We start from the raw sequence: 144,179 nt of genomic DNA on the forward strand, positions 1-144,179 counted from the left end.
AGACCTACTGATCGAGAGGGCTTTGTAAATTTTAAAGAGGATTGGATATCACTAATCGTCTTTTGTTTGAAGGCATCTACAATCCATTTGTCTGGGATTAGCCACTCAATGCTGCCTAATGAGGGAAATGAAAGCTTTTCAAGTCTTCCATAGTTTTTAGGCCTAGAGAGAACTATGTAAAAGTGCGTGAAAAATAATATTCTATTGCCAAGAAGTGTTGTAGGGTTCTTGTTAGGAAACAAAACCTCACATATGGTGGAATGGAAAGCATTGAAGGTCCTTGTTATGCTCTTCAATGGTTGTTCCTCTATGTAACTTGATGGGAATATGTCTACATACACAAAACCACAAAAAAAAAAGTGAACAATAAGGGCATAACAAATGATTTGAATAGAACCGCATTAGTAACAAAATAGTTACAATCAAGGAAACTTGGTTTTTGCCATTTGAGGAGGAAGATGAATGTATGAAGCCATGTAGACATGCTGAACCACTGCCACCATGCCTTCATTTTGAGTTTTCTTGAAAGCTAGCAATCTTCCCTTCTAAAACACCACAAGCTTTGACTCTATGTGGCCCTCTTGAGCTTGGTTGTAAGTAAACCCAATCATTAACCCTGAATCTCTCTCCAACCCACATACCTTGCTCATTCCTAGAGTTGTTAAGAACATACTTAGAGATGGAATCACTAGGTCTCTTATTCGATGTTTCCATGGTAGAACTTGAATTTTTGAGCTCCTCTTGCCACTCCATTCCAGATCAACCTACTATTGAGGTATTTTTTTCACCTCCTTGGCATCGATTAATTGTTGGATTTACTCAAAATAATAGACATTGTTCTTAGAAGATAACCCTATTATATTTGGACCATCAACCAACTTATTGGTGTGTCATTTTGTGTGTGTTGTAAATGTAGGGTTCAATTCCCTATGGATGGAGTGGCTAGATGGATATGAAATTAGTGACATGATTCAAGATATCTCCGATTGTAATACAAGTGAGAACACGAGTAGTGAAAATATTGATGTCGAGGAAATGCTTAATGGTCATAGAGCCAAGGTAAAAATGCACATGGCTTGAATAGCTATAAGGTATCACCTAATCCGATTCCACATTTATCTCAAACCTTTTACTCCTTTACTATAGGGAGATGTATAACTTGATGATTGGAGTGCTACAAAGTAATGTGACTATCACATTGGAGGTCTTAAAAGCTTGTCGAGGAATGGTTGATTTAAAGAAGTGGCGGCGGAGAATGAGGGATGGGCTTTGCTTAGAAGATAAAGACGATGGTTCACTTTGTATTTGTCTAAAGGAAGCTCCCAAGTTAAGGATTCCATGTATTGAGGACTGGGAGAGCATTGTCCAAGGTGCACATCATGGAGAAGGGCACGATATCTCCAAGGTATTAATGTCACGCTTCATGCAATGGTGCACGATATCACCAAGGTATTAATGTCACGCTTCATGCAATGGTGCACGATATCACCAAGGTATTAATGTCATGCTTCATGTAATCAAATCAGCATGGTGCATCGATATTAGGAAACATGGAATCCCCTTATCTTATATTAAAGAGTTTATCAATGCATGTGGGTGAAAGCACACCATTACTCAACCCATCCCTTTAACTTGCCACCATAAGATAGATCCAAACTCGATCCAAACAAGGAGCCTATGAATGTTATTAGCATAAATAAGACTAATGTGGTCATGCACTTGAATAAAATAATGATTGAGCACAAAGTGACACTTGTTAGGATACGTTCATCAAAGAAGTATGGGCCATCAAAGACTATGGTCGACTATATATGCCATAGAGGAGGTAAACCTAGATGAAGTGGAAAGGTAAAAAGATTGAGAACATCAAAGAAATGTGGCCCTTTCAAAGTGCAAGTGAAGTACGTCGATGGCAAGGATTAAGTGTCCATTTTTTTTACATCCAATCCATGAAGCACATGTACCGGGATCAAGAAGTCACTTATATCACTTTCCGCTTCGCTCGTCTGTTGTTGAATGTTGCATGGAAGATTTGTTCAATGTTGGAAGTTCTCGACATGTTGCTCAAATGTCCTTGTCTAAGGAAAGACTGCATATAGAAAGAGTCTCTCTTCTTGATCGTACTATCTACGAGTTCTTCATGATGATTGCTCAAGAAATCTCTTTGTTGTCATACCAAGTTCGCACAATCAAGGTACAATTTTTGCACAATCTTGCCTCTTTTTCTTTTTTTCGATAAGTATGATAAACATTATAATCAACATGATGTAGCTAGGGTTTCAAAGGGCGATTAGGCATGAATGTACATGGAGGCTTTGGTATTACAACAGCAACAAAAGGTAGTATATGCCCTCGTGGATAGAATATCAAAGGAGTTTAATAACTTATCTAACATACTTCCTTGATGTAGGTGATCTATGCCAGCCATACAATCCCCACACAGAAGAGTCAAAAGATAGACCATTCATCTTATTACTCAAGATGAATGGATGCTAGAAATGGCTATACATTTCTCTCATAACAATTCATGGGCCATAGATAGAACTGTCAAGACAAATATCTTTGGATTACCTTTGTATGTTGCAGTGCTACCAAACTAGCTTGGTGTTGGCATACCAATATGGTTCATGATGTGCACATGTGATCCAAGCTCTCATCATGAAGTCATTGCCTTGGAGATCACATTTGTAAAGATTTTCTCAAGAATGGGTCATGTCCGTCCTACTGCTCTTGTCATTGATAAGTCACAACAAGAATTGCAGTCTATAACTGAAAGTGGTAAATGAAGATCCTTATTGTTGGATCCTTGAGGAGAGTGGAGCTAGACACCAAGTTGCATGTCATGTTTTACTGTGTTGGTTCCACACTAAGAAGGCATGTGTTGAGAACCTTCTTCCACAAGTAAGGACATGTACCTTTCCAAATGCATTATCTAAATTTTTGTATATGTTGATTGTCTTCTCATTAAAAAAGATTTTGAAATTTACATTGATTGTGCTTTTAGGTTCCAAAGGACATGAGGGATGATATATATACATCAATGTCTAATCTCATGCATAGTGCAATAGAAGATGATTTTAAGACAAGGTACCAACAACTTTTGCAAACATACTCAGCACAAGATAATGTGGTCCATTATGTCACAAATGGTTGGTGTGGGCATAATTGCATGTGGAGAAGAAGGTGGCCAAATTTTGGACGGCTTTTCAACTATGGAAATGTTGATACAACGAATTTGGTGGAGCGATTGTGGCAATATATCAAATACACACTCTTGGATGCTCGCATCAATCGATCTATTGTAGACGTAATTTTTTGTGTCGAATTTTGTAATTTTGTTGCCATTTACAATTTACATATGTTGACCCTCTTAAGCAAAAATAGCTTTGCGCTTGTCTAAGATGTAATTTTTTATTCTCATATGATAGCTGATTTTGGTCAATTTAGCATTCGTGGAGAATCGATGAGGCACACCTCGAGATTGCTTCAAGGAGAGCAGATCTTGCAATCATATCGAGATGATTCATCTTGTTTGGAAATTGTGAATGAAATGAAATTGTTGTTCAAGGTAAAAAGTAGCTCTACTCTAGGCCAATGGTACCATGTAAGCATGCAAACCCACTACTGTGATTGTCAAGATTGGACCTCTGAGTGCAAACATCTCTATGGCATTTGGCTGATAGTGGAGAGACATCTTCGACACTTGCAAGCTATTCTACCTACTGTGGAGGGATAATGTATATAAGGTGATATCCTCACCATCAATGCACCAACATGAGGTGCCCGATCAAGAAGACGAGATAATCTAATGTATATAATAGATCAAAGATATCCTTATTAGCATCTAAGAGCAAATGCCCAAGTTTGGTCTTAAAGACAGGGATATCATCTTTCAACAATTAAAAGTGTTGAGAGATGCCATTTCGTCTTTGGTGGCTCTCCAAACCAATTGAAATTCCCTCTCGAGGTACTATACGTCAAATTCAAGCCCATGTAATGTAAACATGACTTGGGCATGGTGTTTCGCAAGCAAATGTAGAATTGGCACAACCTATGCATGAAGAAGGAACCTCTACTCAACCCAACAAGCCAACCTATGATACTGGTGTGCTTAGGCGGAAGCATCAACATCGTCGACATCGCATACATTTTGAGAAAAAGCCTCGCATTTTGTGCCACATTGTTCTACAAAAACCTTGCTAGTGGATGCTAAAACTACTGTTTCATGTCACACTTGCCATGCCTTACTACCACTGACTGCAAGGCATGCCCCCCTTGGAGTTGAGGCAAGTCTCTTAAGGCGAACATGTTCAAGTGTGTAACAATTCTAATAGCTTCTATTGTACCATCACTTCTTGTGGGTATGATAGGTCACATGATGAGGAGCGGTCTTTTACTTTGAGTACTTTGGAAAGAAATATACTTCACGAGATATTTACATCTCAAGTTAGAATCATACTAATGTACACATGACATGGTTCACTCTATTACTCTTCAAAAATTTATGTACACATGACATGGTTTCTCTTTCTCTTTGTGCCATTTCTTTTCCAACAAGATGTATTAAATAATATTGTGAATGATTGTGCTATAGGTTTTCTTCTTATGTTGCCATTCCTTCACACGTCTTTTGTTGGTCTATGCGCATGAAGTAATCCCGTACTGTTAGAGTAATCTCGGGCAACCCAAGATTACTCTAATAGTCCGAGATTACTACACGGGCAGAGGCATGTTGGTTCATGCGCACGAAGTGATCTCGGACTGTCTAGCAGTCTGAGATTATTACACGGGAAAAGACATGTTGGTTCATGCGCACGAAGTAATCTCGGACTGTCTAGCAGTCCAAGATTACTTCGCAGGTAGAAACCAACAAGCCTCTGCCCGTGTAGTAATCTCGGACTGTTAGAGTAATCTCGGGCAGCTGTAGTAATCTCGGACTGTTAGAGTAATCTCGGCCTGCCCAAGATTACTCTAACAGTCCGAGATTACTTCCTAGGCATAGACCAACATGCCTCTTCTCGTGTAATAATCTGACTGTTAGAGTAATCTTGGGCTACCCGAGATTACTCTAACAGTTCGAGATTACTATCCCTTTTTTGCATATAGTGCATGCTTCAAAGTATAGCATGCTTCAAAGTATATAGTGCATGCTTCAAAGTATAGCAAGCATGGCATACATGTTTAAAACGAATAAAATGGCACTCCTAAAATTTCAAATAGTGACACCCATTGGTTCCCAAACATGTGTTCAAAACCAAAAGGTTTTGGTAAAGATTAGAGATTATAATAGAGTGTTTTCTTCAAATTCTAGCAAGCATGGCAATCAGAATCCAAGACTTTGTATTGCATGAAAGGCATGTTTTCAAAGATTAGAGATTTACAATAGACTGCATAGACAACTTTCGAGGAACTTTGCATTGACGACAACCTTGCAACAACTTTCCAAAATTACCCACGCAACCTTCTCTCGAGCTTACTGTTGGGTCAATACGTGCTCAAAACATACTTTTGCAGATTACCTTCTACAAAATACCGCATAGAGATTACAATAGACTGCATAGACAACTTTCCGTACATGCTTCAAGATTACAAAATCATGAAAATATGGTATAAACTCAACTCTTGGAAAGGCATGTTTTCAAAGTAAGAGATTGGTTTCAAAACATGTTTTCAAAGATTAGAGATTACAATAGACCGCAACGACAACCTTGCAACAACTTTCCATACATGTTTAAAAATTACCCACACAACCTTCTCGAGGGCTAAAAGACTGGTCAATACGTGCTCAAAACATACTTCGCAGATTATCTTCTAGAAAGAGAATTTTATATACAGCTCTGTATCTCATGAAATACACAAAATCTTGATTTCAAAACATATTTTATTACCTTTTACGTAAGATCACAAGATTACATTATGAAAAGCCAATGCCAAGCTACTATCAAAAGTGTCACAAAACATATCCTCAAGACCACAAAATATGTCCTCATCAAGACCCAAAAATATATCCTCAAGACTACAAAATATGTCCAATCAGGCCAAAAAGTATATCCTAAAGACTACAAAATATGTCCTCAAGGCCAAAAAGTATATCCTCAAGACCAAAAAATGCATCCATCATTAGTTCCAAAATAGAACTCGATAGTAGCAAAAAATGAAGCCTCGATAGCGGCAAAAAACTAAAATGATCCGTGGATCCAATCGAGTAAAGCTATCTTTAAATTCTCCACATCGCCATGTACAAACCAATGCTTTGACAACTACATAAGATCATTCAAACTATGCACATCATTTCTAAACTTGATTCACTTAAAAACATAAAAATGCATGAGTCTTACTCATTGCCTAAGTCTCTTGTGTTGTAGTCCCCCCTCAATCAAGAGACGCATACATGTCATGGCATAGTATCCAGAGTCATAGCCATTGAGCTGATGGGGAATCTTATACAATTCAAAATGTAATGCAGATAGTATAAAGACCAATTTATAACTATCTCTAATGTTCTTTAAACTGTGTTAGATAGTAACATACCTCCACTATAGAAAGCTCACAGAGTTCCCATGGACTCTCTAGTTCTCTCTACACCGTAGGATGTGAACAATGAAGAGAGAAGTATTGAAATATCCTACAAAACATGACCTCTTAAAAATTAAAGCTTTACACATAAATTCTATTGAATACATGAAGTAATCTTAGTCGCCTCATACCTGCCCAAAGGTGCCTTATACTCTATCAAAGAGTGGACAGATAAAGAGTCGAAGAATAAAATGACACTCTGGTCTCTAAGCAATCCATGGACATGGAGTACATGTCCATTGTAGAATACAGTGAGGGTCCAATGAGACCTGCAAATGCAAACTATTATAAACACATACAAGGGAGTGTTGTACATCACTTATTAGAATAGAGTACCCAAGAATGATGGGAAAAACGTAAACACGTGTCCTCCAAGATTTGGCGACTTGAAGAAGTTGTTTAGTGCTTTCTCACTAACTCCATCACGAGCAACAAAGCTATACCATAAGCTATCATCAACAAACCACACCTGGTCTATGATAGTCTATGATATCCTTAGGCACTGTGTGCTCCATCCACCTATAGGCAATATTGGGAGTATAGTGCCTCATGAATAATTAAACATGAGATGGTTCTAAGATAAATATCAACTTAGAACACTTATAGAGCAAAGATATTCATGGTTTTAGAGCTAGTCTCACCTCTAAACTCTCCCCTACGAGTTTGAGATCTAAATCTACAGTCAATCCATATCACAAAGACTTGAAATGGTAGACCATTCCTAGTCTCAATCTACGCAACACATTTCAATAGTATAAGTTATTGAGTAAAGATTTTATAAATCTATACTGGCAACAAGAGTTTACCTTTTTGGTCTTCCCATCTTGCGTTTTGGAATATCAATGCCTCTAAGCTTGTGGACATTTTCTAAATGGCGTAGCATGTGGACTCTTTTATGGTAATTAGTGTCCCTGTTTGGACAATCCTGAGACGCACGACATTGGCGAACAATCTTTCCATTCTCTTACTATCTCGATAAAGTAGGAAGGCTCCTAATATAATTTAATTTCATGAAAAAACGATTAATTTGTGAGCGGAGGCGTCCAACTGAGTTTATTTGAAGAGAAGAACTAAAATCAGTCCAATTACACACACACACACACACACACACACACAGCAATCACCCCGATTATAATTCTCTCCCTCCTATCACAACTCAATTCGATTATTAATCGAAAGGGCACCTTATTTCGTACCACGAGGAACCCTAAAAACTTGGATTGGCCTTTGATTCACACGCAGCCACCAATGAGATATGCCAACCTCCCCAGCCCTAAACTACTACTCTCGGACCATAGGAGAACCCCGTGGTGGCAGGCGCTTCCCGTTGATGGCGGCCGGAGCTTGTAAAGGCGGCACAACAGCCTCACTTGGGGAGATCGCACAAGGCGAGCAGCCTGAGCACGAGGAGCTCGGAACGATGGCGCAACACCTTAGCTTTTGGGGAGATGGAGCAACAGCTAAAGCAACAGGGAAAAGAAAGCAACGGGCTCTTTCTCGGCCCTCCCGTGTCCGTCCAAACATTCAAGGCGCCCGTCCTAAGACCACACACCAGCCCGCCCAAGTTTAAGTGTGGCCCGAGATTACTCTCTGGTCCGAGATGACTACGCTGCCGGTCTGCAATCAACAACCCTGGTGCACCGATTTGACTGCAGGCCTCTACCCACCAGAGATCCCACCTCTTGGACCGTGGCAAATAAAGCTGAGGGAAGAGGGGGGAGGGTAGTTGGGAATTTAGTGAGAGGAGGGGGATGGAGGTGAACCTTTCTAGAATTTAGTGCACAATTTACGAGAGGGAAGAAGATCATCGTGTATGTGTGCACTGTCCTTTTACAAGGGGGGAGAGGAGAGGTACTTTATTTTGCCAGTTGTGATAATGCTGTGTGTTTTTGTACTTAGCAAGAGGGGAGGTCATTCTTCTAGGTTGTTATAGTGCAAATTAAATTTTTCCTTTTGATTATGACCAAGTGGTACTACAAAATGAATTGTTCTTTCATATAAAAGGAGGGAGAGGGGACCAAACATTGTGGACACTCGAGCCTCTCATTGGTCAAGTGCTCAAACACATGTACGGCTTCTTGCTCTTGGGGATGACCTGGCATCCAAGCTACCTGGTAGTATGTCCTCTCTCAATCCATGTGAAGCTACATCTGTGCTGCAATCAATCCTATCAGAGTAGCTGACCCAAAATCTGACAAACTTATGGCAATTTATAAAAGCCTCTATTGCTAAATAAAACTCTTCCAAGATAGTGCGAAATGAGCAGACATGAGAAGGATGCCTCAAGGAACATCGATGTATTCGTTAGCAAACTAAGGGTCTAAAAGCTCCTCCTCCATGCACAATGGAAATCTCAATCCAAATACTCCGACATTGGCGCAAAGGAAAATGCTCAAAGTTTCTGCAACAATGAGATATAGTATGGAAGGAATTAAGTAGCAACCCTGCCATACGGAGTGTAAGTGCTCACCTCCATCTCCACAAGCACAAGCTCAATAGTGTGAGCCTTCCAATAAAAGCAAGTGACACCTGTGATCCAATCTTGAGAAATCCCCATGCATTGGAGAGTACTATCTAAGAACTCTCAATCCACTCTGTCATAGGCTTTCTCAAATTCAAGTAACAAGATGGCCAAGGGCTGATTATTTGCCTTGGACAGCTCTTCTGCCTCCCAAAAGGAGATGTTATAAAAAATGCTTTTTCCTTGGAGGAATCCATTGTGTGTGTCATGAATGATTATTCGTAACACTGGCTGCAAACTCATGCTCACTGCCTTGGCAAGAATTTTGTATGCAGTCCCAAGCAATACGATAGGCCTCACCACCCTAGGGATGAGGTGGATAAGACCCTTGGTAAGAAAAGGAGGCATAGATCCCGTGTTCCATATATCCTGTAATGCCACAGTACTCTCATCCTCAATGTCATCCGAAAAGCTCATGAAAAACATGGGAGAGAGGCCATCATTCTCAGAACATTTACCATGTGGTAATGCATAAATCACATGTCTCAGTTAATTTGCTAAAAAAGGGGCGTCAAGTAATGGACACGTCATGCAAAATCAAAGGCAAGGGCTCCCAAACCTTCCGTTGTGCTCTATCCATTGGAGGGGAGTGAGCCTCTGCTCAGTGGCAATAAAATTCGGAGGCAATCCTCTGGTGTCAGGCTCCGAGTGGAGCACATCCTGTGTGTTCTCTGCAGTTGTCTAGCACATTCCCTGTTATGGGAGAGGCCATGGGCAACAAAGAAATGCATGTTACATCTACCTCCCATTTGAATCCAGAATGATTCCTCTTCATGATAACAAAACTATGCACGCTGCTCAGAAGAGTCCTGCAACTCAGCCCTAACCGCCAATAATGCATCCCAGATCCACTGAGCATTAGGGTGTTTCTCAAGTTCCCTTTGCAAGGCACACTCTTCGCTTAATTGCTCTCTCTATCCAAAATCTCTCGTCTCCTGGCTAGAGCCACACTGCACAGACACATTCTAAGGCAAAAGCAACTTTGCCTCCTGCCCCATGAAAGGATCTCCCAGAATTCCCTGCAATAAATCCCTATGTAATACATCGTGTTGTGAAGTGATGCGTAAACATCTGCACCTGTCCCACTATAATGAAATCAGGTGAACCAGGAGTGGATGCATGTTTGCCAACCCGCCAATAAACCCAAACAAGCCAAGGTTGGGTGGCAAAGTGAGGTGGAGGGGCCACGGGCTGGGTCGCCTGAGGGGCGCATTTGTGGCGTCTCCTAGTGCGACCCCTAGCTCTGGGATATGTCTGGCAATGTGGCTCTCTTGTTGACACACATGGCGCAATGTGGGCCTCTTGTCGAGGATTTTGAGAAAAATCAATTTGTGCTATGTTTTTCTGGATTCACCATGTTCCAAAACCATGCTTTGTCCCTAGGCCAAGTCGAACCTCCATTTTTCCAGATCCTAATCAAATCCTCTGCTGATCATGTGTCATACCCTCCCATGTGACTAGGTTGATGCTGCTGATTCTTGCTGACTACCAGCCCATCATATTTTGCATCAAGACATTGACTGTTGAAAGGCCTCCAATCAATGTGGTTGATTGTGTGTAAATGAAACATTGGCAATTTTTAGCAAATTTGATGGCACACAAACATGAACAAGCTAGTAGAAATGCCAGTTTATGGTGCGTTGTTCAACAATCCACACTTAGATCCCTGATGTAGGGATAAGAATGCCATTTGATTGATATGCCTTTCAATGTTCCTCATTTATTGTGTAGAGGGACATAATTTACAAAGAACACAATAATATGTCGATTTATACACTGTAAGGCCTTCCAGGAGAAAATGAGGGACTTGCATCTGTATTTACAGTGTAAGACCTTGCATGATGCCTATAGATATTGATTAGACTAAAGGAGCAATCAACGGGCTTGGTACAGACACATCATTGGTTTCTTCCAATGGAACATCTTCTTTGGTTTCTTCCAATGGAACATCCTCTTTGGTTTCTTCCAATGGAACGTCTTCTTTGATTGATGACACAGCTTCATCCCTTGGCAAGGTTTGAGCATCCACTACATGTGCAGTCAAAACGGTGATATCGTCTAGCTTTCCTCCTGCTCATTGAGCACCACATACAAGTTAGCAGGAATAAGAAGTCGAATGATAAGATAATTAACTCTCTTAAGTAAGGAAGCTACTAAATCCTCCCCAGAAACATCAACCCAAAAACATCAAACATTGGGATAGCAGGTCAAAGCAACAAAAGCAGTTTACATGCCTGTTAGCTTCTGCCCAAGAATTTTCTTCCAAAGAGGCAAGGCATAGCCCTGCAAGGCCGCCACGATAGTATCACTCAAGAGATGTAGTAAAACAAACAACATGATCTCATTGGTCATATAACACTACTGAGCTTGTCCTGTTATAAGCTAAGCTAGAGGGAAGTCGCATCTTGCCTGCAATATAGCCTCTTGAGAGTAGGGTGATTCGTATTTCACATCTTTTGCATGTGTGCTTGCAAGTGAAGCTAACGCTGTAGCTGCATTACCATCCTTTCTCTTGGTAGATGTTTAACACAATACATCATATCAAGCATAGCTAATACTATGCAGGCAGCCATTAAGCATATATATAGGAAGCTGTAGCATACCGATTTGCTGGGCGAAGTCCTCATCAGAGCCACCAAAAAAGCTAATAGTGTTTTCAATTTCTTTGTCATGAACATTATCAAAGAGACCATCTGATCCCATGATGATGATGTCCCCTTCAACTACTTCTACTTTATAAATCTGTTCCAAACAGCCCAGCATTGAAGTTTTCAGTGAAATTAAGGAGGACCTTTGAAGCTTTGAGTCTGAACACTACTTTGACTGACAAAGAGCGGAAAAAGAAAACGAAACCTTGTCTGCTGAAAAGAGGAGAGCTTGATATCTATATACTAAAAGAGGGATGTAACGAAAGGGGTGAATATCCCTCATGTCACACTGGCATTTTCAACCTGTTCAGTCTACTCATGAGCATGTAAATGCAGCTGGTAAACGTGCCAGTGACTTGAGGATGAAAATTTATTGGCTTCAAAACAAAGCATGGAAATTATTGGCCTCCTTACACCTAGGGTTCCACGTTCCCTACAAGTTTGAAATACATTCCGAACTCTCCTATCCTTACTGGATTGGTTCACTATGCCTGTACAAGTAAACATTATGATTTTCACTGGGCAAGGGGTAGCGATTACCAAAGGAAGTACTTCAGGAGGCTTAATGAATGTAAAGGGGATTTGAGAAACTTCCACGGGTGAAGTTTAGAGATCCTCAACGTGGGAGGTTACATACATGAGGTGGATAGCCTCCATTAGGGATGGGCTGCCCGGGATGGCCATTTTGGAGGCACAAGCAGGCATACGTAGGTGCATGCATATAAAATATGAGCAAGCAATATAAGTAAGAAAAAATCCTGCAAACAAATTGCTAAAGAGTGGATGGTGGGATAAAAATGTGTACCATAGCATCAATTGATGTCTGGGCACCTGGTTCAGAACTGAGTTGGTATGGGCAATCAAAATAATGCTGTTGAGTAGAGGTTGCAAAGACAATTTTACCTGCATAACTCAATCAGGATGAATAGACTTTCTACTTTCTTTATAGAAACCACATGGAACTACCCCATCACAAGTAGAGCCAAGGCACGTGACAGCACATAGACAAAAAACAAGGTTACTATCAAATTTCACCATGATAAGCCTTAAACTGAAGCAATCTGCAAGGAAGAGGTAGAAACTGGACTTGGGCACCTTTTCTTAAAAGTCGCAAGCCACAGTCTCCAAGGTTAGCGATATGAAGGATGCCTCCTTTTCTTTCCAATATAGCCACAATACTGTTATTTTAGAAAAGCATGGTGTAAATACTGATACATAAGGGCATGCGTAGAACACTGTAGAGATTTAATGACCAACAAGCTATGCCTTCACTCGCTTATTTATGTGAAATCATTAAGCTTAAAACTTAGAAAATATCAGTCTAGCTAGTGTTTATGGGGCATTCTTTCCTCTGATATAGGTACCTATAAAGCCTGTGCTTAAGAGGATGGCCTTCCCGAAAAGTTTCTGGGTCACAACCCCGACACAGCCATGCATCTCAGGTTTGCCAAGAACTTGATGAATGGGCTGGGGTGGGGACGTACGAGGCATATGCATCCAGTTCTGTCTGGTTTGCATGTGACATAACTGTACCACAGCACTAAGGGAACATTGTTTGGAGTGAATGAACTAGGTAGTCATGCATTTGTGAGCCCTGATTTGTAGCGTAACTATGGAGTGGAGGAAGGAAAGAAAATAAAGCAACAAAATGAAGAACATGGTTTTTGAAGGTCATCAACAGACTAGGTAGACGGCCACCTAAATTGATGACTGGCCGATTGGGCTGACTGACTAGTAAAATCATAAACCACCCTGGCCAACCAGCATGCAGCGAAATCTTCCAGCCATGACACCTATAGAGAATCCCCTTTTAACTCTTCAGGCACCCCTTTTAACTCTTCAGGCATTCACCTCTACCCACCAGTTTAGCACAGGGCTTCCAAAATTTCAGTCCTAGAAATGTTTCTGCGTTGTGCTTTATTAATACATTTTTATACAACAACACAGGTTAAATCACAACAGACTTATTTGTGGCTTCATGTCCCACATTCCTCTGTCTCCACCTCCTAAGCATACCCAGAGCTTTCTGCACTCCCTCTCAGATCCAAGCCTCATGTGTCTCTATATGCTGTGTAACGTGACACCAAGCTGCCCCAGAGATATCTTCAATGCATGTTATAAGTGTGCACCCAGGTATCTTGGCATCTCAATAAAACCTTTTTTTGGTTAGCATGAGGTCTTTGTACAGAGTAATTCTGGATCAGAGAGTGTGCTATGGATGTGGATCTGCCAAAAGGCCATATCTGCAAAACTCTGCTCTGGTTTGGTGCCTCTAGTTCCATTTATCGCAATATAAGAGGTCCATCCATAGAAAGCCCATGAGATGCTATCCAACCTGTGGTCCATGCACACCAACTACCCCAAATAATGCATAGACAAAAAATTAGATGCACAATTGTGATGGAAATAAATCTGAGTAGAAGGCCTACGCAAGTGCAAAAGTGGGAACCAAAAGAAGCAATAGAAGTAGATGTACAGAGCTGTCTTGGGCAGGAAAAATAGCCTGAGAAAAAGTGGGCCAGGTTTCCTAGTGTCCAGGCAGTTTTGACCACTGAAAAGTGGCCAAGAGGACTAAGAAACTAATTTTTCATTGGTGGTAAGCTGGCCAACCAGCCAACCAGCAGTCGGGAAGGCTTTGTACCAAGGTCAATTTCCCCCACTTGAGCATTCACCCCTTCAGCCTCCTAGAACACATGGTACATTACTGCAGTAGTAAAGATGAGATCCAACCATAGTGGCAGAGGCAACAAGCAAATAGTGAAACCATAGAAATGGTTAAGCTCTCAATCAACATACAAACCAATCCAACTGGAGGCCTGAGAAAAGGCAGATGATAAACCTGAGCTCCTGAGGTCGCCCGTGCCATGCTCAGTATCTGACACACGGTTCAAACCTCCTCAGTCCTTATTCCAGCTTATGGCCCACATATGGGTGGCTCATCACGTGGTTATGTGCAACCATTGACTTACTATGTAGGCCCCTTCCCTACTAACTTTTCCAAAATTTAACTGCTAACACTCAATTAGTCCAAGCTCACCCATGAGATTCAAACTCTATCCCGTTGTCAATGTAATGATGTAACCCATGGGGTGCATGCGAAACCCCTAGAATGTATCAGCCAGAGTCCTCTTCTAAAGAAACTGCAATGCTACTTCTAGCATTCTGGAATGACCATGGACTTGCAAAATTGCTGCACTAAAACCGTGTATGGCAACTATCACAACATCATTGACAAAGACAACTAGCTCTAAAAGACCAAATAAAAGAACTTACGCTGTTGCAGCTCCAATTGCAGAGGTTGCTTTATGAGCCTTTGCCAACAACTGCCTCGGGCAATTACCAATCTACCACAAAAGAAACCACGCATGTTTGATTTTTATTCATTATCTGCTAGATTGCATGTCAGACAACAATCACTGTGCCTGGCATTGATACATTAAGATCCTATCCTAAAGGTCAAAACAATCACCCTACCAAAACCTTTTACAACCTTACAGTGCCCATGTGCCATGCCAGTCACAAAGCTCACCTCTTCACTACCTACAGCCGATACTGCATGCTCCATAAGTTCGCGCGCAAATAGTGCAGGATCTACGTTCTCCTCTGCCCAGCTGCATCCATACACAGTGTAAGGTACAATCTACAACAAAAAAAGATTCAGGTTATTTTCCACATCTAAGGGAATAAAAAATGCAATCTTGACTTTGAGAGAGCCTATTCACAAACTTCAGATCCTCTACTACATCATGCATTATATAGACTCCATATAACAGCAGCCTCCCTTGTGTCATTCGCCCAAGAGTAGGTGTAGCTTTAGGCATAAAGGCATGTTCATCTTAGTGGATAAATCTTCATACATAAACCTGGTGACTCCCCACTAGCAATACGGCAAGGTCTTTTTTTTGTGGAAAAATGAGAAGCCCATCAACAAAAGCATGACAAAACTAAGTTTAAAACTCACAAAAGATGTCTATGATAGGTGAGGAAGAAAAGAAAGGGTTTGCACAGAAAGACTTGGGATGACATAGCAGACTTATCAATAAACCATCAGCATCTATGACAATTTCCATGACAAGACATATGTGCAGAAATCTACACTTACCCAGACACACCGTCTGCTACTCCAAGGACCCCTCCATTGTATTTGCTCACAAAAAAGGCATCTTCTCCACCTTTCTCCACCTAGATTAGCACTTGTTACACAATGTTAGAAAGATGCGCGATTTATTTCAAGGCAAAATTATATCACATTTCTTGGAGCATAAGTATTGAGTATTCCAAATACTTTTGCTGGATGTGGAATCACCGCACTCCCCACAGAAAATGCCAAGTCTAATCTGTTCAGACAAAAAAGAAACAGAGCAAATAGGGCATAAAATCCTAACAGCTTCTAAATTAAAATTGTATACAACATATGAATCTAGACAGTGAATTCTTTTTTCAAGAAATAGATCCTTTGCAACATGCTTGGCTTCATGAGATCGTATTACTAATAATAGATCACTTGTTTAAAACTGAAAAAATATGCATGTACTGAAACATACCACACAATCCATCATATGAAATTCAAACAGCACAGACCAAGAAAATACATTAAGGCAGCTAGTGAATGGACCGGAGCTCCCCTGCACAAGCTGGTCACCACCCTCCTGCTCTCTGCCTGCCACCTCGACCGCTTCCGCCTGCTGCCCCAGGTCTTGTGCGCCCCAGCCTCTCTTTGTCCCATCTCCTCCTTCGCTCCTTTCTCTCCGCCTTCTCCCGTCTCATTATCGCCTCCCTCTCCCCCCTGTGACCCCCCTTTTTTGTTGCCTTGCCTCTTCTTCGAGCCTCTGCCCTGCCTTCCCCCTCCAGCGTTTTCGCAGCAGGTTTTAGCTTTCGGAATGCTTCATTTCAGCAGGTGTCAGGCCTCGGCTTCCTTTGGTCCTCACCCCTTCAGGAGAACTCCATGGCAGCTCCTCTGCATTCCCGACCGAGGCTGCCGGCCCCTGCCTCTTCTCTGAAGCGGACCTCCAGCTCCTAGCTTCAACAGTAGCCTCCCTTGAGGCCTCTACATTGGTTTGCAAGATTGTGGCAGCATGCATCCAGCTTCATGACTTGCTCAATGCCATGCTCCAGCGTCCTTGGCGAGCTGGGCAAGATCATATAAATCCATACCCTCGCACACAGCTACTACCAGGTTGAGTTTGACACCAGAGCAGTTTTGGATCACGTGCTTCAGCTGAGCCCTGTTGTGTTATGCATGGCAAAGGCATTCTTCGCACGTTGGCAGCACAATTTTGATCCTGCCTGCGGCCCTCTTGCTCGAGTATCCCGGTCACAGTCAGTTTTCCAGGCTTCAAGGAGTACCTTCCACTTCTCCCAATCCCCAGCGACCTTGATGCTGGCGTGAGTGGCTAGGATTCCTTCTGTTACGTCCCAAGGCTAACCAGGGTTAAGACCCTTAGGTTGGGTTAACCATAGCCTGGGGTTAGGCATCTTACAAAGGCTTGAACAAGCTCACTGTGAAGAACAAGTATCCTTTACCGAGGATGGATGACTTGGTGGATCGTCTTCAAGGTGCTAAGTATTTCACCAAGATTGATCTAACTATCATCAGATAAGGATTAAACCTAAGGACGTGCCTAAGACTGTGTTTTGGACACACTATGGCCACTATGAGTTTTTGGTCTTACCTTTCGGGTTGACTAATGCTCCTGCTACTTTCCAATAGATGATGAACGATTTATTTCGTCCATATCTAGGGAAGTGTATTGTTGTCTTCTTGGATGACATACTGATTTACACTAGGTCATTGGAAGAACACATACAACATCATCTCAAAGTTGTCTTAGAGATTCTTAGACGAGAGAAGCTATATGCAAAGGAGTCAAAATGTGAGTTCTTTAAGCAGGAACTCTTGTAACTGGGTCATGTCATTACCGTTGATGGTGTGAAGATTGATCCGAAAAAGGTTCAGAAGATCCTTGAATGGCCTATTCCAAGGACGATTAGGCAAGTGAAATCTTTTTTGGGATTCACTGGCTTTCTTAGGAAGTTCATCGAGAATTATGCCAAGATTGCCACCCCTTTGACTGAACTCTTAAAGGGGGTGAGAAGCAAGAAAGGCAAGATAAGTCCTCCGGTGGTTTGGAGTGACAGGTTGGACCGGTGTTTTAGAGCACGAAAGGAGCCACCTCGGCGATGTTGTTGATTGTGGATCCCACTAAACCTTTTGTGGTTGAAACGTATGCTAGCGATTATGCAATAGGTGCTGCCCTATTCTTGGATGGGAGGCCCATAGCATTTGAAAGTAAAAAAGCTTTCAGATGCACAGATGAGGTACCCTACCCAGGAAAAGGAACTTTTGGCTGTTGTCCATGCGATGAAAATCTGGACACTATTTGTATGGGTCTCGATTTGTAGTTTGGACAGATCACCATTCGTTGAAGTATATTTGTGATCAGCTTGACCTGAGGGGTCGGAGGGCCATATGGGTTGACCTCATGCAGGAGTTTGACTTAGAGATCCGTTACCGTAGGGGAACGACCAATTGGGTTGCTGATGCCCTTAGTAGGATCCCCGAGGTTAATGCTATCTCTTTTGCTAAGATAACGACTGACTTTTATCTATCTCTCAAAGGGCGTTGCCAACAACATTCCCATTTTGGTTGAATCTGGCAATTGGTCCAGGCCGGAAGCAGCCTGTGAGATCCGAGTGTTTCAGACACTCCGGTGAGTGCTAATGAGAGAAAGATATTGGAAAAGTATTCCATTAGAGGTGGATTACTGTTCAAGGATGGCAAGGTTTGTGTGCCCAGTGGTCTGGAAGTCCAAACTTTGATATTGCATGAGTGCCATGATGCACCTAGTGCGGGACACCCGGGCATACATAGAATCTTAGCCTTGGTTGGCCGACATTTTTACTGGCCGCACATGAAGTCCTTTGTTGAGGATTATGTGCGGAAGTGCTCCTAGTGCCAGCTTAACAAAGCTGAAAGGCTTAGAGCTGGTGGGTTGTTACATCCTTTGCAAATTCCTAAGAACAAATGGCAAAGTATCGCGATGGATTTTGTAGTTGGATTACCTTGGACTAATAGGGGGCATGACTCAATCTGGGTTGTTGTAGACCGATTGACGAAGATGGCAAGATTTATCCCTACTAAGTCGACAGTGAAGAGTCACGAGTTGGCTTAGCTCTTTGTGGAGTAGTTGTACAAGCTTTATGGACTGCCTGAGGAGATTGTCAGTGATAGGGATCCCAAATTCACTGCACAATTCTGGAAATCCGTATTTTCCAAATTGGAAACACGCTTGAGTATGTCATCTTCGGATCATCCTGAGTCGAATGGTCAGATGGAGAGGACTAACCAGACTATGGAGGATATGTTGAGGGCATATGTCTCCAAGAGATAGTCTGCGTGGGAAAGGTACCTACGACAGATTGAGTTTACTTATAATAGCAAGAAGCATGCGGCTATTGGTTATAGCCCATTCATGCTTATGTATGGTTATCAACCAAAGTCACCTATAGCCGTTGGACTAAGGGGAGTCAAATTGCAATTAGTAGTGGACTTCTTGCAAGATATGCAAGACATGCTGAAAATTGAAAGGGAAAGCATAAAGAGTGCTCAAGATTGCGCTCAGTTTTACGCCAACCAACGACGAACCCCTAGAGCCTTACAAGAGGGCATGTGGGTGTATCTTACAGTCCCAATGGACTCTAAAATGATGAGAATTGGTAAGGTTTACAAGCTGTCTTCTCGATGTCGTGGTCCTTATTAGGTCACAAAGAAGATTAGTGAGGTAGCCTATCGGTTAGCACTTCCTTTTGGAATCAAGATTCACCCACTTTTTCACATCAGTCATTTAAAGGAACGTTTGGGTGAAGGTGATGAAAATGTCCCAATGGAGGAGATCCCTAACCTCGAGGACATAGATATACCTAGATGAATTCAGGAACATGCCCAAATTCACCTTTTAGGAACGTGCATGTTATATACTCATGATAGTCAATCCACAAGACTATATAACTATCAACTCCATTATGCATAGTATGGACTAGATACTACGACATCCCCACTAACGTCATCAGTGCCCAATAGTGGGTGTAGAACTCTGTATCAAGATATGCTCTCTCTCTCTCTCTCACACACACACACACACGCACGCACACACACACACAAGTTTTAAGAGCATATATTCACACAAAGCCCTTCGTACTGAGTTTCTGTCAAACCTCCGGAGCTGCAGGGCAGACTCAGCCATAATGAAGCCTAGCACTAAGGAAAATAGCAAATAGAAAGAATTAGTACAGCAAATAAGTAGTTGATAGGGGAAAATGCACCGCTAAAGATAGAAACAATAAGCACAATATCAACCGGGTATATTCCCCTAGAGCTCGAGTTGGTTCTGGATCAACGTACTAAATAGTCTTGGTATACCATTTATTCAGAGTACTTGATCAAGTGGAAGGGACGGTCTAAGGTCGGCTAAGTCCCCTAGCTCCTTGACTTGGTCTTCAAGTTCTCTGGCTCAGTCTCTGGAGCTTCTGAATTACATGTAGTCTCTTCCTTCTCCTCACAGGATTTGGAGAGATCCACCTCCTTGGGAACTATCGAGTTGATCTCATCTTCCTCCAAATAGGATTTGGAAAGATCCACCTACTTAATTTGTGGTTTTGGTTCTGGTTTGCCTACTGGCTCTAGCTTTGGCTTTGGTTTTGGTTCGAGCTCTGGCACGTGCATCTTGGGTAATGGCACCTCCTCGGAAACACCTGTTTCTGTGATCATGTCTCCTGAGAACTCTCGTCTTAGAAGCTCTCTTTTTGTTGCGTCAACGCTCTCAGTCATGGGTTGCTTCAAAACCCTAGGTGATTCCTCCATGGCCTTTGTTGATGCTGCCATGAACTGTGCCCATGTTTTCCTTGAGTTGTGCCCATCTTTGCTCTTATAGAAGCTGGCCTTGACGTGCCTCTTCCTGAAGCTTTACTTGATGTGCTTCTTTCTCGCATTGCCGACGGTCCTCTTTATGAGTTGTTGCCTATACTCGGCGATGATTTGTTCGTACTAGGCTTGGCGATCTTGTTCCCTTTTGTATCGTTCTTCATCTCCCGTCTCATAATCACGTTGTAACTCTTCTTTCCAAGCATCTTTGCTCTCCATCGAGGTGAGGTGTTGGTGGAGGGAGTAGCAAAAAGAAGTCTTTTCCTACCTAGGTTAGACCTAGGCTAAGTCTTGTGCAGATTCTACTCTACATGCAACCTACACTACATGCAAAAATGGGCTGGCTGATAGCTTCCAGGGTGATTCCACAATCTTCGTGCCCATGCCTAGCTATTGTAGCGCTAGAGTCTGGTTCCAAAACTGGTTCTTTATCTGCTGCCCTTCAGGAAATAGCCCTCAGAATGAGCTTGCACATGACAATATGACATAGATGTCAACAAACCCCCCTTGGAGCAATGACATGAATATGTATAGGGATGGCTTATCAATCCCCAAAAGGCAAGAAGCCCAAAGCTTTTCGGAAAGCTTCAAACACACACATAAACACGGGTTCACATATGAGGGGTCACACACACGTGAGACTCCAAATCCCAACAATACACACCATAGTCATCACAGGGGACGGAAGGGACGAGGGCTTGGAACGGAGGGACGCCGAAATGGGACGGACCGGAGACGGGGAAGGCAGGGGACGGTCGGACGTCCCCTAGGAATCGTCACTCACAAGGGACGGGGACGGGGACGCCTTCAAGAACGGGGACGGCAGCGGACGTCCACTAGGAATTGTCACTCACAAGGGACGGGGACGGGGATGCATTCAGGAACGGGGACGCTTGTGGGGGACGGCACTGTGCGGGGACGGCAAGGAGCCATTTCACCACAGTCCACCCATTTTTTCCCCGTTTTTCTGCCCGTTTCTAGCCGTTTGGGGACGTTCGCCATTTCTAGCCGTTTATGGCTGTTGGCTTGGCCGTTTGGGGATGGCTTGGGCCTTGGCCCTCTCGAAGCTTTACAAAAAGAGAAGGAAGCTTGGAAAAGGGAGAAGGAGACTTGGGAGAAGGAGAGGGAGAAAAAGAAGGAGGGAGGGAAGAAGGAGAAAGAAGCATGGAAAGAGGAGAAAGAGGGATGGAAGAAGGAACGGGACACTATGAAGGAGGAAATCGACATCCTCAAAGCGGAGGTGATCTCTCTACGGGACCGACCACCACGGGAGGAGGGGGAGATTGTGGAAGTTGACAAAGAGGCCATCAAAGATGAACTCACCAAGGCAATCACCAAGAGCCTAGAAGGTAAGATGGAGGCAACAAGGGAGGGTTGGGTAGAAGTGGTGAAGAGGAACATCAAAAAGGAAGTGAAAGAGGATGCCCAAAAAGAAGGGATCCAAATCGTCAACACCACCATTGAGGAGGAGCGGATGCGACATGCTCGTAGACTCAATGTGAGAGTCACGGGGATTCCCGAGATAGCCGACTCTACCCCCGAGGGGGATGGGCTGACACTATGCACACGACTTGGATACTCACATGAAGGACCCCCCCCTTCCTCAAAGCTTGGAGGGCCGGGAAAGACATGACAAAGAAGAGAGCTCTCATCATACAGTTTCGGGATGTGGAGGCACGACCATCTTCATGAGGAAGAGGGTCATACTACGAGGCTTAGAGGGAGCTCCTATTTTCTTGGATGACGATCTCACGAGGATGCAACTAGAGCATAGGAGAGCTTGCATGCCACGAGTCTTACACGCGAGGAGAGAAGGCAAGAAGGCCTTCTATCGACATGGTCGGGTCATCATTGATGGCCGGCCCATGGATTAGCGGTTTGGGCCTATGGGACACAGACCATGCCACTTACAGAGATACAGATGGCAGTACGGAACTGTAATGATTCACTATGGGTGCAGCCTGGACGACTGGAGCATATTATGGTGAGGAGAGACACCATACTTCTGAGAGAGACAGATCAGAGCCCAGAGAGAGGGCTACCTCGAGTAGAGGGATTCCAGTGGGAGCCAGCATACAAGAGGACCGCACGCCAGGGTACCTCGAGAGGGTCGGGGGGAGTAGCAGTTCTATTCAGACGGGAGCTACAGGGGAGACTGAGAGTGGTAGCACAGGATCCAGAGGCCAAATACACGTGGATTAGCTTACAGCTCTCACAGGACAGGGTTATATACATAGCCCTATGTTACTTTCCTCCATCAGGATCCTCCTATGTCATTACAGAGGACATGCCACAAGAGGAGGAGACAGGAGCCTCGCCATACACTTGTCTGTTAGAGGAGATTATGCATTATTCTACACTAGGGGAGTTATTTCTTATGGGTGACTTCAATGCCCACACACAGAGCAGACAGTGTGAGGTGTATGACTATGATGACATGGAGATCCTCCACCTTGTGGATCCAGAGGAGATAGGGGCTAGTTGGGCATCAAAGGACACTGGACCAGACAGAGGACATTATGGGGACCACTTACTAGAGTTGGGAGCCAGGCATCATCTCGTTATTTATAACGGGATGCTACAGTGGCCGGGATCAGGAGGGCTGACATGCTTACCACATGGGGGCCATACACGGACCGGAGGCACGGTGGTAGACTACATTATGGGGTCTTTGGAGGCATAACAACTTGTCACCTCATTCTCCATCCCACCTCGTCCTATTGGGGCAGATCATACATACTTGGCATTTTCACTAGCCGGATCACCAGTATCACCAGCCCCCCACATACCGACGCCACACACTACCATCTACTTCACACATGACATGGCAGACATATACACTGGCAGAGTAGAGGATGGGCTCCTACTCATGGATCCCCTGGCACCTATGGATACCATTACAGCCCAGCTTGCATCACTCCTACACACGGCTGCATTACAGAGCTTCCCACATCGTGCCCACTCAGGAGAGACTGCGAGATCTAGGACTATGCCCCAGAACAGATGGTATGATGACGAGTGCAGAGCCCTATACTCACGGCTCCGCATACAGAGAGCCTTGGGAGCTGTCACAGAGCAGGAGTCAAGGAGAGAGATGAGGAGACTTACTCGCATCAAAAGGTGGGCCTTCGCAGAGATACAGGAGCTAGAGATCTTCCATTTCTTCATGAGTAGAGATAGCCCTATCTCATGGCGGCACTTCAGAGAGCCCCGGACACCGACACCCATTGCAGACCCACAAACATGGCACACATATGCAGAGGGCCTATACCACGCCCCACAGCAGCCACCTATAGCTCAGCCACAGGAGCCTCGACCTACCATAGCTAGCTCTTTACCCACTCAATGGAAAAGGAAGCTATCCGCCGCCTACAACATGGACGGGCCGCCGACCATATGGGCCTACAGGGTGAGCATCTCATATATGCTGGCTCCTTTTCTTGCACACACCATTGTGCTGATCCACAAAACAAGGGATATGCTCGATCCGAGCAACTACAGGACGGTTATGGTTGGCCACGTGTTGGCCAAACTCTATGGTGCAGTGTTGGAGCAAGAGCTTAGCTTATATGCTGAGCGAGCAGGTTTACGCTCATCAGGGCAGGCAGGCTTCAGGAGAGCTTTCTCTACCACTGACCATGTATTCACTTTGAGATGTATGATTGATCAGGCCAGAGTGAGGAAGAGAAAGCTCTATTGCTGCTTTGTGGATTTCCGCAAGGCATTTGACACAGTACCACGAGAGAGGCTCTTTCAGCACCTGCAGTCTCTTGGCATACCAGCAGATATGACATGGGGCATCTATGCATTATATGAGTAGGTTTTTGGGCGAGTCAGATGCCCAAGAGGTGTCCGAGACTATTGCTAGCACCATTGGTGTGAAGCAAGGATGCCCACTTTCCCCCACGCTATTTGGGTTATACATTGATGAGGTGGCTGACTTCATTACACGGGGAGGCGGAGATGGAGTTGATCTAGCAGGTACCTCAGTACATATTATGCTTTATGCTGATGATATTGTATTAGTGTCTGAGTCTCCAGGAGGTCTACAGCAGCATCTACATGCACTCCATGATTTTTGCACACAGAGGGGTCTTACTGTGAACCTCAGATATGCTCGCTTAGCCCTGGAGTCTTCACGGCAGTTGGCATCACAGGGAGACGGATCATGTTGGTATGCATAGATGACGGTTTGGTTCCAACTGCATGGCTTTAGTATGGACATGCTACCTCTATTTCAGTACTCCCTGGATGCACCCTCCCTCTCTCTCACACGGGCAGAGATTACAAAACTTATCAGCCAGGCAGGACTTGACTCAGCTGGACACTAGGAGGACATGGATACATCCGACACACGAGCTTGGTACGAAGATGGCCGGAATACTTCAAGGTCATGGTTAAGAAGATTGGGGAGTGTGGCTCAACCTATACGCCCCCCTCATCCGAGAGCTTGCGCACTACATTGCTCGAGAAGGAGAAGCGCATTGTAGAGCAAGCGGCTGACAACACAAAGCGGCAGTGGGAGAGGAACGGAGTCTCCCTCATTGTGGATGGATGAAGTGACACCCGCAAGAGGAGTATTCACGGCGTGGTTGCATATTCCCGCGGAGAGATGTACTTCATCTCATCTCATGATGCATCAGGCATTGGGAAGAGCGCCGATGTGCTTGCGGCGGCGGAGTGGGCTACCACCATGGAGATCGTTGGCCTCGAGCATGTAGTTGGCTTTGTTGCGGATGGAGAGCCTTCCAATAGGGCGGCAAGAGCTATTCTCCAAGGTATGTATGGACATGTCATGGTGTCCTTTTCTATGGCTTATTGCCTAAACAACCTCCTCAAGGACATCGGGGCATTGCCATGGATCAGCCTGCTCATTGAGGAGGCCAACACCATGGTCTCCTTTGTCCTCAACCACCAAAGACTTCGGCATGAGTTCAACAAGAGGTCCTGTCTCTCTCTCCTCAAATATTCCGACACCCGGTTTGCCTACAACTTTCTCATGTTGGGCCGGTTGAAGGATTGTAGCGGTGCTTTGAGGGGGACTTTTCCTTATAGCGACGAGTTTGTCACCATGCAAGAGTCCCGTACAAACACTGGCCAAGAGTGTAGGTTACGGGCGGATGACGCCTCTTGGTGGGAGCGTGTGAAGACCACGGATGCTATGGTGAGGCCCATAGTCCACCTATTGAGGATTGTAGACGCTATGCAAGCATGCATAGGCAAGGTCTACGAGGCCATGGATCGCATGATAGAGAAGTTGACAAACTTCGTGCCTGACGAAGACAGATACGAGGAGATCCATGCCTTGTGTCTAGGAAGGTGGAATTCCTACTACTCTCCATTGTATGCAGCAGCTTATGTGGTGGACCCAGAATTCCAAGGCAACAAGCAGGAGAGCGACCAGGAGGTGAGCGCTGGATGGAGGATCATCTTGGATCGTCTTGTGCCTGATGCATCGGTTAGGCGCAAGATCAGAGACCAGCTTTTCATGTACAGGTCATTTCATGGCTCCTATGGCTGTCATGATGCACAGGTTGACCGCTCCAAAGTTGGTGCTGCTCTATGGTGGGAGGACTTTGGTTCGGATGGATCGGAGCTACAGCAGCTTGCCATCCACATACTTAGCCAGGCCGTTAGCTCCTCTTGCTTGGAGCAACTTTGGAGTACCTATAGCTACATTGCCTCTAGGAAGAGGAACCCTCTCGGGGTAGAGCGTGCCAATGACCTTGTCTTCATCAGCGCGAACTTGCGAATGCTTTGCAAGAGCGTGACCAAGAAGGCAGATCCCTTCACCGAGTGGGAGATGAGTCAACAAGAAGAGCAACAAGAGGATGAGCTGCAGGAGCAACATGCCAATGAGGATGAGACTGAGGATGAGCTTGATGCTTCTTTGACACAGGCTACCCATGACCATGATGCGAGCACTTCACGTGGATGATCATTCATGGGCCTTACTACTTAGCTCTAGCCTCTAGCCTCTAGACTTTAGCACTTTTTGTCATTGACTCATTTGAGTCCGTCCATGAATTCTGCCTCCTTAAGGCTTAGTCCTGACTCTTGAGTCATGACTAATTTTGAGTCTACTTAATTATTAATACAATCAACCATTAACACCTTCACTCTTTGATTGGCGTATTTTGTTAACATGACTCAAAAGCTTACCATTTTAGTGTAAATTTGTGCTCATTTTGATGTACTTCCAAAGTAGAATAAGTGTAGAGTAGAAAAACTTAAAAAAAAAGTATTTTTTGAGTGTCGTTCCCTCCCCCGTCCCCGTTCCCTACAAATGGCCGTCCCCCATCCCGTCCGTGTCCCCGTCCCCCGTCACCGTCCCCTGTCCCTTGTGACTATGATACACACACACAAACAGGGGTTCACACATGAAGGGACACACCCACATGAGACTCTAAATGCTAACACTGCCCCGTTGATCAAAGAAAGGAGAAGTCATGAAGGGGATGAGCCACATGCTAAGGAACTTGAAGAGTTTATGGCCGGCGATAAGTCGGTCAAGTTTGAGGTTTTCCATGGTGAGTATTATGCAAGCAAGATTAGAGTATTATGGCCAACGGTAAGTCGGTCAAGTTTGAGGTTTGTAATGGTGAGTATTATGTAAGCAAGATTATGGCACTCATTGCCTAATTTGACAGCTTTCAATGATGAGGAACTCACGGAGAAATCTAAAGTTCTATGTTTAGTTCTTGCCTTCGAATGCCGTGCAAAGGATTACACAAAAGTGGGACAAAATAGATCAAAAGGATCATGAGACTGTGCAACAATACGTGAACAAATTTTGGAAGATTTTGTTAGAGGTCTCACCTTTTATGCGTATTTCTGGCGAGCGAGAGAAGAAGAAATTTCCACTCTTGCTATGGAAGAATTGGAGTTCAAGATTAAGCAATCCAGTAAGGAAAGGTTTGGTTACAAGGGCAAAGAGAGGGCTGGTCCAAACCTCTAGAAAGGCAGAACATCCACCTAAAAGGACCAAAATGATGCCAAATATGGTCTAAATGACAAGAAGCGGCTTTTCAAGAAAGCGAACTATGGGCTCACTATGGAGCAAAGAACTCAATAAATGCATGAAGGGAAATCCTTTACATGTGGTAGCACCAAGCATATGTCTAAGCAATGTCCGAACAAGAAGAAAAGTGAAGATGCTAAAGGTGCAAAGCCTACCCTGCATATGATTCCCAATGTACACAGAAATACTTTACATGATAACAAGGATAGGGTTGCATGCAAAGCATGGTAATAGCTCAAAGATCAATCAGCCTTGTTTATGTTTGATGAGATTGTGCAACATATAATTTCATTTGCACATGGCAACTGCGTTGGGCATTGATGTAGATGACATGGGTCCTTAGACCAAGGCAAGGGCTGCCTTTGTTGGCAAGGAAGTGCACATTTTGCCAAACATTGGCAAGTTGCAAATATGCATTTAGAGGTATTTGGACCATCAAAACTTTCTTGTTGCCTCTTTGAATGGCTGTGATGCATTGCTAGGTAAGCCTTGGCATACACGTTTTGATCCATGCAAGGCTTACAAAGGCCAAGAGTATGTTATAGATACTAATAATAAAGTTGCATGATGTGGAAGTAAAACAAAGGAGAGTGGGAGCAAAAGAGAGAGAGCACTTGTTGACAAGATCACCTTTATTACAGCATGAGGCTTTTCCAATGGAAATAGCCAATAGAGAGTATTACAAGGTGCAAGGAATGGATGAGACAAGCATAGTGACATGGGACGGGGGGGACGGACCCTAGGGACGGGGAGCGCGTGGGACGGGGGCGGGACGTCCGCGGGACGGCAAAACGGGGACGAAAATCGGACGGTGAAGTGGGGACGCCGGGAACGCGTTCCAGGAACGTCCCGGGAACGCTGTTCCCTGTCCATACGGGGACGGTCAAACAGACCGTTGGCGGTATTTTTGACCGTTTTGGGGCGCAAACGGCTGTCTGTCTTGACCGTTTGCCCCTTGCGCCACTCCTCCAAAGCTTCTCTCTCGAGTCTCTCTATCCCACATGGCTCCCCTCTTCTTCTATATAAGAGACCTCTACCTCCATGCTCTCCTCAAGCCCTCTCCTCTCCAAGCTCTCCCTCTCCAAGACCCAAGGCTCAAGCTCTCCCTCTCCAAGCTCTCCTTCTCCAAGCTCACCCTCTCCAACCTCTCCAAGCTCACCCTCTCCAAGCTCTCCTTCTCCAACATCTCCATCCCGATTCTCCGTCTTGACTCTTTCTCAAGCTTTACCATTCATCTCAAGCTCTACTCTATCACTATGGCATCCTCTTCTCAAACCCCTTCCTCTACTCAACCCGGGTCCGCCGCCGCCTCCACCACTTCAACACCCGCTCCATCATGAAGAAGGAGGCCCGCCGTACATCGATGGAGTTGGTGGGATGAGGTAGAGTGCTCGCAATACGGTCAAGGGGGTGGTTCAAGACCATGGGTATGTAAGCTTTGCGGCTACAAGCGAACCGGCGGTGCCCACAAAGTGCGTGCTCACTTCTTGCATGAGCCCGGCAACGAAGTGCAATTTTGCAAGGAGGTTTCGGCCGAGAAGAAGAAGGAGCTCCTTGAAAGCTTGTGGTTTATGAGGCGGCCGAGTTGGCAAAACGCAATCCTCAAGTGGCCGTCGACCCCACATCCTTTGTGAGGACATCAACGCCGCATGTACCTCGTTCATCAAGAGAGGCATCCGCTTCCCGGGGACGCCAAAGTACTCTTGATGAGAATTGGAACCCTCAATTGAAAGAGGAGGTGGACATGGCGGTGGCACGATTCTTCTTTCATGACCACATAGCATTTCGGGCGGCACGGTAAGTCCTTGGCACTATGCATATGTATTATTATTTAATATTTATACTATTATGTATTATGCGTTTATACTTTAGGCCGTAGGGTTGCTCATGTACTATTCAAATATCATGCTCTAAAGACTAAAAGACTAAATGATGGTAAAAATCTGAATTTTGTTTGTGTTTTGCATATGGTGTTTTGGATAGATCTCCATACTTTCGGGCCATGTGCAAATTGATAGCGGAGTATGGACCCTCTTATGTTCCCCCCTCTTCGGAGACCATCCGCACCTCTCTCCTTGAGAAGGAGAAGGCAAGCGTGGAGGTGGCGGCCAACCACATGAAAGAGCAATGGGCTGAAAATGGTGTTACCCTCGTCGTTGATGGGTGGAGTGACACTAGAAAGCGCTCCATCCATGGAGTTGTTGCCTACTCACGAGGGGAGACATACTTTGTCGACTCCCATGATGCTTCCGGGACGGGGAAGAGTGCCGAGATACTTGCTGCGGAGTGGGCAACAACAGTAGAGATAGTGGGGGCGGAGAATGTCATTGCCATATGTGCGGATGGAGAACCGGCAAATAGGGCGGCGGGGACAATTCTCCAAGCAACTTATCCTCGCATCACCGTGTGCTTTTGCATGGCCCATCGCCTCAACAACCTTATCAAAGACATAGGGGCCTTGGATTGGGTTGCACCTGTCATTGAGGGTGCCAACAAAATAGTGACCTTTGTCCTCAACCATCAAAGGGTGCAGCACGAGTTTTCCAAGAAGTCAAGCCTCTCTCTTCTTAAGTATTCCGAGACGTGATTTGGTATTTGTCAGTGCCAACTTGCGAATGCTTTGCAAGGGCTTGACAAAGAAGGCAGATCCTTTCACCGAATGGGAGCAGGCACAGCAGGACCCACATCTCTCTGATCAGCAGAGAGCCGAGATTTTAGAGGAGCTTGAGGTTGTGCCCGAGGCATTGTCCCCCCCACCTCCCCCTCCCCCTCCACTTGAGGACCAGCCTATGGAGGACTTCACTGAGGAGGTCACGATTGATCTTCACCCTTTTCAGCCTCTTGCCTAGTCTCTTGAGTCTAGAGTCTCGAGTCTCGACTCTTGCCCCACTTTTTTGCTAGCAATCTTGTATCTTGGCACTTAGTCATTTTGCCTTGAGTGTACACCCTCCTTGGGCCTTTCATTATGCCATTTGGCATTTTTGTTTAGATTGTACACTCACTTTTGTTTATCACACCATCAGCGTCCCATTATAGTTTTTTGCTAATACGACTATGCATTTCTCCTCTTTTTGGTGCAATTTTGTGCTTAATGTCTTGGTTTCTAAGTGTAAATCAAGTGTGTTAAAAAAAATTGCAAAAAAACAATTGTTTTCAGATTGCCGTTTTTTTCGTCCCCGGGACGGCCTTTTGCCCCGTCCCCGTCTCGTTCCCCGTCCCCGTCCCCGTTCCCGTTCCCCGTCCCATGTTTCTATGGAGACAAGTAATTATGAGGAGGCCCTTTATATAGGGAAGCAAGGAGCTAGCCGACTGTCCCTAGGAGCTGGTCGACTGCTCCACGACCTTCAAATAAGGAGAAAAAATGTATAAAATCCCAATAAAGGTACAGTCCCCAAAACACTGAGATGCACAATATCCTAACGCCCCCTCTGCAAAAAGTCGGAAGAAGATACGATGCAACCATGGACTCGCCAGTACTGCACATAATGGAATCACCTCGGAGAGAGCACCTATAAACTTGTTTCCTCGAAACACAATGCCACCACGAACAACAAAGAAATCTTCTTGAGTGTGTAGTGAAGTCCAAGTATAGACTGATGAGCTACCGGACACACTGTGCCCATTACTCCCCAACAGCAGATTGTGAACACATCACGTCCCAAAATCTCGAACAATGCACTCGGAACAGATCTTGTCCATAGTCTTTGCTACACCAAAGCTGACCTTATTCTACTAGATTTTTAATGATTGGAACTCCAACTCACGGTTCCCATGCACCAAAAAATGGAGCTACTTACAGTCCCCCCTCTCGCCCACAAGCCTCCTTTGGCTGGAAGCACATGGGGGAAACTATCTGTATACTAGAGAAGAACACCATCTTGGTACTCCCGAGCCGGAAGCGCCTTGGGAGCCCTAGATGAGTTACTAGAAGTATCTGTATCACTATCTTGTGTTGTGTCTTGTCCTTCTTCTTGGACAAGTAGTCCTTAGACAAATGTCCTCTCTTCCCACATGAGAAGCACTAACTCCAACCTTTCTTCTGTCTGAAGTAAGTGCCTGATCTCAACTATTAAGAGACACCTTGTTCTTCCAAGAGAAGGGAGGTGAGGTCATCAAAATCAAGTTGAGTGGTTGTGACCTAGCACCTCAAAGCTCGAGAAACCACATCATACTCTGCGGAAAGCTTGGTGAGGATAAGTGCAACCAACTGAGGAGAGGACAAGGTAGCACCCATTTGCCAGTAGCATGGATAACCTTGGCCTTCATAAGGCACCGTAGAGTTGCCCTTACAAAGTAACTGCTTAAAGGATCTCGAGCATAGAGATCCTCCAATTTGGACCATGCTTGATGTGTCACTGGTAAGAGTTTGCACGGCCGCTAAGACCTCCTATGTAATGGTCTGCACAAGCACGGAGTGTGCCTTCGAATCACGATCCTCGCAGTCCTATAATTCTGCAAGGAATTCATCCTCCTCTGAACCTGGGTCCAATGCCTCGAGTTCCGAGAACGCTCGGGCTTCTTCTCACTGCCCTGAACAATCTTCCACAAACCCTTATGCATGAACTAGATCCGCATATTCAGCTTCCAATGGGGATAGTTGGTTCGGTCCAACTTGTCCTCCTTGTTCGTACAAGGGGGGTCCAATAGCAAACCTCTACAAGCAAGCCACCAATTTCCAAAAATTCTCCAACAAACTCCAACGCCACGGAAGGAGAAGACTGATTAGCCCCCTCTAAGAATTGAGGTAGAGTGGCACTGGACTACAACAAACAAGCCCACAAATCTTGTCGGAAAAACACCCACAAAGTAGGTAGAACCGCCAGAGAAGAGGCAGGCTGTTAATGCCACTAGTCGGGGGCGCTCCACACTTGAAGAAGACCACTAACTACTGACCAGGGCAGAAAACACAGCCCACAACCCACTAGGATCAGGAAACCACGTGAGTGCGGCATACCAACAAATTATGAAATAGGTAAATGAGCTATTGGAAAAGGGTTTAGTCTAGTTGAGCTCTTCACCATATTGCTCACCAGTGCTCCCAGTACAAAAGAAAGATGGATCATATTGAGCTATTGGAAAAGGGTTTAGATGAGCTATTGGAAAAGGGTTTAGTCTAGTTGATCTCTTCACCATATTGCTCACCAGTACTCCTTGTACAAAAGAAAGATGGATCATATTGTATGTGCTTTGATTATAAAGTGTTAAACAAGTTCACACTCAAATTGGTGTCCGATTCCATGCATTGATGACATCCTGGGTAAGTTGGATGGTTTGGCTTGCTTTAGCCATATAGATCTTAAGAGTCGCTATCACCAAGCGTGTGTAATATTCCACGATGTACAAAAAACAGCATTCTGCACAACATTTGGATTTTATGAGTATCTTGTTATGCCATTTGGACTCACAAATGCCCCGACCACATTTAATCACATGATGGACTGCATCTTTCAAGAGCATAGGAAATTTACAACTGTTTTCATTGATGATATTCTTATCTTTTCAAAGAACGAGGAGAACATAAAGTTCATTTGACCATTGTGTTTCAGGAACTCTGCAAACATTATTGCTCATTAAGGGTAAGAAAAGTGATTTCTTCTTATAAAAATTCACTATCTTGGGCATATTGTGTTTAAAGGGGGAGTACGGATGGATCCTACAAAGATTGATGCAATTCATGTCCAGGCTGCCAATCCGAGGTCTCTGTGGGCTGAGCAGGTGTCCCGGAGGCTGCCTGCCGAGCCGCATCTGTAGGCGGGCCATCGGGGGTCGGCTGCTGCGGTGAAGGTCGGGGTCTCCTGCGAGGGCAGGCCTTGGCCAGGTGGCCGACCTGCCTGCATATAAAACACTAGTTCGGGAGCCCCGAAAACTCCACTCTCCGATCAATCCATCCCCCCCCTATCCTAGGTAACTGAATGACCTTTGGAAGGGAGGAGATGTCAGAAACCAAAACTCTAACCGAAGACAGGCCAGCTGCTCTAGCCACCACTGAAGCTGCTGTGGGGCCAGTCTCAAGCACCGAGTCCACCAATGATCCGATCCTAGAAAGGAGCGAAAGGTACTCGCGGTGAAGTCCAGGGAAGCAGACTGTAACATGGAATAGGCGCTCTCCCTGCTCGGCCGCTGGGTCGAAACCATGCTGCCAAGGTCTGAAGAAGGCCCGAGCGCCCCTGATGTCAAGGGGACTCATGGCTAGGACCTGGGCCACGCTCTGGGCTGTCTCGAACTCAATCTGGTAGTGTCCGCAGCCCAGTAACTGAACGTCCAGGATCTTGCCCACATCTGCAAGAAGGCAGGCCTGGAGTAGATCCCGGATCTCCCCTCTGTTGGGCGGGTGCCACTATACGGCAGATGGTGGAATGTGCCTGGAGGCGTTCCACCTCTGCGGCGAGGCTCGCTTCCTCTTCTGGCAAAAGAGAAAGCCTGATGGGGGTATCCTCAGGGACAGGCGAGGGGGCTACGGAAGAGTCCCTCTGAGGTGGGGCGGGAGGAGCCTCCATCAGAGTCTGAAGTTGAGTCGAGGGCGAAGCGATAAACGGGGGGTCCTGCAAGAGCCAAGCTGCACGAGATAACGGAGCGAGGAGGGGAGGAGAGGGATGGGCGGAGAAAACAGAGGGGAGAGGGGGGCGGAAAAAAAAAAGGGAAAGAAAAAAAAAAGGAAAGAAAAAACAGAAAGGGGGAGGGCGGGGGAACGAAAAAAGGGGGGGGGGGGGTAGCAGGGAACGAAAGGGGGGGGCGAGGAAAGCGCGCCAAGGGGGGGGGAAGCGGGGAGTGAAAGGGCAGGGCGGAGGAGGGGGGGGCAGCGGGGAACTAAAGGGGGGGCGGGGAAAGCGCGCAAGGGGGAGAGGGCGGGGGCAGGCAGGGGGGGCGGGACGCGGAGGAAGGGGGGGGAGCGGGGGGCGCAAAAGAAACAGGCGGGCAGGGGGCGAGAAAAGGAGGAGGGGGGGGTTGCAAGCAGGCGGGGAGAGGCTAGGTCACGAGGGCGAGGAGGGGGGGTGTGAGCAGGCAGCAGCTCGAGCAGGGTGAGGGCGAAGGCTTCAGCGAGCGACCCTCTTCGAGGTTGTGACAATGATCTCTCTTAATTGTGAACTCCCTCCCCTTGCGGTATTTCTTTACTTGATCAAAAATGAGTACATAGTACAACTTGTCGAATCCTTTACCAATAGGATCCCTTATAGCTTTTCACCCAGGACTTTTCCAAATAAGATCTCTCGCTATTACAGTAAAGCATTCTATAGAGAAGGCACACCTGTACGACACCTCCCTACTTGAAAAGGTCTTCTCCATCTCAACCATGGATCCCACGACCCTTTTCCCAGACAGCAGAAGGGCTATACCAAACCATATGTCCTTCCTATAGTCACAACCTACATGTAACCTCGAGAAAACTAGAACCTGTTCACATGAATCCAAAGACATGCTTTCCACACGAAACCAAAGACCTGTATCTAATAAACCATAGACCTGTATCCCATAACCATAGGCCTGTTTCCTTGATACCAAAGTCTTGCTTCTTCTCGAAAGACCAATGTCCTGTTTCCATGACAGATAAACCCACATATGCACCATCCAATCACGATGCCAAAAACCTAGAGAGTGAAAGATAGAGGACGTGTCAAGCAATCCCTGAATACACATAGGTCCAAGACGAAGAGCAACACACATCTCTTCCAAGAACATCTTCCTGTGCATATGTAGCTTGATCCTCTGCATCCTATCTCATAAACAAAACCTGCTTGCGAAGAGAGAGAGAGAGAGAAACCCCTGTTAGAAGTCATCTCCTGTCCAGTTGTATACACCAGGGCCTCTGTTGTGGGTGTGCCCGCCCGTATATCATTTTTCCACACTCCCCGTATTTTTTCCCTATTTTTCCCATTTTTTCCTAGTGGCTGGAGGGCTGCCAGGTGATGCCAGGAGCACTCTGAAGCTGGCCGACTGCATCTGTATCAGTCGTGGGCTGTCTGAGTGCTGGCCGACTTGTTCTGTGCAGGCATGGGGCATCAGATGCTGGCCGACTGCTAATATCAGCAGTCGTGGACATTTATTCAGTCGTGGGCCTCTTTTAGAGCTGGCCGATTGCCCTCACGGGCTTGTATATATTGCCCCCCATCCTCCTCCACTTTCTCATTCAGTATCTTCGGGATCTTGTGTATAGAGAAGAGTTTACACACATCTCTCAGTGTTTCTTGTGCTGATTATTTTCTGCAGTCTACTTGCTCTTGTCTACCCAAGTTTGGATATCATTTCCGCTGCATATTCTGACATGGTATCAGAGCCCTAGGCTCTAGGAGATCTTGGGCGTTTTTCTGAGCAAGAGGGGGAGCAACAGGTTGCTGATCGGTGGACTGTTTCGGGCTGAACGGGAAGTGAAGGTGCAAGAGGAAGGCGGGCAGAGGGGCTGGACAGCCACTTGCATATATTCTGATTTTTCAGATTTTTCCCACCCACGCACCCTTTCAGGTTACTCTCTGAGATGGCAGATTTAATCGAGATGGCTGAGAAGCACGTGAAGATTCCGACTCTCCCCACGTTCCCAGTGGATCGGCAGTTGGACGGGTCCAATTACGGCATCTGGAAGGTCATGATGGAGTCAGTTTTGGAGTCATATGATCTTGCTGATTTTATTATCAAAGGGGTGCCAAGGCCGGAAGCTGAGGAAGGGGAGTTGTTATCGACGAGGAAGGACCGAGAGGCACAGGCACAAATGTGGGACCGTGTCAACGCCAGGGTCCGGTCGTTTATATTCCTCAATTGCACACCACAGGTGATCAACCATGTGAAGCACATGACGCTGGCGAGAGGCATATGGGAGCACTTGGCTTCTTTGTACAACAGGGTGTCACCCATGAAGCGGATATCCTTGGAAGTGCAGATGCGGGTTATGAATCCTGCAAAGTCTTCGACGATGCGGGAACACATTAACAAGCTGCAGGCCCTTTAGCAGGAAGTCCTTCAAGCTGGGAAAGAGATATCGTCCGAAGATATGGCCATCACGTTACTTTCCCACTTGCCTGGTCAGTATTCTGCTTTCTATTCCTCGTTGATCACTAGTGGCAGGCTCAGCACCATTACTTGGGAGGAGCTTGTGCCAATGGTCTTGGACCAGGAGGAACGATTCACGAACCCTCCTCAGGGTGGAGGTTCGCAGGCCTTTACTGGCCAACGGTCGAAAGGCCGTAACTCGGGCAAGGGGAAGGCTTCATCGGAGAAGTCTTCTGAGAAGATGTCCGACACGCTGACCGCGAGAAACTAAAGGCAGAGAGGACCTGTAATGATTGTGGCGAGAAAGGCCACTACTGGAGGCAGTGTCCCAAGCGGAAGACCGAGAAGGGTGAAGACTCCTCAGCAATCATGAAGACTCCGGCTTTTGTGCACCTGGAGGTGATGGACACCGATGCTTCATTTTCTTCAGGCAAGGAGGAGATTGGAGGACTCTCCGCAACGGATACTCGGGAGTGGATTCTCGATAGTGGTGCTTCCAAGCACATGACTCCTTCCCGTTCCGGTTTACAGGATCTCTGCAGGTGTTCTGGTCATATTCTTACTGGGGATACGTCCACTATCCCAGTTCACAGTGAGGGCAGGATGGAGATAGTTCCCGATGGCAGAGGGGGGAAGCATTCCTCCCAGGTGTTGTATGTTCCGGCACTTGGTTTTCATCTGTTGTCAGTGCATCAGGTTTGCAAGACTGGCGTACGGGTGGAGTTTGATGAGCATTTTGTTGCTCTCCGGGACAAAGCAACAGGCCAAGTGGTTTGGGAAGGTGGAGTGGAGAATGGAGTTTACAGGCTTTCAGCACTCTCTCTCCCAGGTCCTCAGGATTGTGATGAGTGGCAGTGTGGTAATGGCTACTCAGGTGTGGATACGCTGCAGGAGCGAGCTTTCCGAGACCAGGTGGTGGATAGCTTGCCAGTAGATGGCAGCAGTTGGCAGGAACTTTCCAGTACTGATGTTGGTAGTTCTTGTGTTCGTGAGTCAGAGGAAGCTGAACAGGTCACTTATGCTCTGATGTCTCGTCGTGTTCGGGACATAGAACTTCCAGTAGTTGAGGATGTTCTTTCCACGGGGACCTTTCGGAAAGCCAGGCAGGTGACAGGTGCTTACTTGCAGAAGGAGGTGGTTTCTCCAGGCTTTGTGGTTCCGGATTCAGAGGGGGTGGTTGACAGGTTTCAGAAGGCCTTGCGTGGTCTTCAAAAGGTTTCTAGGACTTGCTTGTGCACCGTAACAGGTGTTGATCCTTGTGAGCAGTGTGATGTCTCTGTGACTCAGAAGCTGTATGGTTCATTGATCTGGTTGATGGACACCGGATTGGACGGGAGCTTCCTGATGAGGCGGTTGAGCTCTTGGTTGCAGATGTCTCTTTGGGAGGCAGGATTGCGTTTCCTGTGGTTTCTGCGACATGCGAAGGATCATGGACTCTTGTACACAGGAGGGGGATTGTTGGATGGAGTCCGACTCCGCGGTTGGAGTGACTCGGTTTGGGGAGGAGATCCGGACACGAGGGGATCTACTTCAGGCCCAGGAGCAGTTCTACAGAGCAGCAGGAGGAGGTTGCATGGCAGGTTTGGGCCTCCATTGGAGGAACCCATGGTCATCCAGAGGCACTTTGTTCGTGAACAGATCGTTGCTGATGACATCTTGCTGGAGTTCTGTTCGACGGAGGACAGTACGGTGGACCTCTTCACGAAGTCGCTCTCAGGATTTGCTCAGGCGGCACCCCAGCTCCCAGTGGTTGGTTACACAGCCAGGAGCTGAGAGGGGGTGTTAGAAGTCATCTCCTGTCCAGTTGTATACACCAGGGCCTTTGTTGTGGGTGTGCCCGCCCGTATATCATTTTTCCACACTCCCCGTATTTTTTCCCTATTTTTCCCATTTTTTCCTAGTGGCTGGAGGGCTGCCAGGTGATGCCAGGAGCACTCTGAAGCTGGCCGACTGCATCTGTATCAGTCGTGGGCTGTCTGAGTGCTGGCCGTCGTGTTCTGTGCAGGCATGGGGCATCAGATGCTGGCCGACTGCTAATATCAGCAGTCGTGGACATTTATTCAGTCGTGGGCCTCTTTTAGAGCTGGCCGACTGCCCTCATGGGCTTGTATATATTGCCCCCCATCCTCCTCCACTTTCTCATTCAGTATCTTCGGGATCTTGTGTATAGAGAAGAGTTTACACACATCTCTCAGTGTTTCTTGTGCTGATTATTTTCTGCAGTCTACTTGCTCTTGTCTACCCAAGTTTGGATATCATTTCCGCTGCATATTCTGACAACCCCTTGGCTGTTAGCCCCTTGGTGCCTCCTTCAGCTCGCCTTCTTCCAAGAGAGAGATAGAGTCGTGGTGTCCAATCCAACAGTCACCTGGAGATGTCTCTGCTGGCTGGTTCCACACATGCAACCTGCCTGCATCTGTCTGGCTCCTGTTGCTAGTTGCAGCCCACATGCGCAGCCACTTGGTCTTCCACACGTGCAGCCTCTACCTGAAACCTGCCTGGCTGCCCGACTGGATGCAATCCGTATGCGCAGCCATACCTGGTTGTAGCCTGAAGGCCATGCATAACAGCGGGTGCAGCAGCGCCCTGCTGTAAGCCATGCGCATCAGCACCCTGTCAAAGCCCAGCAACAGTACTCGGCAGCAACCCATGCGTGCAACTGCAGCAAAACCCGTCAGTAGCATACCTGCCAACAGCAGCACCCAGCGGTAGCAGCAACACCCGGTGGCAGAAGCAGCACTCGGCTGGCTTCTGCACGGCAGCACCACCCGCCGCCTGTAGCCATACGTGCAGCAGTGCCACCCGCCACCTGTAACCATATGCGCCTCAGCTTGGTAGCCGCCTGGTCACCCGAACAGCTGCCTGTAATCATATGCGCATGGCAGCCCACCTGGCGCCCACAGCCATGCACAACCCGATGTAGCCCGCCTGGCGCTGTAACCTTTGTGCATAGTAGTCGGCGTCTCCACACGGCGACCTCCTCATGATTCCGCCAACCTTCGCCTTTTATAAACATGTGATTCAAATCGCTTTTCTCAAAAAGCCAAAAGCAAGGATTAAAAACGCATGCCTCTAAAAACAATATTTTAATCATCAAAGGTTATTAAACCTTATAAATTTTAAAGTCCCTTTTGTCGCCTTTCACACTTGGGCTGGCTACCATATATGGGTTTCCTTTTCATATTCAACTGATGCCTGTCCACACTGTGCGTCCCGTGCTTGTGCCCGTGCCCACCTGCTTTTTGTCCAGAGGGAAAAACACAGGGTCGTAACACGGGATCTTCACATGCTTCTCAGCCATCTCAAGTAAATCTGCCATTGCGCCGTTGCGGGGATGTAACTGGAAAAAAAAGAACTTAAACCTGCAAGTGGCTGTCCAGCAAATCAGCCCGCCTTCCTCTTGCTTCTCCTCTTCCCGAGCAGTCCAAAACAGTCCACCAATCAGCAACAAAACAGCCCCCCTCTTGCTCACACAGTTCCCAAAATTTATCAAGAGCCTAGAGCTCTGATACCATGTCAAAATATGCAGCAGAGATGAAGACAAAATCTGAGAACACAAGAGCACGTGCACTGTAGAAAAATACAGCAATAGAGAAGGAGAGAGAGAGGCGTGTAACTCTGCTATATATACACAAGAAAATCTCGAAATCTGAATACAAGCTGTGGGGGCAAGGGGCCATTTTATATGGTCCCTATGAACCAGTCGGCCAGCATAAAGGGCAGCCGACAGCACCTGAAGGACACCCGACTTGCTACATCTCCAGTTGGCCAGCTGCATACAGTCAGCCATCACACGTGTGAAGTCGGCCAGTAGCAGAGAGAAGCAGGGAGCAGTCGGCCAGTGTCAGAGCACACAATCTTGTAGTCGGCCAGCATACAGAGGTAGCCGACATGCAAAGGACAGCCACAACAGAAAAAATAGGGAAAAATATGGAGAGTGGGGAAAAATGAGAAAACACCTAAATCGGCGGGCACACCCACAATAGAGGCCCTGGTGTAAATATGCAGACAGGAGATGACTGCTAATAGCACCCTGTCTGAACCGAGGATTGCTAAGGGGATATCATGGCGAGTGAATACGCCTAACCACCCCGGAGGGGAAGGATCGTGTAAAGGCGTTTGCCAATAGGGGTGATGGCTAAGTTGATGGCTAGGATGATCTGCTCTCGGCCCCGCCCGGATGTACCAATTGCCACAAAACTTGATGTCAATGATGTGTCTGTTACAGGACTGAGTATTTTACCTCTTCTTCTTAAGCATTGTGATTATGTTTAAACCTGTATAGCATTCACTAATCATGCTTAATCCTATATATGCATGTGTAAAGTTTGTACACGTGTGTGGATGCAGATACATGTTTGGTATGTGTGTGCATGTTCATGTGCATATATATGTGTTTTTCTCTTACCTTGCTGCAGGTGCAGCAGTTCTCTCTCACGACTTCTTGAGGGTCAGCCCAATCAGCCAGCTGAGGCATCTTGTGGGTCAGCCCAGTCAATAGCTGACACGTGGCACTGCCACTTGGCACATGTATGTACAGGCAGGTGACGTGGCTGACTGCAGCTGACGTGGTGCACATGTGCTGGAGCTGACGTGGCTGCTGACGTATGGCTGACTACAGGCGTGTGTCTTAGGCAGTGGCTGACTGCATAAGCGACTGGCTACAGGCGCTGCCTACGTGGCAGGCACAGGCGCACATAAGCAAGAGAGAGAGAGAGAGGCGAAGGCGACTGGCATGCGCACTCAGCGCAAGAGAGAGGCGACAGGCAGCTAGACGCAAAGGCACTGGGTAGCAAGGAAAAACGCGCAAGAAAAAGCAACGAAAGAAAACGCCAGGCATTAGCGTTGATTTTTCGAAAAAAAAGAAAAACGCTAAGCGCCATGCGTTATATTTTATTTTTTTTAATAAAAAAATGAGAGAGAGGAAAAGCTAGTTGAAGAGTTTTTTTTCTTTTTGGGAAAAGCACTTGTATAGATTTTTCTCTAAGGGGGAAAAGCATAGCTTTTCACCCCTAAACTTGTATAAAAAAAGGGCCAAGGCTCTTGTATCCCACAACACAAACTGGGTGAAAGTTTGAGAAGATCTCCTCTACGTGAAGCAAGGAGGCATCTTCTCGGGAATTGTACAAGGGCTATGCCGTCCTCGAGTGATAAATAAATACCTGCGGGGGCGCCACGCTTTGGGGCCAATTGGTCTTTTGTGCAGAAGCACTCTAGGTCCACTTATTCTTTTTCTTCTTCCTCAAAGTTTATTAATCGAGTTGTGACATGTGAGGGATTGATCGTAGTAATCATAACCTTAGGCTAACTAAACTTCACTTAATGATGCTTAAGAGATAAACAAATAGTGTCAATGCAATGCACCTATATTAGATGAATGGGTTACAATGAGATCTAAATAGATCTATGATGCTGTCCTAGATGAAGATCCTTCTCGGGATGAGAGGGATGGGCTGAATGCTGATGATGAGGACTGTTCCTTGCTCCAATGCTGAGGTCCACCCTTCGATGCCAGCTTCCCTCTATGTAGGAGGTAGGAATGATGACTTGAGTGCTGAATATGCTGCCTATGGTGCTGAATATGCTGATTTGATGACTATATGCTGGATGAACTGTTGTCCCACTGACTTTCCCTTGTCTCTTGGGAAGGAAACGCTGAAGAGAAGCTTGGACCTGATGCTGTCTATATGCTGAAAAACACTGATGACGAACTGATGACGAACTGATGCTCTCCTTGTTGCCTAAGAAGGAAACGCTGAGGAGAGAATGATCAATGCGCAGATGGACTAAATGGATGTGCTTCTATATATATGTGAACATGGCTGCTGGTCGGCCAGTGTGCTACAGTCGGCCAGCCCCCAGATGCTCACGACCTGCCATAAATGCATAACTACTGTCGGCTGCCCATAATGTGCTGTCGGCTGGTCATCATATGCTGTTGGCTGGTGCTAACAACCCCGACCTGGTGTGCAAATAAATGCTTTACATGCTCATGAAGACTAAGGTACTGATGTTGGTGCTGAAACACCCCCATATACATGCTTATGATGATATATGCCTGAATAATACTTAAATGACCTGATTAATGCTTGATGATGCCATGCCACTTGTACACTTGATGGGTGTGCACGTGACACCAGTTCATAAAGACTTTTAAGTGTGATTAAGTGTGCTCACCGCCCGTCAAGTTTTTGAAGGCCAGTTTCAAGGTTCCGGGATTCATCGTCAACTTTTTCAAGGGGTGAGCCTGTGGTTGGGTGGTCGACACATTTAATTCTATGGTTGGAACTAGTGCGGAGATGAAGGATTTATCTTTGGAAGAGGACGACTACTTCGAGGAAGATGAGGAAAGCGAGCAAGAAATACCTTCCGATATGCCACAAGCTGAAGATGACGATGCCACCTATGAAGCAAAGATACAAAGTTTGATGGAGGGATTAATGGAACTCGCGAAGGACTCACGTTTTCCACAAAACTTCAAAGATGATTCTAAACCACGGAAGCAGGGGTATGAAAAGAAACCTAAGCGTCAACATTCGGCTCCCATCTACCCAAATTTTCAGCCATAACGCGATTCTTCTTCTTCTTGTCCCCCACCTACCCATGGAAACCCTTTTAATACTTCTCATCCTGGTTACTTTGGCAAAGGCTCTGTCTTTCATTCCATGACGGGTGTACCCAACATGGGCATGACTGGGAGCTATGGTATGCAACCAGGTATGCATGGAGGTATGCCACGAGGTATGTATGCAACTTATGGTGGTGGTGGCAGAAGTGCTTTTGGTATGCCTGGTATGGGAGGTGGTCTGATGGGCATGGGATCTAATGCTGTGGGCAATTCTTTTCTCAAACCACATCCATATGATAATCTTGTTCAGGGCGAGAAGCCAAAAGATTATAAAGAGGGTGGTGTTGTAGTAAAGTTTGATACTTTTAGTGGTGCAAAGGATCGTTTGAAGGCTCTCACCTTCATTCAATAGTTTGATGCGGCATTTTCTGGTGGTAACTTCACAGAGGCATCTAAGGTACGGAAGGCAGTCCTTTCCTAAAGGGAAATGCTCTTCAATGGTGGTGGACACTTCTTCATTAGGGTATAGCACCTAGCACTTGGGTGGAGTTCAAGCAAATCTTCTCTTCTTTATGGTTGACACCGACTTTTGAGGTGGATGTTATGACAGCTTGGCATTGATTAGATTCCAGAGATTGTAGCAATCTAGAAGAATATAACAAGAAATTTTGGGATGCTTTGCTACCGGTCACATCCTTTAGGCCCGTGTCACTGGTTGAGTAGGTAGAGACATATTGCTCTGGGTTACCCAAGGAGCTTCGTGATTATTGCATTAAAACAAAGGTCATTAATATGACTCAGATGATAGAAAATGCTCAGACTGGATATGCCATGCTTACTGGTCAGATGTCAGGATTCAAGGATCAACGTCTCTTCTCAAAAAAAGCATTTAAAGAGGCAAAGAAGTCAAAGGACAACAAAGACACTGAACCACGAGAGAAGGGGCAATCCAAGAAGAGAAAATTTCAGCTCTTACCTCATAGGATGAATGAAGAAAAGAGAGAACTTATAGCTGCCAACAAATGTTTCTCTTGTGGAGAAGAGGGACATCGGTACTATAGGTGTCCGAAGAGAGCACTTAAAAACGCAGATGACTCACAGGAAGAGCCTAAAGCAAAGAAACAGAAACCGTCTGTTGGACTAGTATCTGACTTGATAGGGTTGAAGCAAGGGGATGCATCTTCAGAGTTGTGCAGAGCAGGGGGAAGACTTTGAGATCAGGAGGTTTTGATCTTTTTCGATCCTGGGGCTCGTGCAAACTTCATCACCCCCGAGCTTGCAGCAAAGTTGGGCATCAAACCAGAGGAGATGGGTGTGTTGCATGAGGCTACTTTGGCTTGTCGTGGACATTCGGTTGAGGTTACACCGATCATTGGGAAACTGCGTCTCAGTGTGTAGACTTACACGGACAGAGAGGATGATTTCTACATTATGCCTTTGGAGGGTTGTGATGTTTTGTTGGGTATGCCTTGGTGCCATAAGGTTAAAGCGGTGGTAGATACTTTCAACAGGAAAATCTCTCTCTCACAAGTATAAGGAACACACTCTTGATGTAAAGCTTAAAGGAGAATCTATTCCTGTTGTATCGGCTTCGGCCATTTCTCGTTTAATAAAGAAACATCTTTCTGTTTACTTAGTGTTTGTTAAAGAGAATCAAGATACCACAGATTCTAACCTGTCTGAGTTGGACAAGGAAAGATTGGACTTTCTCAAAAGTTTTCAAGATTGTTTTTCAGAGGCTTTGCTAGGGGAGTTGCTGCCTGTTAGGCTTGAGGATCATGGGATTGATTTGATTCTTGGAAGTTCACCACCGAATATGAGCCAACAAGAAGAGATTATGAGCCAAGTGCGTGATCTGTTGGACAAAGGGTTGATTTAGCCGAGCTCTTCGCCCTATTGTTCACCAGTGCTTTTGGTACAAAAGAAAGATGGTTCTTGGCGGATGTGCATTGATGACAGGGCACTGAATAAGATTACCATCAAGATCAGATTCCCTATACCTCGAATCGATGATATTTTGGATCGGTTACAGGGAGCAGCTTACTTCAGCCGCATTGATCTGAAAAGTGGATATCATCAAATTCGCATCAGGCCAGAAGATGTGCACTAGACAGCTTTCAGGACAACTTTTGGACTTTATGAGTTTTTGGTCATGCCTTTTGGTCTTACGAATGCTCCAGCAACTTTTAAGAAGATGATGGATCGGATTTTTAGACCCCACCGTTCTTTTGTGGGTACCTTCTTTGATGATATGATTGTATTTTCTCATTCAGAGAAGGAGCATCGGGAGCATTTGACCAAAGTGTTTGAGAAACTCAGAAAGCATAGGTTGGTTGTCAATGGAAAGAAGAGTGAATTTTTCATGCAGGAGATTCACTTTCTTGGGCACATACTATCTAAGGATGGCGTCAAGATGGATCCAGCAAAAATTGAAGCAATAAAGAATTGCCCGGATTTGCAGACTATTCATGATGTGAGAAGTTTCTTAGGACTTTGTTCATATTACAGGAGGTTTATTCGATTCTTTGCAGAAATTGCTTCACCTTTACATCACCTGACCAAAAAGGATGTAAAATTTCGATGGACAGAGAAGGAAGTGGAAGCTTTCAACAAGCTTAAGGAAAAGCTAACCACTGGTCCAGTTTTGGTTCTACCAAATCTACATAAACCTTTTGTGGTACAGTGTGATACATGCGGGAATAGCATTGGAGCTGTTCTTATGCAGACTGGACATGTTATTGCTTATGAGAGTAGAGCTCTGTCACCAGCAGAAAGGAATCTACAAGTGTATGAGAAGGAGCTTCTTGCGATTATTCATGCTCTTTCTACTTGGAAGCATTACCTTCTTGGGGCTGATTTCATTGTTTAGAGTGATCATCAGACTCGTCGATACTTCCTTACTCAAACGAAGCTCTCACAGAAGCATATGAGATGGGCCTACTTTTTGTCCATGTTTCACTTTCACGTTGTTCATGTGGATGGCAAAAAGAATGTGGTTGCGGATGCCTTGTCTAGGAAACCACATGTGGCCGCCGTCTCTATTTTCTTTCATGAACTTGATGATATGTGAGAATGGTATGCTCCTGACTCAGATTTTGAGCGGATTTTTGATCATTGACTGAAGGAGAGCGAGTTGATCATTATTCTCTCAAGGAAGGATTTTTGATGATGCATGACAAATTGTGTCACATCTCAGTTGAGGCAGAAGGTTTTGACAGAATGACATGCTTCGCCTTATGCAAGCCATCATGGTATTGAGGCTACAATGAAAGCTTTGGAGGCATTCTTTTATTGGCCTACTATGCGCAGGGATGCTGATGCTTTTGTTCGTGATTGTATCATTTGTCAGAAGGTGAAGTATGACCGCCAAGAGACTCCTAGGTTACTTCATCCTTTGCCTATTCCAGATAGACTGTGGGAGAGTTGCTATGGATTTTATCTTTGATCTTCCCAGGACAAAGAGTGGGAGTGATGGCATCTGGACTATCGTGGATCGTTTCAACAAGCAGGCTCATTTCATTCCCGTTAGGAAGAAGATTAATGCAGAGCAAATGGTGAGGATATTTTTGACAAATATCTTCAAGTACCATGGGATGTCCACATCTACTCGAATGACGAGTTTATTTTGGAGAGCATTGTTCGAGAACATGAAGACTTCGTTGAAGTTCTCATCGTCGTTTCATCCACAAACAGATGGGCAATCGGAAATTGCCAACTCAGTTGTACTGGATCTTCTAAAGTGTTATGTTTCGGATCATAAGGAGCAGTGGGAAAAGTATCTTCCTTTGGTCGAGTTTGCTTACAACAACACCATTCACACTTCGACAAGTAAGGCACCTTTCGAGATTGTGGAAGGCGGGAAGAAAGTACCTCCGATCCTACATACAAAAGATAAGATCTTTGAGGCAGATCGTTTTGTGGAGAATATGGATGAGGCTTACAAGAAGGTCAAGGTGGCTCTTCAAAGGACTCAAGAGAAACAGAGGAAAGCAACAAACCTTCACCGTCGATCAGTGGTTTTTGATTTGGGTGATTGGGTGCTTTTGAGATTTGAGAAGGCTAGACTCAGGAAAATGAAGGGTAAACAGAGCTTATATCCTAAACTAAGTATGCGGTACTATGGACCTTTTCAGGTTATTGAGAAGATGAGTGATGTTTCTTATGGTCTTCAGTTACCGGATCTTTGGAGGATTCATAATGCATTTCATGTGAGTCTTCTTAAACCTTTCAGAGGTGAGGTGCCTACAGATCAGGTTGATGAGACACAACCAAAAGTCGAAGAACTAGATGAGATTCTTCAACCGGAACAGATTTTGGTACATAAAGAAAGAAAAGTCAGAGGAAAAGTTTCACGTCGATATCTGGTGAAGTTTGTGAACTATTCACCTATGGATTCGAAGTGGATGAAGGAGGGTGACTTGGCAGATTCACCGAGGATACTACAACTTTACCTCGAGCCTTTTGGTTTGGAGCCTACCTTAGAAAGTGCTTCAACAGGTTCAGCCGTGGATTGCGGAGTACTACCTGTTACTCAAGAGGGGGGTGACTCCGCTCACTTGTCACAGAGTTCACTTGGATGAGATCAGGAAGTCGCTTGGTGTTCTTATCAGCACACCCGAGATACTGAACTGACAGTATATCTGCCTATGGGATTTCTATGATATATGTGTACTAGTCACATGGTTTGATTCATGGATATACGAATCTTTTGAGAGAATGGGGATGCCTATTCTAGACTTTCATTTGATATGCATCAGTGTTTACTCATGTTCATGATGTCCTGCTGATCGTGGGTCCTGTGGGATGGCCATGAGCGGAGCAGGTAAAGCATCCAGGGGACATGACTATTCACGAGGTGGATGCTCTTGATTTATGTATTCAAATGTTCTGTTTCAATTGGCTGGACATAGCTTTCTCATTGTTCTCTTAGGTTCTGTTTCAGTTGGCAGATCCTTTGAATGAACAATAGAGGACGATTGCTTTGTTTTAAAAGGGGATTATGTTACAGGACTGAGTATTTTACCTCTTCTTAAGCATTGTGATTATGTTTAAACCTGTATAGCATTCACTAATCATATTTAATCCTAAATATGCATGTGTAAAGTTTGTACACGTGTGTGGATGCAGATACATGTTTGGTGTGTGTGTGTACACGTGTGTGGATGCAGATACATGTTTGGTGTGTGTGGCATGTTCATGTGCATATATATGCGTTTTTCTCTTACCTTGTTGTAGGTGTAGCAGTTCTCTCTCAAGACTTCTTGTGGGTCAGCCCAGTCAGTAGTTGACACGTGGCACTGCCATGTGGCACATGTAGTATGTACAGGCAAGTGACGTGGCTGACTGCAATTGACGTGGCGCACATGTGCTAGAGCTGACGTATGGCTGACTACAGGCGTGTGTCTTAGGCGGTGGCTGACCGCATAAGCGACTGGCTACAGGCGCTGCCTATGTGGCAGGCACAGGCGCACACAAGCAAGAGAGAGAGAGGCAAAGGCGGTTGGCATGCGCACTCAGTGAAAGAGAGAGGCGACGGGCAGCTAGGAAAAATGGGCATTTAGATGTGAAGGCACCGGGCAGCAAGGAAAAATGCGAAAGAAAAAGCAATGAAAGCAAAACGCAGGCAGTAGCGTCGATTTTTCGAAAAAAAAGAAAAACGCTAAGCGCCGTGCGTTACATTTTATTTTTTTAATAAAAAAATGAGAGAGAGGAAAAGCTAGTTGAAGAGTTTTTTTTCTTTTTGGGAAAAGCACTTGTATAGATTTTTCTCTAAGGGGGAAAAGCATAGCTTTTCACCCCTAAACTTGTATAAAAAGGGGGCCAAGGCTCTTGTATCCTACAACACAAACTGGGTGAAAGTTTGAGAAGATCTCCTCTACGTGAAGCAAGGAGGTATCTTCTCTGGAATTGTACAAGGGCTACGCCGTCCTCGAGTGATAAATAAATACCTGCGGGGGCGCCACGCTTTGGGGCCAATTGGTCTTTTGTGCAAGAGCACTCTAGCTCCACTTATTCTTTTTCTTCTTCCTCCAAGTTTATTAATCCAGTTAATAAAGAGTTTTAAGTGTGATTAAGTGTGCTCACTGCCTGTCAAGTTTCTGAAGGCCGGTTTCAGTGTCCGTGCTTGCAGATGAGCGGCTTGCAAGAGGTCTCAAGTCTGGCCATGGGCAGGTCTGCTACCAGTGAACTTGCAGATCGAGGTGGTGGCCTCTACAGAGGCCACATACGATGAGGAGCTCGAGGTTTGCATTAGAAAAAAGGCAGTTGAGGGCAGCCTTGGTCAAGAAAGATGGAGTGGCTGCCATGGAGTCCTTGAAAGGGGGGAAGACCAGAAGCACTCTTCAGCCACCTCAAGAAGTAAAAGCTCTAAACAGAGAGTGGTGAGAATCGGGAGAGAAAACAAGAGAAGAAGGTGAAAGGAGACCAAAGAAGAAAAAGCAGGAGGAAAAAGGAGGAGGAGGGAAGGGGGGAGGAGGAAACACTAGCGGGGACTTGCAACACTTCAGACCCATGAGAGATCTACGCCCTAGTGATATGCTTCTGTTCAGGAAAGTCCACTGAAGTCCAAGTCTATATCCCATTCTGGGATGCCTACAGCCTCCTGAAACTGCTCTAACTCATGCACTTCCTGATGTCACACCATGCATTATCATATATCAGCCTCTCCACAGAAGGGTATCTCATCCTATGAGATGTCCTCAGACCAAATTGAACTGGCTGCCCTGTTTCTGCTGCAGTTTGACCACTTTGACCAGCTGCTGTAACTATTGATCATACTTGTACCTGACCTGCCAGCTGTAGTGGATGATGAGCTACTGTCAGTGTAGCAGGGTAATTCATGTTTCTGTGGCTGTTTTGCATACTGCCAGTTGCTGCTAGCTTGCAGCTTCTGTTGCCAACTGTCAGCCCCCTGCGAACCATGTCCAACATCTCCACCTTCCGGATGTCAAATACTTAAAATGACTCGCAACTTGCAATGTTCTTTTTTCATTCCTTGCAGTGCACTAATTGAAGTCTTATGTGCAGGGAGTCTGAAATTCAATTAAACAGCACTGGGCAGGACATTGACAACAAGCAAATTCAGTTCTTTATAAATAGATAGAACAAACAGAAGGATAATGTGTGAGCGTGAGAAGGATAGGGTTTTATGGGCCAATTTAATATGTTAAAAATAGAATTTCATGAGCCATATATACGGTGTTGTGTTTGTTGATCAACCATAGTTAGGGTTTTTGTTAAGTTGATTATCGTATTTGGACTCATATGTGATAGAACCCAGGGAAAAACAAATTAATTACCGTTGGTCGGAGTCAGGGTCGGCTATGACTGCGGCGCCATAACGGAGCGGCAGAGCTCCGCATCTTGTTGTTGTCGTTGTTGAAGCTCTCTTCTGAACCACGTGAGTGTATCTTGTTGTTGTTGTTGTTGTGCGACAACAATGGAAGGGTAGGTGAGCCTGCGGTAGCAAAAGAAGCGGCGAACGAGAATCCCATAAGGCAGGCGAGTTCTGGTGGTCGTAGGAAGCTCCTACTCGCAGAGCTTCCATAGCCATAGCCACACACACCGCAGGGAGCTCACTTGTTACTTGACAACGTGATAAAAACTTTAAACATAGAGAGGTGAGTTTTAACCAATAGGGGCAAAAAAGGGGTTAATTAACTTCTCTCTCTCTCTGTCTTCTGCAGACTGTTTTTCTGTACATGCTATCCTCGTAAAATTTACGTTCTGTTCCGATCGAAGACTGCAAGTTCATCTGCAGGAACACAAGGTTTTTTCTATCTTCTTCTTCCGCTTTCTGCTGAAGGAAACAGACTATGGGAAACCTCTTCAGCAAAAAACCTAAAGTTAACGATGTCGACCGCGCAATACTCTCCCTCAAGACTCAGCGCCGGAAGCTCTCTCAGTATCAGCAGCAAGTATGTCTGTTTTTCTCTCTCCGCTGTTTTGTTTAAGGTTTTTGCAGAATAACAGTGTATTCATCCTTTCCTTGACCTGCGCAATAGAGGATCTCATTTGTGATTCAGGGTTAGGTTTTTTTTCTCATCCATCTATACCTTTACTAACTAGATTCTTCTTCTAATCAATTATCATTCTACCCGCTGGCTCTAAGTGTTTTCTTCAGAGATCATATATTGACTTGGACTTTACCTCTGAAGAAAAAGAAAGATCGACCCTATGCACCATGCAAGCATTGCTTTGCTTTGTGAGCTTTCTCGACCTTCTTAGTCACGTCGGCTGGGTATTTTTCTCCTTCTGTAGCTGGAAAGAGTCATAGAGAGAGAGACACAAGTGGCACGAGAACTAGTGAAGGAGAGGAAGCGGGATCGTGCACTTCTTGCTTTAAAGAAGAAGAAAGTACAAGAGGAGCTGCTGAGGAATGTTGATGCTTGGTTGCTCAACGTCGAACAACAGGTAAAAGCAACAAACTTCTTGGTGTTGTAAAAGTGATATTTCAAAATCGCTGTTTTACCCTCTCTGACATTATTTGTGCATTGGCACTCAGCAGGATTGTAGTTTCACCTTCTTTGCTTTCGCTTGTTCTTTGGCAGCTGTCAGACGTTGAGCTAGCAAGCAAGCAAAAGGCTGTGTTTGAAAGTTTGAAGACAGGACACAAAGCAATCAAGGACTTGCAGAGTGAAGTAAACATTGAGGATGTGCAGAAGCTGATGGATGAGACAGCTGAAGCTAAGGCATATCAGGAGGTACTATCTTTTACCATGCTAAAACAGGATCAAGTGAATGAATTTGACTCGTTAGACATTATGAAAGTTCAGGTGCATTTGTATTCATGGGTTGCATACCTCAATGTGGTTCCTTGGGTTATGTAAGGTTACATGCCAGTTCAACGTCGACAGGAGCTGGAGTTCCCCTGCCCCCAGCCGGCCTTCGCCCCTATTCCCCTTCAGCTTCCTCCTCCTGTCCAATCCCTCCCTTTTTCTGTTGCTTGCCCATGCTGCTCGTCTGCTCTCTTTGGCAGCGGTGTGCCGTTTCTAGTTTTCTCCCCTCGCAGTTGATGGAGCAGGACCAGGACTGACAGCAAGTCTGCCACCACTGCTGTCGCCCCACTGGCCAGGTGAGCGCCAACGCTAGTGTGATGAACAATGGGGGTACTCTTACAGATGAAGGCCTTCCCGCTGCAGCAGTGGTTCCCACAAAGAACTGGTTTGATCCATTATCTTCAGAGACCTCCCACGGTGTCGGCCCAGGATTCGGACTCACTGGCCCTGACACTGTTTAAAGATCTATATGATCTAACATCCATGTGTTAGTGTGTATCCATGTGTAGGGACACATTAGTATACGTGAACCTTAGTCCAGGTGAGTCTAACTCCTGGGCCTATAGTGCCAAGTGAGGTCACCGGCACTGTCTGAGAGGAAGGAGCCCTCTTGCCAGGTGCGGAGGAAGGCCTCTTGACATCTCCGCACATGCGGTCCGAATCTCCCTAAAGCTCCACTGCTAACTTGGAAGGGTATGAATTATATCTTTCCTAATGGCACACTGGGGGGTGAGGGAGCTCTCAATGGCCTCGTTGCACTGTGCCCGCCAGATGTGCCATGCCGCAATGTTGTTGATGATCTCCCACCGCTGGCAAGTGCTGGGGGACGAGGATGTGGATTGCCACCAACTCCTAATTTTGCGGGCTTCTACTCTTAATCTTGTGCATGTGTATGGATCTTGTGAGGAGGAACTCTTACTTGGAGGCCACGACACGATAGGTGTGAATGGATGCATACCCTAGAAGAACGTACTTTTGACATGTATATAGAGACTAGCTACCCTTGGTGCCGGGATCTATTTTTGTACATGACGTGCCGAGGAGGAATTCTGGCGTCTGTATATAATTTTTGAGATACAAATATAGCAGATGGGTGATTCTTCTAGTACTTTGATGCTTTCATGTGCATGTTTGAACTCCAATTTTTATTTGTTTGACTTGTATTACTACTTGGACAATGCTTGGGTTTACTGGATGTGTTTTCTCCATGGGGTCGGGGTTGCCCAGACAACCCTGTGGACAGGTATGTGCACATATGTTTGGGACTAACAGGTGGCATGGTAACTATGTTTTAATTAATTTTATTGCTTTATGTACATGTTACTAAGGTTTATGAGTGCAGGTGTACACACTCACTTAGAGAAGGCCGGATACTTTATAAAGTTTTCACATGGGCCAGGCAATATTTTAAAACCATGGCCAGTTGTTATGTGGGCATCAGACACCTAGAGGGCATGCATCAAATAGGTGCCCCTTTTTGCATGAGAAAAAGCACTGAGAAATATGCATGTAGACTTCCTTTTGGAGGCATAAAAATCTAGCGCTAATCTTCAAGGGAGAGGACTCGCTGAGATTCGGGCCTGATTCCGGGCTGATTGACATCTTCGGGGGCTGCTGGTAGCAAAAACGTTTTCGCTACAGGCTTATGGAGTGTTTGAGCAGATATTAGGGGGTTTGTCTGCTGCTATGGACTTGTACGATCCTGTGGCAGGTCAACCGTGAGGTTCACGGGGTATTGTTTTACTTTATTCATCCTTGTGTCTGGAATAATTAGGTTTAGACTGGTGGTGAACCGCGGGCACCTGCAAGTTTGTATCTGTAGTAGACTCCTCTTGTAATCTAGCCTTAAAAAGAAGAGGGGGGTGGGGTGGGGAGGGGGGGGGGTCAGTGTTAGCATATATCATCTCCTACTAGTGGCTTCTCTGGTGTTTACAGGGGCCATTTCCATGCTTTGGCATTCCCCATATTTTCCCCTATTTTATGGGCCTTTGATGTGGGTTGCCCACCCTTTTTTATGGTATTCTACCTATTTTCAGGTCGTGTAGGTACGTACTAGGAGCCTAGGAAACAGTCGACCAGCTCATATAGTAGTGTGTATATATGCTGCCCTCTGCCACTAGATGTAGTTGACTAGTGAGTATGGATCTTCGAAAATTGTCCTTGATCAAGCACACTGCCTCCCACTGCCATTATGCGAGCTGCATTAAAATTGAAGATGGATCTATCTCCTTTAAGCTTATGTACCTATGAGAAACATTAGTCACCATTGTTAGCACAAAGAACTAGATAAGATAACCTTGCATTCATAATCTTTGGCTTACTCTAAGTCTCTACCTCATAAGTTTTCCCATCTTGTATACTTCTTCGCGCACTTTAGGGTCTCCAAATCCACTAATGCAAATCAAAAGATTGAAGCTTTAATAAGACCAAAGTGTATGTAAGCTAGCTAAGGTGATTACCTAAGCAAGGCAACCAAATAGAAGTAATTGGTTGGCAACACTGCAATAACAAAGAAAGAGAAGAAGAAAGAAGTCATCAGCGGCACGTAAATTGGGAAGAGAGAGAAATTTCCAGTTGGCGATAGTGCGCATAATAGGGAAGAAAGTGCAATTTTTTTTTGTAAAAATAATTGCGGAAAGTAGAAGCTTTCTACGCTATTGAATTTCCAAAATTTTGAAGCTTGAAGCTCTAGAGAATCTGAGTAAAGAATAATGATGCTCAAGTCATATTGATCACATCCCATAAGCTTTAATCTTGGAGAGGTTGAGGGAATTGAAAAGTGGTTTTGGAGCTTGAGTGGGTTTGAAAAATGGTTTTCCACCTTGAGATGACTAAATTGGGTAAAAGAAATATGAGTTTAAATTCCCCAGAGGACAAAAACAAGCTTCTCTTTGAAACCATAGTCTTTCCTATTCATTGGAATTGGAAATTTACCTTTGTTTTAGCTTCTTTCACCTCCTTGTTCGCTCTTTACAGTGATTTCAATTGCAATCACACTTCGCTGATCCAATACCACTATTGTGGGAGGTTGACATTAACCCGAGAATTGACTGCAAAACTATTAAATACCAAGCATAAATAGAATAAACAATTTGCTCAAGACACAAGATGGGTCCAATTCGCCCCTACAAAAGATTGGGTCCAGTTTTTCCCCACATAAGAGTGAGTTTAGGCTCCCTCTTGGTGTACTTAAATATATTTCTTGAGATAACTTTTGAGGCTCAAACATTAGGCAAAATTGGACTCAAAAAGGACCCTCTAAGAACACTACAACAAAAGCAAGCAATAGCGGTGCTTATTTGCAATGTTTTACGTTATGCTACTATAAGTGTTGTAAAACCGTTGATATAACCGTTGCTCAGTGGCACTGTAGAACCGCCGGTATAAGCACCGCTCAATACCACTATACAAACTACAACATCTAGAAAGTCATGGTGGAAGTAGTCTTGGTGACTTACGATCTTCTGGAGTTCATCACTCAACTGGTCCTCAGGCCCAACCCGGACACCATAGACGATGAGGATACGAGGGATGCCCTTATGCACGAAGCTGCTCTATGGGATCGGCTTAATGCCTGTGCTCAGTCATTCATTCTTTTGAACTGTGAACCCTGTCATCGCTCACATCAAACTGAATACCCATGCACATGTTGCTTGGAAGAGACTCTCCGACATCTACGACCGGAAGTACCCATGCACATGTTGCTTGGAAGAGACTCTCCGACATCTACGACCGGAAGACACCTATGAAGAGAGTTTCCTTGGAGCTTCAAATGTTGAAGCTTTCACCCACTTACTTCCATGCGAGATCACATCAACAAACTGGAGTCATTGTGATCTGAGATTCTGGGTGCAGGAAGGAGATTTCCACTGAGGATATGGCCATCCGGCTACTTGCTCATTTGCTCCCGAAATATGAGAGCTTCTATTCCTCACTTCTTACCTCAAGACGTACGAAAACCATTACCTGGTATGATGGTCCTTGATCAGGATAGCAGATTCAGGGATTTTGCTTTCATTGGTCAGAGAGGGAGGCAATCTAACAAAGGCAAAGGTGGAGCACCTCCTTCTGAGAACTCTAAGGACTCCAAAGATGCAAAGCCGAAGGGGTCTTCAACTTCTAATTCTTCTGGCAACCAGAAGATTTGTGATTATTGCTCCAAAGAGGGGCACTTATGGCGACAATTCCGGACTCGCATGCAAGATTTGGAAGGGAAGTCAAAGGACAAAGGGGCAAGCTTATCCACCAATATTGTGGAGGAGTCAGCTTTCATCACCGGGTCACCCTCAGGTGGAGGAATCATCCGACATTCATTAGGAGGAGGTGATTTCGGTGGATGCTCCACAGCAGGCTATATTTTAGGAGTAGGGTTCGACTTCTGAGGGGAGATCTTGTATTCCCAATTGATTGTACTAGACATTGTGAGACAGAAGAGTGGAGAGTTTCAAGTTGGGCCACAAGGAGGTCAAATTTGAAAGCTTTAATGGTAATATGGATATATCCAAGGCTCTATCTTTCATTAGACAGTTTGAGATTGCGTTTTGCAATGAGGAGTTTTCAGAGAAGCCTATGCTCCAACATGAGGGTATGCATCAAGGACATTGCCAATGATTGGTGGTGGATGGCTAAGCTTCTTGATCACACGGCTGTCCCGACTTGGGAGAAGTTCAAAATTCAGTTTTATGATCAGTTTCTACCTCCAAATTTCGAGAAGGATGTTCGGAAAGAGGTGGGACATACTGACTCAGCATGAGGGAGAATGTGTCTCTTCTTATCTGAATATTCTCTCTCTAGAATATTTTCTCTCTCTAGGTTAAAACAGTTAGAAACAAGGTCTTTTATATTTCTGAAGAGGGATTGATTACAGGGGAAGATGCTGGACATTTTGAGAGGCTGGGGAGGAATCTTACAATACTGTTGATGCATTTGTGGAGCCACTGCACCCCTTTGCTGCTCACGCTCTTGTCTCATTCTTGCAATGCCGAAGTTTTCAAGGTAACTCCTTTGATGCATATCAATGAAGATGAGAAGAAGAGGAAACTTGAGTCAAGCTTGCAGAGAATCATTCAAAAAAGCTTGGTGGTGTTCCCAAACCGGACTTTACAAGAGTAGCCACCACTGTTTCCGAGGAGTTGCATGTAAAGCAAGAATTCAGCTCACAGGGAAAATTTAGGGTGGACAGCTACCTAAAAGTGTGCCCAAAGAGGACAAGGATACAAAGCATGGCTTAGGGAAGAAGCCGGGGGGTAGGCGAAATGTTCCGAAGATGTCAAAACAACAATATGAGCAGTACAGAAAGGAGGAAAAGTGTTTTAATTGCGGTAGTAAAGATCACATGAAGAGTCAGTGCCCTGAAAACCCCAAGAAAATAGATGTACAGGAAGCTAAACTCAATGTGAATGTGATTCTAGATGCGAATGGGAATTCAATACATAAACCAAAAAGCCGTTTTCTTTGCAAAGCTTGGGGAAAACTGAAGGATCAAACTGCTTTGTTTATATTTGATAATTCTTCTACCGATAATTTTATATCTATACAGATGACTTCGAAGTGTGAGGAGTTGGGTATGCATATACATGTAGATGTGGCCTTTGAGGGCAAGGATGTGAGTTTGACCCCTGTCTTTGGAAAGTTACACATACACACACAGGGATACTTGGATCATGAGGACTTTTGGATTGCTCCACTTACAGGATGTGATGTTATTCTTGGGATGCCTTGGCACTTTTGCTTGGATCCTAAGGTTTCCCATAAAGAAAAGAAAGTGGTTTTTATGCATAGAGGCAAAGAGCATGGCTTTGATGTTGGTACCACTGGTAGTACCGTACCCATTGTAAGCTATATTTACATTAATAAAGCTATAGAAAAGTATGCTTGTTCTGTAAGCCCAGCGGGAAGGGCCGTGAACAGACTCAACCACGTATCCAAGAGATAAAGATATAGAGAGAGGGGGGGAGAGAGAAAGGATTAAGGAACTTTGCACAATACACCACACTGAGTGGGGAACATACCGCCCCCTTTCAAGAATTTATTCAAGAACAATGCATAGGCAAACTGGCCACGATCAATACAACAATGAATACAAAAGCAAACAAATATGCCAATGTAGAATCCCAAGTCGAAGTCAATGTTAAGGCACAAGATCTCTGATACCGAGCACACCACGGGGATGACCCACAAGAATCTCTCACCGGGCTAGTACCAGATCCAATATTCAAGTCCAAATCCAAATCCAAATGTAAGTCCAAATCCAAATTCCAAGTCCAAGTTCCAAGTACAAGTTCCAAGTTCAAGTCCAAATCCAAGTCCAAGTTCCAAATCCAAGTTCTAAGTCCACGTTCCGAATCCAAGTTCCAAGTCCAAGTAATCTCCAAGCTTGTTCTCGAAGTACACAGGTGGATTGTGTAGTTGACGAAGTCTGAGATGATCAACTGTGTTCTTGTTGTCCAAACTTGAGAAGGGACAGCCCACACAAGACCATGTAGGAGCGTATGAACTGGATTAATCTCACGAGCGATACAATAGAATTTGCTAGTGCCCAAAACAACAAGTGGTGGTGCTGTTTGGCAGCACACAAGTGCTCTGGAAGCGGTACAACTGGCAGCAGATGATGGCGGTGTATCCAGGCGTAACAAGAGGTATAAGAGGCACAATCCAGGCGGCTGCCAAGCGAGACGGAGGTTCTGTTGGTGGCAGGCAGCTGCTGTAGCAGCAGCGTACAGGGCTGCACAGGTCATGTACACAATAGCCAAAACAGTAGATAGTGTCAGAATATGCAGCGGAAATGATAACCAAACTTGGGTACACAAGAGCAAGTAGACTGCAGAAAATAATCAGCACAAGAAACACAGAGAGATAGGTGTGTAAACTCTTCTCTATACACAAGATCCCGGAAATACTGAATGAGGAAGTGGTGGGGGCTGAGGGACAATATATACAACTCCATGTTGGCAGTCGGCCAGCAGCAGATAGTGCCCACGACTGGGAAAAAACCCCACGACTGATAAAACAGCAGTCGGCCAGCATATTGATGCCCACGACTAGAGAAAAGCAGTCGGCCAGCAGCCCTGATGCCCATGCCTAAAGAAAGTCTAGTCGGCCAGCATTGGGGTGCTCCTGGCATCATCTGGCAGCCCTCCCACCACTACGAAAAAATGGGACAAATAGGGAAAAAATACGAGGAGTGTGGAAAAATGATATACGGGCGGGCACACCCACAACAGAGGCCCTGGTGTATACAAATAGACAGGAGATGACTTCTAACACCCCCTCTCAGCTCCTGGCTGTGAAACCAACCCCAGGGAGCTGGAGTGCCGCCTGAGGTAGAGACTTCGTGAAGAGGTCCGCCGCATTGTCCTCCGTCGAACAATGAAGTAGCAAGATGTCACCCGCCAAAATCTTCTCACGTACAAAGTGATACTGTATCTCTATATGCTTGGTCCGGGCATGGAAAACCGGGTTCCGAGCAATAGCTATACAACTCTGGTTATCACACTGGATGATTGTGGGCTCCCTCTGTGGAAACCCAATCTCGCCTAGCAGCCTCCGCCGCAGCCATACAACCTCACAAGCAGCACCACAAGCAGCTCGATACTCTGCCTCTGTCGAAGAAAGGGCAATAGTTGGCTGCTTCTTGCTGCTCCAAGAAACTGCTCCTGAGCCGAGGGTAAAAGTGTATCCTGAAGTAGATCTCCTCGTGTCTGGATCTCCTCCCCAATCTGAGTCACTCCAACCTTGGAGCTTGACTCCATTCCCACCTATGTAAAAGAGTCCCAGATCCTTCGTACTCTGCAGATACCGCAAGATCTGCAATCCTGCGTCCCAATGAGTCTTCAATGGCGTCTGCATAAAAGAGCTTAACAGCCCCACGGAGAAGCTCAAGTCCAATCTGGTGTTCAGCAACCAGATCAATGAACCAACCAACTTCCGGTACTGCGAGGCATCAACTGGCTCACAAGGATCTGTAATGGTTAACTTTGTGTTCGGGTCCATCGGTGAAGTAATAGGCTTGCAGTTCTCCATCCCCAAGGCCTCAAGCAACTCATGAACATACCGCTGCTGAGAGACGAAAAACCCCCTCTGGGTCTGCCAGATCTCCAATCCCAAGAAGAAGTGGAGTAAGCCTAAGTCGGTTATCTCAAACTCCTTTGACAAGGCAGCCTTCGTCACTCCAATGTGCTCCACATGACCGCCGGTGAGAATGAGATCATCCACATAAAGGATGATAAGTGTGACCATGCCGCGTTCCCGAAAGAGATACAGGTTCGGATCTGCAACCGATCTCTGAAATCCAGTCCGAATAAAGAAGGAATCAATCTTCTAATTCCAAGCCCTCGGAGCCTGCTTAAGACCATACAAGGCCTTACGTAACCTGTAAACCATCCCTTCCGATCCTGGAACAATAAAGCCTGGAGGCTGCTCAACGTACACCTCCTCCTGCAGGTCACCATTAAGGAACGCAGATTTTACATCCATCTGGTACACGGGCCACCTCTGAGAAGAAGCAAGGGCAAGAATGGTCCGAATCGTGGTCATCCGTGCTATCGGTGCAAAGGTATCCTCGTAGTCGATGCCTGGCCGCTGAGCATAACCCTTAGCCACAAGCCTGGCTTTGTGTTTGTCCACCGACCCATCAGACGCGTACTTGGTCTTAAAGACCCATTTGACACCAATGATTGACCGCTTCGACGGCCTCGGTACCAACTCCCAAGTGTTGTTCTTCTCGATGGCATCAAGTTCCACCTGCATGGCTTCCCTCCAAGTATCCTGTGAAAGGGCTTCCTTTACGGAAGTGGGCTCTTTATCCCGCATGATACGAGACATCAGAGCATAGTTCACCTGAAGAAGCTCCGCCGTGTTGCTTTTATCTCAGACTCGATGTGATCTTCGAGGGCCGTCCTCTGTGGTCCACTCGGAGGGTAGCTCCGTGACACCTGACTCCCGAAGGGTGTCTAACAACCATCTAGGTACTCGAACAGATCGTGGAGCCTCCTGTGGTCGCGGGGGCTCAACTCCAGCTGCGGGCTCAACCTCCTGTGATGACTGAGGTGGATCAACTGGAGTGGTAAACTGGGAATCATCATCAGACTCCTCTGGATCTCCAAGAAGTGGCGGCTCCTCGACAATGGATGCTGGAACATGCTCGTCAAAGACCACATCCCGGCTGACAACAATCTCGTTCCTCTCTGGATCATACAACCTGTATCCCTTGGAAAGAGAGTTATACCCCACAAACACCAGCTTGCGGGACTTGGAGTCAAGCTTCCCCCTCTGCTTCTTCGGAATATGTACATACGCGTCACTCCCAAAGACACGGAAGTGCGAGACATCGGGTTTCCTGCCAAAATATGCCTCAAATGGAGTCATATGGGGTACAGAAGTCATCGGAGAGCGGTTAATGGTATGGACAGCTGTTGCCACAGCCTCACCCCAAAGTGGACGAGGAAGATCACGATGCTCCAGCATGGTCCTCGCCATCTCTACCATAGTCCTGTTCTTACGTTCAACAACTCCATTCTCCGAAGGCGATCCGGTATTGGCCGATTCCCTCTTGATGCCATGATCTGCACAAAACCGGAAAAATACAGTCGAGGAGAATTCACCTCCTTTGTCAGCCCTGAGAGTCTTGACCTGAAATCCAGACTCTTTCTCCACCATCACGTGCCAATCCTTGAACCGAGCAAAAGCCTGGTCCTTCTGGGAAAGAAAGTAGACCCATGTGAATCTGGTACGATCATCAACAAGCAGCATGAAGTAGAGAGATCCTCCTCAGAGCAACTGAATGCTCCTCAAATTCCACCCAAAAGCCAGTCTTGCATACCTCATGCACTGACAGAAGATGAAAACCCAGAGCAGGGACATAAAGAACACGGGAAGCATGCTTGCCCCCCTTGCCGTCGGGAATAATCTCCATCCGGCCCTCACTATGTATCGGAATAGTGGAGTTATCGCCAATAAAGATACGACCTGACTGCCGTTTCAGATCCAGAAAGAAGTCACGGGATGGAGTCATGTGCCTGGAAGCACCACTGTCGAGAATCCATTCCCGGGTATCCTTCGCGGTGAAGCCAACTGCCTCCTCGCTCGAAGATGATGAAGCATCGGAGTCCACCATCTCCAAGTGCACAAATGCAGGAGTCTTCACAGCTGAGGCTCAGGAATCAGCACTCTTCCTTGTCCGCTTAGGGCACTTCCTCCAATAGTGGCCTTTCTCGCCACAATCATTACACGATCTTTCGGCCTTCAGCTTCTCTCGTTCTGGATCAGGCTTCTTCTCAGAAGACTTCTCCGGTGAAGCCTTCCCTTTGCCCTTGTTGGTATTACGGCCTTTCGACCGTTGGCCAGTTAAGGCCTCCGAACCTCCACGGCAAGGTGGTTCCAAACGTTATGTACTGTACGGATCCATACGTACAGTACGTTGTTTGGTACGGAAAAAAATTTTAAGGTACGTAAAAATACGTACCCTTGGTAAAAATACATAAAATCTCAGAAATTTCAGCCACCTACACGGTATTTCAGTCCATGTCCACATTGACATATAAAACTTTCGAAATAGAGACACAACAAGGTCAAAAACCTACTAATTCAAAAGTGAGAAATTAGAATCACAAGTCAATGCATGATTGATTGACAAATTCAATGCACAATGCCATACAATTTCAATCAGGATTCAGCAATCATGCAATGCATAATATTTAGTGGGCAGCTCGGCTGAGAGAGAGAGAGAGAGAGAGAGAGAGAGAGAGAGAGAGAGAGAGAAAGACTTGAAGGAGAGAGAGACTGAGAGCTCTATGCATGGTCCACAGAGGGTGGGCTAAGGCTCTGAGAGAGAGAGAGAGAGAGAGAGAGAGAGAGAGTTATGTTGCTGCCTTGGGGGCCTGAGCAAGGGTGACCGGGCGAACGCAGAAGATGAGCAAGGGTGGCGAGGCGCCGGGAAGGAGGCGAAGCGAAAGGAAGGCGGCGGCGACAGTAGCGATTGGAGGACTCTCCGCAACGGATACTCACGAGTGGATTCTAGATAGTGGTGCTTCCAGGCACATGACTCCTTCCCGTTCTAGTTTACAGGATCTCTGCAGGCTTTTTGGTCACATTCTTACTGGGGATACATCCACTATCCCAGTTCACAGTGAGGGCAGGATGGAGATAGTTCCCGATTGGCAGAGGAGGGAAGCATTCCTCCCAGGTGTTGTATGTTCCGGCACTTGGTTTTCATCTGTTGTCAGTGCATCAGGTTTGCAAGACTGGCGTACGGGTGGAGTTTGATGAGCATTTTGTTGCTCTTCGGGACAAAGCAACAGGCCAGGTAGTTTGGGAAGGCGGAGTGGAGAATGGAGTTTACAAGCTTTCAGCACTCTCTCCCAGGTCCTCAGGTTTGTGATGAGTGGCAGTCTGGTAATGGCCACTTAAGTGTGGATACACTGCAGGTACAGGCTTTCCGGGACCAAATGGTGGATAGCTTGCTAGTAGATGGTAGTAGTTGGTAGGAACTCTCCAGACTGATGCTGGTAGTTCTTGTGTTCGTCTGTCAGAGGAAACTGAACAGGTAACTTATGCTCTGATGTCTCGTAGTATTCGGGACAAAGGACCTCCAGGAGGATGTTCTTTCCACGGGGACCTTTTGAAAAGCCAGGCAGGTGGCAGTTGATTACTTGCAGAAGGAGGTGCATACTCCAGGCTTTGTGGTTCCGGATTTAGAGGGGGTGGTTGACAGGTTTCACAAGGCCTTGTGTGGTCTCAGCAGGTTTCCAGGACTTGTTTTAGCACCGTAACAGGTGTTGATCCTTGTGAGCAGTGTGATGCCTCTTTGACTCAGAAGCAGAATGGTTCATTGATCTGGTTGATGGACACCAGATTGGACGGGAGCTTCCTGATGAGGTAGTTGAGCTCATGGTTGCGGATGACTCTTTGGGAGGCAGGATTGCGTTTCCTGTGGTTTCTGCGGCATGCGAAGGATCATGGACTCTTGTACATAGGAGGGGGGTTGTTGAATGGAGTCCGACTCCACGGTGGGAGTGACTGAGTTTGGGGAGGAGAGGCCCAAGAGCAGTTTTACGAAGCAGTAAGAGGCAGTCATCTTTTGCCTTGTCGCGGACAGTGGCAGAGTACTGGGCTGTTTGTGATGCTGCTTGTGAGGTGGTGAGGATGAAGAGGTTGCATTGCAGGTTTGGGCTTCCACTGGAGGAACCCATAGTCATCCAGAGGCACTTTGTTCGTGAACAGATCGTTGCTGATGACATCTTGCTAGAGTTCTGTTCAGAGTTCTGTTCGACGGAGGACAGTACGATGGATCTCTTCACGAAGTCGCTATCTCAGGATTTGCTCAGGCGGCACCCCAGCTCCCTGTGGTTGGTTTCACAGCCAGGAGCTGAGAGGGGGTGATAGAAGTCATCTCCTGTCTATTTTTATACACCAGGGCCTTTGTTGTGGGTGTGCCCACCCTTATGAGGTGTTTTCTCATTTTTCCCCACTCTCCGTATTTTTCCCCTATTTTTTCCATTTTTTCTGTGGCTTGGGAGGCAGCCCTGAGGTGGCAGGAAGACCCAGTAGCTGGCCAACTGATGGCACTGGTCCACGACTCCATTTCTGAGATGGCCGACTGCTGACACGTGGCCGACTGGCTGTTTTTTGATGGTCGTGGAGATTCAGGCCCAGTCGGCTGCCTGTAGCACAAGCCGACTGGCATATGGGGCCATATAAATAGGCCCCCAGCCCCCCATTCCATTTTGTATCATACTCCGGGATCTTCTTGTGTATATAGAGCAGAGTTACACGTTTATATCTCTCTCTCTTGTGCTGTATTTTTCTGCATGCGTTTTGCTCTCGTGTTCCCAGATCTAGTCATCATCTCCGCTACGTATTCTGACAACATCCCACTGCCTGGCTGTAAATGCCGGCCTCAAAAGGCTCTCCAATATCATGCATAGTAAGCCGTACACCTGGTTCTACTGGAGTAGAAATTGGCTTACATTCATCCATGTGAAACCTTTTTAGCAAACTTTTTATGTACTTAGTTTGCTGCATAACAATGCCATCATCTGTATGCATAAACTGTATGCCGAGATAGTAGTGTAAAGGCCCCAAATCTGACATATCAAATTCACCGTTCAAATTGCTACAAAGTGTCGAAAGCATGTAAACACATTTGCTTTCGCTTTCAAGGGGTAAGCCCAAACAAACCTGGAGTAGTCATCAATGAATGTGATGAAGTAAAGATGCCTCCCTATGGATGGTGTCCGCATTGGACCACATACATCACTATGTATGAGCTGTAATTTACTTTCAGCTCTAACAGCTCCATCTTTGGGGAATGGTTTTCGTTGCATCTTTCCCAAAGTACACCCCTCACATACATGTCTTGGTGGAGACTCAAGAGGCGGCATATTATCAAACCATATTCTGCAAAAGCATCAAACTCCGAAAATTTACATGCCCAAAACGAGCATGCCATAGCTCTGCGTCATGCATAGCAGGAGTGTGGGCAGCCACTGTATTTGCATCATAAGTACGCTTGTCATAGCTGTCCAGCTTATACAAGCCTTTGTATCGTGTTCCAGAAGTGACTGTTTCATAACCCTTTGATGGGTCTTTTACCAAACACTTCCCATCTTTTACCAAACACTTCCCATCTTCAAATTCAACCTTTAAACCTTGGTCGTTTATGGCTGAGACGGAGAGCAGATTTTTCTTTATCCCTGGAACATACAATACATTTTTCATACAAATATTGGCACCATTGGCTGCAATAAGTATGACATTGCCAATTCCCTTTACTGGATATGTGGTATGATCTGCACATGATACAGTGCGGCCATTTGAAGCATAAACCAAGTGCTGAAATACATCTTTGCATGAAGTGATGTGGCTCGAAGCACCACTATCAAAATGCCATGATGCATTCTGTCTGTCAGATGCAATGCAAGACATATCAGTGTCTGAAGCACTTGGTGTGCCACTAGTGCATGTGACCAAAAAAGTGTACTCTTCCTGGATTACATTAACTGATTGCAGTGCTTTGTCATCAGAAGAGTCTGCTACTGCATTGCCTGCTTCTTTCCTTTTCTCTTTTGCAATTCGCTTCCTACATTCATTGATGTAGTGTCCAGGCTTATGGCAGTAGTGACATTTGCCCTTCTTTTTGGGCTTGTTTGCATCCCCTTTGTCAGACTTTTCACCACCAGAAGAGGGCTGTCCATGACTGTTGTTTGCATCCCCTTTGTCAGCCTTGCTAGACTGTTGTCCCCCATGCTTAAAGCTCTTTGCTTTACCCTTATCCTTGGCTGTAAATGCCTTTTCTCCACCACGGTTGCTCGATAAGTTTGCTCTTGTTTGCTCCTCCTGCAAGAGTAAACCCACCAGCTCTTCAAAAGTGACTGGATCACCACCTCCTTTCATTGAGAGGTTGAGAGAGGTGTGAAAGCCCAAGTAGGAAGGTGGTAAAGAATGAAGAGTGTTGGTGACCATCTGTCTGTCTGGGATAACCTCATCAATGTTGAGCAATTGTTCTGCAATCTTTCACTTTGGTGAGATGATCTGCCATGGAGTCACCTTCATCCATAGAAAGAAGATCCAATTGTCTCTTCAAGTAGGCAACTCTTTCCTCGTTGCGTACCTGATACATTGCTTCCAATGTGTCCCATGCAAGCTTCGATGTCTTGCAAGAACGAATGTGCGGAATAATCGTCTTTTTCACTGAAAGGGCTATCAATGACATGGCCTGTGCATCTCTAGAGTCCCATCTCTTCTGCTCTTGTGTGGGAGCAGGTTCTACATCAAGAGTTCTTCGAGCACCTCCCCTTTGAGGCGTGGCTGGCTGTATCAGAGGGAGTAGTTAGATCCATCCAACTTGTCCTCCTGGGTGAGCACACCAAATACATCTGTAGCATTGTGTGCCATATCAACAAAATATACCTGCAAGCAAACCAAGCACCAATGTGCACTGCCAGGCAACCAAATGTCCTGTGCAAATGTATGCCTGCAAACCAAAGCAAGTGTAAACCTGCACCAAATTGTCCAATTACACACAATGTGTATACATACGCGACAAATCACAGCTGTAATACCCAATTACATGCTCCAATCTCACTCCAATCGCTTCAATGTGCATTTAATTGGCCAATTTTCACAAAAGCCCCAAATTTCTGCAAACAACTGAAAGAGGTTCAATTTGGTGATTTTGACCTCAATTTTGAAAACCCCCAAATTCCAAACCAAACAAATTGAATGGCACCACTTGCAATTTTTCTGGCAGAGGGTAACCTTTGGCAAACCCCAAAAGATTGCTGAACCTGCACCAAAATGCCTGCAACCTTTTTATTTTATTTTATTTTTATTTTATTTTGATTTATTCTGAAATAAGAGTACCTGCAGGCTAGTGCGTGGATGGTACAGTACGGAACGGGCCTGGCACCAGTCGGCCAGGTACAGGTGGCTCCGTGGGCTGGCTGGTTGGTGTGACCAACAAGACGGAGGCGGTAGGCGCAGGGCAAGCACGGAGCTGGAGATGGAGGCCAAAACGGGCTCGTGTGGATGTCTAAATGCTGGAGGCGAAAACCGTGTGCTGGGCGGCCGTAAGGCAGTAGTGACGGCGGCGGCTCTGGGGAACCAGAATGGAGCAGCAACGGTCGACGGTGGCTCAGCGCAGCCAGAACGGAGCAGTGACGGTATGGGCGGCCGGAACGGAACGACGACGGAGGGGAGGCGCTGCTGGGCGGCGATGGTTCTGGGCGCACTATCGTCGCCGACTGGAGAGGGAGGTGCCGCCCGCGGGCTGAGCGGCGGTGGTGGGCTTCCCACTAGTGCCGCCGGAACTGGCGGACAGAACCAGTGGCGACGGAACCGCCGGCCGGAGGAGCAGCGACGGAACCAGCTCTGCAAGCGACGGAATTTCGCAGGCTTGCTGCAGCTTTTCAAGGGGCAGAATTCCAAGGCCAGCTCCCAGCTTTGATACCAATTGTTGGTGTTGGACTCACACACACAAACCTGCACATTAGGGTTAGGTGCAGGATAGAGAAGCTCACACACAGAAATGAGAGAGAGAGAGCCAAAAGTGTGGTATCCACAAAATGCAAGTCAACCCTTGCATGTGTGCTACATCCATATAATATAGAAGTACAAAATATTATATGTTAGTGTCCTTTCACACTTGATATCCAAGGGGAAAACCACATGGGAAAAAGTGCCCTTGGTTAAGCCCTGTTCACACAGCACTACCATAAGTGAGCATATGCCGACATACGGGTGGATAAATAAGCGGCTATAGGTGAGCGCCACGGGCAGTGAAAAATCGATAACGACGGGATGATCTTGGACCAAAGGCCGGCCAAAGGGGAAGGGGGGGAAAGAAAACTGCCACGTATGGATCTGTACAGTACGGTACAGTACAGTACCGTACTGTACACTAAAACATACCTTATAATAAGGTACGTACGCATGGATACAACCTTGTGGAAGCGGCGGGAAGCTTTCTTGAGGCTCTGGAGGCCTAGTCCTTTTGTCACAGATAGAGTTGGTGACCCCACTTGGCATTACAGACCACCTGTGTGGTTGTCTCCCCCCCCTTCCCCCTGTATGAGATAGCCTTCTCCTCACAAAGTGGCCAGCCGGAGGAGAAGTGTCTCTTCCCCTTATGATTATGTGATTCCCACCCCGTACATGAGGTGAGTTTGTATATAGCCCCTCATGGTTGTATCTAGCCCATTGTGGTTGCTTTTCATTAACTAATAGAAGGATCTTTTTCCCGGAAAAAAAATGTTGCCCATGTTGCTGTCCGACATATGATCCTAGCCGATTGAAGCACGCTGAGGTCCATTTCCCTTTGAGGTAAAGCTCAGCATTAATGAAGAGATCCGCATTGTCTATGATGCTACAGCACAGACTTGTGCCCATAACTCCACTGAGGCTCTAGGTAAAAACTAGCTGGAGCATCATTTTCATTGGCTCGAGATTAGGCCACATGTAGTTCACCTTGGGGTGGATTTCGAGGAGCATGGTTAGAAATTAAAGTTTTTATTTCCAGTTTGACCATGCCTTATGAAGCTCTTGTTTTCAACAGACTCATTATGAGAAGTCATATTTGAAGTACTTCTGGGATCACACTAAACAGATGTCAGATTGGACCTAACAACAAGAGAGCATGAACACAAGGGTGACCGGGCACCAAATCTGGCACATGACAAGGCCGGATAAACCATCCGGTCATGCAGCACTGAGGAGAGCTGCTAGAGCTTTGTAGGCTACTTAGGGTGATAACCTTTGTGAGGCCCTTAAACCCCCTGGAAAAGATGCCCAGTGTGACACTTTCCCAAGTATGTGAAGGATGGCTCTTTCTCCACTTTTCAATGTCCTCTTCCCACTTACTTTTTCCCTTCTAATCACCTTCTAATCACCTTCTATCTGCTCCCTTCAATGGTGTGCTAAGTATGTGAAGGGTCTCCCTCCACTTCTCAATGTCCTTTTCCCACTCGCTTTTTCCCTTCTAATCGCATTCCTTTAGACCACGGGATGAACTAATGCGTTATTGGTGGTGGGCGGCATTGACGAGCGTTACCATGAGATAAAAGCATTATTGGGAATGAACTAACATGTTACTAGTGCGCTATTTCAGCTCCTTTCCTCTCCACTGTGTACTGAATTTTGGGCACGGGGATGCACAGAAATTGGTAATGTATTGTGAGTGTTCAGCAATAGTAGTTTTATTTCAACATTCTTGTGTTGTGCAACTATCTTTGAGTCCTCTCTGAGCAGAAAGCTATTGCTTATAAGTGTGGTGTTGTAGGCAGCAGAGTTTCGTATTTTCTTACAAAATGTTGTATGTAACACTTCCGAATGCAGGAAATCAATGCTGCTCTTGGGGAGCGTCTTTCAGCTGAGGATGAGGAAGCAGTCTTAGCAGAGTTTGAGGAGCTAGAGATGAAGGTCTTTTTCTTTTCTATGCAGCCTTAGCACCTGCTTCTTGCAGTCCATATGACTTTTCTTTCTGTTTGTTTCTACTGGATTCTCTTAAAATTTAAGGTTTCGAAAAATGTCAGATCCCTAATGTTTATATACAAATCAGATGGAACTTGAAGGTCTGCCAGAAGCACCCAAACTAATTGCTGATACTGAAGAACCAGAAAACCAGTATCGTGTCCCACAAAAGCAACCGATCCCAGAGCTAGCAGATGCATCTAAGACAAGATCTGAAGGTGAAAAGCTAGAAGCTGATGTGGAGGAAATTCTGAATCTTCCAACTGCTCCTACGGCTGCCATTGAAGCTTCTGAAGGTGGTGGAGAGCAAGAGGTTTCGTTAAAAATTAAAGCCGAAATCCAAGGTAAAACAGTGAGCTGCAGTGTGTGCTGATAAGCATTAGTTTTTGTGTTAATGCATGCCACAAGGAAGACTGACTTTTGAAAACTTTCTGTTGCAGAGTGGGAGCCCTTAGCAGCATGATTATGATACAGTGGAGGTGCCTGTTGTACTCATTTAGCACTGGAAGCATTATGGTTTTGGTGTCAAAGTAACCTTCCAAAGGACACTTCATTACAAGTGCATAAAAATGTACATGATACACTCTCTTCTCCTCCTTTTTGGTGATGCCGTCTCAAGAGCTATAAAAATTTAAAAGTTACCTTGAAAATTTACAGATTTTTGGGCTGAATTATAACTAAAATTCCTTACATTTTGCACATTTTTTGAAATTGAGAAAATAATTTTTACTCGTAAAAATTAGAATCATTCAGATCCATTGTATAGTTTGTATGTGAACACTAGTGCCAAGATTATTATGCAAGTATAGGACGTGCTTCAAACGATTAGAATGTGGAAAAACTATTAATTTGCAGTATTTTAATCCAATGTATATTTGTGACGCGAAGGATTTTCGGCAGTATCCTAATTTTTTTGTTGCTATTTTTTTAGAAAGGAGACTTCTATATAAAATCATGCAAAGGGAGAAGGAAATGTCATGGTTCTGCTCTCATTTATCTGTTATGCTTTGTCTGCGCAGCTTTAGAAGATCCTTGCATGGGGGCCTAAAAGAGTGTGAATGATGTCACTATGTATACTACAAATACACTGGATGTCATAAACTTGAATACCCTCGAAGGCCTTTGAGCATTTGGCCTTCCAGAAATGCCATGCCATGATACTAGTAATAATCTCCCAGGTGCTCAATACTTAGCAAAGGTGGTATGTATCATGACTAGGGGGATATCATGAAGTAAAACATCTCTGAGCTTTGCCCATATGGACAAGTATAACATGTAGTGTTCCCTTGTCGTCAAAAGGAGTTGTGGGCCAAACTAAGCCAACCATACAATAGCACACCAAGTAATATAGATAAGAACACTCCTCAATCTGCCGCCGAGCTAGGCCAAGAGCTAGGCTATAGATATCCAGTTCTCTCTAGTCATCGAAATGCTTTTAAAGTTTTTCAAGTCAAATATTGTCGCTGCACATCTCTCCAAGCCTCACCATTGCATATATCCTGCAGCACCTAGGAGTTTGCTAAGATCATCTTTGATAAGGTCGTTTCACATAATGGGCTACTTGGCAGCCTCTCTATTGAGTTGAGGGGGCCTATGACATAAAACTGTATGCATACCACTCCAAGCCTTGATGGTGGAAGAAAGCAATGTGGAGGATTTGGGGGGGGAAGGTGGGGGGGGGGGGGGGGTTATTTGTCTCAAAGAAAATAAAGCGTGTTGTGCTGTTGCGTGACGGGCTTATTTAGGGCTCTTGTAAAGAGTTCCAAGTTGTAGATGAGTGTGGGAGTGGGCTTAAGAATAATCCCACATGGGAAGTTTTGGGAGTTTTAGAGCTTTTGTATAAAAAGTGGCTCATTTGAGAGCTTAGGGACACATTGGGCTAAACTCATGTTTGAGCTCTCTTGAGACTAGCTCTCCCTCTTTTTTCCATAGAGGTGCAAGCTCTTCTCTCTCCCCATCTACATTATTGTATGAGCAATGTTCTTTTTTAATTCAATGCAATGAGTTGATGTTTGTCTCTCTTCTCATGTCTATTCTCTAGTGTGCATGTTTCTTTGTTGATAGCTTCAAGGTTTGTGTGCATGCTAGGGAAGTAAGTGCTTGAGAATGAAGTATGCTTTGAGCTTGTGTGTGCATTAGCTTAGCTTTCTTCTTGTATTGGATGCATGAATGAGTGGGATGATGAGTGAGTGAGCAATGGCAAGATTGAGCTTGTGTGTGTATTAAGTCTATGTCAATGGTAGTAGTATTCTTAGCATTCTCTCCATTCGTGGATAAGCTTTTGTGCACCGGTACGGGTTGAATCCCTGGCTCCGAAAGGGATGCAAATCCAATTGGATTGAGCTACATAAGACTCAAAACCGGTTGAGAAGCTTGCATTACTACCACTATTTCTTTTTGTTTTTAGGTTTAGGGTTAGCATGAGTGTGGAATCTCGGAGCTCGTGATTAGAAGAGAAAAAAAATATAGATTAGTACGTACTTGTGCGGTTGAGATCTACTCCTGCTAATGTTTTCTCATTCATGTATATGCTTTCCATTGTTGTTTTCATCGTTGTGTTCATTTTTTGTTCATAGATTAGAAACGAAAATCTGAATAATATATTAAGCTCAATGCATTATGTGTGAGCTTATGTATTATGCATTAAACTTGTTCTTAATGTATTAATGCGTTATGGCTTAAGCTTATTGCATTATGCAATAATGCAATAGATTAATGCTTAATGCAATATTAGCCGGCTGCATCTAAGGCCGTGTGGGCGGCTGGCTGCATTAAAAGAAGGCCGTTGAAGGCTGTGAAAGTGGCCGAAGAAGAAAGTGGCCGGCGTGGAGGGCGCCTGGGTGTGAAGTGGCCAAAGGAGGCGAAGCAAGCGTTGATGGCGGTGGAAGGCTGAAAAAAGAAGATGACCAGCTACAGCTAAGGGTCGCGTGGAAAGGGCGAAGGGTTGGTGTGAAGGCAGTGGTGGCCGGCGAGAGGCAGGCCGCTGAACGCAGAAGGTAAGAAGGCAGCGGTGGTGAAGTGGCCGGCAGCTGCTAAGCCGGCGAGAGGCGGTTGTGAAGGCTGGCTTCTGGAGTAGAGCTACATTCACCTGGCTTACTCCCCTCCTCGAAGCAGGGTCCAAAAGGTCTTTAAACGAATGCCTCCAGGCTCTCCTATGACCTCCACCTCATGATCTATGACATCTATGCTATTGTGAAGCTGCCAGCCACTCTCTTTCTTCTAATTGCAGCGCTGAAGGGAGGTACCGGCATCCAAAAGCCCAACATCATGGCGGATGGTGCAGTCACTGGAGAGTTGACAGAGCCCTTACTTGCTTCATCTGCAACCAGTAGCTTTGCGAAGGCTGGAAGGTGCTGAGGTGACTGCAGCAGGGCGGCGGCTGCAGCTAACACTGTGAAGGAAGAAGCGGCGCAAGGCGCCTGCAGAGCTGGCGAAGGAGCAGGCGCAGAGGAGGAGGAAAAGGAAAAGAAGGCGCAACAAAGCTGAAGGCTGCATCAAAAGAAGGCAGGAAGGCCGGTAGCGCTGACGGGCGGCAGAGTGAAGGCGGCGAGAGCCAGTGCTAAGGTGACTGCAGCTAAGGGCCGGTAGGCGGCCGAGTGGAGGCGAACGCGAAGGCGAAGAGGCCCTCAAGCCGAGCAAAGGTTGTGGAGGAGAAGCGCAGCTGAGGCGGCGAGCAGAGAAAGAAAGACAAGCTGACGGACTGCAGCTGTAGAGCTGAGGATAAGGCGTGCCGCTAGGAGGCACGTGAAGGAAATCCGGAGGTGGCAGAAAGATAAGGTTAGTAGCTTTTTTTTTATTTTTTATTTTTTTGTTAATTTTCATGTTTTTGAATTTTTTTTAAAAAAAAAATAAAAATCAAAAGAAAAAAACAATAAAACAATAAAAATATTTAACAAAAAAAAGAAAAAAAATTAAAAAAAAAAGAGAAAAGAAAAAAAAATAAAAAAATTATAAATTAGTATTTTTGTGTAATTAGTAAAAAATAGAAAAAAAATAAAAAAAAATAAAAAAAATAAAAAAATAGGATAGGTATTTACACACCTATTCCTGATAGTTATATTTAGCGATTAGGTAGGGTTTAAAATATATATATATATATATATATACATAAATATATATATATATATATATATATATATATATATATATAAACAAACAAACCCTAAAATTTGACCTTATGCACTTGCGGTCGGGACGTCATATAGACACTGCCATAGGGCCTAGGGCACCTTCTAGAGTACCTACGCAGGAAAGTGGGACCCAATCGGTAGGAAATTTGGCAGATATTGCTGAAACCTTTTTCGAATCCCAATCTGATACCCTTTCCAGAACAACTAGCTCATTGTCCATGGACAATCTAGGGCCGTCAAATAGTCATCCCTTAGCCCCAAATAGGACACAAACAAGATCTTTTAATCCATTTGAAGCCGACACCATGGGGTTAACACTCAATGTGAGACTCCAATATGTCTACACGAATGCTCAAGGAGCTGAGATCTTTAGGGATCCACAACAACGGTATCTTGTTAAGATCGCAGACTTTTTCTCAGAACTTGATAGAGCACCTCTAGTCACAATGACCAGGGTAACATGTACATGGGTGGAGATGGTGTTCGCTACGAAGTCACCTATCATCCAGAGAATGTAGACAAATTAGGGGAGCTCTCTAAAAGCGAGTTCTTAGACTTATCAAAGCTTTCTAGAGCAAGGGAGTCTAGAGATGATTGGCTCATTGAGCCGGACATGCTTGGACCATCCAATGCCCAGTCCTCAAAGCCATCCATAGATGATTTACTTTTTGTAGATCTAAATTTGGAAAGGGACAGGAAAGGCAAGAGCAAAGTGGATCAAGGGGCTGAGAACCAATGGGAGTTTGTACGACAAATTCCAGTGACAAAGGTCTTACAGGATGACCCACTTTAAGAGGTCTATAAGGACTCTTTAGAAGGATATTATGCCACAACTAGATTGCCAGAGCTAGATCTTCTTCTAGCACTTGTGGTGGTAGTTGAGAAGCTTGCAGGACATATGAACCGAATCGTTGATAAATGGGCCAATGAATAACGAACCTTAGATTGGAAGGAGATTCGGGAGCTCACGTGGAAAGGACAACCATTATTCATGGAAGTGTTCTCAACAAATACAGCTAAACCAGGAGAGACAGCCTTTCTTGGAGAAACTGTTGCTCCTCCCCTAAGAGAATTCACTAGAGAGGGACCCTCAACATCAAAGTGGACCACTGCAAGTAGCCCAACTCTAGCACCAAGATATTATCCTACACCAAAAGTGCGACCACAGATCACACCACAACAACGTTTCTCTCACTATGACAATCGGAGGGTAGGGGAGCCAACTCGGCCTCCCATAAATGCACCTCCTAAAATGCGGGTAACAAGATCTTTGGAGGGGGTTGGTGAGGCAGGTAATAGGGGACCCACACCAATTTGGGATGCATGTGGACCATCTTACCAAAGAGAGGAACAATTCTCACTGAGAGTGAGAGGCCGTAGGCCCTATGATGAGTATTCAAGACAAGTAAGGCCATCAACTCTTCAGAAACTAGTAAAGAAGTACGAAGGATCGGGAGATCCATATGACCATGTAGCAGCATTTAGGCAAGCAGTTCGAGCTGAGCAAGTGACTGACAAGCATACGCAAATTGAAGGATTTGGGCTCACTCTTGAGGGAAAGGCCCTTGCTTGGTTTCAGGCACTAGAGGCTTCAGACAAATCTTCTTTATGAGTTCTGGAAGAGAGATTCATTGCTGCTTTTTCCTTGATGGGGATTCAACATGACACGGTAGCAAACATCTACTCTTTCAAGCAAGGTGAGACTGAGAGTGTTAGAGATTGTGTAAATAGGATGAAGCAGTACATTAATCGTTGCCCAGAAGATGAGAAGCCCACCCAGAGTCGATTAATTTGTCTCTTCTTAAAAGGACTCAAAAATTCAACACTGCATACACATCTCTATGCAAAGAAGCATACAAATGTCAATGAGTGTTGCCATGATGCTATGGATTTCACAGATAACTTCAAATTCCAAGATGGTACTGGCCCTGAGGTGAAACCCAGAGATCAGTGGGGTGATGACCAAAGTTCAGGGTCTAGTGCGTTAGTAAATCTAGACCAGATAGCTAACCTAGTACTAAGGAGATTGGGACAAACCTATCGCCCACCCATGCAGCCACAACAACAGCAGCGAATGAGGAGTGTACTACCTACAGGTCCTCATCTTTGTGGAGCATGTGGCGGTAACCATAAAACCAAAGAATGTAATATATTTTCTCCTCTAGTCACAAACCAACCCACAAAGAAGTGGTGCCAGGCCTGTGCTTGGAACTTTACCCACACCACACAGGAATGTACTCGCATTGCAAGAATGAGACAGGAGCGTGAGCAGCAAAGGGGTGGAGTGACTCCACAAATGCATCAACAGTATACTAATTTTGAACGTAAGCCACCGATGGCACAAGAGCAAGCACGACCTGTTCTTGGTGCTCAACCTCTTGCTCCTGGGACTGCTCCTGTGAGGGTTGTTGACTACGACAATTCAAATATGTAGAGACTTGGTAAACCCAGGCTATGTGGAGGAGGAATATGCATCATATTCATCCAAGGAAAATCTCTTTGAAAGTCCCGCATATCTAAGCCAAGCACTGGAGGTTCAACCAGGGGAACAAAATTCTTTGATGTTGCTAGGCGGCTACCAACCTAGGACTCCAGGCCCCTCAGGTCAATGGCAGCAAAGGAAAGTAGAAGCCAAACTAATGGGCCCCTGTTATGAGTGTGGAGAATCCCATTGGGCTCGTGATTGTCCACATCGCTCAAGGCAAGCAGCTCGATCCAATACAACAGTACCACAGTTTCCACCAATTGAAAGATATTGTCTAGGGTGTTGTGAACACTTCCCAAAGGATTGTTTGCTGAAACCACATGAGGAAGGCACCTCTCAACCAGAGGTCTCACTCAACCTTGTAGGGGCAGTTCCATCGCCACCTTCATCAGAGAATGAGGATGTCGTGCCACTTAGAGTCATGACTAGATCACAGACACGAAATGCCAAAATGCAGACTGATGAGACACCTCGAACTAGGGATGCAAAGGCAAATCTAGTGGACAAGACCCTACATTCCAATAGAAAAAGGACCACTAGGAGGAAAAAGAACCGCAACAAGCAAACTAAAAGTGCATCCACTAGTTCTCAAGAAGTCTCTAAACAAAACATGAGGGATCAAGCTTTTACATCCCAAGAAGTGCATGAAGAGCATCAACCTCAACCTGGGCCTAGTGCTAAACAAGATGAGGCTAGTACGACCGAGGATAGTTCTAGGGGTTCTGTTTTTGTGGATAAGGTGAACGAGACTCTAGATGCCATCATTGATGCTCATAGAAGTCGCATTGCAGCTTTATCTGAGCTACCCAAGAAGCTTCAAGAATACCCAAACCCTCGTGAGGAGTTGATCAATCTAGCTGTACATTAGCAACTCATTAGGGAAGCTCAATCAATACTTGAGGGACCACCTCCACCTATCCCTCGGGGCCCAACCTCTCTTAAGCCAACATTAGAAACCATACCAGAAGTGTCATCAAGTCGGGAAATGAAAAGTGAGCTCATCTCACAATCTCATAGCGAGAAGTCTGCACCAATTGCCACCCCATTGAAAGAAGGTATTCTGCCACCACCTAGCCTTGTCTTCCCATGCAATGATGAAGTTATTGATGCTAACGAGGACATGGCAAATGAGATGTGGGCAGCAGTTCATGAGAAAGTTAATGAGAATATGTCCTCTATTATTTCACCTCCATTCTCTGAGGTGGATTTTACCAGGAGCACAGAAAACAACTTTAGACGCCCAAGCATCCAGGAGGAAGTTCAAACAATTGTTTCTCCTAGAAGTAAGCATACAATGAAAACCTTACCATCATATTTGGGAGAATATGAGAACTGTTCTCAAACCTTGAGGATACCCTCCATGCATAAAAGGTTGACAAAGGAGATGGATATGGGTATCGTGCAAGCTATTTTGTCAGCACCAGTGGCTTGTACCTTACCTTTGCTTGATTTGATAAAGCTTCGTCCAGAGTTGTGGAATGATATTGCCACATGTTTGTCAGAGCAGGTATTGCTACAAAAGGGTCACCATCATTGTACTATACACCCTGAGACAAAGCATGTTATGCCAGTTCCTATCAACAAAGTAGGAAAATTTTGTGAGGACGATGAGGGAAATGCTACCCTCCCATTAGAAGTGCGAAAAGTAGCTTCAACTGCAATACTTGATAGTGGTGCAGGAGTGGGCATTGTGACAAGGTCCATTTGGGAAAGGTGGGGCAAACCAGCTATTAGGAGTACCAGGATGCGCTTGCAGCTAGCAGATGGAAGCTTAGAACATCCCCTTGGACTGCTTGAGAACATATTGGTCACCACATGTGGGATTGAATATGAGCACACCTTTGCAGTAGTGGATTTTGGAAAACATCCAAACTATGAAGTGATATTGGGTAGACCATTCATGCGACAATTTCAAATGATTCAAGATTGGGGATACAATTATTTGTACCTCCGGCATTATTCTGTCATCACAAGGGTCAACCTAAAGAATCACTCATATCGTGATGTAACAAGGTCTCTAATAGATGAGTTTGATTCTGCTTCATCTGAGGGCTCAAGAGTTACATTGTCAGATGGGCGAGAAGATCTGTGGATGTGTGGAGCCTCATGTAGGGATTTCAACACTGAGAGACTTAAGGGTAATCGAAGTGTATCAGATGAGGCATACATTCCACAACCCTTCCCTGAGCACTTAATTGATCCACTAGAATGGAGTCATGTCCTTGCAACATTATCGACATGTGCTTTACCTAAGCCAATTCAATTTTGTGACTCATATGGATATGACATTATTCTTATACGAATGGTACAACCACGTGATCTTCTAGATGTTTTGTACTATGGGGATGCATCCACAACAGCACTGCATGTAGTGGAGGATTTAACACTCGAATCTGCTAATGATGCTGATAAGGAAGATGGATGGGACTCTGATTTTGATAATGATGTGATAATCCTTGAGGAAGAGTTAGGAAAGGCACGCCTACTCTTGAGAGGAAGGGAGGTTCAAGTAGAGATCCCTCGAAAGCCGACCTAAACGTAAATGCTGTAAGAGCCATAAGAGAATCCGTAAACAAGATGAGAGGGAACGACGTGAGAGACTACAAAAAGAAAAGGAGTTTAAGAATGAACACTCTCGACCACCACCTCACTTCTCAGGAAAGAACGGATATCTATACTATGTCCAAGCACAAGATAGTATCAAAGACCAAGTGAAACGATCAGATGGATTCCAATCAAGAGAAAAGCTAAAAACTATTAGCAAAAATCGTAAAAAAACGAAGAAACAAAAACCAAAACTCAAGTCTAAAATCGATTCAAAAGAGAGTGTCGGAAGTGCAAAGATAACGGTTGAACAAAAAAATCTGATGGAAGATTGCAAAGGAGAGCTCAAAACCGCATGGTCTTCAATGAGTGACGACTCAAGTGGACAAGAACAAGGTCTCAATGTTCCTCCCAACTTCACACAGTACACTCTTCAAGATCGGAAGATTGTTCTTCAACAGCCCATGCGACAAAAGCCAAGCATGCCAGGGGTTTCATATGATGGTCCAGAAGATGCAAAAAATTTTGATATCGCTAAGCCAGGAGAAGAGCCTCGCTATGTGTGGATTGCCATAGACTTGTCCTTAGATGAGGAGAAGTTATTAATTCAAACAATAAAGGAGTATCGTGATGTTTTTGCTTGGAGTTATAAAGACCTCAAAGGAGTTGATCCAAGCATATGTCAGCATACAATTCCATTGCGAGAGGATGCAAAGCCTTCGAAGCAACATCCTTATACTTACAATGAGAATTTTGCACGAAAGATAAAAGAAGAAATAGACAAGCTCTTAGAGGCAAAATTTATCTATGAGATTGAACACACTGAATGGGTCTCCCCTATTGTAGTGGTGCCGAAGAAAAATGGAAAACTTCGAGTATGTGTAAACCTCAAGAAGGTAAATGCAGCTATACTGTACGTGATCATTACCCACTTCCAATAACGGATCATGTTCTGGAACGAGTTACAGGGAAAAAGGCATATAGTTTCTTGGATGGATTCTCCGGTTACAATCAAGTGTCAATTGATCCAAAGGATCAACACAAGACAGCCTTTGCTACTACTGAAGATGGCATCTTTGCCTATCGTGTTATGCCATTTGGTCTAACAAATACACCAGCAACCTTTCAGCGGCGGTTAATGAGTCATGTATTCAAGGAGTACCTTAGGCAATTTCTTGAGATCTTCATGGATGATTTATGTGTTCACTCACAAGAGCGTGATGATCATATAGAACATCTCAGACTTGTGTTTCAAAAGTGTCAAGTTTATCGTATATGCTTGAATCCTGACAAGTGCAAATTCATGGTAAGACAAGGAAAAATTTTGGGCCATATTGTTTCACGCAATGTATTTCAACAGATATGGATAAAATTGATGTCATTGTCTCATTACCTTGGCCTATCAACCCTAAAGGGGTACAAACATTCATGGGACATTGTGGCTATTATTGTCGATTCATCTACATATACGCTGTCCTAGCCAGACCATTATATGCTCTTCTTGTAAAATTTAATTGGACTGATGAGTGTGAGGAATCCTTTGAAAAGTTGAAGCAAGCATTAGTGACTGCACCCATCTTACGGGCACCAGATTGGAACCAAATCTTTCATGTCCATATTGATGCTTCAAACTTTGCAATTGGATGTATTTTGGCTCAATCGGGAGAACATAATAAGGATTTCCCAATCTCATATGCTAGTCGACAGTTGAACAATGCTGAGAAGAATTATACCACAACAGAAAGAGAAGGTTTGTCCATGATATATGCAGTGAAAAAGTTTCACCATTACCTTTTGGCAAACAAATTCATATTTTTTGTGGACCATCAAGCATTGCTATACTTGGTGAATAAGCCTTGTGCAACGGGAAGGATTGTGAGGTGGTTTATCATCCTTCTTGAGTTTGATTTTGAAGTGGCAGTCCAAAAAGGAACAACTCATCTTAGGCAGATCATTTGTCTCGAATCACCTCTGGCGAAGCTCTTATGGGTGTGGATGATGATATGTTAGATTCAACACTTTTCCTTGTAGAGACAGCTCCTAAATGGTCTGAATTCATCTTAGAAATTTTGACAAGTGGACATATACAACTAGCGGGTCCTAATGTGGACCTATGGCGACCATTCAAGTTAATCTCAGGGAGATTATATCGTCAAGGTAATGATGGAGTGTTGCGGCTTATACCTAACCCTGACCAATATGAGGAGATCTTGGAATGGGCACATGCGGGTATCGGTGGAATCCATGCATTAGCTACTACTTGTGTGCGACGTATATCTCAGGATGGGCAATGGTGGCCTACTATGCATGCGGATGCTGAAAAATTTGTTCGTAACTGTGCTTCATGTCAAATTCAACAACCAATTCATAATGTCACATTATTCCAAATTTCAACTACACCAAGTTGGAGTAAGTATATTGTGGACTATCTTTAGCATGGTCATATTGATCAAAAAATTCCTAAATATTGAAAGCATGCTATTGAAGTTAAAGCGGCAAACTATATGCTGATAGAGGGCCAACTCTACAAGAGGGGCAAGGATGGCAACTTACGTATGTGTGTATGTGAAGCTGACTACTTGAAAATCTTGACTCATGCACATGCAGGTGTTGGGGGTGGACACTTTTCGGGCAATACCACAGCTAAGTTGATTAGGTGGTCGGGGCTTTGGTGGCCAACCTTACAAATGGATGCCGAAGAATATGTAAAACATTGTGACGATTGTCAAAGGACCAAACCTCCCATCACAAAGGACAATATGCCATTGTGGCCTATGTTAAGCACACGTGCTTTTGCCAAATGGGATATTGATTTTGTCGGTCCCATTAAACCTCCAGCTCGTCACACGCATGCCGAATATATTATAGTCGCAACTGACTATTTGACCAAATGGGTAGAGGCAAAGGCTACAGTTAAAAATGATGCGAGAACCACAGCCAAGTTCTTGTATGAGTACGTGTTTACACGCTATGGCTTACCTATTGAAATCGTTAGTGATCAAGATGTGCACTTTGTGAATGAGATCATAGAGTTTTTGCTTCAAGAATTTATGCTAATTCACAAGCGTTCTGCACCCTATCATCCCTAGACCAATGGACAAGCTGAGAGTACTAACAAGATTCTCTGCACAGCACTCACAAAAATTGTTGAGGGACATAGGACTAATTGGGAGCAAAAGTTACACTCAGTTCTTTGGGCATATAGGACAGCCTATAAAACATCTGTGGGCACAACCCCATTTGAGCTTGCTTTTGGACTAGATGCAATTCTTCCCATTGAATTTCTTGTACCTACTCTACGAGTTGCTAAACAATTGGACTGGACTGGTCATGAGCTTTCACAACACATTGATGAATTGGAAAAGCTTGATGAGACCCGCTTATTGGCGGTAATGGGGATGTATGCTGAAAAGAGGAGACAAAAGCAATGGTATGATAGAAATGTAACAACTGTCCGATTCAAAAAAGGAGACCTTGTGCTCTTGTACACACTTAAGAAGCATAAGAGAAAGCTCAAGAAACGTGGCCTAGGACCGTTTATGATTAATGAGCTTACTCCAAGTGGTGCAGTGCGTTTAGAGACACTAGAAGGTGAGCAAATGCCTAACTTTATTAATGGAAGTCGTCTCAAGAAATACAATGAACCATTAACTGAAGCCATGCTTCAACAAATGCATGCTGCACACACACGGAAAGAAGCACATGACCTACTTAAACGTCAGGCTAAAGCTAGAGTTGCAAAAGCCAAAGAGCGTCGCAAGGCTTCTATGTTGGCCTTACAGTTGGCTACTGATAAACCATATGTTGATCCTTTCAAGTGTCTTCATCTTCATGCGACTACCTACTTTGTCTCTGCCTTAATTGACTCTGGTGCAGATTATAATGTTCTCTCGTTTGACACATGGATAGCCTTGGGACAACCAACACTTGTGCACATTCCTATTGACTTACGAAGCTTCTCAGGTGAAGATAACCCTATAGAGGAAAAATGTGTCATTATGATGTCCATTTAGGATCACCAGATGTCAGTTCCCTTTTATGTGGCAAGTAAGTCCAAGGCAGTGGTAGAGGCTATTCTCGGTCGATCATGGTTAAGTGCTACCAATTGTTCATTAGATTGGAAGAATAGATAATACAAATTACAAATTGATTCTGATTGCATTTTGGGATCTGCTACTCCACGAGCTTTATCATGTCAAAAGGGTGGTGTTTCTACCTTACACAACCCACTTTCAAAATCTGCTCTTGAAGCTCGAACACAAATGATGTGGATAATCGATGAGTCCTCAAGTGAGGGCCATGGCTGGCATGTTCCAACTACTCTAGTCACTGCTCAAAGAAGGCCAGGCAAGAAGGAATTATCAATTTGGCTACCCAAAGATGCGTACAAACTTGTACCATCTAGCCTAGTTCCTAAGCCTCCTAAAAAGCACATCTTTTCCAAGCCTAAACCTCAGATTGTTACTCGTTGGGTCCCTAAGCATGTTCTTAAAGCACAAGGCTATTATGAGGGTGCAACAGCACTTTGGCTTCCCAAATGCCATGGTTTGCTAGAGGTAAAAGAGTGTATCAGTAAGATTCCAAAAGCCACCCTTGGTTTTCCATATCAGTGGGTGCAAAGGAATTCAACACAACCTCTTCAAGATAGGATAGGTGGTTGTGATAGCACCTACAAATCTCCTTGTATTAACCTTCCCAAAACATGTATTGAATCACCAGTTGTCCCAATTTCTCCTTGTTACACAATTCCACCATCAAATTGTGTACCTAAGACAAATCCAACTTTACATGAGTCTCCTTTGAGCATAGATTCTAGACTTCAATGCCTAAATCATCTTGTCTTGCACCTACAAATCTCCTTGTATTGACCTTCCCAAAACATGTATTGAATCACCAGTTGTCCCAATTTCTCCTTGTTACACAATTCCACCATCAAATTGTGTACCTAAGACAAATCCAACTTTACATGAGTCTCCTTTGAGCATAGATTCTAGACTTCAATGCCTAAATCATCTTGTCTTGCTCAAATTCCTCGACAATTGCTAAAATTCCCACCTCTTAAGAAGGACATACCCAAAACCAAAGATAAGGCATTAACACTACAATTGAAGCTCTTTGGTAGATCAGTGTTTGAATAGTCTCACATTTACTAATGTGGTTCCTTATGCCTTTAGAGGATTGTGTTCTTTTTGAGATGATCTTATCTACAATGTTTTTGATTGGGATTGTAATGATGGATATGAGTGTTTCTAAATTTCATTGTTCTACGACCAGATACCCCCTGATGGATACTTGGCGAGATACATATCCACCATGCATTGACTCTGATAGTACTCAACCTGAATATCGCGGGGGTTATAGCGCTCCTCCTTTTCAAACTCATTCTAGGTACTTTTATGCTCCCTTAGGTGAAAATTGATGTGGACATCACTTTGTCACTTTATTCTATCAACAGCATCACCCATTTTCACATTGTCAAGAGTGTGCACGACTCGTATTAGGAGAAGCTTCACACATTTGTTGGATATGCCGCTCTTACTTTAGACGATATGGCACGGGCTTAATGAAACAAATTGTGGGAATTACACCCCAACGCCATAACCTTCTTAATGTGAGAGTACCAGAGAGAGGACCAAATCAACGTAGATTACCTGAGGAGGTTCAAGCACAACAATGGAGGGATACATGCATAAATGACTTGCAACCACCTATCTTGCAAGCCCTCCTTCCCCAAGCCTCAACATGTCAATTTTGGATCACTATGAGTACCTACATTGAGTAGTTCTAAAATCGAAATTGTTTGCTTAACCTTCCCATAGAACCAATGCCATATTTTAGTGAGGAAGCACTCCTTCCTCTACCACCTTCTCCAGAGGCCGGTTTTTGTACAGGGTTGTCCTTGCATCCTGAATTGATTGATACCATCTTTCCAACAGAAGTGGACACGGATCCACCACCAGTACAAGGGTAAGCTTATCAACTCCACAATAAGATCAACAAGCCAGGGTACTTTTCTCCCACTGGGTTTTTTCCCTCGGCTATATTCGGTGATTGGCACCAATAACAAATTTTATTCCTTTCTTTTCTTTTCTTGTTTGTTAATAATCATTTTGTAGAGATCTCAGCTAAACAAGAGCATACAAACACGCCCCAATAGTCCACCTACCGTGCACACAAATTAGGAAGGGGGGAGACATGCAATGCCTACAAAGAAGAGAAGCAATCTGCACAACATCAACGAGCTCTACAACAACAGGTGTATTCAAATCATAATCTTTTGTTCTTTATGTGCTTTTAACTTTTGGATACATTGTTTGCATGTTCACACACAGTTGGCTGGTTTAAGTTTAAATTAGTGGTTAAAATGTAGTGAGTGATTTCTAGATTCTTAGAAGACTTAGTAGAAGGTACTTCTATTTAAAGACGGTGTAGGATATATACCAACGGAGTATGCCAAGTTCTTATGCTCTCGAAGTATATTAGTTATCCTTAGTGGTAGCTACCTCTTAGGTATGGGCTAGGTGCTAGGATATATAAAAAATTTACGAAAATCATGACCTAAAAAATATATACAAGTGAATCGAGACATGACGTATTTACAGCCATGTGGAATGCTTGGTAGGACGACCTGGGGTTGTCTTAGCACCTGGGGCCGATGCCTTGGTTTCCATGGGGTGAACACTGATGTCTAGAAGATTAAGAAAAAACCCTTCAAGGACTTTATCGCCTTGATAGATGCTGGTAGGACTCTGGGGTATATTATGGGCCCTCGAGATCGATGCCCTCATCTTCATGGGATACTCCTTATGTCAAAAAGAAAGAAAAGGGTCTGTCGCCCTTGAGATACTTAGCGGCCTTTAGATTCTCTTGGCGGAGGTCTCTTAGCCATTGCTTGGGTCTCATTGGGATGGAACCTTCCTCTTTATCATCTTTTACACACACCAAAAAAAAAAAGAGAGAGAAAAGAAGAAGAGGTCCAATCACCATTGCTCATATTTAGGAGTAGGTTTGCCACTTAGGAATAACTTAAATACTTGTAGGACTGCGGTCATAACCTGTGGTGTGCAAGCACACTTGCCTTTGCATAGCATTATCTACCACTTAGTCTCACTTTGACTAGTTTTTACTTACCTCGTTTAGCACTCTTTAAAACATAGTTTTTAGAGTGTTAACCCATGGCGGACGCACTATGTTTTACGTCATTAATTTAAATATTCTGAGTCATGGGCCGGGCTTGTCGGCACCATATGTTAAGGATGAAGGGATTGGGTGATCGCCGATGAGAGGCGCACCTTGGATATCAGTAGGATAAGGGTTAGGGTCGGCCGGCCATGTATGGGTGCCCAAGTGTGAACGGCCAAGTCACCTATAAGAGTCAAATGTAACCCTAAAATCCTCATTCTCATGTGTTGTGAATACAAGAGTGCTCTTGCCTTATCTCTTTGGTTTCCTTCTCCTGCGTGTGTGTGTGAGAGAGAGAGAGAGAGAGCGAGAGAGCGATCGAGCGCACTGTGTAGCGGCACGGCGGCGGTGGCGAGGCGGCGGTAGAGCGGCGCGACGGCGGCTCCTCCTTCACGGCTGCGACGCGGGAATCCTTCAAGGCGGCGGTTGAGCGGTGAGTGACACACCCTTTGGCATTCTGTTTGAGCTTCCTTCCCTGGTTGTATGCTTACAGCCATTCGTGGCTCGCATACGGTGTCTGGTAAGTCCCCAGCTACGACCTGTGCGACAAAAGCGCACATTTTTGGCGCCACTGCCGGGGAGTTGCCCTGCACCAAGCTCCAGTTTGCAGCTCGGCTGCTGCGTGAAGTTTAATCTACACTGTAGGAAAGCGACTGTGTGTTTGTTGTTAAGGTGTTTCTGTGTTGCATTTCTGTTTCTTTTGTTATATTTTCGTTCCGCGTGTGGGCGTGCGTTCTGTTATCTGGTTTCTGCGTGTGAGAGGGATTTCTGAATCCCCAGATCTGCGCTGTGTGTGCGAACTGCGCCGCGGCCAAGGCTGAACCCTAAGGAAACCCTAGAGAACTTATCTCACAAAAAAAAACAGAAAATAAAAAATAAAAAAATTATAAAAAATAAAAAATAAAAAATTAAATTTTATTTTCAAAGAAAGAACCAAACATATGGAGAGGAAAGATTTTCTAATTGGAGAAAAAAAATTTGAAAAGAAAGAACCCCAATTGACCCAGGACCCCGGCCCCGGTCTCGGTCTCGGTCTTTTGATATATATATATAGGAGAGTGAGCCTCCATAGCTTTCTTTCAAGTGAGAGCTTATGGGAAGTTGTGCCCTATATGTAGCCCACTCCCCAAGGAGTAAAGTGAGCATGTGGGATAAAGCCCTCACCCTTTCCTCCACAAGCAAATAGGCTTTTGCCCCTTCCCCCCAAAGGAAACGGACTATTTTGAGGACTACAGGAGCTCTAGATAGGCGAACACGGTGCTGTTAAGCACACTAGGACCCTTTAAATGATACGCTCGTTTCGAGCTATCACACGCCCTAGTCCAAGTTCGACCGTAAGTAAGGGGGTCAAAAACGAGTTAAAAACAATCTAAAAACAAGTAAAAACGAGGTGCAAAATACCCAAGAAACCACTTGTGTGGGCTTCAAGGGTAGTTACCAACGCACGTAGGGTACCCACGTCACATGCATCTACGTTCTGGTCGGGTGCTAGAGCCTGAACCACTAGAAAGCGTTTCAGTCTACGCAGGCTCACACCATCCCTCCACGTTGGCATCTTGGCCTTCGGCTGGAACCCAAGGGAGTGCAACCCAAGATCCACGAATAGTGGATAGTGACTCATCCTCTGACTCAGAAGCCATGGAAGGGCACCCTACCAAGAACCCTGAGGAGACAAGCCAAAACATGCCAGTGTGGGCCCCACAACCCGGATCTAGCATGTTTAGTCGTCTAATAGAGACCTTTAGTAGAGCTACACGCTCTGAACATGCGACAAGCGAAGTAAACGAGGAAGGAGGGGTAGTAGATTCGCCATTCACATCTTATGTAGACCCTACCCTCCCAAAGAGTGTCCATGTGGATATTCTACCCACTTCGTTTAATGAGGGCCCTACTGAGCTACCACATTCCGATGCTCTTCCTAAAGTAGAGGTCCCTAGAAGCCAATCCATAAGAAGTGACATTGCGTCCACTTCAAGAGAACCATTTGGCACACCAAGTCTAGATGGGATATTTCTCAATGAAAATTGGGAATATGATCTACACACAGAGACTCTAACGGACCTATACACGGGTTACACATACCATGTAGGTTGGTTAGAAGTCCTACGATCCACATCTAGCACCACTAATCTAGAGGAGCAACAGCAAATGATATGTGATGTTATTCATAGAATTATCCAAATTGAGAGGCAAAATAGGGGAGTGGACCTAGTTTCCACTGGCCCTATGAGGTTTTTGGATACGGGCAAGGCCAAACAACCAACCCTATCACAATTGGAGACTCCCTCGGTGAGTCCCATAGACCCTTCATATGTTGTTTCGCCTGGAGTCTCAATGCAGGTTGAGCCCACGAGCAGTAACTTTACCTTTCCAACCTTGGCTCAACTTTCCATTAGGGAATCCACAATGCCTACCCCAATGATGAGCATGACAGAAAGTGCACCTGTTACCCACTGTAGTTAGTATGACACCATTACCTAGTGGAACAGTACCTACAACAGTGCATGGTAGTGCCTATCGGCCTTATGTACCTATTGCTACTCATGCCCATGTAGCTCCTATGCCTCTTAGTATGCCAATGGCATATGCTCCACGACCGCCTTATCATAACCATTATCCAAGGGGAGCTAGGCCTAGTCACACATCATATCCTACGTCATTTGCCAACTTACTCAGACCAATGCCAACTCCTATCAGCCAGGCTATCCCAGAAGTGCCTCCACCAACTATGCCTGCTCACTTAGGTGATCTCGCAGCATTTGCTCAGACGATCGGACGATCCATTGCAGAAAACATGCGGGGTATGCCTGAGAGAGAACCTAGAAGCAAGGCAGTACAAGTGGCTAAGCTCACTCAAAACTTCAGTGGTAACGAGGATGTTAGGAAGCACATTGAAGTCTTTGAACACGTGTGTGATTCCTTGGAAGAGCACAATGAGCTGCACAAGTGTAAAGCCTTAGGCTTAACCTTGAGTGGGAAGGCCGGAGATTGGTATCGAACCTTAAGGGTTGAAGAGCGCACTCACTACCCCACTCTCAAGAGATTGTTCTTGAAAGAATACATACGCGAGGGTGTGCTTTGGGGGGTAGCATCTCAACTCCAAAAAGCTGAACGCGAGGAAGGGGAGTCAGTGAGAGACTTTATAAGTCGATTGAAGCATCTAAATTCTCGCTGCACTCCCGATGAACGCTTCAATAACAACCAACTCCTCGATAGATTCATCCGAGGATTGCGCCACAAGGACATTTACAATGGCCTCGTCATTAGAGGTCTTACAACGTGGGAAGCAGTCACGGCCAATGCAATCCAGTTAGAAGACAACTTGATGATTGCAGGTAAAAAGGTGTCTTCAAAAACAAAATCTGTTAGTTCGCAAGTATCTGGGCACGAGCCAATGACGATAAAACCTATTGCCAAGGAGCCCAAGATATCTGAAATGTCTGTGACCGACCTTACTAAGGCTCTCCAAGAATACTTTAGGGGTAATCGAGCTCCTCAGAATAGCCATATGTACCCAAGGAGAGAGCAACAATGGTGTTCGGTGTGCTTAGGACCACATAGCACAAGTGAATGTCCCACATTCAGAGTCAAATTCAATGGGAATTGCAATGCATGTGGTAAGTATGGCCATCAATCTAAAGATTGCCTAACACTTAAGCGAATGTTGGCAAACCAGGCACCACTAGCTTGGTCAAACATACCTCAAGTACCCGCGCTAATGCCTGCACAACCTATCGAGCAACCGTCACAGCACATAGTTCCAAGGAATCCGAATGTAGTCCAGTCTGTGCCGTTACCACCGCCAGTGCTAGGACCACAACCTCCACATCCAAGGATTACCCCAATAAACCAGATGGGTTGTGAGTCACATAGTGCATGTGGGGATTATGAAGAGGAGATAGACCCTACTGCTCCATACGGGATTGATACGTTTGAAATGATTCCCCAGTACTACATGGAGGATCATTTCGGGCAAGTCAAGCCTGTATATCAAGCGGCTGCTCTTGCCACAAGAGGGCAAAACCTTAATACCATGGCAAGGAGACCACCTCTTCAATGCTACGAGTGTGGTGGACCGCATCGTGTAGCGGAGTGCCCTAATAGGCTACAGAAGATCGCCACTCAAATGCAACCAAATCAAGGGAGCACATCGGGAATGCCGGTACTTACATGTAATCGTTGTGGCATAGATCATTTGATCGCTCAATGTCCACATAATCCTAATGCACCCAAGATTACACCATTGAATTTGGTTGAGGTCACCAACCAAGCACGAGGAACCACACCTGTTGTACCCGCGAATGTAGTTACACGGTCAATGCTTCAAAATCAAAACTACATTCTTGAAGAGAGGGATACTGCATCAATCGCTCAGGCAAAGAAAAAGAAAACACGACGAAAGAGATCGCTTAATGCCACGAGCTCCAAGCCCAGTTCAAAGACCAACATAGGGACAGGAGACGACCCTGTGTATATGAATGATCCTGAAGATGATTCTGATTCAATAGAAACCATGGGGACCAAAGCCACTACCTTAAGGGAGGAACCCACTCGGGAGCTCAATGAAGGAGAATCAAGCGAGTACAAAAATAAGGGAAAACAGAAGGAAACTTCCTCGGCCCCACAACCAAGTCAGTTAATGCCCTCTCGACCACCCAAACTGACTGAGACTCCCCAAGACCAGCCACGTGGGCCAAAAACCCTCAAGAAAAAGATTGGAACTTACCCAAACCTAGTTGAGGAGATTGAACAAGTGCAACACTTAAGGGGTTTGGTGGAAGAAACACAAAGAGAACTGGAGCCAAACCCGAGAAAAATCAAAATTCCAGACACAGTGTTTCCTACGCAAGTTCAGCCTCACAGGAACCATAAACCGTTAGCTATACCGAGTATCATTCGAGAAGAAAGTGAGGATAGAACATCAGGAAGTGGGCAAACACCCTTTTTGCTTGAAAGAATGTTTAGTGAGGGAATGCCTGACCCCATCGAAGAGGAAGTGATTCCATCTTCACCAGTCCCTAGTCAAGGGGCGATGTCTCGAAAAGTACCGTTGAATGTGTCTAAGTTAATGGATTTCATGTCCTCTGAGATCAGAACCACGATCATATCCAAATTATACGGAGATCCTGAGCTATTCTTAGCTCTTCGGGCATTTCTCAATGGAGAACTAAAGGCGGGGCTACCACAATTTGCAAATATGGATAGACCCGACACGCTTCAAGATGAAGGGGAGCATTGGGATCTACAACCCAACTTTGATGAAGATTCGGTCGTGGAAATACCTGTGAACAAGTTGGGACAGTACTTTGAAGGTGACGAATCTAATGCCACCCTCCCCATTACTACCAAGGGATTAACTCTAAAGGGAATCCTTGATGGTGGTGCTGGAGTGAGCATTGTGACTAAAAACTGTTGGGAATCTATGGGAAGGCCTCACCTCGAAGTCACAAACATAGTGGTTAAGATGGCAAACGGAACCATAGCTAAACCTATTGGAATGTTAAGGGACCTCAAGATCAAGGTCTTGGGATACAAGGTAAAACATACCTTCATTGTAATGGATTTCTCCAAGCATCCTATGTCATATCAAATGATCTTAGGACGTCCTTTCATGAGGGAAGCACAAATGGTACATGACTGGTCGAAAAACCATGTCTACCTACAATTCCAGGACTCTGTCATTCGAGTTGATCTTGAGAATGGTCGTGCACATCCTTTAGGAAGCAAGGTTATCATCGATAATCGATCGGATACCACTGTTCATTCCGCCCCATTAAGGTATTGCTACACATGCAAAAAAGAGACTGATGATGGGAAAGATTCTCCTTACATGGATGTCCTACCGGGTATGACTGAGTCGGATAACGTGGATTGGGTACACCTAGCGGCAACCATAGACACATGGGGAAATAGAGGCACAAGTTGGGTAACACCTGAGGGGCAAGATATGCCACCGTTAGTGCCAATAAACATGATAGGTGTTATGCACTTGACTCTTGATGGCGAGAACGTGGCAAACTCCACCGACACTGAAAGTAGCGAAGACTCTGACCAATGCAACTCTGAGTATGAATCTCAAGAAGAAACTGACCCTGAGCTTGATGGGAAAAATGAATCAAATATTCACCCAAATGTGGAAGCAAGGTGCTCAAGGCCTAGGACAGTGGCCTCCTGCAGTTCATCCGAAAGTGAAGATCGACCAAGTGAGTCCGAATCTGATAGAAACAAAAATCAAAAACTTGGTAAGAAGAAAACGAGACATAAGCGCCAACGCTATCGAGCTAATGTACGCACTGCAATAAACAAGGAAAGATCCACTACAGAATGGCTCAGTTATGTAGGAGCCATTGATGCTCATCGAAAGATAGCTAATAATTGGGGACAATATCTCCAAAGTGTCATGTGGTGTATTCCGCAACCTCATGACGTCGCCCAATTAGAAATCGAAGAGAAGCCGAAACTAAGTCGTACTGCAAGAAGGCGGCAAAACCAAGAGTTGGCTCAGCAACAAAAGGAAGCGAAATTGAAAGAAAAAAGCCTGGCACAACAAGAACCAGTAGACTTACACCCCGCACCCGAGCATTTCAAATCATTCACCACAGGGGAACGTAAAGTGGTCTACACAAAAGCCCAACGAACGCCTACCAATGGGAGTAGCGGTGTCTACGATGGCCCTGCGGTAGTTAAGGAGATAGACTTAGCAGATCCGGGTGAGGAGTCTAAACCAGTTTATATTGCTCAAGACCTCACCAAGGCGGAAGAAGCTGCACTTACGAAGCTTCTTAAAGAATTCAAGGACATATTTGCTTGGACATATCATGATATGAAGGGTGTTCCACCCTCGGTGGTGCAACACACGATTCCAATGATTAGCACTGCTAAACCAGTCCAGCAACGTCCCTACCCAATGAATCCTAAGTACGCAAAGATTGTACAAGAGGAAATTGAAAAGCTGGTAAAATGTGGATTCATATACCCAATTGAGCACTCAGAATGGGTTTCTCCGATAGTCATCGTGCCAAAGAAGAATGGGAAACTCAGAGTGTGCGTTGATCTCAAAAAGGTTAATGCAGCCACCAGAAGGGATCATTACCCCTTGCCATATTCTGAACATGTGCTTGAAAGAGTAGCAGGCAAGGAGGCATATAGCTTTTTAGATGGGTACTCGGGTTACAATCAGATCACAATTGCGGTCGAGGACCAAGCTAAAACAGCATTTATCACGGAGTTTGGAGTGTTTGCCTTTCGCGTCATGGCTTTTGGCCTGACCAATGCACCTGCAACATTCCAACGATTGATAAACACGGCCTTTAAGGAATATCTAAGGGACTTCTGTGAAGCTTTCTTAGATGATCTTTGTGTTCATTCCTCTTGGGACGAGCACTTGATGTGTTTACGAAAAATATTTGAAAGGTGTAGATTATATCGCATCTCCTTGAATCCTTTCAAATGCCAATTCTGGGTTAAACACGGAGTTATCTTAGGGCATATAGTGTCCAAAAATGGGATTTCCACGGACGAGAGTAAAATCAAGGTCATTCTGGAATTACCCCCACCCACCAACTACAAGGGAGTCCAACGCTTTATGGGTCATGTTGGTTATTATCGAAGGTTTATTCTCTTCTTCGCCGAGATAGCTCGACCATTGTATAAGCTTCTCATCGAGTTTATTTGGACCGAAGAATGTGACCGTGCCTATGAGCTATTAAAGAAGGCCTTGGCGAGTGCTCCAATCTTGAGAATGCCTAACTGGGATTTACTCTTCCATGTGCATATTGATGCATCAAACTTTGCTATTGGGTGTGTGTTAACTCAACCTGGAGAACACAAGCTAGACTACCCCATTAGCTTTGCCAGTCGCCAGTTGAACGATGCTGAGATGAACTACACCACTACGGAGCGAGAAGGGTTGGCAATGATATATGCAGTAAGGAAATTTCGTTATTACCTCCTTGCCACCAAGTTTGTTTTCTATGTGGATCATCAAGCATTATTGTATCTGGTAAACAAACCATGCTCCACAGGAAGAATCACACGATGGCTATTGATTCTCCTTGAGTTTGATTTCACGGTTGTTGTGAGACCTGGCAAGAAACATGTTATGGCTGATCATTTGTCTCGCATACCTAATGGTGAGGCTCCTACGGGGGTTGATGATGACTTACCTGACACTTCCTTGTTCATGGTGGAGACAATGCCTGAATGGAGTGAGAAAATTGTTAACTTTTTGGTTAATGGCTTTCCACCCAAGGAGCTTCGTAAAGATCTAGCTTGGAAGCTGATCAAAGAATGCGAACCCTATTGCCTGATAGCCGGGACTCTTTATAAAAGAGGAAAGGATGACGTTCTTAGGCGTTGTGCCCGAGAGGATGAGTATCTATACATCTTGCAAGAGGCACATATGGGCGTAGCCGGTGGTCACTTCTCAGGAGACTTAACTGCGCGAAAGATCTTACAATCAGGGTATTGGTGGTCCACTATGTTCCAAGATGCATCACTCTTTGTGAAGGGTTGCGATGAATGCCAACGATACAAGAAACCCCAACGGAAAGATCAGATGCCCCTACATCCAATCAAAGTAAACCAACCATTTGAAAAGTGGGGTTTAGACTTTGTAGGTCCAATTAGTCCAGCGGCCCGAAACACACAATCTCGCTATATTATTGTGGCCACTGACTATATGACCAAATGGACTGAAGCGAAAGCGACACGTAAGGCAGATGCGAGGACAACAGCCAAGTTCCTCTTTGAAAATATAATCACACGCTTTGGTTGTCCTTTTGAACTTGTGAGCGACAATGGTACGCATTTTATAAATGAAGTGATTAAGGAGCTCACAACAAATTTCATGATATCCCATCATAAATCTACTCCTTACTATCCGCAAGCGAATGGCCAAGCTGAGAGTACCAACAAGACTTTAATCTCTGTTTTGACAAAGACAGTTGAAGCTCATCGCACGGATTGGGATCTAAAGCTCACGACAGCTTTATGGGCCTATCATACTGCGTACAAAGTGGCTATTAATTGCACACCATTCAAAATGGTATATGGCCAAGAAGCAGTCATGCCATGGGAATTTGTCATTCCTAGTCTTCGTATTGCTACTCAAGAGGGTTGGGATGGTAATCCCTTAGTAGAGCGTCTATATATCCTTGAGCGGCTAAACGAAGAAAGACAATTGGCTGTATACAATGCCCTTGTGGAGAAGGATAGAAGGAAAAAATGGTTTGATCGCCATCTAAAGGACAAGGACATCAAGGTTGGGGATAAAGTCTTGATGTATGGAGTGCGAAACGAAAAGAAGAAGCTCAAATATGCTGGTAAGGGACCGTATAGAGTATGTGAAATTACACCGCAAGGTACCATCAGAGTGGAGACTCTCGACGGAGTTGAAACCATTGGATTCCTTAATGGGAGTAAATTCAAAAGATACTATGACCCCCTAAGCCAAGAGGAGTTACATGCAATCCATCAAAAGAAGGCAGCTAAAGAACAGGCTGAGCTTAAAAAGATACAAGCAAGAGTCGAAGCCAAAGAACGTCAACAGCGTGCTAAGAGACAACGAGAAGCCAACTTGGGAATTACGCAAGTATTTTTCGAGGAAGCAGAAGAGGATGCACTGGAATCTGACCCACCTCTAAGATACCCAATTGAGTTACAGAGTCTTTACGGGGAGGTGCTGTATAATGCATTATTGGATACAGGAGCTCAACACAATTTGCTATCATATGGCGTGTGGTGTCAACTGGGAAAACCACCTTTAACCAAGAGTTCTATCCAAGTCCAAGGAATCAACAAGAAGAAAACCCCTGTCTCAGGAATTCTGCACACTCCGGTTGCTTATGACAAGGGAACCATAATTCAAAGCTTTTTGGTTATGCCTGCTGGAACCATGGAAGGGACTGTAATCTTAGGGCGCAAATGGATGATGGCCACCAAGTGCAATATCGATTGGGCAACTAGACAAGTCACAACGCAAGAACCAACACTAGGTCTGACCGCTCAAAATCCCGCACCTAAGTCATCCACTCAAATATTAGATAACGAAAAATCACAAAGTCCAGTGGCAAAACCATCTTCGATTGTTGGCCACCCCTCTAACGCTTCAACGCCAAGAGTGGAAACAGGCAAGGTGGTCCCTAAAGCTTCGGTTACAAAATTATTAGTAGCCCAAGGGTACTACGAGGGAAATGACCAGATTTGGGTCCCTAAACATAAGCTGAATCCCTCTACATCACCTGTAAAATCTTGCAAACCAATTGTTGCCACCCCAACGATAATTCAAGATCGTGGTAAGGGAAAGGTAACAGAGTGCTCCACACCACTTCTTCCAGAGTTAGTTTGGATTCCCAAACGATATCGATTATTACCACCTAGCTCAGGAAGGGGGGAGCCACATGAAGCTTCTAGCTCCTCATGCCAGGCACACGCTGATATAGAAGTTTCTACATGCTCTACACCTACTCTTGCCAACACCCAACAAAAAACCGATGAGTCTACGTCTCCCCTTGTAATAGTATCGTCGGAAACCATTTCCTCCATTCGTCAATGGGAGCGTACACTACCATCTCTACAATTGAATGTGGCCACAAGGGTCATAAAAAGCTATCTGCCCACATCACAACCTATGACCCGCTGGACAAATTGGTTCCAAGAGGCTGCAACATCATTGCAAATAATATGATCTACCCAAGGAAAGGGGGAGCATGTACTCACGCTCGACATTCTAATGCTTCCTCCTTATAACCTTCTCCCCTGACCATGTAATTGCCAAATTCAAGGGGATGTATATATATAGCTTCATACATTAAAAAAAAACAAAAACAAAGAAAAGAAAAACAAAAAATAGTAAAAAGAGCAAGAGCACAAAAACAAGAGAAATATCCGTAAACAATCAAGAACTAGATTGTCCTGTCACATAAACCTACTGATGCTATATCTGTGTTTGCAGATATGGCAGATGCCCCATCATCATACACTTCATCCACTCCTACCTTTGGTGAGAGGTATCATCTGTACTTTTCTCAGATATTCCACATGTGCTATCCTGTAATTGAAACTGAATGGGATCATATAGATGTACTAGCCAGAGAGGAAAATATTGAGGAATTAGAATGGCTAATTCGCCTATTGACCATGACTGACCCCTACTCCGTAGAGGACATATCCCCGATAGCCCAATGCTTTCCTTTTCCACAAGATGACTATCCTTGCATGGTTACATTTTTGATGAGTTTATGTGGATGGGAAAATGAAAAGGAAATATCTGACAATGATGAATGGACGGATGAAACTCATGGTACTACTGAGGTTGACTTTATTTGTTTGGATGATGCGGATAGAGGCTTAGCCTTAGGGCTAGAGCCAGGACTCTACAACATCCTCTTACCGTATCCTCAGTAGTAGTGTGGTGACTGGTAGGTAGGTTAGCGTTTCCAAGTTTTTTCTAGTTTAGATTCCTTAAACAAATCTTGAAATTTTCACACTGATGTGCCTCTCGAGGTATAGTGCTTGTTAGTTGATTGTACAGGTTAAAAAAGTTTGAGATGGGTTCGCTTCCAAGTCCAGAGACTGCCGCAACGTTCATCAAAATATGTCTACATCAAATTGCAAGCTGTCTCGTCAAATCCAATTACAGGTGTAATTCTTCCATACCCACTCTCTTTCGTTTTTACTGTTCAATCAATTGCATAAACTATAATGCATGACCACATGAAAATTGTCAATGTACTACTTAGTTTTTGAAGTTGCTTGCATGCTAGTGTAAATCATTAATGAGCTTAACTTTATTGGAAATATTCCTAGGCAGCATGACGTCTTTAGTTAACCTTGGAATACGATTGTCTTAGGTCTAAGGTCAAACCATCTTAATGTTTGAACACCTGGCTGTGTGTGTGTTGATCTCTAGGACATAGCTTTTACCCCTTGTCGAAAGGATGTAAGAACACATTTTAGTTCAGGAGCGAAGATCAAAAGAAACTTTATAATAAAAAAAAACAAGCCTACAATAAATGGCAATACAAGTCTATGATGTGCTTTAATGTTGGCCTATCGCCTTATTGATACTTGGTAGGCGAGGAGTATTCTACTCCAGACCAATGCCTTGGTTGGTAGGGGGTAGCCTTGCCTAAAGTGAGCTAATAGATTCCTGGATAATGCTTTGTGTTAAACATGGTACCAGGATCAATGTTAGTTTTGCCTTAGGAAGGTCGCCATTATGTATAAAAATTGTCACGTGCGTGAAGAAATAAAGGCAAAAGGCTCCTGTCACTCTAATGTTTCTTGTGTCCCTAGGCTCGTGGTATAAACTTGTTCTTAGAGTAAACACAGTGTGGTCATCTGTTTATTTATTAAGCTTGGTTCTTTTCCTTGACTTAGGCCAGTTATAAACCTTGATTAACCTTTGACACCTTGCTAACTCTTGATTTACTTTCAATAATTTTAAACTCCTGTTAATGTACTACACTAGCTCATTCATGTAACCCTTAAACTAAGTTCTCATCATCCATTGTGGTCTAGCATGCTTGAATTTCTACACTTTATATCTTTTGAATTCTAGCATACTTTCACTCTACTTCCCTATTTTGCAGACGGTCTACCACAACAACCCTCTCGAGCTTACCATACCATAGCTTCCGAGGACGGAATCTACATCAGGAAGGGGGGCATGTTAACCCATGGCGGACGCACTATGTTTTACGTCATTAATTTAAATATTCTGAGTCATGGGCCGGGCTTGTCGGCACCATATGTTAAGGATGAAGGGATTGGGTGATCGCCGATGAGAGGCGCACCTTGGATATCAGTAGGATAAGGGTTAGGGTCGGCCGGCCATGTATGGGCGTCCAAGTGTGAACGGCCAAGTCACCTATAAGAGTCAAATGTAACCCTAAAATCCTCATTCTCATGTGTTGTGAATACAAGAGTGCTCTTGCCTTATCTCTTTGGTTTCCTTCTCCTGCGTGTGTGTGTGTGAGAGAGAGAGAGAGAGCGAGAGAGCGATCGAGCGCACTGTGTAGCGGCACGGCGGCGGTGGCGAGGCGGCGGTAGAGCGGCGCGACGGCGGCTCCTCCTTCACGGCTGCGACGCGGGAATCCTTCAAGGCGGCGGTTGAGCGGTGAGTGACACACCCTTTGGCATTCTGTTTGAGCTTCCTTCCCTGGTTGTATGCTTGCAGCCATTCGTGGCTCGCATACGGTGTCTGGTAAGTCCCCAGCTACGACCTGTGCGACAAAAGCGCACATAGAGTTTTTGTATAAAAAGTGGCTCATTTGAGAGCTTAGGGACACATTGGGCTAAACTCATGTTTGAGCTCTCTTGAGACTAGCTCTCCCTCTTTTTTCCATAGAGGTGCAAGCTCTTCTCTCTCCCCATCTACATTATTGTATGAGCAATGTTCTTTTTTAATTCAATGCAATGAGTTGATGTTTGTCTCTCTTCTCATGTCTATTCTCTAGTGTGCATGTTTCTTTGTTGATAGCTTCAAGGTTTGTGTGCATGCTAGGGAAGTAAGTGCTTGAGAATGAAGTATGCTTTGAGCTTGTGTATGCATTAGCTTAGCTTTCTTCTTGTATTGGATGCATGAATGAGTGGGATGATGAGTGAGTGAGCAATGGCAAGATTGAGCTTGTGTGTGTGTTAAGTCTATGTCAATGATAGTAGTATTCTTAGCATTCTCTCCATTCGTGGGGATAAGCTTTTGTGCACCGGTACGGGTTGAATCCCTAGCTCCGAAAGGGATGCAAATCCCATTGGATTGAGCTACACGTGGATCATGCTACTCTTGCTACAAGTGAGAGAGTTTTCCGTCTCTCCATGTGCCTCCAATCAGGACACATCTAAGAATATGGCCCATGCAATCCTTCTAGGGTTCAGTACCAAGATGGAATGCTAAGCACCAACTTGCAAAGCTATGCTTTGTAGTGGATCTATGGATCAATGATGTTCAATCCCCCTTTGTGCTTCTCGAGCAATTATGGCTCTGGTATCTGATGTGCCATCAAACCCTAGCCATAATAAATTGCATAACATCCTCCATATTTTCCTAATACATCCATGGTCAACCAACAAGAAGTGACATACCAAGCCATGGCAAGAAACACCTGGTTTACCACTTAGATTCTAGACATCTCGTGAAGGAGCTATTTCTTTATGCTCATGATTATTTGGTAGTCCTAATATCTATTCGACCTAGATCCACAATATCTAGCAATGTGGCATCTCTGAATCCATGTGAAGCAACATCTATGCCCCAATCAATCCACTCGGAGTCATTGACCAAATACCTAACATACTTATGCCAATTTATAAAGGCTCCTGCTAGACAAAACTCTTCCAAGGCAGTTTGAAATGAGCAAAGACAAGAGTAGGATGCCTCAAGAATCACTGTTGTATTGTCAACCTAGTCCAAAAGCTCTTCCTTATGCAAAGGTGATCTCAATGTAGATACTTTCACTGGAGAAAAGGGAAATGCTCATAGTTTTTGCAATAATGAGATACAACAAGAGAGCTAAGGGGCAACATGAAACACCTCTCATTTAATCTTGAGAAAATTCTATGCATGCGAGGGTACCCTCTAAGAAGTCTCAATCCACTTTGTCATAGGCTTTCTTAAATCAAGTAGCAATATAACCAAAGGATAATTACTTGCCTTGGCCCACTCTATCGCCTCCTCGCAAAAGGAAAAGATGTTATCAAAGATGCTTCTTCCTTGAAAATCCTTTGTGTGTTTTTTATGTCATGAATGATTCATCTATAACATTGGTTGCAATCTCATTCTCACTACCGTGTGTTCAAATCAAGAGCTTACCTTAGCCTTGCCAAAGCATGAGTCGATGGGTTTGGCCTTGGAGCTACAATCTGCAACTTTCCAATGTGGGTGTGGTAGCTCATCCCTTGTGTCCTTACTCCATTGTCACACCAAAATGCTCCTTGCCTAAGGGGTCAAGGAAGAGCTCTCAATGCCTAGATAGAGGTAATAAGAAGAGATGGTCCTTTGCGATGGTAAGGTGAGGGAAGAAGAAGAAGCTATTGCAAGAAACCTACAATCAAACCTATCTAGTCTGCATCCATCAAGCAAGCAAGATTCAAAAGCATACCACAAGCAAGAAGAGGGAAGGAAAAGTAAACTATTGCAAGGGAATGATTGTGTATTGCTTATTGTCAAAAATGGCGTATATACAAATGACTAGCCTTCACATTAGGCTGACCAAACTTAAAAATGGCATGGCTTTTATTACTAGTCTTAAGCAACTATGTATACTAAGTCTGTAAACTCCCCTTATTGACAACAAGTTCATTGTAAGGTTTCTTTATAGATTCCAGCATTGTGTTACAAAAGATAAGTGCATGTTTACATGGGTAAGATGGCAAAAGCACCTTATGGTGGGAAAACCATGTTAAGTAATGGAGTGTTAACATACCCCTTTTCTAATGGTTACCACGTTCTCGTATCACCCAAGTCGGTGGTGAAGCCGCTACAGGAAGTGGATGGTAGAGATGGTCTAGAATACGCCATAGAGTTGGTGGCCAAGGTTAAGTGGTTAGTTTGGGACCGCTCCGTAGTAAGATGCAAAGTGATGGGAAACTTTGGGCAACCGTGATGACATGCACCTTGTCGAGGTGGCATGGGAAGTGATAGGCGATATAGAGGTGCTTCATTCTGAGCCTCCGTTGGTGGTGGAAGTGGTGTGGACCCTTCAACATAAGGTTGAAAGAAAAAGTTTGCACCCTCTGATTGGTGGAATGAGTGCTAGGTACTTGCAAGGTCGCGGGTTCTCAAGGAGATGGGTCCTACCATGGGCCATGCTTGTGCTCATCGTGGTCCCTCCATTCAGAGATATACCTGGAGGGTTGGCATTGACGAGGTTAATTGCAAGTGCATGTGTGTGTGCATGTCGTGAGATGCAAGAAGTGAAAACTATTATGAAGCTCATCGTGAAACATGCACGTGAAGAACCCCGACGAAGCATGTCGTAGACACGGCCCAGGCAATATTCCTGAGTAGAAAGTTGTAACCTTTCCCATTCCTGACTGAGCGTGTTGTGGATATTGCTGAGCAGAAAGTATAGAAGAGGAGCGAAAAGGGCCTCCCCCTATTTTGCAACGTGGGCCCCTTTCCTCTGTGCTTAGTAGATGAAGTGATGGAATATAGATATCGAAGTCATGGACCCGCTCACGGCGTTTTTGTGTCATAGAATGAATGTTTTTACACTTATATATATAGATGGAATATAGATATAGAAGTGATGGACTCGTGGACGGCATTTTTGTGTCATAGAATGAATGTTTTTACACGTATATATCTCTCTCTATGTTACTCATATGTACGTACATCTCTCTCTCTCTCTCTATGTTATGTTACTCATATGTACGTACATCTCTCTCTCTCTCTCTATGTTACTCATATGTATGTACATCTCTCTCTCTCTCTCTCTCTCTCTCTCTCTCTCTCTCTCTCTCTCTCTCTCTCTCTCTCTCTCTATGTATAGCAACGTCGTGCGCGCAGGTCCATGACTTCTATATCTATATTCTATATCATCATTAAATATACGAATATATATATATATATATATATATATATATATATATATATAATGATTTATAGTTATATTCATATATTTCACGTGAAGTTCTCTCTCTCTCTCTCTCTCTCTCTCTCTCTCTCTCTCTTATTGTATGCAGATCTCACACACTTGTTCTGGCATGTAATGTAAGGTTATCTCTTTCTTTGATGTACATGTAGGGCAAGGTCATGTGTAGGTGTCTTAGGTCTATCGTATCATGTGTAGGGTTGCATCGTAGTCTACAGGGTGGGAAGGCACCGAGGTGAGCCGTGTGCAGGCGTTCGATGTTTTCGTACAGTTGTTGGAGGTCAAGAAACTAGGTGTGGCACCAAGGCAAGCATGAGGGCACGGTGTTGCAATCGAGGCAATCGTGAGTGCAAGAATATGATACCCTCGCTCGTGTTGCTTGCTACTGTAACACAGATTGTCCCCCTTATACACTAACGCCATGTGGCTATAGGAGGAGCATAGGAGGTGATTTTAGAGGAGATGGCTAGAGAGAATGACAAATGGCATGGGAAAAAAACCTTTGCATAATAGATAGTAAGTCTATAACCCACACATTGCTGTGAGGTATAAAGTTTTTGCTTGTATATGTGTGCGTATGCAAGGGTTGGATTGTGTGCATGCATGTATAAGAGTATTTATATATATATATATATATATATATATATATATATATATATACTCTTATCTATTAATATCATGCACATATATACATATATATATATATATATCTATACTCTTATCTATTAATATCATACACACACACACACACAAAAACACCATCTCTCTCTTCTCACACATATACACACATACACATGCTCTCTCTCTCTGTGGAACAATAATTATATATATATTCGAGAAATTCTTTATAATGGGACCTTCACCTTCTTTGTTAAGTAAGCTTCATATGAGATCCCACCTTTCATCTTCCCACACAAAAGAAAACTGCTCCCAAGAAATGTGATCCAATTGCATGCATGCCACAATCATAACTTCAAAAGTGCGGCCTTTGGGAGATTGCTTCTCCAAGGTTTCACCTTTTTGTCCAAATTTTTACCACTAACCTTGTCCCCATAGGGTTTTCAATAAATGCCACATAAGTATAGATAGGTTGCTTCTCTTTCAGATACCACCTCTTTGTCTTTGGCCCAAATTTCAATTGCTTTGCTTTCACATCCAACCATGTATATCCCTAAAACATGAGAACACCTATTAGGATATCTTAGTATGCACAAGAGTCTCCTTAGCTGATATACAAATCATCCCATCCTAATTTGCAGTCTCGGAATTAGATGTACCACACTATCCTTATTTAGCTAATTCACATGATATACATACCAGCACATATATATACATTTATGTATCAACTCTAACACATCAATCCCAAGTGTAGTCTCTTTCTGAAAAATTATACAATTTCTAGTGTTCCATATCTCCCACAGGCAATAGGATCTGATTTTGTTAAATACCAAATCAACAGCCCCATCACTAACTAACCATCTCCCCAATCCCCCCATCGGTCTTGAATCCCTATACTACAAGAGACCCACTTCCCTATTCTACCCCATGCGCCCAAAAGGCATGTATCCCATCTTCCAAAGTAGTCCTTCATCTAGGAAAGCATCTAGTAGTAAAATTTCTCTATAACATCTTGATCCCAATAGGTAAGGCCCACATGCATACCCTCCACAGGAAGACCTAAGATTTCACTGGAATACCTACCTCCCATATGGCCTTCTGTTGAGATATCGAGCTCTAGTGAGGCGGTGGACACTGATGACCCGCCTGGGGGATAGGCCCCGCACTTACACCACTGGCATGGTTGGTGAGATCTTGGGTGATATGCGGCCAGTGGGATGACAGGCTGTGTGACAGCCACTCTAGAGACTGGCATAGTTATAGCGCCAGCTCATTTAGTCGGGTTCACACTATAGAGAACCCGTGTATGTATTTGGTTGAGTACCTTTCATATTGTGTGTACTCTTATTCTTGTATATGGTGTGTTGAGTGTTGAGTAGAGAAGAAGAAGATTTTCAGCCTCTCACCTTGTGTGTTCTTTATTAGGGTTTTGTGAGTGTGTGTGTGTGCTTGCAAGAGCTCAAGCTCTCTTCCCCCCTGCATCTTTTCATGGTATCAGAGCCTGGTTCGTGCTAAGGGCTGAGCTGCAAGCAAGAGAACCACAGGAAGCGGTACGAGGGTAAGAGCTGCAACTACTCTTCCCTATTGTGTTGGTGACTACACCCTTGTCGGGAGCTCTACGGGAGGCACCGGCAAACGATCTCCGATTGAGGAGCTTTCTTCGCGGGAGTGAAGCTATAGGGCAACTATTCAGTCCTACGGACTAAATTTTTCGGGCCAAAAACGCGTTTCGGGCGCGTCTGGACCTCCGTTTTTCAGAAAGCAGGCGATTTCGAGCACTGCGGGTAAGTCATCGATTCTCTGCAGACCTCTGTTTTAAGAACTGCAGGAAGACAGATTGACTGTGCAGACACTGTGGGTGCTGCAAAGAGGTCTACAGTTGCCATTGGGTGTATGTATGCACATTGAAGTCACTGGTTGTGACATTTGAGTACTCCAGTACCGCTGTGCAGAAAATACAGCATTTGTGCAGAAAAACCAGAGTGCAGTTTCTGGTAAAGTTGTGTGTTTGGCAAGATGTCAAATGATGGGATAACTCAGATTGTGGCTGAGAAGCTGGATAAGAATAACTTCCATGCTTGGAGGTTCAGGTTGACAAATTTCCTGATGGGAAAAGGCTATTGGGACTACATTGAAGGTGAGCATGAAGAGGCACCGGAGATACCGGATATAAATCCGACTGCTGCAGATGTGAAAGAGTTTAAAGACTGGAACCAAGGAGCCAGGAAAGTAATGTATTGGCTTTCCATTAGTATACAGGACACCATGATTGGGCACATTCAGGATGCCAAGTCCCCCAAGGAGGCGTGGGACACCTTGGTAAAGCTTTATGAAACAAATACCAAGGCTCGTAAGATACAGTTGAAGAATGAACTTCATACTGTGGAGAAAAAGAGCATGTCTGTGAATGACTATGCGCTGAAGATAAAGGGTATTGTGGAATCCCTTGCATCTATTGGTGTTTCAGTAGATGATGATGACAAGGTGGAAGTCTGTCTACGTGGTCTCGGGCCACAATACAAGGCGTTCAAGACGTCTATCCAGACTCGGGAAAACATTCCCAACTTTACAGATTTGGTGTCTATGCTGATTATCGAAGAGAAGAACTTGGGTGAAGACCAACAGTCTTCACAAAGCAAAAACAGTTCAGAGCAACAGGCCTTCTACACGAGTTCAGGAAGAGGACGAGGTAGAGGAGGCCGTGGACGCGGTCAAGGAGGTGGCCGAACAGGTAATCAAAATTATGGTCAGCAGCAGCAGCAACAACAACAGTCCCAGAATCAACAACAACAACACACAGGTGGAAGAGGCAAATTCAGAGGCAGGGGGAGCCAAAGAGGCCGTGGAAATTGGCAAAGGCAATACAATGATGCACGTGAATGCTACTATTGTGGTAAGCCAGGACATGTGCAGTCAGAATGTTATAAGAAGCAGGCTGACATGCAAAATGGGAAAGTGCAGCAAAACAACTATGCATCCTCAAGCAGAAATAATGAGGATAATGAAAGGTTGTTTGTTATGCAGCATGTTGTGAATGCCATGTCTGAAAATGTTGATGCAGCACAAAAAGATAATGTATGGTATGTGGATTCAGGCGCTTCGAACCACATGACGAGTCATGGGGAGTGGTTCAAGGAGATGAAAAACCCGAAAAGACCAGGTTTTGTGGAAACAGGGGATGATACTGCTCATCCAATTGCCCACATTGGAGATGTGCCATTGTCTATGCAGGATGGCAAAGTGAAGTACCTTGCAGATGTACTTCATGTACCGAACATAACAAAGAATCTGGTTTCAGTTGGCTAGATGATTGAGCAGGGTTTGCAGGTTAGGTTTAACCCTGATGGGTGTTATGTTGAAGATTTCAAAGACAAGTGCAGGTTGGTTGCAAAAGGCAACAGAGTGGGCAGAATGTTTACGTTGGATGTAGACATGCCTGAAATGAGTGCTGCGATGTTTGCAAATGGTTCAGGAGTTGTTGCAGACACAGACATATGGCATAAAAGAATTGGACATGTAAATGTGCAGAGATTGAAGTCTATGCAGACAAAAGGAATTGTGACAGGGCTGCCAAAATTTAAAGTGGAAGGTATGCAGAAAATATGTGAAGCATGCCAATTTGGGAAGCAAACAAAGCATGTGTTTCCACGTAACAGATATGTGAGCAGAAATGCACTAGATGTTGTGCATTCAGATGTATGGGGTCCTACGAAGACCGTGTCTATGGGAGGCTGCAGGTACTATGTCACTTTCATTGATGACCACACAAGGAAAGTGTGGGTATATTTCATGAAAGAGAAGAGTGAGGTGTTCACTCACTTTCAGAATTTCAGAGTTTTGGTTGAAAAGCAAACAGGGAAATATGTCAAGTGCCTAAGGTCAGATGGAGGGGGAGAGTACTTCTCCAATGAGTTCTCTGAATTCTTGAAGAAGAATGGTATTCGGAGACAGTTCACATGCAGATACACTCCGCAGCAAAATGGAGTTGCTGAGCGGAAAAACAGGCACATTGCTGAGATTGCGCGAGCATTGATGGAAGAGAAGAATATGCCGCATTGCTATTGGGCTGAGGCTGTTTCTACAGCAGTATACATCATGAACAGGACTCCAACTGCAGCCATACATGATGTAACTCCAGAGGAGAAGTTTACTGGCAGAAAACCAGATTTGTCTCATCTGAAAGTTTTTGGATGCATTACATATGTGCATGTGCCAGATGAGCTGAGAACTAAGCTGGATCCGAAAGCTGAAAAATGTGTGTTCATTGGATATTCCCTTGAGCAAAAGGGATACAGGTGTTATAACCCTACTACACGTGAGTTGAGGGTAAGCAGGGATGTTGTTTTTGATGAGATGAGCAGCTGGTATGCTGCTGAAAAAGAAGCTGTTGGGGCTGATGTGAGTGGAAGTGTGGTTGCACAGAATGCAGGTCAGCAATCACAGTCTTTGAGTGGACCAGGAGAGTCCTCATCTAGTGGGTCTGTTGATAGACCTTGGAGTGGCAGGCTGCGTCATAATACCAGCCCTCCAAATGTGATTACTACATCACGTAAAGGAAAAGAGAAAGTGGTTGAGCCCCTTGGTATGCCTGACATTTCTGCAGGGCATTCTCATGTTGATGGAGAGTCTAGTGGCTCAGATATGAGCCTTGATGAAGAGCTTGGGATCCCAGCTATGAGAACACCTGGTGTAAAGAAGGCTATGGAAGCCATGAATGAAAAGCTGCGAAGATCAGGGAGAGTGAAGAACCCTGTGCAGAGATTTACATATGATGGTTATGTGGCACATCACTATGCATATATGGCAAAGGTTGTGCAGGTTGTTGAACCCACATGCATTGATGAGGCTGTTGGAAATGTGAATTGGGAGAAAGCTATGGATGAGGAGATGGATGCACTATATGGAAATGAAACTTGGGATTTAGTGCAATTGCCTGAAGGCAAGAAAGCCATTGGATGCAAGTGGGTGTACAAAGTTAAACATAACAGTGATGGAAGCATAAACAGGTACAAGGCTAGATTGGTAGCCAAAGGATATGCGCAGACATATGGGATTGATTATGAGGAAACTTTCAGCCCAGTTGCCAAGATGGCAACGGTGAGAGTTGTGATAGCAGTGGCTGCGTCAAAGAAATGGTCTTTACATCAGATGGATGTAAAGAATGCATTCGTGCATGGGGATTTGCAAGAAGAGGTGTATATGTTGCAGCCACCTGGTTATGAGGATGTGGGTCACCCCGAGCATGTTTGCAGGTTGAAGAAAGCCTTGTATGGCTTAAAGCAAGCACCAAGAGCATGGTCTGACAAGATTTCTGAATATCTTGTCACTATTGGCTTTCATGTAGCCAATGCAGATTTCTCGCTGTATGTGAGACATGGTGATAGAGGAGTTGTGCTTGTTGTCATCTATGTAGATGACTTGATCATTACGGGGGACCATGATGCAGAGATCTTCGATGTAAAGATCTTGCTTAGACAGAAGTTTGAGATGAAGGATTTGGGGGAGCTCAGATATTTCTTGGGCATTGAGGTGATTAGGTCACCACATGGTATTGGATTACTGCAGAGACAGTATGGCTTGGACATGTTGTCCAAGTATGGTATGACAGGCTGTAAGCCTATTTCTGTGCCATTGGATCAGAATGGCAAGTTGAGTGCAGATTCAGGAGAGATCTTGGAGGATCCTACTATGTACAGGAGCATAGTAGGAAGTTTGATCTACATGACGATCACCAGACCAGATTTGAGCTATGCTGTTGGATTGGTGAGTCAGTTTATGCAGGTTCCACGGAAACCGCATTTGGATGCAGTGAGACGCATACTGAGGTATGTGAGGTCTACTTTGCATTGTGGACTATTCTATGAGACTGGGACAGAGATATGTGTACATGGGTACACAGATGCTGATTGGGCTGGTAGTATCTCAGACAGAAGATCTACCAGTGGCTTTATGTTTTCTTTGGGGAGTGCTGCTGTGACTTGGAGCAGCAAGAAGCAGCCTACGGTTGCTCTATCGAGTACAGAGGCCGAGTACAGAGGAGCTGCTATGGCAGCATGTGAGGTAGCTTGGTTGAGAAAGCTACTTGCAGATTTGGGTCTATCAGTGGATAAACAGGTTGTCATTTTCTGTGACAACATTAGCAGTATACAGTTGGCCAGGAACCCAGTCTTTCATGCTCGTACGAAGCACATAGAGGTCCACTACCACTTCGTCAGAGAGAGGGTCTTGGCAGGAGACCTTGACCTTGTTTATGTCAGCACAGAGGATCAGGTAGCTGACATCTTCACCAAAGCATTGGGTACAGAGAAGCTCCGCAGATTCAGGGCTTCGCTTGGTGTGCATGAGATGGAGTTGAGCTCGAGGGGGAGTGTTGAGATATCGAGCTCTAGTGAGGCGGTGGACACTGATGACCCGCCTGGGGGATAGGCCCCGCACTTACACCACTGGCATGGTTGGTGAGATCTTGGGTGATATGCGGCCAGTGGGATGACAGGCTGTGTGACAGCCACTCTAGAGACTGGCATAGTTATAGCGCCAGCTCATTTAGTCGGGTTCACACTATAGAGAACCCGTGTATGTATTTGGTTGAGTACCTTTCATATTGTGTGTACTCTTATTCTTGTATATGGTGTGTTGAGTGTTGAGTAGAGAAGAAGAAGATTTTCAGCCTCTCACCTTGTGTGTTCTTTATTAGGGTTTTGTGAGTGTGTGTGTGTGCTTGCAAGAGCTCAAGCTCTCTTCCCCCCTGCATCTTTTCACCTTCCACCTTCTCCTCCAATTTCTAGGGTTCCAGTTTACCCTCCAAATTTTGTTACAATAATCTACATTCACCTCACTTCTCCTTAGTTCCTTGTATAGGTCCCTAGTTGTCCTGTTATCCCCAGAACTTTACTCCATTATACGAAGCCCAATCTTTAACCCAACAAGACTCATCAAATGCTAACTCAGTCCTTCTATACTTCTTCCAACACATGTCTAACCAATTTCCTTTCCCTTGGAAGAAGTCCAAACTCTTCTTTTAAGCGATCCAATTATTTCCATCCCACTAATGACTAGTCCCAGCAGCCAGCCAGCCTTCTTAGCCCCCTCTATTATTCAATTTCTTAGCCAAGCTGATATTGTGGAAGGTTAGAGGGGGGTGAATTTATGATTCCACCATATCCCCAAACTTAATAAAGAATTTCCTGAGGCTCTGGAGCATCCATCCCAAACCAAAGCCTCCTTCCATTTGCTACATAAAAGCTTACAAAGGGGGGAACTTGTAACTTTCAGGGGGCATAAGACAGCAGCTTATCTCTCCAACCTAACCCCAACCACCTGCCTTTTAGCTGAACATGAGAGTCTTCCACCATCTCCCTTTCGTGCTTAGTCCATATCTCCTCTTTTGTTAAAGACATTTGGGAAGGTGTAGAGCAATCCTAGCTATAGCCTGAGTAGGTAAATGCAAGATACCAATGCCTCCTTCACTCTTGGGTAGGCATAATTTGTCCTAGGCAAGCCAAGCTGTCACTCTTCTACTGGTTTTCCCATTACTCCACAAAAAAATCCCTTATGGGTCCCACAATATTCTTCCAATGACATTTGCCAAAGTCTAATATAGGACATAAGAACATGATGTAGGCATTTAAAAAAGTGTTGCAAATTGCCACCCTATCATGAAAGGGAACTTTAACACCCTCCCATTTCTTCAACTTCTAGTTAACCGCCACACCAGAAGGAACTCCTATATGTCTAACAATTTGGCCCCTCCTAATAACCTCACACCCCATCTCCTTCTCTCGTGACCCATCAGGACAGTGCTCCCTCCACACCTATCCAGTTGTCTTTCAATCATATTGAAGTCCCCGAGATAAACACAGGGGCCCTGAATATTAAGGTTGGCAACCCATTCCCACATTCCACTCCTAACCTTGTGATTTTGGGCTCCATAAACATTCACCACCCACATCCTTTCCCCATTAACATAAACCTCAACCACTAAAATCCTCCCATTTTGATGATTAGCAACTACACAAGGGTTTAATTTTTTATTAACAATAGTCATCACCCCACTCACTCCACCATATAACACAGTCCAGTCTTTATACCTATCCTTCCTAAAAGATTTTATTCCAAACAGATTATGCTCTTGGATAGCCATAATAGAAAGCCCCCATTCCTTGACTAATCCCCAGAAAACAAAATTGTTCTTCCTATCTTTAATCCCCTTTACATTCCAAGTACAAACTCTAACTTCCATGCACTTACTCATGTTAAAGCTTCAGGCACCATGCATGTGCATCTTTGTCTCTATGTGTGTACACATGCGTATGTGCATGCATATGTGTGCATGTGTGTGTCTATGTGTGCATGTGCATGTGCATGTGTATGCATACATGTGCACTTTATGTGTGCATGTGTGTACATACATGCGCACTTATGTGTGCAAGCATGTGTATGTGTGTGGCATATATGTGTACGCTATGTGCGTGCATACACGTGTTTGTGTGTGTACGTGTAAGTGTGTATATTTGTGTGTGTATGTGTGCATGTATATATGCATGCAAGTGCATGTGTGTCTTTGTGTACATATGTGTGTATTAAGCCTTTAAAATGTAAGCTTATTTAAATCTATATATCTTACTAGTCCCTCAACTCACGTGCCACGTGTCTCTCCTCTTCCCTCTCTATTACTACTAGCTCTACCGCATAATTATCCCCCCTGGTGTACACTACTAATGCATGGCAGGATAGAAACCTATGCTTAATAGAATATATATATATATACATATACATATATACGTGTGTGTGTGTGTGTGTATATTGTATCATATATTGTAATGGAAGTAAATTTTAAAATTTTAGTTTTATATATTTAGTATTTATATATAGATATTTATATATTTATATTATACTTCCACTGCACTATATATGTGCATGTGTGTGTACACACACACACACACATCATAAATTTAATGTAAATTTTAAAATTCACTTTTATTTGATATATACATAAATAAAGATATATAATATAATATATATATTACGAGCTCTCAACCTACCATATATCCATCATATCTCAACCTACCAATATGGTACCTAAACCTCATAGACCTGCGTACACCTGGATCACTGCTAGGTATCCTCAAAACAGCCTTGGTTCTCCTTACACCAGGAGTAACCACATACAGAATGCCTAGCTCCTCATCAAGGCTCTGCTCAGAGAAACCAGGGTCACCATCCACACATATACATCTGTCCTCAACCTTCCTGACCATGGAATAACACTGGATCCACTACTAGAGGACTCTCTAGGTCTACATCTAGATTTCTGCTCTACATGTGGTGTAACATCATTACTTCTTACATCTACATCTTCTGTTGCCTTCACTGCTGGTGCATACCAGTTATTTATCTCATTAAAGACAACATCTCTACTTACTCGCATCTCACGAGTAGTAGGGTTATAACATCTATAACCTTTCTAATTCAAAGCAAGACCAATGAAGATGTATTTTTGTTCCTATGGATCCAACTTTGTTCTTGATTCATTGGAAACATGCACATATGCTATACACCCAACCACTTTCAAGTGAGACACATCTGGTTTTATGCATAGAAACTTCCATTTAGGCATCATACCATGAACAACTATAGTGGGGGTCCTATTCATAACATACACGGCAGTTGCTACTGCTTCTGCCCAAAACTAATGTGGCATATTCTTTTTAGACATCAAGGCACATGCGACTTCTACAATGTGCCTATTTTTTCTTTCTTGTTACAGGTATGTATATGATAAATTAATAATCGTAGAAAAATATGATTGATTTAATGTGTGCAGAAATAGGCTTAATGGAATGTGTGATTGTGTACAAGATTATTATATGTGCAATTGTGCACAAAGTTATTTCATATGAAAAGGCCCATTAGAAATTATATTTGGACAAAGGTTTTTATATGTACAAACCTTAGGAGCTCTCATATGGTTAATAATATGTAAGGCAATATCAAAAAGTGAAAAAAGCAAGCCCAATTTATACGCACATCTATTATTAGCTCCTTGGACTATTTTTATGAATACAATTATACTCAAGTCGTGGAAGTGGAGCTACACACTTGAGGGGGGAGATTACACCCAATCTTGTCTTGTGTGGTATTTTCTATCCTTAACTCTTGTTGTAAAATTATTTTTTGTTTATTTTATTCAATTGGTATTCAATTTTTAAAAGTGTTGAGGTGAAATAATTGATGAGTATTTGAATTAAATCAAATTTTTTGCAAGTTTCTTTTAAATTCTATCTTCCTAGAAAATTAGATCCGTGATAGTGGTATCAGGGCGAGCTAGCGAACTAGATCTAGGGAGATGGAGACAAGGATTGAAAGCTTAAAAGCTTAATTCCAAGGTTTTTGGAAGGATTGAGCCTATTATCCAAGGGGCAAAGACCCAAGGATAAGGGAGGGTACTCTACAGAAAACCACAAAACCACTTTCTCTATGAAAAGCTGGTTTCAAAAGCCTCTTCTTAATCCATCAGTATGGATGAAGCCTACAAGTGAAGGGGGAATCTGGATTAGCTTTTGGATTGCTAAACCATTTGGTTGTGGTGGGTTCGTAAGTGTATTACAAAAATGAAATTTAATCGTTTTTTTTTTCTTGTCTCAGAGTAAGGGGATTAAAGGAATTAAATTGGCTGAAATTTTCCCTTCCTTTTCCACCTAATCGGTGGCAATTCCTCTCATCTTCTTCTCCATGTGGCGGTCTGCGCGCTGGAGCTCCCCCTACGCGCTGTTCAGTATCGTGGGCGTTGGGCACTTTTAGATGTTGTGGAGAAGCTTGATAAAACAAGAAGCTTATACCTTAATATTATATAAGTTTTTTTTTATTTTTTAAAAAAATAGGATTTTCTATCTCTCCCTTCTTCACGGCAGCTCTCCCTCCTCTTCTCCATGGCGCTAGCCAACGGCGAATTGCTGTGGGAAAAAAGAAAAAAAGAAAAAAAGAGGAGGCCGTCATTTTCCTCTATTAAGCTTTTAGTAAGGCTTAATAAGATTTATTCAAGCATAATAATAAAACCTTTGAATATATATATATATATATATATATATATATATTTCATTTCAAATTATGGGCGGCTATTTCTTCCTTCTTCATTTGACTACGGGTTTCCCAACCTTGAAGAAGCCTTGTCTTTTATTATTTCTTTAAAGCTTAAGGTTTAAGCTTTGAACCTTTATGAGAGTGGATATGGCAGAGAATTTCATAAAATATTTTAAAATCCTTTAAGCTCAGTTATAAAGCTTTCAAAAGCTTTAGAGTTAAGCCTAAATAAAGCTTTGTTATGAGTATTCAAACCTTAGAAAGCTTTAGCTATCCTTAATTTTTTAAAAACGCTAAAAACCCATTATTAAAACTTGTTTGAAAGCTCATATTAAGCTTTATTATAAACCTTTGACCACAACAAGTTTAAAATTTCCGAGAAAAGATCTAAACCCATGTTGTTGGGCAAATTATTACCATGGTGAGAATCGCTATACTTGCTATATAAAAGCACTTTTGATATACGCTTTGGTTACAACTTCCCTCAAAAGCTTTAAAATTTGGGAGTAAAACTTTAGACTAGAGAGACCAAAAATCTTTCACGAAATAACTGTCGGAGGGTTTTTAAGCAGTCTATTGAAGCTTTTACAAAACTTATAAATTATCCATTATATAAGCTTTAAAAAGCTTATCATTCTCACCTTCACACAGAAAAGTTTTGTCTAAAAATTCAAAAAAAACTTAATTTAAATTTTAAATTAAACTGTAGTTTCTTTATCTTAAGATCCCTCAAACACCTTGTCCATAGTTCAATTAAACTGACCACCTCCTTGTCCATAGTTCAATTAAATTGACCACCTCCTTGTCTTATTCTTTCCTTATTTTATCAAATTTCAGTACCTTCTAACCATGTTTAATAATGAAGCATAGCATAAACAAAGGATAATTTAGATTTATGCTTCTTGTTCAACTGTTTTAAATTTTTTCTTGTTGTATGTTATGAAAACATTTAAGAGAACTTTACCGAGAATCCTAGATAAGATACTTTGATTCACAAGCTTGTTTGTCAGGAATTTGAATAAAGTTATACTATCTTGGCTTGAAGTCAACATCGACAACATGGCTGATCGACCACTCTTGTTAGAGAAACTTTTGGACCGCATATCTATCTTTTAGTCGAGAAATGCATCGACCACGAACCTCCTTCCTTGAGGGATGGACATCTATTACCCTATGGACGCACGGAATCGTTTGGGATTCAACAACAAAAGTTATGGACTTTGACATCACGACGGTGACCACAATGCCTTTCCTGATGCTTTATCTAAATTGTATATTCTATATTTTTTTAACATGGTATCCAAAATTCGTATCCATGTACCTAGCTTTTTGGCAACATTTTCGATAATAGCTATCACTAACCTTATGAGCACTTTTCCCCGTCATCTTTTTAGATTATATGAGCAGGGTTCTTGGCACCCTTGGCCCTAGACAAAAGATGTACTTAAATTTATTTATTTTTGAATTATAGACTCTAGCAATTATGTTTTTCCTTTCATTCTTTTACAATCAAGATTGTTAAAATTGTTATTAGTTTCTCATTGTTTATGCCTATATTCAAATTTTAAAAGTATTCAACCCTCAAAACTCTTCAAGAGAGACCAAAATTAGTTGTAAAACATCACACCAACTACACTCAACAAGTTTTCCATTATATTTATGCCTATATTCAAATTTTAAAAGTACTCAGTCCTCAAAACTCTTCAAGAGAGACAAAAATTAGTTGTAAAACATCACACCAACTATACTCAACAAGTTCTCATGTCAAAATTTTCATGTTTATAGCATTATGACTCGATCATCACCTCACAATCCTTACCCACCTTCAGAGCTCTTACGACTCATGGCACAATATACCCGCTTAGAGTATTTGTCTGAATGGAACGGTGCTATATTCTAACATTTACTACAGATATTCAACAACCGACAACTGGACGAATGGTCAAAGATTTGGATACATGATCATGAAGAGTGTTTTGTTTTCATACCCATTGCCAACTATGCAGTTTTTACTCCAAATATATGTTTTTGTCACCTTCTGGAGCAAATCAACATTGATCGTGGATATAGTATAGAAGAGGATTTGTCGATATTTGATGAAGAGTTTATTGTTCGACTCCATTACCTTAGAACCAAATTGCCCCCCGAGAAAATTATTGTACCCAATCACACCCGCATCATTAGAGGAATGTAAATATTGCCCAACTTCTTGTATTCGTTTTTCTTGTTATTTATGTCAAATTTCATTTTCGTTGTCGAATAACTTTTCATCTCAGGGTTGGTATCCCTTTATCTTTATACCCATAATCAAATTTTCTTTATTCTTATGATATTAAGTTTCTCATGAAATTCTGTTTAACAACTATATACATCCTATCCATAAAAGCAATGATGATTCACATATCTTTCCAGTGTTAATATTTTTGTTCTAGATAAAATTCATTAACATCACAACGATGGATGTATGTATATATACTCACTTCCGTTTATAAAACTTTTTCATAAAGTATTTCTATAATAGTTTTACAACCTAAGAAACTAATTAATAAACCATAGATTCAACATTAAGATTCGTTGAAATTCAGTAACTTAAATAAATTTTTAAGATAAATTTGTGTCAGAATTTAAGTTTCGGAGGGAACTGGCCACTCTCCCCCCTCAAACTTCTATTAAAGGAAGTGATGTATGGAACTAGTCTGGTGGTATGGGACATCAGATTGGTTTCATTTACTTACTACCATTCTATTTGTGTATGTGCAATGCGCCTATGTGGTATGGGACACTTAGACTCGTCTCACATACATTCATTTGATTGGCTCATTGCATATGCATTATGTGTAGATCTAGTCTTCCTCCACACCAATCATGAAACCATCCTCTCATGCATTTACACAATTGTATATCGGGGATGCTCGTATATAGCATGCTTGTGGGCCTCCATTGTTTGTTTCAGTGTTGGTTTGTATGGAGGGGTGATTCTCGGGTTACTTACACCTGGCAAACATGTGTGTGGCTATTATTTTAATACTTATGGGTTGTCTATATCTCAAGACGATGTTGGGATTAATTGATATGTTCAATTAATTGTTTAACTAACATGGACAGTGTTTATGAGTATAGCCAACGAGATGTGCGAGGGTACCGATTGAGGTGTAGCACTATACGAGGGTACCGATTGAGGTGTCACATGGCTCTAGTGGATTAAGCGGTGGTATGAAGATGGTGATCACTTGTGATCATTTTTGTTAAACATGTATTAAAATTTTATGTCATCTATAGTCTTTCATGTTGATAGGTTATTTTGTGCATCTTGTGATTTGATGTGATGAGTGCGAGGACCACCAGTTTAGGTGTCGCATGAGTTTTATTGTTGCAGTCCATGTTCACCTGAACCTCTGAGCAATGCCTCTGTGCCTCTGTGCCTCTGAGCCATGCTTGGTTAATGAGTCTGTTTATGGTATTCCATATGAATCTCTGAGTTTACCTTGCAGGTTATGACATTAATACCTACAAGCATAATCTTATTGTTACATCATTTTTCTTTTATACCACTTAGGACAATTGCTTTCTCAAACGGGAGGACTATTATAGGTATATATTTTATCATATTTTTGATAAATTTATGATGATAGAAAAACATGATTGACTTAATGTGTGCAGGAACCGACTTAATGGAATGTGCGAATGCGCACAAGATTACTATATGTGCACAAAGTTATTTCATATGAAAAGGCCCATTAGCAATTATATTTGGGAAAAGATTTTTATATGTACAAACCTTAGGAGCTTTCATATGGTTAATAATATGTAAGGCAATACCCAAAAGTGGAAAAAGCAATCCCCATTTGTACGCACATCTATTATTAGCTCCTTGGGCTATTTTTATGAATATAATTTTCTAAATACTCAAGTCGTGGAAGTGGAGCTACACACTTGATGGGGGAGATTGCACCGAATCTTGTCTTGTGTGGTATTTTCTATCCTTAACCCTTGTTGCAAAACTAGTTTTTGTTTATTTTATTCAAGGTATTCAATTTTTAAAAGTGTTGAACGTGAAATAATTGATGAGTATTTGAATTAAATCATTTTTTTACAAGTTTCTTTTAAATTCTATCTTCCTAGAAAATTAGATCCGTGACATTTCTATAACTATTCTATTCCGAAGTGTACTTGTAAGTAAAAAACTCTCTTGATTCCCTGCTTTCTCAAGAAATCCTTGAACTCATTGCATAAATACTCTCCCCCACCATCTGAATGTATGCCTTTTTCCTTCTCGACCAAGACTTTAAATCTTTAAAAGTGAGCAAATACCTCACTTTTCTCCTTCATGACATAAACCCACACTTTCCTAGTGTGATCACATCAATGAATGTAACATAATACCTACAACATGTAATTGTTGCAATCTTGGTTGGTCCCCATACATCTAAATGATAACATCTAATGGCCTTGCATTGACATGCTTTTCGTGTGGAAAAGCATGTTTGGCCTGCTTACCAAGATGGTATGCTTCATATACTTTATGCATATCAACCTTAAACTTTGGCAAATCTCCAACAATATTTTAGGCCTGCATAGACTTCAGCCGGTTGTATATTGACATGACCAATATGCTTGTGCCATATTTCAATATCTGCAAATGACACATGTTCCATGCGCGCAAACATGGTTGCCTTTACCTTATGCATGTTCACATCCAAAGTAAATATTCTGCCATTTATGTTACCCTTTGTAGGAGAATAGCTCTTCTCACTCTCACAGCATGCACCTAGAGTATTGTAATGACACAGTAAGTAAACAAGAGGCCATGGGAGAAAAAAAACATAACCTTATTGTCGTTGGGGTGTAAGTGATTACCCGGGATGAACTCCAAGAAACTCTCCGACTATGTAGAATGCAGCTAGCTCTCTCCAAACTCTCCGACTATGTAAGTGATTACCCGGGATGAACTCCAAGAAACTCTCCGACTATGTAGAATGCAGCTAGCTCTCTCCAAACTCTCCTAGAGGGTGTCAATCTCTAGCGTAAGCTTTCTTGGATGATTCCCTCACAAATCCCAAGCCATGGTGGTGCACTCCAATAACCTACAAGCACACTCTCACACTCTCTCTCTCACACACTAGCAAGAGATAAGAACACAAGAAGCATAAGAGCTCTTGAAATTGCACAAGGGAAGTGTGTGTTCTCATTCCTTACATTGTTATTCATACAAAACTTATCAGTGGGCCGGGCACCCAAACTTGGGCGGCCATTGTGTAAAAATGAGAACTATGTGTCTCTACATCTACTAGTGTACATGTGTATGTGATGTCGGCATTACACTTAGCTCGGACATCCCTTGTTTACATCATGATACACTCATTTGAGCGTGAAAAATCCATAAAATGTTACATGAAGTGCTAAAAAACCTACTTGGGTGGTTAAAAAATTACAAGTGACCAGTGTATAACCACCTCTGCCCTCTACGGGATGGTTCTGTTTCCATCTATCAAAAGAATGTTATATTAAGAAAGCAACCACGTGTACATTAAGAAGATCCACAAGGTGAGGGTTCTTGAATTGTGTGTGTTATGTTACAGGCTCCCATAGGTCTCTGTCTTTCCATCTGTGTAATTTTACATGCTCTTCCATGTCACCCCTAGGAGGATAGGCCAAATAAGGCCTCTTTTTCATCATTTCTACCATGGGTGTTTTGACACTTATAGTAGGATCATAAGGGCAGTGAGGGTCAAAGGTTGTAACTTGCATGAGTGCCTCAAATAGAGCCTGTGGCTTCAACTAAGGGTTTCCCTCCTTGATTACTTCCAAATATGTTTCCTCCAGAAACTTCTCAAACATGTCCTGCTTTGCAAAAAAATCAGCCATAGTGTCAGGAGCTGTGGGTGTTGTGTGGTAGATATTATACCTGGGCCACTCTTCAGCTTCTGAATTATCAGTAAGATCTGGAAAATCCCATGCTGATGCAATTTGTTCATGGGTGGGTACTTGTGATGCCTCTTCCCACCAAGCTTCATCTTGAATCCATACATTGTTCTCCTCGTGTTGTAGACCCTCATGTTGCATTATCTGCAATCCTCTAGAGTCCAGAACTATAGGCACGTCCCCCATGTTATTCCTCTCCACAAGGTAATGATAGGTTTTTTGTAAGCCTTTGTGCATCTGCTTGAGAATCTTGGTTGGATGACTCATGGAGTTGGGCTTTGTAGACTAGGGATTTGTAGACTAATGTCTTCATGAAGAATGGCCATTACAAATGTAGGGGCAATTTGTCGGGATATCTTTTGAAAAACCCACTGCACTACCTCACTTGTCAAAGGAACCTCAAAATATATCTTTTACAATCATAGAAAGTAAAAGGGTAGATGTGAAAAAATTTTGGGTTTTCGCTGAAGGTCCTTGGGAAATAGCTAATGTAGCTAGAGCAAAGGCATGGTTAGAGATAGTGGCAAGAAATGTACATGCCTCTTGTTCTACTGGAGAAATCTCCTCCTCTTCATGCTGATTCTACTACTAGAGAGTAATTCTAGTTCCCTGGCTTTGTCCATGGCTTCAACATATACTTTGAGCAATCTTCTCGTGCCTTTTGCAGCTGCTGGAATAAGCTGCCCTTTTTAGCCTTATGCTTGAGGTTGAGCCTGACTTCTTCTTCATTCTATTTTTGAAGCTGTTGTACCAGGATTTCCTTGGCTTCTTGTAGTCTATGCTCCATTACACTGTCCTGTTAGTTCTTTTACCTTAGCCATCTCCGCAGCCATCTTACTCTGATCCTGATTCATGTTTGTTGTGACCAAGGCAAATTCTTTGCTTGAAATTTCTAGGTCTTTTAGCAGATCCTGCTTTTGTTTGTGAACCATGTCATAATGTTCCCTTTTCTTACTAGCATCTATAGCCTTTTTAAAAGACAAGTTTTTCTCTTCCAGATTGGTCATCAACTCACTGATTTTATCTGCCTGGTTGGATGATTCCTAGAGTTGGGCTTTGAGCTGTGTTATTTGAGTACGTTGTTGGTCAATGACTTGTTGCTTGTTATTTATAAAATTTTGTAACCTTCTAGTTGAGTACCCTTGTCAACTCTAAAAGATGTAGCCTGGATTAGGTGCCTGTTGTTTGGAAAATTTTGCAACCTTCTGGTTGAGTACCCTTATCAACTCTAAAAGATGTAGCCTAGATTTAGGTGCCTGTTGTTTGCAAAATTCTTCAACCTTCTGGGCCTCCCTTGAGTGTGCCCCATGTCCCTATTATATAGGAGGACCCTCAAGTGACTCTTGACTCTTCATTTCCCATGTGTGACCCTTGGATGCTTGATCCTAACCTTAACCCTTAAGGTTAGTCCTAACCCACGCTCCACTAGAGCTTGTTCCCATGCTCCCATGCTCTCAAGCCTAATGTGGGTTAGCCTCCTAGTATATGCACACATAATGTGCATATAACACTATAGTATCCCTAGTTTGTGCAAATAATTCTCCATGCGGTGACCTAATCCATTTTCATGTGTTACTGATATTTATGGTGGACTAGTTTGACTTTTGAATATGACTTTGGCCGCCCAAGAGTGTGAACCCTAAAGGTCACCTACAAAACCTAAAATGTAATTCGCATGACTCATTATCTTATGCAACTAATAGAGTGATCTTTTTCTCTACTCTCTTGCTCTCTTGTGTCTTGCTTGAGAGAGAGAGAGATTGAGTGAGAGCAGGTTCGAGCTTCCTTTGGAGTGTGACTTCTAGTGATGCCTCGAGTGATGCGACGACGGAGTGGAGCTTTGGAGTGTGGGTGCACAGCAACATCAACTCCTACGAGAATCTGAGCACAAGTATTGTTGGAATTAGGGTTGCAGGAATGCACACACAACTTCAAGAAGATGAGGAAGCTTGAGCACAACACAGTAGTGTATTATGAGTGCCAAAAATGAAAGATAACAAGCCCTAGAAGATAATGGGCGTATATACAATGCACGGGGGAAAAAACCTCCTAGTGAGGGAAAAAGTGCCCCGGCGGTCCTAAGTGTGTTCACACACATCACTACTATAATATGGTAACAAATCCCCCCTGGAGTGATGCGGTGAACAAGAGCTAGCACTCATGTATAGGGAAGTGTCTAGCTATGTGGACGAATCCACAAAAGGGAGTAAGCCCAAAGCTTTGCGAAAAGCTTCGAACTTCTCACGAGGCAGAGCCTTTGTGAAAAGGTCTGCAAGGTTATCCTGTGTTGGCACATAAGCCAAACTGATCTCTCCTGCAGAGAGTCTCTCCCTGACATAATGGTAGTGCACCTCAATGTGCTTCGTACGAGCATGGAACACTGGGTTCCGCGCAACTGCCAATGCGCTCTGACTGTCAGTGAAGATGGTGGTGGCAGATGGCTGCCCAACACCCAAATCAGCCATAAGGCGTCTGAGCCACACACACTCAACCGTAGCTGTGAAAGCTGCCCTGTACTCAGCTTCACAACTAGAAGTGGCCACAGTAGGCTGCTTCTTGCTCAACCATGATATGCATGAGCTTCCAAGCATGAAGCAAAAACCACTCGTGGACACGCGTGTGTCATAACAACCAGCCCAGTCAGAATCTGAAAAAGCATGTAAATCTGGCGGCAATGATCCCCCCTTGGGATAAAACAACCCAAGATGCCGAGTACCACTCAAATAGCGAAAGATACGCTTCACTGCCTGCCAATGCTTAATGCCTGGGCTATGCATAAATCTGCTCACCTGTGAGACTGAAAACTGAATGTCTGGCCTCGTAATGCATACATAAATGAGGCAACCAACAGCTGTCTGATAGAGTGTGACATCAAAGTGATCTCCAGCATCATGAAGACTCAACTTCAAACCTGTCTCCATTGGAGTAGCAATAGGCTTGCAGTCTTCAAGGCCAAATCTCCGCAACAATGTTTCAATATACTTTGTCTGACACAAAGCAATACCTCCATCACACTGCTTAAATTGTATCCCCAAATAATGATGCAAATGCCCCAAATCTGACATCTCAAAAGAGGCATTCAAATCAGCCTTAAAATCAGCAATATGACTCTCATTTGGTCCTGTGAGCAGCATGTCATCGACATAGAGAGCAATGATTAGATGTACACCATCCACACGTTTAACATACAAAGTGCTTTCTGTTGGACTATTCTGAAACCCATGTGCAGTCAAATATGCATGTATTTTTTCATACCAAGCTCGTGGAGCTTGCTTTAAACCATATAAAGCCTTTTTTAACCTGCACACTTTGTTTTCCTGCCCTCTTTGAACAAAACCACGAGGCTGCGATACATACACCTCCTCATGCAAATCTCCATTTAAGAACGCAGTCTTTATGTCCAGCTGATGTACATTCCAACCATTATGAGCTGCTAATGCACAGATGCTACGAACAGTGGTCATACGACATGTGGGAGCAAAAGTCTCATCAAAATCAATGCCCTTCTCTTGAGCATAACCTTTTGCAACAAGCCTAGCCTTATGGCGATCCACTGTGCCATCAGGCTTACGCTTCAATTTGTATACCCACTTAGTGCCAATGGCCTTCTTGCCAGGGGGCAAGTCACATAAAGACCATGTACCATTCTTCATAATAGCATCGTATTCTGCTTGCATAGCAGCCATCCAATTTTCTGAACTTTGTGCCTCATCAAATGAAACAGGCTCACTTTCATCGCACATACTAGAAACAGCCAATGCATAACAATCTGACGCATAAGAGGCACCATGAGAGCCAGAACGAGTGCGACTAGACAAAGGGGCATCCAACTTGCTGTCACGCAAAGTCTGCACCAGCCATCTAGGCATGTTCCTAGAGCCCTCAATCTCTTGTCTCTCATCCTCAAGTGCATCATGCACATCTGCATCAGATATAGGCTGATCTGTGCCATCATTTAAAACCTGCATAGGCTGAAAAACTGCTTCATGAGGTATTGCACTTGACTGTGCACCACTGAAAAGAGGCAACAATGTATCATAGACATCACGTGAGCTGATATCTGTCTCCTTAGTACATGAAACCAAGGGCTGAACTGCATCTTCCACAAATACAACATCACGGCTAACCAAAATGCGCTTTGTCTGTGGATGATACAAACGATAGCCTTTGCTCTCAGCACTATATCCAACAAAAATACATTTGACAGCTTTGTCATCCAATTTTCTGCGATGTTGCACAGGCACTAATGCATATGCCAGGCAACCAAAAACACGTAAATGGCCAACAGATGGCTTGCGGCCATGCCAAGCCTCATATGGAGTGACAACCTGTAATGCTTTGGTGGGACACCTGTTTAGTACATAAGTGGCACACATGACAGCCTCAAGCCAAAAACCATGTGGTAGACTTTGACTCTTAACCATACATCTTGCCATTTCCATGAGAGACCTGTTTTTTCTCTCAGCCACACCATTTTGCTGTGGTGTATACGGCACTGTACATTGGTGTTTTATCCCACGCTCAGCCAGAAATGCATTAAATTCTGAAGACATATACTCCCCCCCTCGATCTGAACGGAGGGTGCCCATCTTACTTTCTGACACATTTTCAGCCATAACCAAAAACTGTTTGAAGCACAAAAACACTTCGGACTTTGCCTTCAAAGGATATACCCATGCATGCCTGGTAAAATCATCAATGAAAGTCACGAAGTAAAGGTAGTTTCCAAATGATGGAGTTTGCATGGGACCACAAACATCACTGTGAACAAGCTGCAATCTGCGTTCAGCTCTCACTGATCCATCTTTGGGAAAGGAAGCACGCTGCATTTTACCCAATATGCAGCCCTCACAAACATGCTTGACAGGTGCCTCAAGCTTAGGCAAAGAAGACACCATTTCAGATTTCTGCAGGCGCAGCAAACTTGCAAAATTCAGATGACCAAAACGTGCATGCCACAGTTTTGCATTTGAAATAGCCTGCGTATCCATAATAGCACATGCTGAATCCTCTACACATTTGCCATCCATATTGAGCTTATACAGCCCTCGACATAGTGAACCAGATGCTACAATGATGTCACCACAAGAGAGATCATGAACAGTACATCTGTCATCCACAAATTTTACAACCAAACCTGTTTTGGCAAATGCGGAGACTGACAGCAGATTCTTTTTGATCCCTGGCACATACAATGCATCAAAAAGTGTAAAGGTGTTGCCATTTGCAACATTCAGCACAATCTGTCCAACTCCTTTAACAGGATAAGAGGAGTTATTGGCACAAGTGACAGTATTCCCTGTGGGAGCAGACTCAAGGAAAGTGAATAAACTGCGCTGCGAGGTGATATGCTTAGTGGCACCACTGTCAAAGTACCATACATCTGAATCTACTGCAGACATACATGTGTCATGCAAAGATGGGTCATAACTGCACTGCGCATTGAATGCCCATTCTGTATCTAGCACAACATTAGCAGATTCATTGTTAGAAGGAGAGGCATCTGCAACAGCCATACCAGCCTCTTTCTTCTTAGCCTCTTTCGCAGCCAGCTTAGGACACGCTTTGATGACATGATCATTTCCCTTACAGTACTTGCAAAATGTCTTCTGTTTGTCACCCTTCTTCTCATCTTTGTCTTCCTTCTTTGGTTGCGCAGCATTTGCAGATTTCTGCTTACTAGAAGAAAAGCCAGCTTTACCTTTTCCGCTTCTCTGACTAGCAACGAAAGCTTGATCTGCGACACGCATAATATTCCTGTTTTGCCTTGACTGGTCTTCTTGCAGCAAAACAGAAACTAACTCCTCAAATGATAAGGCATTGGGATTGCCTTTCATCATCAAGCGAAGAGTGGAAGCAAAACCCTGATAAGAATCTGGTAGACCATTCAAAACAGTCTGCACAAGTGAACTGTCTGACAGGATTTCATCTGCAGAAATGAGCTGCTCTTTGAAATCCTTGATCTTTGTCAAAAAGCTATCCATAGAATCACCTTCGTTCATATGCTCACTCTCCAACTGTTTTCGGAGGTAAGCAACACGAGCCTCATTTCTTGCCTGATACAATGTGGCAAGTACATCCCAAGCATCCTTAGAAGTCCTGCAGGAGCGAATATGTGGGATAATGGTACGTTTGACAGACAGCGCAATCAAGGCATGAGCCTGCGCATCTCTACCATCCCAACGAATCTGCTCTGCTGAAAGTGGTGGTTCTCGAACAGCTGCTACAGCACTTGTGCCTGCACCATCATCAACAGTACCTGTTTCTGATGTGTTTGCAGCATTCCCAGCCACAATAGGACGTGCATCAATACCCTGCACAATGTTCCATAAGCCCTTTGCTACCAATACATGTCGCATCATATATGCCCACAATGGATAGTTGGTGCCATCCAACTTATCCTCAGCAGCCAACATGCGGAATACATCATTGTTGTCAGCCATGGCCAATGACTGTACTACTAGATGTAAATGCTGTCTGTAAGAGGTAAACCTGTATAAAATCGACCTGTGCTATGTAGCACAGCCCAAAACAGACGAATGGGCACCTGTCCTGCAGATTTTAATCTTGACAGAAAATCTGCACAGTAGGACGATTTTGCCTGCGCAGTACTTGGAATGCAAAAACGGAGGGCGAAATGACTTCAGATCAAAATTCTGAAACGACCAAGCCCTACGGGCTTTCCCACGGCATATACTAACCTGCAGACGCTCGTGAAACCTCGTCGCAATCGGAGGAGATGAAGCGGCAGGTGCCGGTGATGCTGCCCGGGAGGAGGAAGCCTGCTCTGATACCAATTGTTGGAATTAGGGTTGCAGGAATGCACACACAACTTCAAGAAGATGAGGAAGCTTGAGCACAACACAGTAGTGTATTATGAGTGCCAAAAATGAAAGATAACAAGCCCTAGAAGATAATGGGCGTATATACAATGCACGGGGGAAAAAACCTCCTAGTGAGGGAAAAAGTGCCCCGGCGGTCCTAAGTGTGTTCACACACATCACTACTATAATATGGTAACAAGTATCCATTAGCCATCTTGACTGATACACCCGTAGGTTCCTAAGGCCATCACATCCAACAGGCAGCTCCACCATCAAGGATGGTAGATACTCGAATTTCTTTATAGGAAATGGGAATGGTTACATTAGTATCCTCCCCTTCATAGTACTGATACTACCTGAGTTTGTTGATGGGTACCTCATGAATACTCTAGTCGTCAGAATTATCATCCCCATCGATATCAAATTCTCCCTCAAAATCCATGTCCAAGGACTCAATTGGGCGTTTGGTTTTTAACCATTGTTTTACAGATTCCCACAAGGTAGGATTGTCATGTAAAAATTCCCCCAATGTCATTGTGATATGTGTAGATGAGAGGGATTGCAACATATTCGATATCCTAGGCTACTTTGTGTTTCTCACTTTTCTAGCAAGCCTTGGGAATCTCACATATCTCACTATTACAGGAGGGAATCCTCTTTCTTTTCCACACTCATCCTCAAAGTTTAAATCACTCTCCAAGTAATTAGGAAGCGTGGGAATGGATCCTTTTACTATCCCTTAGAGAGGTTCAATGGCATTGATGATAGAGGGAATCCTAGATCTTGGAGGAGATCTATTTCTAAGATTTAACCAAAAATCATAAGACTCTAGTTGATGTGTCTTTCCCAATGGCATTTCCTCGGCCTTGTCTTCATCCGGGAAATTCAAAGAGGCTTAACTCCTTAGAGTTAGGAACTATCAACGTTGCATAGTCCTCCTCCTCCTTGTGCAAGACTTCACTTCGTGACTCAAGAATGATCGATAGTGGAGGTGGCAGAATTGATTTTGGAGCCTTAATCGGTCCATAAATGATTTCTAGCTCTTGTTGAGACTTTTGAACCAACTTAATGAATTCAATAATTTGTTCCTTTTCCTTAACATGATTCGGGTATTGCTCAATCTTCTTAGAAAGCTTTTGAAGGTGCCTCAAAGCTATTCTCTAACTGATTTTTTCATATTGGATGATGAACTTGTTCCATCCATAATTTTTACTTTGTCCTTTCCATTGCCGACCGTCATAGATTTCTTTTTCTTTGCCATTATTCTCTTGGCACTCTTGGAGACCGTCGTAGATTTCTTTTTCTTTGCCATTATTCTCTTGGCACTCTTGGAGGTTGAAGCTTCCATATCCCTAGTTTTAGCCTTTTGGGCTTGAGCCCTCGTAGTCATGGCGGCGTGGATAGGACTTAGAATAAATTGTTCAATGTCTCAATTTTGGAGCACACACATCATATTCAATCCCATGTTTTGCCTTGAATGATTATTAGTACCAACAGACTATCGTGTTTTTGTAGGGGCAATCTTTTAGTTGTTGGTGATCTACTCCACACCCTAGACACCACTAAACAATAATAGGGGCATCCTTATATCCTCTATTAGTGCATTTGGCTTTTAAATGTGGACCTTCGTAAGCGTAGCAAGAGAGTGGGGCTCTCTGAGTCAAGGAGTTTATGTCCTTGCATTTGTTGGCTGCAATCATATTTAACAAGGTGGTATACTCCTCAGAGTTAACCATGGTATAGCCTGCAAGTGCGACTAGGTATTCCTTATTTTCTGAAATTTTAACAAGAGAATCATAATTGAGTTCCATGGTAATGTTCTCCATGTCACTTTCGGGCTCTGCCACCATCATTTGATGCATTGGGGTCACCCTAGGAGGTACTGGTTATGGTGGCAAGACTGGAGGTAAGACTGGAGGTGGTAAAGGGTTTGTACCTCCCCTTGCAGTGGACTCTGGGAGTGCACTTGTGGTGTAGGTAATGCCAATGGTCTTTGAGGAGCTGGTAAAGCAGGAGCTCCAACTACTTTAAGGATGTGGGATTGAGTCGGTAACACTTGTTGGTGTCATGGTTACCCATGCGAGCACAATATCCACACCATAGGTTACGTCTTGGTTTGAGATGCAGGCATTCCGTAGTCGTATGATTTGCTTTACAGTATGCACACCAAACCATATCCCTACGCGGATAGAGATGGGGATTTCCCATCTCTTTTTGGAACTAGTTTAAACTCATCCTTGAGCTGCTTCATCAGCCAACTCATCCTTGAGCTGCTTCATCAGTTGTCCCACCAACTCTATATCCTCCTTCTTTTCATCAGCTTTTTGAGATCCACTTTTAGAAGTTTTGAATGATGTTTCAGAACCATTAATCTCCTTTGGAGGTCCCATTAGATTATCATCATCATCAATGGTATCTAAGGCACATTCATTGAATGTCATATGTCTTCGAGCACAGAGGGCATCGTAAAGCTTCTTGCGCTGTAAACCTTCTAAGAATAGAGAGATCAACCGTGTGTCTGGTAGTTGGGCCTTTCCTCAGGCTCACAATGATTATACAAGTATTTTACTTGGTTGATTTATTCTCATACAGATTCATTATCTTTTTGTTTCAAAGTGCTTAATTGATTAACGGAACTCCATTTGGCTCCATTTTTTGCATAGGCTATAAGGAAAGATTGTTTCAAGTCCTCGTATGTTGCCTTGCTTTTTGGTTCTTCCAGGGTACGAAACCATTTAGCTGCACCTTGTTCACAACTATGAAGCCAAACGCTCGGATCTTTGTAGGATTGTCTTTTACACTCAATGCTTCACTTACCAGCTTGAAAGTTTGAATATGATCATGGGCATCACCCGTGCCACTAAACTTGGTCATTGCATTTTACACACTCCAAACCTTGGATGTTCTCCTATCTCGCTCACGTTCTCGAGGTAAAGGAGTGTGCGAGTGAAGTTCGGCAGCAAGTTCTCTACTACTTGCTACTGCCCTAGCAATAGCTTCAGCCATCCTTATAGCATCATCTATTGATAGTATCCCTGCTAGAGGAGCTGTAGTGCCCCTAGCATCATCTATTGATAGTATCCCTACTAGAGGAGCTGTAGTGCCCCTAGGAATCGGTGCATCTAGTCCCTCTCGTGCATATACATCCACAGTTTAAAAACCACTTGTTCAAGCAGTACGGACTTTTTTGGGGTAGCATATAATGGGTCTACATTTCCACTCCCAATAGGTTTAGCCATATGGATTGGTCCAGATGTGGTAGGTAGTCCCGTGCTAGCTGCAAAGGTAGGGGAAAAGGTAAACTCACCATATGAGAAAGGAGGTATCGTTGTGTGAACATAAGAGTATGGAATAGGTCCCTTTTCTCCCTCAATGTGAATTCCCTCTTCTCTTACCATTTTGCTAATTGGCGATGCAGATGCATACTCAGGGTTGATGTGTCCTGGAGTATATGTTAACTCTAGAAATCCACTAGTTGCACCAATACCCCAGGTGCCTTTGGATTGCGCCTCTTGCATAACTTCTTTACCTTACTAGTTCTAGGTAATGACAAATCCTGATTTCGTTGTCATGGAGTTAGGTACAACTGAGAATTCACAAGCTTTGGCAATAAGCTCAACCGTGACTTGCTTGATTTCAGGTTCTTCACAAGGAAGATACCTGTTCTCCCAAACATCTTTGTAGAAATAGAATCCCAAATCTAGATTTTCAATCTTGAAAACTACGAGATTCAAGGGGTTTACATTGCAAGATCCTTCACAAGGTACCAGATTAAAGACCATGTGGGCTTTGTCCATATACACATGTTTGCTTAAGGAAGTAATGTAGTGTCTCTTCAATATTGTCGTGTCCTCTTGGACTCTTGGCCAATATCATGGCATTGGCTCGCTCAATGTTTTTCGAGCAAGCTCACTAGGGATCTCAAGGAAGGGATTCAAGCATTCCTTTGACATTTTATTTCCTGTTTTGGAAGTCTCGGTTTCTTGGTTAGGAATGAGTTCGTGGATCCAAGAATTGTCACTTGAGAAGGAAAAGCGATCCGACTCACTAAGATCTCCCAAGGTTAGTCGTGGCCTCAACAAAGCTTCTTTTAATTGATTCTTACTTGCGCTGCTACCTGTTGTAGAAGCATGTGAAGGTTTGTCCGATGCGCTTCTCAAAGAGCCAGCAAAATCACTCGACCACTTCTCAGGTGCATAAATAGCTTTTTAGATGTGTACAAGGATCATTGGCCCTGGCTTGACAACAGTTCGAAACCAATCTCTTTTTTTCACTTTATTTTTCTTAAAAAGCACTTTCACCTAAAAATAGCAAGTGTGCTTTTAGGGTTCTTATGGGTTCTAAGTAAAAAGGCAAGCATGTTGGGGCAATTTTGCATCAACATAAACCTATTAAACCTAGTTTACTATTTTTAGCAAGGGATGCTAAAAATAGCCAGTGATCCTTTTTGGCCCATATTTCACACAAGGATGCTACCTACGCGTGGGTATGCTCGGGTTCTTAATCCGACACCAAAATATAAATTTAGGGCTAAATTTAGGTAAGCGCAAGTATTAAACCCCTATATTTATGCAACCCTGATTCCACTTCGGTTGTCGAAACTAATTTGCGCCTGGATAGGGCTGTAGAGCTAGTCTAGGACTACGTCTATGCAAATGCTTGCCTCGGTTGTTAAAAATGTGTTGCTTCTAATAAGGGCGAATGAAAAGAGGCCTCAATTAGGCTGGAATGGCTAAAATTTACAGCTAACGATGTTGGCGCGTAACCCTTTTTGAGGGTCTCGAAATCACCTCGAGAAAAATCCACTTTTCTCGTGAGGGTTGGTATGAGGGTAGTTCTACTTATAGACTACAATCCTGGCACTATAGGTCCCCTTTATTTTAATTCCCTTGCTATTTTAAGCAAGTTAAGTTTTGGAAAAAATTTGATTTTTTTCCAATTCAGTGGAATTTGAACCTACAACGCGAACTCTACGACTGTGTCGCAAGCATGTCGGGTTTTTCTAGAATTTGACCAAATTGGATACGGTGTATATCCAACGTGTCCTCAACATATTTTTCTATGTCAAACCCAAGTTATCCCTCAAAAACAGCTAAATTTAGCCCAAAAAGTTTTTTATGCTTTTAGGGCGTACTTCTTAAGAGCCGTACGACGAGTTTGGTCTGTAGATAGGTCAAAAAAGCTTCAAATGGGAAACATGGGATTATGTATATCCTAGGTGTCAAGAATATGATGGATATGATAAACCTAGGTTAGCTCCTAAAAACTGCTAGATTTGGCCAAAAACGTTTTTCGCGCCCACCTGTCCCCCAAAAGAGGTTTGGGACCAAAGTAGTCCAAATCAGCTCAAACTTGGCAGTTTGTATATTCAAGGTGCAGTTAATCTTCTGGTGGTGTTAGATTTCAGCTAGCTCTCAAAAACTGCTAATTTTAGCCCAAAAAAATTTATGCTTTTAGGGCGTGCTTCTTAAGAGCCGTACAACGAGTTTGGTCCGTAGATAGGACGAAAAAGCTCGAAATGGGAAGAAAATTGGGATTACGTATATCCTAGGTGTCAAGAACACATAAAATGGATGAAATAAATAGTGTGATGTGTGATGGTCAATAAGGGTCCTCTGCCTTGGGTTGTCCCCCAAAAATGCGTATTATTTTTTACTTTGATATGAAGTATTGCTACCCAGTTCAGAGTAAGAGGGGGGTGATGAGTGATGGTTCTCACTGCCGGTCGCAAGCTGTCTGAGTAGTCACTGACACACGGGAGGTGTTGGTTAGTTGGGGGATCGGTTTACTCCTTGTGTATTGGGTCTCACAATCTTTGCTCTGAGGGGAGATGTTGGAGAAATCATAGTCAAAGAGTGTGTTCTAATGTGTACTAGGAACTAGTTTATGAGTCTTTGTGTGAGAAAGTGCCACGTGTCACTTTGGGAGTTATCCCATAAGCATATGGTACTTGAGTGTGTGTGTTCACTCTATAAGAGTGATGTAATTTCTTGTGTGTCACATCAAACAAATCAAGCTATCTTGGTCTACATGTAAGTACTTGTTCATTGCTTTCATTTCCTTCATTTCCATTTCATTATGTTTGCCATCTTTCCTTTCTACACCTAGAGTTAGCTTGCTCTCATGTTCCAACAATTCCTGGGTACCTGAATTGAAGATGGACTACTCTAGACACACCCTAGGGAAGGCCAATCAATGTTATTTAACCCCACCAGTCCTAGATTGAATTTGATAAGTGGTTTGGCCCAGTAGAGTCAACACAAAAACCCCTCGGATAGAGATTTCTTAGTACTTTAAGACCAGTACTATGCAAACGAGCATGCAATTTGAGATCTTTGGATAATGGTCTTGACAACTCCAATTGCCATGAGGTTTAGTATGGCTGTAGTACTTTGTGAGATCTACAAATCTAGCACCTAAGGATGAGATTTTGAGCTCTCTATGGCTCTTAACAACACTCAGCCCGAAAATCAAACCTACCAAGCCTCGCTAAAAATATTAAATTTTTAAATTTGTCAGAACAGGGTGAAACTTGGTATGAAGAAAGTCCCAAGTATCCTTAGAAAGATCCAAAAGTCAAATTTGATATTGGATACCTAGAGTGACTGCTAGAGCCAAGCGTGGGTTACCCAGGCTCTTACTTGGGCAGCACTCCCTTGGGACAGGGTCAACTTCGAACAGCCGTAACTTTTGGCTCTTAACTTTTGAACCCGAACTACGATTTGGACATTAAGTAGTCAAAAGTTATCTACAAAAAACAAGGATTCCAAATATACAAAAATAGTGCATATTTAAAATCACAATCAAAAGATATTGCAGTTCAGGGAACCGCAACTTTCTTTGCAGGTGTTTTTCTTGTTTTTATCTCTATCCTAGTTGTTCCCCTCATAGGAGTCTCTCTCCTATGATGGTAGCCAAGATCGTATGCTGAAATTGTGATTATAAATGAAAGATTGAGACTTAGAGATTACTTTCCCTTTCCATGATGTTCTCAGAGTTCGGTTTTCTTCCAGACTTGAGTTTGTTGTAGCGTGTTCGTGTCACAAGCTCCTTCCGCTTCCCTCCCCTTTTTTCTCCTTCTTCTAAACTGGCTCCCTCTCCTTTCTAACTTTTCAAAAACCAACTCTTGAAACAAAAGTTAGAAATTTGGGTAGCACTTCAGTTACTATGTGTGCAAGTGAGGACACAATGGAATTGCAACATTGACTCAAAAGAGTATGTTAAGTCTTCACTAGATACTCACCACTCCTTCCACTAGGCACCACCCAAGCTTCTTCTGTAGCTCATTTGCAAGTCCCATCTAGTTGACAAATTGCTCAATGCCCTCTCAACGTGGGAAAGAAAATTTCCAAGTCTTGTCTTTTGGCAGGATTAAGAATAAGTACTAGGTGGATTTTGAACTCCATCATTAGGGGAAGGTTGAGGTCTATAGGGGCCCTTTAAGCTGCCATATTATGATTTTAATGACTTTTTGTTAAAATGTTAAGTTTCTTTGACTTTAGATACCTTCTTATTCTTCAAATGGCTAGAAGTTTGAATTTAAAAGTTTCCCGCCAAAATTGAATTTAAAATTGAGTGGGCAAAACCATATCATGTGACATATCTATGGAAAGAGCTCAGCGAGTAGATTCTGGATCTCTAATCTCCGACAAATTTTGAGCTCATATGTAGAAGTTATGGATGTCTGAAATTTCAAAAACTTTCCCCCCACTTTTTGGGAATGAAAAGTACAAAAAGGCATCTTCTAGAGAATCTTTTGACCACCTTTAATCACCCAACATTTTTGTATACATGGCATCACATGATTGGTCTTTTTCCTTAATAACCTTTTAATCACATGGCATCTTAAAGGGCCCCTATATACCTCAACCTTCCCCTAATGACTAGTGAAACTAGCATGGAATAGGGTTGAGAAAGCAATACCTGGCTTAATTGCCGTACCTCCGCTTGTAGGTGGATTTTGAATTCCATACTAGTGAAACTAGCATGGAATAGGGTTGAGAAAGCAATACCTGGCTTACTTGCCGTTCCTCCGCTTGTAACTTATGATATGTTTGTTGAAATTTGAGCAAAATGATGAGCTATGGTGGATCAAACACTAGAATCAACATGATTAACAAAGTGATTAAGAAATGATTAAGACGTAATTAGTGAATAATTAGCAGATAGATTAATGTAGGCATGGATACTCAAAAACCAGCAAATTCTCATTAGGGCTATGCCTCAATTTATAGAGTTTACATCAAGCATCAAATCCCATTGATTTCTCCATGATTCACTCCCTGAATATCTCTACCTTTTGCGTGATTCTCTCCACCTCTTCTCTTTTCCCTGAATATCTCCCAGAATATCTCCACACTCCTAAATTCCCTCATGCTACCCATTATTCTCTCCCAATAGATTCTTCTCACCTTTTCACAGGTTCTTTCACAATTACATCTTCTCTTTTACAGCCTCTATCCAAGAGCTTGTTCCCACACACACCCTATTCACTTGTATTTTCAACACCTCCCCTCAAGTGAATACTCCTAGTACACCTAGACCCTATACCAAGTTTGCCACCCTTTACTTGGAAGTCCGCGACCAGTGTCTACTCCTCCCCTCAAGTTATCTCAGCACACCTGGACCCTATATCAAGTTTCTTTCTTACTTGACAGTCCGCGACCAGTGCCTCAAGTCCCTAAACTCCATAGTCCTTGACACTCTCTCTCTCTATGTGTCCAAGGCTACTATAAGTGCCCGCGACCTTGACTAAAGTGCTCACACATACATCTACCACTTGGCCTACATCATCGGTGGCTCAGAGGTGGTTTTACTTTATTGGGGCAGGTTACATTGGGTTGTGGGCTCTCTCTCTCTCTCTCAGAGATTTTCACATGGCTCCTCACTCTTTGGAGCCTCACATCTTCTCTTCTCTTCAGTCTTCTTGTCGTGGCAGCTTCTCTCCACGCGTCCGTCTCTTCTTCCAGTCTTCTCGGGGCAGCTTCTCTTCTTGTGGCAACTTCTCTTCTCGTGTCCATGTCTTCCTTCAGATCTTCTTCTCGGTGTGGATTCTCTTCTTGGGAAGAGATATTCTTTTGCTTCCATGGCTGGGGCCATGAGCTCGTCCGTTAGGTCATTTTGCTCCATGTGAGCAACATGTTTCAATGTTTTGCTGACAGTTCCTTTGGGCTTTTTATGTTTATTTTGTATCATTCTGCAATTGCAAACCCAAATTTATGCGGGAGGTCTTACCTCTTGCCTTAATCTGGACAAGGGCAGTGTCTGTTCCCATTTTTACACTGATGCAATATGCCCAATACATAATGCGTATAGCATTCATTCTCATGCACATTCCAAATGCAACTCTGGCTGTGAATAATCTTGAATTTGAGTGAGATTTACAGGCATTAACCAAGGGTTAAATGCAAAATGATGATTTTCACAATTTTATCAGCACAATTTTACCAGAAATTACACTGAATCAAGGGTAACCAATTTGTACGGGATGGTTGGAGTATCAAACCAACTCCGATTTGAAATCTGAAGTTATAGGGATCTGTATCAGATACCTAATGGTTAATTTGAACCCTCAATTGCACCAAAGTACAGTGATTAGCACTGATTAATCACTGATTAGCAAATTAATGCTCTGGTTTGTGTGCAGAAAACAGAGTATGCGGGGAGCCCAGATCTGATGCCTTCCACTTCAAATGAGCTCAAATGCTTTCAAAGGCATCAATAGCAATGGGTCTAGTAGAGGATTAAGCCAAGAAACACAAGATTTGACCAAATAATGAAAGCTTAATCTCTGTTTTACCAAAGTCACCTGCAGATTTGATGAAGAGCTTGGATCTCACTGTAGACTTGATGAAACTCAATTCTGACTTCACCAGCTTGTAGAGCATGCTTGATTACCCCTTGGGCTAAGAGGAATTAGAGATCTTTGACCTGTGGAAGTTGCAATGTCACAAACATCTCAAAAAATAAGCGCTGGAAAAAACGCGTAGATCTCCTGAACCCGCCGGCGGTTTGCTGCGTTTTCTTGATAGGCTTGAAGCCAAAGACCTTAGCTAGCTTGTGTAAGAATCTTATGCCCTAATTTTGAGTGTGCTAGATGCTAGAGACCCTCCACTGGGTGGCTGGGGGTGAAGGGGAAGAGTGAAAACTCACTAAAAACTGATTTTTTTGCTAATTATCTTACTAATCCTGATTAATTCACTAATGGGCTCATAAATCTGGTTGATTCTAGGCATGGCTCTGATACCATGTTGAAATTTGAGCAAAATGATGAGCTATGGTGGATCAAACACTAGAATCAACATGATTAACAAAGTGATTAAGAAATGATTAAGATGTAATTAGTGAATAATTAGTAGATAGATTAATGTAGGCATGGATACTCAAAAACCAGCAAATTATCATTAGGGCTATGCCTCAATTTATAGAGTTTACATCAAGCATCAAATCCCATTGATTTCTCCATGATTCACTCCCTGAATATCTCCACCTTTTGCGTGATTCTCTCCACCTCTTCTCTTTTCCCTGAATATCTCCCAGAATATCTCCACACTCCTAAATTCCCTCATGCTACCCATTATTCTCTCCCAATAGATTCTTCTCACCTTTTCACAGGTTCTTTCACAATTACATCTTCTCTTTTACAGCCTCTATCCAAGAGCTTGTTCCCACACACACCCTATTCACTTGTATTTTCAACAATGTTGTGGCAGAACTTATGCAAATGCAATGCTCGTGATTGTGAGTGCAAATGCAACTAGGTGGTTTTGGAAGCCTTGCTAACTAGTAAAAAGGTGCAAGCCAAGAGTTGGGATACTTACCACTTACCTCCCAAAATCCTCCAAGGCTGAGTGGAAGTCGCCAATCACCCAATATGCTACTCAATAAAACACATGTAAGTTGGCACGAAAGAGAGCATGACCAACCAAGAATCCATGAAACATAATTGATTCCAAATCTTAAAACAATTATAAACGATGCTCTTGTAGTTAATTCAATTATAAACGATGCTCTTGTAGTTAATATAATTATCACAAACAAGATATCAAACTCTTCCCATCAAGTGTAAGCATACTTAGACCAATGAAGCACCAACAAATGAGATACCTCTTCTCTGTAACTCATCGTAGATCCCAAATCTTAAACCTAATGCAATGAAACACTAATAAGACTAAAACTTACAAAAAACATGCATTATTTAACTAAAAATTAAGCCTGAAATGTAATGTTAAACACCAATTAACCTAATTAGGGCTTAAAATGAGATTTTATGTTGACCTTATTAGGCTAAACTGATGTTATATACTTGTAGAAATAAAAAAAGTGACAACTTCTATCAGAGACTAATTTAAGAGATAAATGACAAAAAATCTCCCTATAGACTGTCATCTAGAGAGCTATTTTTAATGGTAGGAGCTCCGGACATTGCGGCTCCACGAAATGATCTCTGTGCTTGGAGTCATGGTACCTGTGGTAGCGGCTATGACCCCTATTTTTTTTGTTTTAGGCTTACTCAACACACAATCTACTTATCCCAAACACAAAAATAACACATTAAAAATCTACCCAAAAGAACATAAGCAACAAAAACAAAATAAAAAAACACCAACTATAACCTTCTCCCCTCTTCTTCCTTCAGCCTTATCCACTCTATTGTACCCACAGAGTGCTCAGTATTGTTGAAAAAATAAGCAAATCATCACAAAAGAGTTTAAATGAGCTAAAGCAACCAGTCAATCCTTGCCGGCAGTGGTACCAATGTTAAGGAGAATAGCTCTTCTCACTCTCACAGCATGCACCTAGAGTATTGTACTAACACAGTAAGTAAACAAGAGGCCATGGGAGAAGAAAACATTACCTTATTATCGTTGGGTGTAAGTGATTACCCCCCCGGATGAACTTCAAGAAGCTCTCCGACTATGTAGAATGCGGCTAACTCTCTTCAAACTCTCCTAGAGGGTGTCAATCTCTAGTGTTTTGGATGAGTGGCCATGTCATGTGTTATCAACCTCACCCAATCCAAATCGACCTTTTTGTAAACATATTGTAGGGGTGCAGGTTTACACTTTGCTACATCAATATTGAACACCTGTTGCATGCCAAATTTGTAATACTGATTTTGGTTTTCCAAATTGAACATTGCTTGTTCAGATTGCCGTTGAAGTGATAAAGGGACCACATCTTCTCCATCTAGATCTATGACATCAATGTCCATTTCCATTGGGTGGATTGGCATCTTTTGTAGAAACTAAAGCAAGGATGTTGCCACCATCTGCAGAGGTAGAGGATAGCACATTACCACTCTCTTCGGTGATTTTCTTTTTTGACTATTGTTGAGATGCGCTTGTTTCTGAAGACCTTTTAGCTTTTGATGGTTGTGACAGTTTTGCTTCTTGAAGTGAACTCTTATTTCCCATTTGTTTTGGAACTTTCTCTTTAGCAGTATCTTTAGCATCCTTTGAAGTGGTTTCTGGAAGTGGTTCTTTCCTACATGTTTCAGAGTATCTTTAGCATCCTTTGAATCTTGTGTGCTCTTCTTGGTAGATTTTTGTGATGTGGTAGAGACATTGTGGTCCTTACCAATCTTTCCAGTGCCCCTCTTGGATATTGATGGAGTAGATGCAAGTAAGTAAGCCTTTGCCTTCATGAAACCTTTGACTAGTTGGGTGCAGTTCTCAAGTCCTGAAGACTCAAGTGAGTCATAGCAGTTGATCTTGAGACCAATCTTTCCAATACTCTTCTCCAATCCCTCCTTACTACCTTTCATATCAGAAAGATGTAAACCGTTGAATGGAAGTGAAATCATATTAGCTGACTTCTCTCCAGCATTTGGAATCACAGTGAAGGTTATACAAGGGACACCTTCATCTCACTAGCATCTTCTACTGCATTTGCAATAATCCCCATGTCTCCGTAGTCTTCATCTAGTTTTGTCAAGTACAGGTGAATGTCACCTTTATACTCTGCCTCATAGTTGTAGGTGTCAATGAACCACGTGAGACCTTCTTCATTGCCCACCATGTCATACCTCTTTGCTATCTTGAGACGTGGAGGATTATATTTGGTTTTGTTTATGAGAGGAGCACTCTAAGCAAAAGGTCTTCTTCTGTTGTGGCTCCATGTCTGCACTTGATAACAATTTTAACAACATGAGGAGAGCTTAAATAATAAAAATTTGATTGAAAATTAAAGAGTAAGTATCATTTTTAAAATAGCACATTTTTGTTGAGGCTCAAACTCAAGTTTGATCCTCTATAGGGCTAGTTGTGTTGTGTAGGACCATTCTTAGTGCACGTGTCTCTTGTGCATACAAGAATGGCCCTAAGGCCATTCTAGGATGCACAAGAGCATTGAGAATGGTCCCAGGTCCATTCTTGCATTGCACAAGAGCCCTAAGAATGACCCTCGGACCATTCTCAATGTGCATGTAAGAACCGCCCCAAATGGATCTTTACCTTGTGAGATTGAAGGTGGTTTTGTGGTCATGTGTCAAGTTTAAATCGCTCTTAACGTTCCAAATATAGGAACACCATCCTGCATGAGTGTTCCCTATATATTGTATAGTTCTAAAGCTTAAGGACCTAAATAAGGATTTCCCACTACTTTGAAAAAAATGTCCCACTTTCATGGCGAGTTCTAATGGCCCTTTACCTTCTAGGATTGAAGGTGATTTTGTGGTGTGTCAAGTTCTAAGTTCTAACCGCTCTTTACATTCCAAATATAAGAACACCATCCTGCATGAGTGTCCAATATATATTGTATAGCTGTAAAACGCTTATGGATCTAAATAAGGATTTTTTAATACTTTGAGAAAAATGTCCCACTTTTGTGGGGCGAGTTCTAATGGCCCTTTGTCTTTTGGGATTGAAGGACCGCTCTTTACAATATTGGATGCATAAGAGTATTAAGAATGGTCCTAGGACCATTCTTGCATGCACAAGAGCACCAAGAATGGTCATAGGGTCATTCTTGGATCTCTTGTACATGCAAGAATGGCCCCAAGACCATTCTTGCATGGTCAAGGCCATTGTTTCATGATAGAATGGCCTTGGGACCACTCTAAATGCTGTTGAGCATGCTAGAATGGCCCTAGAACAATGCTAAATTGGCCCTAAGACCATTATTGAGCATGCAAGAATAGCCCTATAGGGACATTTTTGATACCTCAATAATGGTACTAGATCCTTAAGAATGGTCTCAAGGCCAATCTAGCATGACCCTAGGACCATTCTAGCATGCTCAACAACATTAAAAGTGGGCCAAAGGCCGTTCTAGCATGAAACAATGGCATTGGGCATGCAAGAATAGCCCAAGGACTAGTGTTGCATGCCCAAGGCCATTGTTACATGTTATAATGGCCTTTGGAATGGCCCCAAGGCCATTCTTTTCATGCACAAGAGTAGCGAGATTGGCCCAAGGGCCATTCTTGCATGCTCAATAATGGTACTAGATCCTTAATAATGGCCTCTGGGCCCATCTAGCATGACTCTACTACCATTCTAGCATGCTCAAAATCATAATTACATAACAAAGCTCTAGCGTATGCAAGAATGGTCTTAGGGCCATTCTCAATGCTTGGTGCTTTTAGCACATGCAAGAATGGTCCTAGGGCCATTCTGAAAGCTTGGTGCTCTTGCACATGGGGCCATTCTCAAATCCCTTGTACATCCAAGAATGGCCCTAAGGCCATTCTTAATGCCGTTCTACATTCAAGAATGACCCTTGTGCATCATTCATGGTGTTCATATGCATCCAAGAATGATCCTAGGACAGTGCAATCCCTTGATTAGAAGTCAAATGTACAGTGCAATCCCTTGATGTGCTTCCCCACAAGCATGCGTAAATTGATTTACAGTGCAACCATTTAAGGTCTGGGAACCCGTTACATCATAATAATTTAAAATTTACATCCACATATAAAGATAATATGCGGCTCTGGCAAGTTTAGGAAATTCCTGATGTGAGGTTAGTTGACGAGGCCGCACTCCTTGCCTTTGGATTCTTTGCTCCTTCGACACATTATCTCCATCTTCGTGTTCCATGACTCGAACCAACACCGCAAACATCCGCACTATTGCACCACATCTGGGATGCAGCAACCATCCAATGTCGCACAAAAGGCCGCACACGACCACATCATCAAAAAATCAGAGCACTGTTTGCGCCCTTCAAAATGAATGATGTGCGTCTTGCTGAAAATGTGTGGTTAGACTTTGAAGAACCGCAGTCCCGCTCCCGTCAGTGCTAGTGTCACATCATGGCATAACGGCACCACCAGCACCGTTATCGCAATTTGCAACAACCGCAAACCGCAGCCAGAACCCATGCAATCTGCGGCGTCAAACTGCTGCTCCGATTTTTGCTGCTCCGTGGCCACTACAGACTCGGCAACGCCCCGCAATAGTGTTCCGCCTTGTTAATCCTGACATTTTGCTCGTTGGACTTGCGGTCAAGCTCTGTGAAGAGATTCTTCACATGCAGGATCTGATCAACGGTTCCCTTTGAGAACAGATTCTCTATATTTCCGAGCTTTTGCATGCGATCTCGCCAGACTGCGGCCTGCTGGGTCATCCAAGATGTCTTGTTCTTGGTCATCCAAGATGTCTTGTTCTTGTGTGGTTAGATTCTGAAGAACCGCAGTCCCCGCTCCCGTCTCAGTGCTAGTGTCACAGCATCGCATAATGGCACCACCAGCACCGTTACCGCAATTTGCAACAACCACAAACCGTAGTCGGAACCCATGCAATCTGCGGCGTCAAACTGCTGCTCTGATTTTTGCTGCATAAAGGTAAGCAATTTCTCATTCACTATGTATATTTTTTGTTATTATATGTATGTTAGATAATGAGATATAAAGAATAGAGAGAGAGGACTGTGTGAGAGAGTGGATTTAGTTTTGCGAGATAAAGAATAGAGAGAGAGGACCGTGTGTGTGATAGAGTGCTTTTAGTTTTGAGAAGCATTACCTTAGCAAACCTTAGCAAACCTTAGCAAACCCTAAACCTTAGCAAACCTTAGCACGTGTTCAAAGAGAGATGTGAGCTACAGGTGAGCTATAGTGCGGCTTCAAAGGTGGCTTCAAGGAGGCTTCAAGGTGAGCTTTAGTGGTGGCTTCAAGGCTTACAACCTCTTACAACTTCAAGGTGGCTTCCTCTAGCTGCAAGGTCGGCAGCAAGGCAGCGTAAGCAGCAAGGCCGGCAGCAAGGCAGCGTAAGCAGCAAGGCCGACAACGTAAGCAAGGCCGGCAGCGTAAGCAATGGTGTAAGCAGCAATGGTGTAAGCAAGGCCGGCAGCGTAAGCAATGGTGTAAGCAGTAGCGTAAGCAATGGTGTAAGCAGCAGCGTAAGCAGCAAAGAAGCGTAAGCAACGGCACAAGCAATGGTGTAAGCAGCATAAGCAACGGCACAAGCAACGGCAGTGTAAGCAACAGCAGCGTAAGAAGCGTAAGCAATGGCAGCGTAAGCAAAGAAGCGTAAGCAAGGGCGAGGGCGGCAGTACAAGGGTGGCAGTACAAGGGTAAGGTGAATTTTTTGAAAAAATAAGGCCTCTCATTTTTAGCATTCTGCATCTTTAATGCATTCAATACCTTTAATGCAATCAATTTCATATGAATTGAATTTTGAACCATATGAATTGACATATATATAATATACATAACCCATCATGTATATACATATAAAAAACACACTTATAACACTATAATGCACACGTACACACATATAACACTATAACACACACGCACACACATGCACATACACACGTACGTGCACACACATATAGGTGTTCATAAATATACGTACATACACACATGAGTACATGTATAAACA

The 144,179-nt window shown here is 43.8% G+C and overlaps 2 protein-coding genes and 1 long non-coding RNA gene across 3 annotated transcripts; 1 reads left to right on the forward strand and 2 right to left on the reverse strand.

Moving 5' to 3' along the window:
- Positions 1 to 5,908: 5,908 nt before the first annotated feature.
- LOC147622645 (uncharacterized) lies at positions 5,909 to 7,052 on the reverse strand. The gene is made up of 3 exons (XR_015269465.1): positions 6,913 to 7,052; positions 6,339 to 6,845; positions 5,909 to 6,260 (listed from the first exon to the last, which is right to left on the reverse strand). It is a non-coding gene; the product is annotated as an uncharacterized LOC147622645 (long non-coding RNA).
- A 3,703-nt stretch (positions 7,053 to 10,755) lies between these two features.
- On the reverse strand, positions 10,756 to 50,921 carry LOC147622646 (putative protein phosphatase 2C 26). The gene is made up of 11 exons (XM_086822189.1): positions 50,532 to 50,921; positions 16,031 to 16,082; positions 15,848 to 15,927; positions 15,275 to 15,356; positions 15,019 to 15,089; positions 12,841 to 12,923; positions 12,551 to 12,648; positions 11,701 to 11,839; positions 11,507 to 11,589; positions 11,332 to 11,380; positions 10,756 to 11,167 (listed from the first exon to the last, which is right to left on the reverse strand). Exons 1-11 carry the CDS (start codon positions 50,783 to 50,785, stop codon positions 10,956 to 10,958), a joined length of 1,203 nt encoding a protein of 400 aa, XP_086678315.1. The 5' UTR covers positions 50,786 to 50,921; the 3' UTR covers positions 10,756 to 10,955.
- An 88-nt stretch (positions 50,922 to 51,009) lies between these two features.
- VPS20.2 (vacuolar protein sorting-associated protein 20.2) lies at positions 51,010 to 70,624 on the forward strand. The gene is made up of 6 exons (XM_086822190.1): positions 51,010 to 51,149; positions 51,493 to 51,645; positions 51,783 to 51,935; positions 69,840 to 69,923; positions 70,063 to 70,318; positions 70,415 to 70,624. The coding sequence occupies exons 1-6, from the start codon at positions 51,048 to 51,050 to the stop codon at positions 70,435 to 70,437; spliced, it is 771 nt and encodes a 256-aa protein (XP_086678316.1). The 5' UTR covers positions 51,010 to 51,047; the 3' UTR covers positions 70,438 to 70,624.
- The last annotated feature ends 73,555 nt before the right edge of the window (positions 70,625 to 144,179 follow it).

Source organism: Cibotium barometz, chromosome 28 (genome assembly GCF_041138505.1).
Source record: "Cibotium barometz isolate CiBa-2024 chromosome 28, ASM4113850v1, whole genome shotgun sequence".
Classification (NCBI taxonomy): domain Eukaryota; kingdom Viridiplantae; phylum Streptophyta; class Polypodiopsida; order Cyatheales; family Cibotiaceae; genus Cibotium; species Cibotium barometz.

Coding starts and splice junctions, on each gene's coding strand:
- LOC147622646 (XM_086822189.1), bottom strand. CDS start 50,785: ATGGCTATGGAAGCTCTGCGAGTAGGAGCTTCCTACGACCACCAGAAC. Junction 15,357..15,847: donor GTAGCAGACGGTGTGTCTGG/GTAAGTGTAGAT, acceptor GTATGGATGCAG/CTGGGCAGAGGAGAACGTAG. Junction 11,590..11,700: donor GGACTTCGCCCAGCAAATCG/GTATGCTACAGC, acceptor ATGGTAATGCAG/CTACAGCGTTAGCTTCACTT.
- VPS20.2 (XM_086822190.1), top strand. CDS start 51,048: ATGGGAAACCTCTTCAGCAAAAAACCTAAAGTTAACGATGTCGACCGC. Junction 51,646..51,782: donor TGCTCAACGTCGAACAACAG/GTAAAAGCAACA, acceptor GTTCTTTGGCAG/CTGTCAGACGTTGAGCTAGC. Junction 70,319..70,414: donor AATTAAAGCCGAAATCCAAG/GTAAAACAGTGA, acceptor TTTCTGTTGCAG/AGTGGGAGCCCTTAGCAGCA.